We start from the raw sequence: 114,135 nt of genomic DNA, 5'->3' as shown, positions 1-114,135 counted from the left end.
TTTGAAAGCCACATTTAAAACCTCACGCAACAGTGGCGCCATCTAGAAAGACAAAAAACGATAGCCCTCTAGTGTGCTGATTTCCTTGTGCCTTCCACAACGCAGAGCTGGAGTCTGGAGCTCGTAATATGCAATAAGTATACAGGGTGGCCCATTTATATCGGCCAGTATGGGAAAGTCTGAAACTATACGACATACGCAAATTTATTCTTAGGAACCATGACATCGATTTTAATAACAAGAAAAACTGCATTCATGCATTTAAAAAAACCTGTACTCAGCTCGGGAATCGAACCCGGTTGTTTTGAAAAAAAAAAAAACTTCGAACACCTACTAAAATAAATTCAAGTATGTGAAAACAATGCATTTTATTCATTTTAGACATAATGTTTCATGGACACATTTACTTCTTAAGGACGTACACAATCGATATCTAAATAGAAATAGTGTAAGTTTTTTTTTCAAAACAACCGGGTTCGATTCCCGAGCTGAGTACAGGTTTTTTTTAAATGCATGAATGCAGTTTTTCTTGTTATTAAAATCGATGTCATGGTTCCTAAGAATAAATTTTCGTATGTCGTATAGTTTCAGACTTTCCCATACTGACCGATATAAATGGGCCACCCTGTATAGAGTGCTGCTGACTTTCACAGTCCCTTAGTCGCCATTCACGACACGACTAGTGTAAGTGATGAATGAGGTGATTACTAAAGAAATCACTATAAAATTTAATGAACAAGATTCCTTTTACCTATATACCTACATATCTTCTTAAACATTTCGCTATCGTCCCAGATAGCGAGTTTGCGAAGCAAGCGATGATCCGGTCATCCATCATGCTTGCTTTATAAGACATATTGCGTCTTGTTGCGGACACGAGTTGAATTCATATCACTTGGACTACATATCGTGCTATTACAAAGCTGGCATCTGCAGCGAGTGCATTTGGAAAACACCGCAGTAAGTACCAGCAATATGGTATTTGACACCATCATTAAAAAATGAAATCAATTATTCATCATCCCAGCCTATATAATTTCCCACTGTTGGCCACAGGCGTCCTCTCAGGGTGAGAAGCTCCGACGGCTTGGGTCGTAGTTCCGACGCGGGCCCAGTGCCAATTGGGGACTTCACACACACCATTGAATTCGCAGGTTGTGCAGTTTTCCTTACGATGTTTTCTTTTACCTTAAAGCTCGTGGTAAATTTCAAATGTACTTACCTAATTAAGTCCAGATATAAATTTCGAAAAACTAAGAGGTGCGAGCCCGGTTTGTTTTTGTGTCATTACCCAGGATATAATGTTTTTTTTTATCTGCAAGACGTAGTAGTTAATGGCTTAATCCATTATACATATAATCTCACGCTGGGTCACGGGTCATCAGTTATCCTCTCCAAACTTAACAAAATAGGGGAAATGTTATAAAACAAAACGAAGGTCATTCGAGATTGAAATGTCTATTTTTCGTTTATTTCATGTCCATCAGGTAAAATGCGCGTTTATTACCTCGAGTGATTGCTCTGATGCTCTAGCGGCTACAATAAGTATTCTTGGTTATTTTATGCGAATATTAAACAAGTCACGTATGCTATTAGTCGTTGGTTTCCAAACGAATACAGACAAATTGTGTTGAGGTTTTTTCTTCTGGTGCGTATTAATTTAGGTAAGTACCTACTTAATTGTTTAGGTTGAAGGTTAGGTACCTACATTTACAAATTGTGAACTAGGGTATCAATGGTATTCATAACATACTCGTAGTTGCACACTGCATTGGTACAAAGGTGGGTAAGTAAATATGTAAGTATTTTTTTGAATTGCTGCTGGGTGTTGTTGTTTTTTTTTAAAAAAGCTCCTTGTAAGTAAATATATGTGCAATTGAACTCTTACAGTTTCGCCATTTCTGTCGTCCGCCTGAATCAATCATGTCAAGTCAAAATACCAGAATCTTTGTTCAATTTAGGCTACACCTAAGTATCGAAAATACAAACTAACTGAGACATGGATGCACAGAAAAACCAGAAAAAGAGACCAGCACTGGGAATCGAACCCAGGTTCTCAGCATTCCGTGCTGCGTGCTATAATCCCTACACCACTGCTGGACAGGAATCTAGACACGAATTTTTCGTATGCATACATACTTATCTCAGGTTGCTTATTTCTACTTTGCTACTTAAGCAGCAGCACTAGCGACATCTATGTGGCGTCGACAGACGTCACACTCATTCCTGGACGTGGGTTCGATTCCCAGTGCTGGTCTCTTTTTCTGGTTTTTCTGTGCATCCATGGCTCAGTTAGTTTGTATTTTCGATATGTTTTCACGGGTTACCCGTAAAAGTAACAAATTTGGAGTTGAAATAAAAATATAAAAAGACTCCAAAAAACCAATCATACACCTAAGTACCTAACTAAGAAGCACTTGTGAATGTCAAAATATCTACCAACTACAAACTAAAAACTACCACGATCAATTAAAAAGTACCTACCTACCTAGCTTATATCTACATATTAGACTCTTAAGCCTGGGCTCAAACTTGAAAACATGCGTTTTCCAAGAGAGAAGGCCAAGTTATCTAGATTGATTGTTCAGCCTCTATAATCTCCGCATAGTAAATTTCATTAAAATCGTTTTTAACCGTTTCCGAGGTCCTCAAAACGCACCCTACCAGCACTGCACGCACTTCACCTTTTTTTCTTAAGTACTTCGTAAAAAGTAGGGGAAATTGTTTTGCCTAATTCAATCAAGGCGGTATACAGGGCCGACATAAAAAGGCAGTAAAGTTTGCTTACGAGTTTTGCCAAACGAGTTATTTGGGCCAGCGTTATCTACCGCGAAATTCATGGTAGAAGGGTTGTAACAGGTTAAGAGTGTAATAGAAACGGCGCAACATAAGTACTTTGTTTAATTCTTATTTTAGGTTTTATGTACCTAGGTACCTATCTGTGATGGCCTAGTGGTTTGACCTATAGTTTCTCATGCAGAGGATTGTGAGTTCAGACCTGAGCTTGCACCTCAGATTTTGTCTCTAATTTAGCTGCCCTCCTCCCTATACCGGTACCTATTGTGAAGTACAGCAACAATATTGTTATATTTATTTTGCATTTTATTCGAATTATTTAGTGCCGAAGTGATGACATGTAATTTAATTGAATAGATAAACCTAATTTGTGCTTTTCTGACATAATGTAGGTGCCAGAACAAACCAAGTTCCTTGCAGAAGCAACTCCAATACAAACATCGACCTCCAGTTTAATTTTCGCTCAATAAAAACAAGCGTTCGATGGGTTATTTGCGCTGAATTTTATTGCGGCGGCGTCTAATTTGACTCAAAGGAAATCCCACCGAGTTACATGTATTTGTTTTGCTGTAAATATTACGCTCGTTACGACTCTGAATGTTTGTGTTACGAGTTGCGCTCAGAATGGAATGTAGAGTTGCAAGAATTTGTTGTTTTTGTGGTCCCTTACCTAAGAAAGACTTTTAAGGGTTAAGTACTGTATTGTCTGTCTTGTCTGGTCTATCTATCTATGAAGATGAAGACCATTTTGTCAGGAACGCTTGTATGTAGGTATCAAGTTGAAATTAATATTAAATAGTACTTACTGAAGTCTGCAATCTCTCATGAGTTCTCGCAATTAAATAACTGTAGTAACCTTTTTATCCGACTGCAAGGAGTGGTAATGTTTTTATAGAGTGTTTTAGAAAAACCGTGCACTGCCCTACTATACTATGTCTTTAGATAAAACTTACAACCTATGTAACTACAAATGCTTTGTCCCTTTCTAACAAATACAAATGTCGAAGTGACGATAAGGACGAATTTAGCGGCATTTAACTAAAATAGATTGTCGTTATGAATAACTAATTCCCGTCGATGAAGAATTACAAAATTTGGCAAGAACTGCTAATCGCAGACTGGCACATGAAATGAGCTATTTTAGCCCCTAGGCTAACTCGTGGTTAACATTTAAAAAAGCGCATTTTTCATTTCCGCAATTCCTATGCGAATTTGTTAAAATCCCGAAATTTGAATTCAAGAGCCGGATCTAATTGTTTAAAACGCGTGCGAAGCTGCTGGTAAAGTTAATAGAACATTAACTAGCTTTTGCCCGCGACTCCGTCCGTGTATAGTATGAAAAATACTTTACGTCCTATTCTCAGACCTACCGCATATACCTACAAAAAAAAATACTTAAAAATCGGCCAAGCCGTTCCGGAGGAGTTTGGTCAAAAACACTGTGACACGAGAATTTTATATATTGGAAGAAGATGAAGACTAGGTACGATGTAGGTATTATTTTGGAATTCCCATGAGAATTTAGAGAAATCCCGGAAAATTTTATTCGATTGTGAATTATAAATAATGGTTGAAGTGAGCTTAGAGCCGCGGGTAAAAGAAAGAAAGAAAAAAAATTGTTATAAATAACACAAAAGCTAGTAAATTAATAATAACATTCATTAGACTTCCACGTAACTCTTAAATAGGTGAAACAATACCTTTATAAAATACCATGTAGGTATACTTATCTAACTAAAACAAAACACATGGACCATATTTAAGTTATTATGAAAAACCAAAGTCAATCTAACCAAAACCAACATTACCTTGGAACGATGGACAGGTAGATAGGTGAAAGAGGTTAACCTACTCGTATTTGGGAATAAAGTTTATCTAAAAGGCTCCCAGTTGAAGTCCATTAGAGTTGGCGGGTGGTCGTTGACGATCACTCGCTGCGTGAACCAGGCTGCAGGACTATTACGGATAAGTCCGTGACAGCACAGAATAACGTGGCAGTTCAGGCAGAATTGACAGTTTGTGTCTTTGTAATCGCTTTCTTAGACAGTGCTTTTGTGTGGCCGTAAGCCAGGCCGTGCACTGTATAAAGGGTGACTGATGTTCCACGTTGTGCCATACATATAACATATAACATATGTAGACCTCTTCGGCCTCCATTCCATTCCATTCCTGACAGGGGGAAGAGCTTACGTACGATCGGCATCTCAAGAGCCCACGGGCGGCAGGCACCCCGCTCGTTTGGCTAGGTACTAAGTATTTGTTTTATATGTGCATCGATCATGGTTCAATGGTGTAGTTATTCAATATTACTTAACAAAGTGCAAGACTACTAGACCTGTTGTTTTTCTTGTTAGTTTATATGTAGGTACAGCTTTTTACGCAGTCTGGTTTATCATTCTTGAAATACTTATATTTTTCTTTTAAAAACCTTTGGTATGCTGCTTTTGTGATTAGCAGAGCTACCTAAGAAGAAGTATGATTAGAAACAAGCTATATATAATATATATAATATATATATATATATATATATAATATCAATATTTAGAATAGAAAGAAAAGAAAGAAGAAAAAATAATTTATTTATAACAGTATTAAATAATTATACAAGTAATTTTTAAAGTTGTACAATTATGAGTTTACATACATAAAAAAGAACTAACCTAAGATAACTTAACTAACTGTAACAATTAAAATTATAAAAAGAATACCCCGTCTAAAAGATCTGCCTGTGGCAGGGTTCCCATGACGCTGGCCGCATTACCCCTTCGGATCGCAAGTGAGATCCGCTGGGATAAGTAGGTACGCGCCAGCTCTTGGGTTTGGGTCCCCAGAAGCGTCGACCAACCGGGACGACAGGGCCTTTATAAAAAACTTCATGTCGGCTGACCAGGGCCCTAAGGTCTCAACAGCAAGCGCCGCAAACTCGTAATCCTTTAATAAGGAGGAGTACTTGCGACGCTTGAGTATTTGAGCCTGATCAGCCGCAGCGCCGGCGTGTGTGCTTGTATATATATATATATATATACTCACTTCGAGCTCATACGTAAATATATCCAGTAATACACACTACGAAATTAGAAAATCAAAGTTCGTATCGTACCGTCTGACTGGCTGACTCTAATATTATTTCATATGAGAGTGAGAGGGACGGTACGATACGAACTTCGATTTGCGAATTTCATCGTAGCCCTACTGAACCTGGAAGACCACGCTATGTTCTACAAAGCGTGGTCTCCCTACGGAGAGGCATACAGGCGCCGGATTGAGTAAAGGGGATTTGTTAAGTACATTAAATGTGTTGTTCGTATAACTATCGAGCTACAGTGTCAACAGATTCTGTAGCTACTTATAACTTAGTCTTACATCACTTTTAACGTGCATTAACTGGCTCTTCTAAGTAAAGATTGTATTTTACTCGAATTATGGAATTTGGCAAGAAATCCCTACTCTACTCTTTTCATTCGTTTTCTTCACTTTCATTCATGTCATGTGCATACATGTGTTTGTTGATCTGTGAAATGTGTTGCCCCGTTTTTAGGGTTCCGTAGCCAAAATGGCAAAAACGGAACCCTTATAGTTTCGCCATGTCTGTCCGTCCGCGGCATTGCTCAGGGACTATCAATGCTAGAAAGCTGTAATTTTGCACGAATTATAGGTAAACTATGCTGGCAAAATGGTTTTTTTCTTCTCATCCAATCTTGTAGTGTGGGGTATCGTTGGATAGGTCTTTTAGAAGCATTAGGGGGTTGCTAAAACGATTTTTCAATTCAGTGATTTGTTTGCAAAATATTCAACTTTAAAGTGCAAATTTTCATTGAAATCCAGCGTGCCCCCCTCTAAAATCTAAACCGGTGGGTGGAAAATTAAAAAAAAAATCAGGATGGTACTTAGTATATCAAACTTACAAGGAAAACTATAACGGTTAAGTTTTCTTGAGAATTATTAGTAGTTTAAGAGTAAATAGCAGCCTAATGTATAAAATATACCTAAACTTGGAAGATTCCGTATAAAATGCGAAATCCTTAGAAAAATATTACCTATTTTTTTTGTAATGGCTACGGAACCCTATTTTGGGCGTGTCCGACACGCTCTTGGCCGGTAATATTTTGATAGCGATTGTTATGGTTCAGATTAGGTACAATTTCTTGTGCAAAATGATAATTTTAACAACTAATACACTAAATTTAAGAAAATGTAATTGATGTTAAATATCCATGAAACATGACAAATTTTACTCAAAACTCATTTGAAAATTTACAAAAGGCTTAAGCAAGATAAGATAATTTTAATTCCAAAAATCGCTATGAAATGCCTTCTCTATTTAATCCTTTGCTCCTGCTTTTATTTTAAGAGGAGTTCGCAAAATTACGAAGCTTAAACTTAAACTTAAAAAGTTGCACGACTTTGCTCTCAAATGCTGTTGACTTAATTTAAATTCTTCTAAAATTATTCTGAATTTTAATGCTAATAACTTCTTAAGAGAATTTCTGTACAAGCGCCATTATTAAGTAGTCATAAATAATTTTAACATCGCTGTATTTGTTTTAAATTTAAATGTCTTACAAATAAATCACAGTTAATTAGTTGGTAGTTGGAATACGAAATTATTCGACAACTAGTCAACGTAAATATACTGCCAGTTAACAGTCCATTTTATATTAAATATAATGACCCGGATAACTCACGTCTTAAATCGAGTTTAGCTCGACATGTTTCGGGCTAATCCGTAGCCCTTCGTCTTCGGAGCAACGCGACTCAGCGGCTGCTGCAACACGCGCACTAAACAAAAACAACATGTAATGTAAACATGTCGAGCTAAACTCGATTTAAGACGTGAGTTATCCGGGTCATTATATTTAATATGAGTGAGTCTCACGGTAGTTTCAAGTCCATTTTATATTTTTATTAGGAGATTTTTTGTGACGTTCTCTAATGTCGGTCGGCCTGCTTATTATAATAAATAATTTATTATTTATATACCGCGTATTCTAGTAGGTACCTACACCAATTTACTACACAATATAAGAGCATCATTTCAAAACATTCAAACCCTACTGAATCGAAATATAACTACTAAGTACCATAGATACTATGTGAGTATCTGGTAACACCGTTAACTTAGTACTCGTAGTCGGTCGTCGTCGCCGGCCGGGCTAAGTTCTGTACCCTTAGTGTAAGTTTTCGGTTACAAAATACGTCTCGATCGCGTTCGCGTTAAAATCTCAATTTGTATGGAAACGTTCCGCTAGAGGCACTGTTCGTGTTTGCATACAAATTTGAGATTTTAACGCGAGCGCGATCGAGACGTATTTCGTAACCGAAAACTTACACTAACGGCACTGGTTGTAATTCGAGGCTTGCCTAAAAGCGTACTTGACTTGGGTCTTTACTCGATGTAAGTGTGAAAAAAATATAGAAATTTCGATGGCATTTTATCTTTATCTCTGTCGGCAACGTACTTACATGACATTCGAAAAGATTAATTCCTCGGTTGGAAGCGGCTGGCATCCACCGTGAACCTGCAGCTTTAACCAGAAGGGCTACTACGAAATCCGAAGTTCGTGTCGTACCGTCCCCCTCGCTCTCGTATTAAATAATATAAGCGTTAGCGGGACGGCACGATAGGAAGTTCAAATTTTGCACTTCGTAGTATAGGGCCAGCAAGGCTACTACGAAACTCGAAACTCGAATTTCGTATCGTACCGTCCCCCTCGCTCTCGTATTAAATAGTATAAGTGTCAGAGGGACCGCACGACACGAACTTCGAGTTTCGAGTTTCGTAGTATACTTAATAAATTTCCATTTGAAACTGTGCAAGAAAATGTGAACAGCAAACACAACAAGATTAAGCATATTTTAGTGCGATGGTTAACCTACTCCTTAAATAAAAATTGTATACCTACCTACTCAGAGTAAAATATTAAAATTATAATTATTGTATCCATCATTCCAAGTAATCAAGTAAAATTATAAACATTGACTGCAACAATCCTATTAATTAAGGATTAGTAGTTATTAATGAAATGTACGTGTATTTTTTTATTGAAATAAACAGTTTTTTTTTAATTTTAGTAGCCCAGCAGATCATCCGTCCATCTCGTTAGTGGACGTCGTAGTTAGGTACGCTGCGCTTACGTTACGGCTCAGGCCTGAAATATCCGTTTTCCTAAAATTTATTTTTCGCAAAATGTTTGCTTTTATAATGTCACACGTCTTTTGCATAATGTCAGCTATTTAAAATTGCTGTCTCAAGAATGCCAGTTTTTGTATAATGTTCGCTTTTCAGAAAGTGCTTATTCTCAAAATCCCTGCAACCTCAAAATATCCGCCTTCTTATAACGTTGGCATTCCAGAAAAGTCTTATTCGAAAATGTCTCAATCATGGTCTTCAAATTTCATCTAAATCGGTTCAGCGGTTTAGCCGTGAAAGAGTTCCAGACAGACAGACTTTCGCATTTACTTATTAGCATTAATTTTAGTAAAAAACTAAACTACGAAAATATATATTAGGTATAGATATATATATTTATCTTTTCAAAGTATGCAAGTAATTAAACTAGCGGAAATCAGAAATTATGGTAATGCTAATATTATAGGAATGTAAACATTATGAATGGACGACTTCCTGAGATTGTACACATTTTAAATAGCATACATTTTTGAGAAAGCTGACAAAATAGAAGTGCTAACATTGTGTAAACGTAGACGCTTTTAGAATTGTACATTTTAGGAAACACATTTAGGCTGAGCCTGCGTTACTGCGTTAACTCTTGAGTTAGATCTTCTGTGCTCTTCATGCTTTAAGAGTACCTAATGCAGTAATGAGTAAGTAATTCAATTTTGATTATACTGATATTTACAAAGATGGCATAATGATCATATTTATCAATAACATGAATGTGAAAGTGTGTCTGTTTGTAGTTTTCCCGCAGCAATCGGAAAACAGCTAGAGGAAATTCTTTGCATAGTCTGGTAAGTCCTAGCATACTTTATAAAAAAAATTGGCTGGCTCGTGCTGAGGCACCGACTTCATACTGGTAGAAAATTATTTATATGGTTTTTTGTAGTCGGTTCCGTTTTTTGTTATAATTTTTTTTTGAGTCGTTTTTACTTTTTTGTTAAAAAAAATCTTTATTTCTCACTTTTTTGTGATTCGTAGCCAAAGTACATCTCACAACGATTCCATTAAGCCCAAACACGACTTAGTTACGTTGTTTTATAACAGAGTTCCGTTGCCTACCTTCTGGCTTCAGCATCAGATCAGTTCGAAAGAATCATTAACTTTAAGCTTCTTCTTAGTCGCTTATCTAGGTATATTAATGACGATTTTTTATAGACGAGCGAGCATTACTTAGGTTTGACAAGTTCCATTGGTCATCTACGGTCTTCTTCATGAGGTCCAGGTTACCAAATGATACTTTCTGAATGTAAATGCTTTTCTTATTGCTAAAACTGCCAAAATCGCCATAGGTGTGCCTATAAAATTTGAGATTTGCCCTCGATTTTCCTAGGATCCCATCATCAGATCTTGACTTGGTGACAATGGAACCACCTCAGAAAAATACCCTTTCGAATAAAAAAATAATTTGAAAATCGGTCTACAATTGACTGAGTAATCGGTGAACATACATAAAATAAATAAATACAAATATTGGAACACAGAACCTCCTCCTTTTTTGAAGTCGGTTAAAAATACAAATTAATTGTAAGAATAACTACTGAATGGATGGATCTTACATTACGTATTAAGTTTTTTCGGCGGTTTAATTTTTTATTAAAAAAGTTTTTATTTTATCATTTTTTCCAGCCATTAGAGTTGGACTTTTTTTTCAAATTTGTATGAAACCAAATTCGAGGTATACCCTATCCAATAAATAATTATCAAATTGGACTACTGTGTAAAAAGTTATGCGTGGTGATACATTACAATCCAATCAGGGAGTGAAAATTCAATCATCCCCTATTTTCCTACTTTATGGTTGGACTTTCATTTCCAAATTTATATCGGACCAACTTTGGGGTATACCCTCTCCAATACAAAAATAATTATTAAAATCGGACCACTGTAAAGTTATGCGTGGTCATACATAAAAAAATTATTTTATGTATTATACGTGTCCACTTGAGAATCTCCGTTTTTTTCGTCAGTAAAAAAAGCCGGGACTTACGAGGAAAGGGATCAGTGGTGGGGTGGACGCAATAGTGACATAGGTAACCGAGGAAAATGCATAGTTCGAGCGAAATAGCGATAATACTTACACAAACAGTAGATAGTTTAATGTGTGTATGAATGTATAACTATTTTTGTAAGTACGTATATGTATAAAAGTAACAAGTTACAGAATGAAGCAGATCTACTAAGGCTATCTTTTCTCTTAAAGTAAACTTTCGATTAAATTCACAGTTAGCGTTGACAATTTAGCTTTATACCTACGAAGGCGGCAGAACTTATCATGGTTTAAAATACTTGCATTCAGAACTGAGAAGAGCCAGTTCAACTCACAACAAACTTCGAAAACCAAATTCAAAGGAAGCAAAATTCAACGGAGCAAATTAATGTTAAATAATCCCTCAATATCTGGCATCTTTCAACTAAGGTGTTGAATTGAGAGTCGAAATGAGTTTTGTAACTGACGTTTTCATTACTTATTTAATTAAGAAACAGAAAAAGTTGTAAGATTTATCACCGAGTCCGTTGTGAAAAGAATAATTAACTCCGTCATATTAACATTGCTCGACAGCTTAATTAAAAGTTTCCACGTATTGTTCAGAATTGTTTTTAGGGTTCCGTCCCCAGTAGATGCCTCCCGGCCCCCCCTCTATATACGCCTATGGCGCCAACACATAGTAAGCAGTACAGAAAACACAAGTATATGGAGTTTTTCCAAGGTAATTAATGAGCGGCTTAAGAAAATGAACTGAAACAACTACTTTGCTCACCCGCAACTTTAAGATCTCGGGTGAGCAAAGTATTTCTTTCAATTTATTGATATGGACCTCCACAAAGTAACGCCTGATTCAATAAATAGGCGGCTTACCGCTTCAGAGCGATCTCTTCCAGGCAACCTTTACACAAAACAAAGGAATAGATTTTACCAATACCAATCTGCTTGCTTTTTATTCTTTTTTTTTTGATAAGAAAAGTCAGTTAGTCGAAACCAATTTCGATAATTTTTCATATACTTAACTAACTTATTATTCAGATACGTGACATGACGTATAATAGTCAGATACTAATGTGATTATTTCAGAGTTTGACAGAGTGTGTGAAAGCTCACTATACCAATCAATAAAAATGTTTATAAAGTTATGAATTATAGGGGGTTCCTATACAGAAAACGCAATTTTTCGTCGTTATTACACGATCATTAGGACTATTTTAGTACGGAACCCTTTGCTTGCGAGTCGGACTCTCATTCCTCAGGGTTTTTCTAAAAGTTATTAAATTTGAGCTCCCGTAGAGTCCAATTATTTGGCGAATCGTAATTAAATGAAGTCTTACTTTGTTTATTATTGTTATTTATATACATGTTCTTGAAATATGAATGCAAAATAAAAGCAATGATACAATTGGTTTATGTTCAGTGGGCGGATGACGGATGCAATTTACGTCAAAATCATGTCGAACGATATAACGTAATATGGATATGACTACGATTGGTTTAAAAGGAGAACATGATTGAAAAATAGTTAGATAATTTTATTGTTCTGTTGTTGTAGCAAATAATCGTATTTTTATTATTACATATTTTCAGTACATTATTTTTATAGTTCGCTATATCCACTTATGTAGGGAAAATACCTCTTACATCTACAGATAATATAAGAGGTGCGTATTCGTAGTGATACTTCGCCATTATTAGGAACATTATCACCATCACTCAAATTTCTATAATTTTTTATACAAAAATATTAATCGAAGTTTAATGAAAGTTTTATCCATCCTATGCTTTCGTCACCATATTTCATACATCATCCGGCCTTTATTTATGTTACAAATTGGACTACATGTACTCGTACAATACATGTAGCTCTGCAAGAAGAGAATCATTCGTTAAGTATTGAGTTGAGATGCATTTTAATTTGTTGTTTTCAAAAGTCAGCGATTAAAATGCTTTAACAATTAATAACCGTTTCAGTTTGTTGGAAATTTAATGTATATTATTTACAGTAAATAGCGATGCAAGTGGCCAGTTGCCGTTCATTGTGGCGTTCCAAGAAGGGGGAGGCCTTTGTTCAACAGTGAACGTCATCCGGCTGGTGATGATGATGACGATGATGATGATGATGACAGTAAATAGGTAATTAAGACTTGTAACTGATATTTTGACGAAGCCGTTCTTTTAATACTTCCTTACTGCCCATTTTTATTATAAAATCAACAGGAAATTTCTGTGGTTATGTTCAGAAACTGTACTATTTGTATATATTCTTAGTATTACTACTAAATTGATAATTATTCCATACGAATTCCCACCAATTAGGAACTCAAGAAATACACAAAATTTCCCTGACATATTTTTATGTAGCTCTACTGTTATTTTAAAAAATGGAATACTAAGATCAAATCTATCTTCAACAAATCAACACTTATTAACCTTTGAAACAAAAGAAGCACGGCGTTACTATCAAACTTGAAATGTACGAGTACGAGTAGACTGCTATGAAATGGACAAGCTTTTTGCTCGGTGAGACAGGGCTTTGTCTGGGTAGGTGACAGCTGATAGCAGCGCTATTTGTCCTGAAGTAGGACAGCCGGCTGCATTGTAGAACTTAGTTGTATTTGTATACAATTCCAAGCGGGTACGAAAGAAAGATAACATTAGTGACAAGAAGAAAGACTTCAGGAAAAATTTACATGAAATAATTCCAACTGAGCAAAATGCTGGCTTTATATAGTGCTAGCGGTACGCCAAAAAAGCTGCACATGGTGTTAAAAGCATGAAAATCGGAACGATTGATCTTTAGGCCATACATAAGAATTAATTTGCACCGTAGCACGAAAAAAAAACCGGGCAAGAGCGTGTCGGACACACCCGAAATAGGGTTCCGCAGCCATTACGAAAAAAATAAGTAATATTTTTTTCTAAGGATTTTGTCGGAATATTCAAAGTTTAAGTGTATTTTATACCTTAGGCTGCTATTTACTCTTAAACTACTAATAATTCCCAAGAAAACTTTACCGTTATAGTTTTCCTTGTAAGTTAGATATATTTAATACCATCCTGATTTTTTCAAATTTTTCCACCCACCGGTTTAGATTTTAGAAGGGAGGGGGGACGCTCGATTTTAATGAAAATTTGCACTTTAAAGTTGAATATTTTGCGAAAAAATCACTGAATCGAAAAATCAATTTAGCAACCCCTAATGGTTTTAAAAAGACCTATGCAACGATACCCCACACTATAGGGTTGGATGAGAAAAAAAAACACCCCCACTTTACGTCTATGGGAGGTACCCTAAAAAAATTTTTTTTAACTTTTAATTGTAACATTTTGTCGGCATAGTTTACCTATATATCCGTGCAAAATTACAGCTTTCTAGCATTGATAGTCCCTGAGCAAAGCCGCGGACGGACAGACAGACAGAGAGACAGACATGGCGAAACTATAGGGGTTCCGTTTTTGCCATTTTGGCTCCGGAACCCTAAAAAGGAGAGGAGTTATAACGTCATCTTTTTTTGTATGGAAAAAAAAATCTTCTGATACCTATCGTGTGTGGTATTCAACTGCAGCGCGCGTGTTGCAGCAGCCGCCCAGTCGTGTTGCTCCTAAGAAGAAGGGCTACGAATCAGCCCGCAACATCTCAATGTCTCACGATAGTTTCATGTTAAAAATGACAATAAGCTGAGTCGCTGTACGTCTTACATAAATAGGCTAAGAGTTGCTCAGCAAGCTATGGAGAAAACTATGCTTGGGGTTTCTCTACGGGATCTGATCAGAAATGTGCGTAGAAGAACTTGGTTGGGTTATACCTATGGAATAAACTCCAATACAACTCCAACTCCACTCCAATCCAATTGCATAACAAATATGAAGAATTAATAATAATCCTGTAAAGTTTACCTACAAAAAACCACCAAAAAGATGGACAGATGATATCCGGCAACAAGCTGGCGTAAACTGGATGCGAGTGGCAATGAATAGGCAAGACTGGAAAAGTAGAGAGGAGGCCTATGTCCGAAGACGGGCGCTATAAGGGCAGTTATAGATAGATAGAAAGTTTACCTATATCAAATGTATTTAGCATGTACCTACACCTACACATACAATATAGTTAGAATAGAATAGAATAAAATTTGGTGTAAAAAGTCGTTATTTAATTAAAAAATATACGCAAACTCTCCAGTTTTGTATATTTAAAACTTAAATTTACATTATCTACACCGCGCCAGCAGATAGATAACCATTAACTTGGGTAAACATAAGGCTGTCTGTCCATTAGCGGAAGGCATCGGAGCAGATAGTGCTCCTTAAGCATAGATTTAAATAGTGACAAAGACAGCGCGCGTCGGAAGTCAATCGGTAAGGATTCCACAACCGAAAAAGCCTGGACAGTATAAGAATCTACCATAGAATTTTATAGTTAGATAGAGTCGGAAAGGGAAAGTTCTCAAGCATCGAATTTGAAGCTTACTAGCATTGATTTCTCCCTGAGCAAGCGCGGACGTTGACAGGGTTAAAGTTGAATGCCGAAAATAAGGTTCCGAATGTGAGAGTTACGGAACCCTAAAAACGGTTGGATGAGCACCACTTTACGTCTATCATACCAAATTTATGTAGACATAAATCCGCAACTTCCTGTAGACCAAAGACAAACCGAATGGCGATAGATTTTGAACCCTCGTCTCAATTTTGTTAGAGCTGCTCTTCTAAGATGATCGGTATTAACATAATTTCAGCCATAGGACGAAGGAATGATTGAGTAGGTAGATTAATCATCATCATATCAGCCATAGCGTCCAGACCTTTAAGATATACTGGCAACGGCGGATTAATTCATATGTATGATATACGCACGGCTCCAAGGGTCGTTCAGCGATCTATTACCAGGCTGTGCCAACTTCCAAATTGGTGCAAGGACATGTATTCCTAGGTGGCGGTGAATACCTGAATTCAAACTAGCCAGCCAATCACATCCCGTTCTAATTTATAGGAAGTAGTTCCTCGTGATCTTTCGTCAGTTCAAATCAGTTCCAACCAACGGACATTGAGGTACATACAGTCCCATAGACGTAAAGTGGGGATACAAGTGGGGGTGATGAGGTACGAACAGTAAACAAAATGAAAACTTAAAAAAGTTTATTGGTTTAAATAATACATTGTTATAATAGAACAAGGTTGGGCCACCTTTTTAGCAAAACAATGCTTATGTCAGGCGATCCCGCTCTACCACAAGGTACAATGGATACAAACCAATTATAACAGTACCTACTTACATTTTTTTTGTGAATATAAAACAGTAAATAAAGATTTTCTTAGAGCTGCTGCCTTATTCGAAGTACAGTGAACAGCAGTTGCTAACAATTGGAACGATATAAGCTTTTTGCTCATCGTTAATATTTGTCTCATAGGTGATAGATAGTTAGATAGTGAACAAACTTTGACCCGTGGATAAAGGGTACTTGAACGTTCTAAAAAAGTTTCAGTAAAAGTGCCACCAATTTAGAAATATTTGGACTTTTTTCTCTTAAAAATCATCTTCGCTTTGGTTTCTGACTGGTTCTTTTATTAGTTTTTTTAAATTACATTTCCCTCATCTCTCATGGAAATCTAACTCTATTAGAAGGGCTGTATAGCTGATCCTCGCCCTATACTACGAAGTGCGAAATTCAAACTTCGTATCTTGCCGTCCCGCTGACGCTTATATTATTTGACACGAGAGTGAGAGGGACGGTACTATACGAACTTCGATTTTCCTGTTACGCATTAGTGCATCCATATGTTGCTGATTATACAAGGGGATCAGAGATTTAAGAATAATTCCGAGTCGCTCCCACAAAGAACCCACTCACAAAGGCTCGGCAATAATGCAATCTATTACTGTAGGTACTAATGAGTACTCTCTTTTATTTGTTTAGACCGTAGGAGTAAGGCAAGACGTATTGTTGCAAAAAGCGGGCTGGTTTAGAAAGAAAGAAAGAAAAGTTTATTTTGGCTCCAAAAAAGTACCACCTAAAACTAAGACTAGAACTAGCACTAAAACTATGTTACTAGGTGACACGGCAGGATACCAAAAAGGGTCTCCACTCAGCATGTGTTGCCGCACATTATGTGCAGTAACGCTGGTTTTCTGTGGAGCCCAAGTTTATTACCTACCTGGCTCCGTTTGAATGATGTCGTGATAGAAATTATTTTCATCGACGCGGCGGTAAATCGAATCGTTGTATTTCTTCTTTCCTTCGGGTTCAAAACCCTGAAAATAAATTTAAAATTTAAGAAAACTACTAATATTATAAATGTGGGAGCTTGTAGGTGTGTACGTGGCGTGTTTTGATTTTTCACGCTAAAATAGCTACACGGTTTTGGATGAAATTTGGTATGTAGATAGCTGGGTCTCTGGGATAAATTAAACGCCGTCTTTTCTGTTGATATATTCTACAGGATCTACGTATGTAAAATCCCAACACCCAGCACTTGACAGTGCCATAAAATTTTGCTCGGATGTTCTTCGTGCAACGTAAGTAACAAACACCACGGTGTAATTTTGGCGATTCCTGCGGAAATTTAGTAAAATTCCGGGTCGAAATTAAAAAATTTGGAGTTGAAATAAAAAATACAAAAAGATTCCAAAAACCAATCATAAAATTCCGGGATTTTAATTGAACTGCTAGATCTAATAATCAACGCGAGCGATAAAGTTTAAACATAGCAATGGAAAGCAATTAAGTACATGATTTTATGATGTTTTAAACTGTTGTGATTTTCAGTCATGGCTAAAGTATCATAAACAGGACTTATCACACTAAACACAGAAGTAATATTTACCTCGACATTTCGACCATGGTCACGAGACGACCGTGACATGGTCACGGTGGAGACAGAGAGTAATCTACTCGTGACCACGACCACTGTAATGTGGTCGAAACGCCGAGGTAAATATTACTCGTGTATTTTATGATAAGTTCTGTTTGTGCTATTTCAATTATGACCTTATGAGTCATTGAAAGATAAGGACGGATGTGAATCCACTTCAATTACGTAGGCGTTCAAACTTTTTTAAATATAGCTTATCTAGCGGAAATAAATGACAGCGTGTTAGTAACACAGGTGACGTATGGAAACGTCCTACGCTACAGGCTGCTGCGTCAGTGGAATACACAACGCACTACTACAGGAGATGGTCATAGCATACATTTACAAATAAAAATGAACTATAAACAATTACTTTGCTCACCTGCGACCTTACTTTAGCTACATTGATACTAGTTCATGCAGTTCCTCCACCTCCTTCTATTTCTCGCTGTGGAAAGTAATCAGGATTTTTGTGAACAAACTCAAATATTTCTAAAATGTCCATGGAAGTCTGCCAGTATTTTATGTGTTTGAAAATAGGGCTTGCAACTCTAAACATTGGCAATATTTTCTAGGACCTGGTTAATTTTTTTTTGTGCAGTAATATGTTGCGCAGGTGAAATTGGCTTTGGTTTGGGTCTTTTAACAACGAGTAAGCTCTCGAATACTTGTAGGACGAACTGATGAAAATGGGGGCCTCCGCCTAACGTTGGAATATTTTAATAGGTTAGGAAAAACATAAGCTAAAAAGGCAACTCTCGTTATAATTGCTTTGAGGTAGAGCTAGTGGGTGTTGCAGATTCATTCTCGTAATGTTACCTAAGGTATAGGTATCAAATATAATCCTTGCCAGTTTGTATTTATAACTAGCCTTTACCAGTGGCTTTACTTGATGAGTCATTGGTCTGGTCGAGCAGCAGCACTTGATTTTGCTAAATTCTCACGGAAATTTCCATGAATCACATAAAGGTTTTAATATACGTTGCATGGTGTTCACCAACGCAAAATGGCATGTCTTTAGACTTAGAGATTTAGAATTCGTGATTTTACTTACAGACGGATCCCTTAAGAATATCGCGAAATCTCTCTTACATACACTACCATATAATATATATACCTACACATTAACTCACTCATGTGGACTTACTCAATAAAAAAACCGATTTTAGCCTAAATAGCTAGATTTAATGAGCTGATTTGTAATTTATTGTGTTAGTGTTAGGTTAGTAGTTAGTACGCTTCGCTTGCCTGTATTTCTGTACATCTTTTATAGGCTTTTTGTTTAGCACCTTATTACTGTTGCTGTTCATGCCCCAAATAAAATAAATAGATAAACATAAACACGCACACGCGTACGAACGGACTCTTTCTTAACTCTACCGTTCCAACGTGTACTTTCGAGACTGTTCCTTGCATCTCAACCTCAACCTAATGTTTTTGCAATGTATTTCAATATTCGAGCCAGTGGAGCGAGAAAGCACTCTACGCATGACTTGCAGCGGATCCGCTGTTTCCGCTGCTTTGTTCGTGTAGTTAGTGGTAACGGAAAGCCTTATATTGTCACAGTAAATGACCACCGGGTTAGTGGAGAGATCAAATAAGAAACCATCCTTTGGATGGACACAGGCTTCGAGGGTCGAATATCCAGCTGTAGACCGCATGAGCGTCAAACAAATAACTAGGAGTAATGGCCGAAATCGGTCGGGTCATCGTCATCATCAAACCATTATCTAAGCAAGGTTTCCGTTGGCAATATACTGGCAGAAGACGGCCGGGGCCTCCTCGGACCATGTGGAGGCGACCAGTTGAGGAGGCTGGCTCAATTGGTCTTGGCTGGGAAGAGCTAGAAGAAGCCGCGCAAGATCGAGCCAAATTGAAAACTCTTCTACGAGCCCTATGTCCCAAGTGAGGGAGGGACGATAACAGGAACACATCATCATCTTGATGATGACCAAAATGGCAAAAACGGAACCCTTTTCGTTTAGTCATCTCTGAATGTCAAAAACATATTACAAAATGTATAATTTATTGAATCAAGCGTTACTTTTGGCAGTCCTTGTCAATGAGCTTTAACTTTAAACATTTATATTTAGCTCACTCGTCACCTTACGATTGTTACGGTGGCTTACGATTTGTGCTTAGTTATAGCTTTCGTAGGATCTATCCAATGCAGGTGAGCAAAGTAATTGTATATAGTTGATTTGCAAAATGTATGTTGTTGAAATTTACAGTATAGGTGTCATGAATAACATACATAACATTCTATGTAACAAAGTCAAAGTATCTTTATTCAATTTAGGCTATAACAAGCACTTATGAATGACAAAAAAAATCTACCACCGGTTCGGAAAAACCTCTGTTGAGAATAATCCGGCAAGAAACTCAACGAGGTATATTTTTTTTAAACAGATGAAAAAATATTTTTGTGCCATACATCAACATTTCGATAGTTCATTTAGAAACTCTAGTGTTTTTAAGTTTTTTTTTTGATAAAGTGAATTGTTGTCCCTCTTTAATCTTTTAAACTGTATGCCCAAAAAATAAAAATGAAAACTCTATTGAACATGGAAATGTGGTTTTAGAATTTAATAAGGTTCCATTTATCAATCTTTTGGTGCGGAGCCCAAAAAAAATTATGTTCATTAATAGCAGAAAAGATATCAATTATGGAAGAAAATACATAAGATGACATTTCTGTTCATCTTATCAATTCTATGGATCAAACTTAAAGAAAACCTATTAAATGCAGTTGATCTTGAACCAGCAACCTGAGTTCTTAATTGATGTTCCTTAATAGATACAGGGTGCATTAAACTGCAATGGCCGTTAACGCAAGCATTGAGTACAGAGCGCAACAGATATCTATCTGTTGCTGCAAACTCAGTGTTGCCAGCCTTCCGTTAACCGCGAAGATAGAGGATACAAAAATTAAGTTGCAAAGTTTTTCTTTACATTCAAGTAAAGATTGCAGCGATGATGTTATTGCGTTTGTAAGACGTATTAGATGACAATAAATAATAATGATACTGAGTTAATTGCCAAATTCTTCTTTACAGGGTTTTCATTCATAAGCGAGTCTTATAGCCTAATATGAATAAAGATATTTTGACTTTGCACTTGATTTTGACAGAGTTTAGAGGTGTAAATGTATGCCATTGAAACCAACTGCATTTACCAAAATTGTTGTGGCCAAATATTTGGTAATTGTTGGTTTGTATTAAAATGACGACCAATACAAATGAATCTTTATAGTACACCACAAAAATAGTAAGCGATACAGAAACAGATACACAGAGAAAAATTACAATGCAAGCAAGAGGCGGCCTTATTTCTTAAGAGCGATTTTTCTTTCTTTTCCTTTCGCTCCAACTATAGGACTAAAACTAACGTAAAAAATGACAAAGTATCCACATTTTACGACACTTCAAGCTTTATTTTAATTTGAAATCGGGGACTAGTTGGCCGGTTTTCTATTATTGATTCTTTAAGAGGCATAAATTAACAATCGTTCATTCAGTGAATGAAAACCTCCCTCGAGAGGGGCAAGGAAGAAAACAAAGCACTATCTGGTTAATCCATGAACGTAGGAGAAAGTTTAGGTAAATATTAGTTCTCGGCTGGCATCCCCAAAGCACTGGCAGTGTGAGCCGGTCCTCGCGCGTAGCACCCGCGTCGTAGCGCTACGCCGTAGACCCGCTACGAGCCTACGAGCTATCTTTTGCGGTTTTCCTTTTTAGTGCAGTGAATGAGAACGCTTGGCCTGACACAGTTACCATTCAGTGCAGTGATAAAAAACATTTTTTGCTTCATATATTTTAGATAAAATAATGTAACAGGTAATATTTTGATACTTTTATAGTTTTAGTATGTTTTAAACTAATGTGAGGGTAGGAACTAAATTGCTTCTGTCACGGCCTACAAAGGAGAATATTTGACGTATGAACCCTTTTGTATTGTTCCCGCGAAAAGGATTAGAATGTTTTTGTGTTTTATAAATGTTGTTTGTTACTTTTACTTTGATAGACCCGGTAATATTTAATTATAAAAACAATTTTTCGTCAAATATTTGTTTTTGGAACAAAGGTATGTAAGTTGTATGATATTTATATTTAGTAACATTATTTTTATTTTTTTTGGTTCCATATGAATTTATTCAAACATTCAACATTAATACAACATAAACCAATACCTAATACAAAAAAAACAATTAGACAATAAAAAAAATACAAAATATCAAAAAATCTAATCAAAAAGAAAAAAATATTATATAATATAATAGTATTTTGAAATAGAAAATAAATACTAAAGTTACGTTAGACTATTAAATGATATTGTAAAGGATAACTCACGTCTTACAACGAGTTTAGCTCAACATGTTTCGGGCTAATTCGTAGCCCTTCTTCATAGTAGTGGTAGTTTCATGTTTAAAATTACGTAGGAGTATTAAGTTTTTCGAAGCCGTGGTGGCCTAGTGGTTTGACCTATCGCCTCTCAAGCAAAGGGTCGTGGGTTCAAACCCCGGCTCGCACCTCTGAGTTTTTTGAAATTCATGATCACATTTGAAATTTACCACGAGCTTTGCGGTGAAGGAAAACATCGTGAGGAAACCTGCACTAACCTGCGAAGCAATTCAATGGTGCGTGTGAAGTTCCCAATCCGCAGTGGGACGTATATAGGTTGGGATGGGATTAAGTTTTTATTTAATTTAAAGTTTAAATTTCAAGTTACTTTTGTCCAGAAAGTACGAAGTACTTTAAAATAGTCCAAAGGTTTGTTTTACTAAAAGTTATCTTTATATACCTACATAAGCTTACTTACATGGAATTCTTTTTATAATAAATTTAGTCTTCGGTCGTTTCTGCTTAAATCCTATTAAGAATGATACCTGTAAGCAGGCTGTCGTTAAATTATTACGGAATATTTCAGTAATTAACATTGTTCAGCGTGCGACCCACGAATGTAGTACATAATGGATTTCCTCTAAAATATAAAAATTATCTCAATTCGCTTCAGTACCTATCGTAAAGTCACCGCCACCAATATCTGACACAACAAGCGTGCATAAATATCTGATACGACTCTATTTTTAGGGCCAGAAGGACGTGACAGATATTTTTGCACGCTCCGCTGTGGTAGATATTAATGCTGGTGACTGTACAGCCGTACTTGGTCTGATTGACGCTTTGGATGCGGTCGTGTTATTCAAAGCAAATCTTGATTCAAAGTATAGTCACGACTTTAAATAAAAAAAACAGTTGAACAAAATTAAATCATCATTGTAGGTATAGAAAAAAATTCAAGTTTATTTAAGAAATGCTCAAAAACATTTACGGATGAACTGAAAAATAACTTTGCTCACCCGCGACCTTATGATAGCTACGTTTATGCAAGAAATGTTGATACAGTTCCTCCACCTCCACACTCTACGAACACACAAATGACACAGACCCATCTATCTCCACTACGACATTACACTGACGCGTTTCGAACTTAACCAGAGCTCATCTTCAGAGTAACACAACCATTCATCATGCTACCATTATGTTAGACTAACTGACCCAACCATATGCTGAACTATTGAGGAATAATTTGAAGATTTTAATTAAGGTGATAATTATTGAACTGAAAACCTCAGACGTCTCAATTGCTTTTGGTGTTTTAAGTTAGTTTAATGTATATACTTTAATTAAACCTTAATCTTTCATTAATCTAATATTTTAATTAAGTATCTATCAATAGACTTCATTAATACGGACCTATTATTTTTTTTTAGTATTAGGTATTGATTTATTTTGAGTTGTACTGTGTTATGTTGTATTAAGTATCTTAAGTTAATTATTTTAAAAATTATTCGTACGTTTCCTAAATCTGTAATTCTACACGCGTTTTGTACTTGCCAGTTCTTTGCACATCGCCGTTTTTTGAAGAAAATCAAAACTGACCGGAAAACGGCCAGTATCAAATTATCTAAATAATATACAACCTCGTTAATACATAAATTACATAATTCAATTGACATGTTGCATTTGTAAATTTTTAGACTGGGCACGGTAAAAGATGGATTTTTAAAATGCGACCTGCGCCCTATTTCACGAAGCTACAAGTTACAATTTACAAGTGGTAGTCTCTTTTCAATGCATACCGTTAAACAAAGTGAAATGGGCCAGTATAAAGTACAGTGCAATCAAGCCTTTCGTCGCTTCTGATCAAGTATCATAAGTAGTATAAGTATCAGTTATTTAACATCTTACATATATTTTAATGTCATGCCGGTAAAGCAGTAGATAGTTAATCAGTACCCCCATTTGCTTCCAGACGGGAAAAAGTATCAGCATAAGTACGTCGTCTAATCTATTCGTTCAGCAAACTCGAAGTATCTTGGTTGTAGATTTGTCCCGCACCTGAACCACGCTTAAGCGAAATGCCCAGGGCCTCGTTTACACTAAGTTAGTAACTTGATCAAGTTTATGGGGTTAGTTATTTTTTATTAAGTACTTATTCGTATAAGTCATAGGAAAATGAGAGAGTAGGTAACAATAATCCACAGTCTTAAAAAATATTTTAGAACGTGTTACTAATCCCTCGAAGCTTTAAGTATCACTAAGTATGGACTCTGGTCTGTAATAACATTATTTATTATTTTTATTATTAAAAGTATGAAAATATTAAGTTTCTTACCTCTTAGTTAGATATAAATTGTCGTTGAAGTAGTGATGCCCACTCGCTAGCAAGTGCTCAGTCCAGTAGCTCGCCCGTTGTAACCGTCATTGGCTCCCTCGTGAATAAGTAACTGCCTGCGAGATACGTTGATTTACGCGATCCGAAGTAGGTCATAATTGTTAGGTAAAACCTCCTTATTATCCTGTTTGGGCTATTTGATTTAGTAATAGGATTTGATCCGAGGTTTTGCAGATTACAGTATAAATAAATCCATACTAACATTATAAACGTGAAACGTCTTTCACGTCGAAACGGAGCGACGGATCGACGTGATTTGAATGTGCCAGAGAGCTGAGGGCCAGAGAGTGACAAAGGCTACTTTTTATCTAAAAAAAAAGGTTCCCGAGGGAGAAGCGCGCCATAACCGAATTCCACGTGGGCACATTTTTACAGGCGCACTATTTATTAAATTTAATATATGTGCGCAAACCTAGACTGAACGCGTTTAATTATTTATTTAGTTCAAAAGCTAATTTTAACAATAATAATACCTTTATAATCCAGTTTGAGATTGTTACTCAGTTATACGTACCATAATATAGTGACCCATGCGGGATCAGTATTCATAGAGAATCCGTACATATAGTATCGTACAGTATCTGTACGTACTTTGCTTCTCTGATTGCATTTACATATTATGTTTCACGGGAAAGGTCAAAGTCAAAACATTTCTATTCAAGTTGGGTTTTAGAGAAACAATTGAGTATGTGAAAAATGTAATTGGCATGAAACTTATTGCGGATCGCTTTTCAGGGTTCTATACTCAAAAAGCAGCCAGAGGGACCTTAGTATTACACTCGAAATATTAGCACCCTCGCTATGCTCGGGTTGAAAATATCTGAACCCGCTTCTACGCCGTTAACAATAGAGTTGTGTTCACATATTTTTGATCAAATTTTTGCTCAGATGCTTATGAACTCGACTGTACATGTATAGAGTGACAAAGCCAAGGGTTTGCTTTGTCATACAAATATTTATGATTATGACCTTCAAATACGATATTATCTGAAACCCGCGTGTAGTTTGATACGAAATCCGCCAAGTTAGCTCGTTAGTTCGCTTATTATAAATTTGACTAATTATAAATTGTGATAGAGTTTCTAAGACTCCTCTGCGGATACTAGTAATTAAAGATTTATGTTACAACGGGGCCTATTTAAGATGGCTTTTGTTTGAAGTTACTTACTGATTTTCGCTGAAAATTGTTAGAAAAATATGTATACCTGTGTTTTATGTACTATGCTTAAAAGTTATTATACTGATTGTATTGTATTGTAAATAAAAACGCATGATGTCTATGCTTCACAAAACCAAAATATCATATAAAAATATTCGTACTTACATTTGCGGTTGGAAAATTGACCATGAGCGAGCATATGGATATTGGACTGGATTTTGCATCAATTGCAAACTTGAGTTTTTCATTCACTTCGACATATCTTTACGTAAAAAAAATGTACAATTGACATTTCGATATCGAATAAAACTTCATTTCGACTAGATCTCGACTTATCAGTCGAACTGAAGTCCAATCGAATTGCTTTGTTTTTGAAAGATGTTTGAAATTTTAATGTCAGAATAAAAACGATTTCGCTATTACTTATTATTTGCTTTAACGAACCTGTTTATATCTTTATGCTGATCATAATTTCCAGTTTTTGAACGCATTATGGAAGGCTTACGTTATGATTATGTGTTTAGATAAACGAATAAAATGATAAGCCCGTGTCGGTGTAAGTATATAGGTGTAATGGGTAACTCCATCTTGATGAGATGGTAATTTAAGAAACTTGAAAATTTCTGGCCAGAATTCATCCATTATTCAACTCCTTCAAACCTTACGCCCACGCACGTCTTTATTATAACTCGGAATTAGAATTGACGGTGACAAATGGCACATATTTTGCATAATAGTTTTAACATCATCATCAAATAAATTTATCTATTCTATTCTATCATCATTATATCAGCCGTAGGACATCCACTGTTGGACATAAGCCTCCCCCATTGGCCAAGTTCCATTGGTATTTTAAATTGTGAAATTTTTAAGCTAGGTATTGTGGACTTTATTAGTTTTTATCCACCCGCTAATCTAATAGAGCCAACAATTTTCGCTCTTTTAGACTCCAAGTGCCGGCTAAGCACCAGCAGATGTTCCTGCACTCCGACTTTTGGCCGGAGGGTGTGGTCTTCCGTCGCTTTAGGAAAGCAAAGATAAAAATCCCTAAATAACTTTTTTTTGTTTTTAATGTCTTTTTTGTGTTTTTTTGTATAATTTGAATTTTACAGCGCATTGGTTTTACTGTAATGCTGTATTTTTTATTGGCAGATAAATAAATAAATAATAATAACAATCAACAATAATCAAATATCATTAACAATCTGTATATACTTCATTACATCAAGGAACAGTGTTGTGGCATAATTAATCCTACTACCTATCCTAATACCGTTTTCCTTTCATTTGAACTAGAATAACGAGCGGTGTACTCATATTGACAAGGGTACGAGATTCGCTTTCTAGTTGATTAATTAGAAATAAGCCGACTCAGCTATTATCACGGATTTACGGGTTATGAAGTTCTCGTATAAATGGAGTACACATTTTGCTTTTTGTGAAGAGCCTTTGGTTAGCAGTGGACGTCTTTCGGCTGACATGATGATGATGATGATTTTGCTGCAAACATAAGACTATCTTTTGCGAATAAGTTACTTTATACAGGGTGTTTGGTAGTCGGGTGTAGGAGTTTTAACGGATGATGGGTAAAGGGTAATTCTGAACATTTTTGCCACATTTACTATTATGAAAAAGTTATTTTTTTAGTCGTTATGCCAGTACCGTTCGTCGTTTTACACAATTGCACTTTATGATGACATGAAACGAGGCCTCTTTTTTTGGAAATATCCATGAAATACCTTAATTTTTAATTTAAATTTTTGTTTTGTTTTAAATGGCACATTATTAGAAAGCCCGTAAATCAAAGATGTTTATTAAGCAATTTGTACGCGTAAATTGTTGTAACTTTTTTTTGTAGTTATGCAAAGTTACAAAGTTATCGGAGTTTTTTCATCGTCGTGTCTAATTAGGTTTTTTTAATCAGTCTAGCAGTAGCAGTAGTGGGCAATTTTTTTTTGAAGAATCAAGATATTGCAGACCAAACACTAAAAATTAACTAAATACAGGCTAAACAGGGTGTTAAATAAAAAAAAACATCTGGCAAGCGGAGTGATTTTTCAAAAAAAATAAAAAACGTAAATATCTCAAAAACCGTGAAACGTATAAGCATAATAGTAAATGTCGTCAAAAATGTTCAGAATGACCTCAACCATCATCCCTTTAAACCCCTACATTCGACTGCCAAGCATCCTGTTTACATTTCGGCTATCGCTATGTCACTAAATTTGCATTTTTAACACTCTTTTATTTCGCCTCAAGCTTCAGTTATAACCATCTTAAGAAAACATACTGAAAAATTACATGAAAACTATTACGGCTAAGTTTGCTGGAGAATTTTAAGTAAATAATCAATAGTAAGTAGCTGCCTAAGTTATAAAATGTACCTACTTGAAAAATTCCGTATAAAATACAAAATCCTTAGAAAAATTTTACTTTATGGAACATGTTAAAATTAGGTAGGCAAGGATTTTTTCCTATCGGCTACGAAATTCAATCCTGGGCGTGCCAGACACGCTCTTGGCCAGTTTTTTTATACATTTCATTTAAAAAAGTATAAGCATAAAGTAGGTTATAGCAAAACTTAAAATTAATGACAGAGTTCACGTAATACAGAGCTCTTTGTGAAATACGTCGCCGTAGTTAAAACGTTGCCGCAAAGAAAGATCATTTTTTCTAATATCAAAAAGGGAAAAGTTGTCTTTTAGCTTTGTCATCGATGTCTAGAAGTCGGGTCGGGGCAGACTTTAATTATTCATAGCAATTTTTAAATGAAAAAGTCAGGTATTATTAAGCCGATGTTGGAAATCACGCATTTTTTTCTAACTTATCTTTGTGGCCTGTCTGTAGTTTTGGTTTCAATAGGGAATGGAATTTTCCGAAATAAAAACTATCCAATGGCGTTCCCAGGGTCTCAAACTATGTATCTTCATACAATGGTGTGTGTTCCCAATCCGCACTGGGCCCGCGTGGGAACTACGGCCCAAGCCCTTTCATTCTAAGAGGAAGCCTGTGCCCAGCAGTGGGACGCATATAGGCTGGGTGGGATCGCCACCCATATACGTCGCCCACTGATGTGCATCGCGGATTTCATACGTTGTATATAAAACACCCGAACCAAATTTCATGTCTCGAATCCTAGTGCTTGAAACTTTGGGATTTAATTTCGATCCCGTAGGAATATCCGGATAAAACGTGTTTGTGTTGTTCTGATGTAAGTATGAGCTATATTTATAGTAAAGTTTCATTAAAATCCATTTCTTAGTTTTTACTTTCGTGTTTATAATATTAGTGATAATATTTGATGGTGTCATCGCTTCTTTACATTTAAGTACATACAGGGAGTCTTTGACCATGGGGCTTTAAGTCCATGGTTTGATTCTACTCACATAACTGAGTTAGTTTTGTTCTCCAACTTTTTAAAAATAGGATCACTGTTAATTTCATTTTTTTCATTCAGATTAAATGTGATTTCTGTCAATGTATGCGATCCAATACAAAATTTAGAGCACGTTGATAAATGTTTATCTAAGAGATGTCAAATAAATGTCAAAAAATATTTGAAGGCCCCTGTACCAAGAGACAGCGATAACACCACCATGTCCGATACATTGATATAACGATTGAATCTAAATTCAAGTTATTTGAAAATGTTAGAAAACAAAAGTAACTTGGTTATGCGATTAGAATCGACCATTGAATTTCCCCCATGGTCAGCTAGAGACATCCTGTATACTTATGTTTAATTTTTAATAACAATGCATCAAATCAAATTGTTAACCAAATGTTACAACGTGACGTGACGTGATTTACAAATCAGGCTGTTCATTTATTCCGAAATCCTTTAAGTCCTGTTTTAATTACCGTTCTGGATAATGGTTAAACCTTACAGGTCACAGCTGTCGCTCTATAGTTAATCAATCGAAAATTGAACTCATTCTATCTATCTTCGTTATGCTTCATTTATCTGTACTTACGTATATTTGACTATGTATTGTCGACATTTCACTCGAAAACTATAAAGCTTAAATATTAGTAAGTAAATAGTTTTTTGTGGTCCTTGCGTTGCTTTAGAAGTTTCCATGCCGGCCGCGTGGCCGCGTTAGGTTCGTTTGGGATATTGCTGTCTTTGTCGATCGTGACAAATTTTTTTTTATTACAAAAGTATAGCACAGAAATCAATGATATTTTACAATCAAAATATTCATTATATTTTCTATGCCTGTGGTTTTTTCGATTTTTGTAAAAAATGCTTTATTATTCTGTAATTCTCGTGCAAAGTTGACATCTTTTTTTTGTCGACTTTTGAGCTCCTGTAATTCTGATATTACACATTTATATGAAAATCTGAAAAACCACAGGCATAGATAATTAAGTCTAGTCCATACTTACAAAATTTCATCTATTTCTGTTGCCTAGTTTTCAAATGAGACCGGGACTACGTTTGTATGGAGAATGGAACGAAGAGACTTCTCTTAATTATTTTTCAATTCTATTTCGTGTATAAAAACCCCTTTATGACTAAAATGAGTCTCGCCTACATAAAATCTAGTCATATTTACTTTCCTTAATATGTTTCCGTTTCGGCCATAATCTAGCTTTTTCATTAACAATATTACAAAAGGTCACTCTCATAGTTATATTATATATAAATTATATAATAGAAATTACGGATCTTAACATTATTATATTAATATTTATTAAGCATCACGTTTTTATTGCGCACGTAAAAACGTTATTAAGAACCGGTCGTCCAAATATTAATAACAGATTCTTCGGACAGATTATTCATTATTTCATATTAGGAGAAAATTGCCCTTGGAGATAAACATCAAATTGATATAGGCAAGAGGTTTATCAGTATAGAAAGTTCATCATCATCATCATCAGCCTATAGCAGTCCACTGCAGGACATAGGCCTCCCCCAATGAGCGCCATTGGGGGAGGCTTCCAGCCAGCTTCGTCACTCCACCTGGCTGGAGGGCCGCCTACACTACGTTTTCCAAGAAGCGGTCTTAACTCAAGTACTCATTTACTCCAGCGTTTGTCGGTTCTTCGACAGACATAACCAGTACCACTACCATGAGTTTACAGTGACCGTACGTATTTGTAGAGGCACTGTATAATTCTCCATACAAATAATTTACGCCGTCGCTATCGAGTAAGGTCACTGTAAACTCATGTTAGTGGTACTGACCACTGCCACTTCAACCACAAAAAGCCTAAGGCACTTGTCCCACCGCCGACGATGAGCGAGAAGCGAGCAGAGCGAGTAACTAGAAACGAGTGGGCGAGCAGTGAAAAGCGAGTGTTCGAGCACGACGGGCGATCACTCGCTCCACTCGCTCAAGCTGGGCGGCCGCCAAGCTAATAGCGCTGAGCGAGTATCGCTGAGCTAGTTTTATTGCTCAGCGGGTTTTATAGCTCTTGTCGCTGCGACAAAAGATGTAAGAGCGAGTTCTTGCCGGCAGTGTGAACCGCCAGCGATCAACTATTAATATATATGTCTCTTTTACTCACACAGGATCTTCTATCTTTTGTTCGTTTCTTGAGCGAGAAAATAGTCGATAGCCAATCGTTTCCTCGCCGGCGGTGAGACAACTGCCTATAGAAAGTGAAAAAGTTATAGAAAGTTACTTGTGTTATATCACTGTTTTAATTGACACTATTCATTCGAAAATAATGACATCCAAAATTGCCACCCATACCATTGAATATTAAACTTGCACCTTCGTCAATAGTGATAGGGTTTATTATTGCCAGTTAAGGGTTGGGGGTTAATTCTGGCAACGAATTAATAAATCAAGATGTCGATGTAATGTGCGGTCCACACAACAACTTCAATCGATATCTGCTCAATGTATTAAAAAACCGGTCAAGAGCGTGTCGGACACGCCTAACATAGGGTTCCGTAATCGTTACGAAAAAATCAAGTAATAATTTTCTAAGGATTTTGTATTTTATACGGAATTTTCCAAGTTTAGTTAGTATATTTAATACCTATCTATACTAATACGCTGCGATATCGTCGCAATTATTTGCTACCAGCGTGCCGCCGCGGTGACGCCGCGTGGACGCCAACATTAGTGACCGTATGTGGCTTGATCGCCGCGTCCACGCGACGGCACCGCGGCGATATCGCAGCTTGCTCCGTCACGCAACCGCCGGCAAAAACGCTAGTGAACAAGCTCTTAAACTAATAAGTAGTTTTCTTTGTTAATTTGATATAGTACTACCATCATGATTTTTTTCAAAATTTATTTATTCGATTAATTAAATTTATTCGATTTCAATCGCAAGTCTATTTAGGTACGCTGAATTTAGGGTATTTTTACTATTTTAGGGTATTTTTAAGGTAAAAAATTATTTTGTGTATTTTTTAGGGTAAAAGTTTTTGAATGAAATGGACCAATTCAAGAAAAAAAATACTGCAGATGACATTAAGCCAAGACTGTTATGGATGCATTCCAAGAATGTTTCGAAACGGTGTAGTAGTTTAGCTATTAGTTTATTAATAAATTGCATTTATTTGCTTAGTTCGAATCTAAAAAAAATTTTAGGGTAAAAAAATTAAAGTGCCTAATTTAGGGTAATTTCGCTTAGCGTTAGGTTAAAAAAAATCTGGGGCGGCAACACTGGTTGTAGTAGGGCTGCATCAGAAAGTTTGGCATTTGTTTCTGTTCCGTAAGTTACCTGCGATAACCATTTTCTGCTCATCATCACAACAGTGCCTATTTCATCTAAGTTAACCCTTTGATGCTTCAGCACGCGTTGCCGGAAAAGGTCGACCGGCTTTGTTTTCCTAGTACATAATGTTCTACATTGCGTTCCTCGTTTTACTTGTTTCCAGGCTCTCGGCAGTTTGTAAAGTGGTTTCTTTATGTAATACTGCGTGAACGAACGATTGTTTAAAACTATGATGCTTAAAACAACTTTAATTACGTAGTTGGACAGTGTAGAAGGCTGCACTTGACGTGGATTGCTATGAGGGTTTCTATGTAAAGTTTTGTGTGTACCTAAGGTTTCGGACTGGTTTATAACTGAGCCAATCGCAAACAAAACACGTCAAACAGACCTCTTGACACTAACGCGCCATCTAGCGGTATTCCACCTATCAATACTCATTAAATGGCCCCATGAATGACTTTCAAATAATCGTGTCCCTATGGGCTCGTGATCGAAAATCCGTACTAACATAATAATAAACAAAACTTAAATTGTAAATGTCAATAAGACATTGCCATGCCATTGGTATTGCATTTTAGGGACTGGAAACGCATCCGTAACTGTTATGTTATGGATGTTCATGAGCGGCAATGATGACTTTCCATCAGGTGACCCGCCTGCTCGTTTCCCCTATCATATAAAAAAAAAACAATAATCAATAGACAATAGATATTTTCCATCGCTGTTCTACGGGGCTTTACGGGGGGGTTTATTTGACTGACTGTTTATTTATCCGACCTTTTTGTTATTTATTTTAATTATAGACCATGATTAGACTTATTTCTCTTCTTTTATGCAATTATTATTATTTTACTTATACCCCTATTAAAATGACTTGATAATAATTATCTATTCTATCTTGATATTCAATTGTTTAATGACCTGATAAATAACTTTGTTTGTTTTTATCGCGGGAAAGAGTGAAATCTTTGTGAGTCGTAGACGATGTTGCGGGAAACCGCTAATAGATGGCAGCCATCTATTGGCAGTACTCGATTTACTTATCCTGATTCACTGAGAAGACACTTCGTTTTATCACCTCGTGCTCGTACGTACCCCGTCGAATCGATTATTCCTGCAATAGCCGTAAATCAATCAAGAAGGAATAAATGTAGCGATCACACTCCATAATATATTACTCAGATTGGGAATCAATTCTCGTATGAGCATTTTTTCGCGGATTGGGAATATAATCGTATAGACTAGTAATATTACGTTAGATACTAGTGTAACGTAATTGACATACAATTTTATTGAAACATAATGTTTGTCTTTTCTGATTAAAACGTATTAAATTAATTCACCTTCGAAAACTTTTTTTTTTATGGTGCTGAAAAAAATAACTGAGCATAATTTGATTTGATCTAAATGGTTTCAGTTGAGTAAGATATAATACCTGCGAAGTTGGATCCACAGGGAGATTGCGCAGTGCCCTGAGTAATCTATACCTAACTTTATACGTCGAAGTTTGTGAGATAATTAAGTGGGTGAAACTAAATACGCGTATATTTTATTACAAAAATAGGGAGAATTAATTTCTGTGCAGGCACTAGGTACGACGTCATATTTATACAAGGTGTTTTACTACATCACTGAAAGGCATAGGCGTCCTCTCAGAATGACTGGGCTTGGGACGTAGTTCCCACATGGGATAGGCCTAATGCAGATTAGAATCTTCACACATTATTGAATTTATTCGCAGGTGTGTGCAGGTTTCTTTGCGATGTTTTCCTTCACCGTAAATACCGTGAAGCTCGTGGTAAAATTCGAGATAACTGCACGTAAATCCCGAAAAATACAACCCTCTGCTTTACAGGTCATAGGTCAAACCATGCTATCAAGTTTTACCATTTAGACTGGATTATTTCAGCAGAGGTTTGGATTAGTTCAACTCTTTGTAAAGATTGTTCTTCGGAAATTTTCAGTTAAATATGTATGTAGATCGTCACTAGTTTGAAAAACCTCCTGTCTTCATTCATATGTCAACAAAATTGACCCTTAAAATAATGTTCGTAAAGTTTACTCAGTTTTGTATCATACGCTGATATTTTTACGATCAGAAACCATTGGTGTTTTGGGCTCCTAGATGCACGAGGCCCGTAGCATTTCTTAATCTTGCTACGTGGCTAATCTACCACTGAAACTAGATACTTAACCCGTTAGAAGTTAACGCTGGCTCGTAGACCAAAATGTTTATTTGATCAGAAGGAATGCTCTTTTGTCTTTAGTGAAGTTTCAACCTACAGATATTTAATGAATGCGTGGTGGGTACTTAGGTACAATTGTAAATAACAACCATCTAAATTCAGCTCATAACCATCTGCATCCATTAAGTAATTGGTATAAAATGCTAATTTACGGTGGCAACAACAAAAATATAGGAGTAATTTAATTGCCAAGCGTTCCGGCGGATGGCACCAGATGTCGCAAAAGTTGCGAAAACACTGCTCCAGCTCAATTAGGCGATATTAAGCCTGGACAGGAAAAATGGCAATGGAGTTGTCACTTATTTGATGTTAGTCATATTTTGCTGTACGTTGGCACCGGTACGATTATTTTCAGGGATGGATTGCATCGTGCATCTTTATGTAGGGGGTGAAGACTGTAAACTAACGAACAAAATGTTAGTATACAAACTGTCTTCTGAAATCTTCAATGTTTTCATTTCAGTATGGGCAATTTTTTTTTTCATCTAATACCTTTAAACGAGCAATTCGATTATATTTCGGGGATCTCGGAAACAGCTCCAACGATTTCGATGAAATTTGGTATGTAGGGGTTTTCGGAGATGATAAATCGATCTAGCTTGGTCATATATCTGGAAAAACGCTTTTTAACGAGTGGGCCCGAGCAAAGATCGGTCGCCCAGGTACTTATAATTAATACGCATTGGGACTTTATCACACCAACACACGAGTAATAATTACCTCGTCGTTTCGACCACATTACACTAGTAGGCTTCTTTAGTATGTCCAGTGGATGTTTGGCTGTTCAGTTCTCTTCTTAAGGTCGCATTTCTCAGCCGAATAAAGCTGCGCGTCCACTGCATCTGAATTGGAGTGTACGCTCGTAAAGGCTGGTCAGAATTATAAAAACCTCGCCACATTGCGGAAAATCAATAGAACTAATTTCTTACACTGGCAACACTAAATTCAAATGTCATCTGTATATTGATGTCAAAGTTTAACGTTGTTCGCGCATGGTATTTTAAAGTGTTATTTTGTGGTTTTGTGCGTTAAAATCCCTAAGATTATCCATAGCCTTGGAAGGAAAATAATTCACAATGCATAAAAGTATTTGACACACAAAAAGTCTGAGGGATTATAAAATATTCCTATAAATAATATCACCCGTTGTCAATGTGACTGGTAGGTATCGTATAGGTAGTAAGTGTCTGTAGGTGTAGTGTGCGAATGTTGCAATATAAAACTTAGAAGTGCTGCCCTCGCGTCAGGTTTTTTATATTCCTGGTCAGCCTTTACGTACTCGGTCTGGCTCGTGACGTTAGGCCGCCGTGTTAAAAAGTGTCGCTCGGCGTAATGTCACGCTGAACTTCAATGAGGTCTAAAATACAGGCGAAATATCGCTAGATGGCGTTAGTATTGTGAGGTTTTATTTGACGTTACGGTCTTGCTTGCAATTGGCTCTTATATTTATTAGCCAATTGCAAGCAAGACCGTAACGTCAAAAAAAACCTCACGACACTAACGCCATCTAGCGATATTTCGCCTGTCTTTTAGCCCTCATTGGTTATTGATCGTTTTTCGTTTAATTGACAAAAGAAAAATACGTGCACAGTATTTTCTAATAATATAACTGGCGGACTATTCGGGTTTTTAGGAAACTTGCTCATTATATTTTATTCTGAATCATTCCATATCTCAGATTGTGGCCAATTGGCCATGTCTTTCCAAAAAGATTAACTTTAGGTGTTAATTAAATAACTGAAAACCAAAAGTAGTTTGCTCAGAATCGAGAGTATAATCGATTACACTATATTTTAAATCAGGTCGTGTTTGTGTTTTTAAATCCCCTTTTTTATTGTGCCCAGGCAAAAAATAACGAATGCAACATGCGCACATGAAATGTTTTAGCGAGGTTGCATATAGGTAATTTAGATAATTTAATCCCACCAAAAACATTCTGTAAAAAACTAGCCAAGTCTCGATGGAGCTGCTTGTTTACCTCTAAAAAGTAATGAAATCTAGACAAAGTCGTGCCAAGTCTAAGGTTCCTTACTGCGATTTCTTTATTATTATAGTTAATGTTGTGTGACTTGGCCGTTGACTTGTACCCACTCACGTATAAAGAATGTTGAGTCTTAAGTCTTATCCAGTAAATGTTGAGACTCAATACGCGGACAATATAAATAAATCGCAGTAAGGAACCTTAGACTTGGCACGACTTTGTCTAGATTTTATTACTTTTTAGAGATAAACATGCAGCTCCATCGAGACTTGGCTAGTTTTTTTACAGAATGTTTTAGTGGTATTTCACTTCTTTTTGTAGAAAATTTGTAAAGGCGGTATGTCGATCTCTAATAGTTTGGTTGAACTCTTGTGTTTTCTAATCAGGGTCACCATGTACCAGTGTGTGTCCAGATCTTCGATTATCCTAGTTTTTATAGTTTTTCCTTCATGTGGCCATTAAACCCTAACTCTGTACCAAATTTCAGCTCTCTGAGTTTATGGGAAGTACTAGTTCTATTTTGATGATCATGAGTGAGTGAGTGTCATAAATGCGAAACTTTGCTTTCGCTTAACTTCGGAACTAAATGACCCACAGACTTGAAATTTTGGATTTTAAGTATGTGATTATAGCTTACTGGATGACGAAAATTTCTGCGTTCTGGTCTTATCCATAGGTTCTCAAATAGGGGCCTGAAAATGCGGCGAAATGGTTCCAGTAAAGGATGGTACGGCAGTGTTTGCTTCGCGCTCGACTTGGCGGAGTGCCCCCAGAGAGTGGCCGTTTTGCTGTCAGTTTGATTTTCTTCTAACGTTGTAGCGCAACTGAAAAATTTTGTGGTATAGTTTTAGAAATCAAACACGAATATCTTTTGAAAAAATGAAGGTAAGTATGCAAAATAGTATTTTTGTGGCGTCTTAGGTTTTGAGATCTTTTATACCTTGTACATATATGTCTTTGTTGATGACTAAAGCTGTCTTCAATGGATTGTTGATGCATTTTACGGCTTTGATATGAATTGTTATAAGCATCGATGATGTGTGGCAAGCAGGCGAAGCGAATCGATACCATCACAATACCGAGGTTAAATTAAATATTTACACCGCGTTCAACGGTCGTTTACTTTTAATAGTTTTTTCTAGATCTATGTAACAACATAATAATTGACCGTGCGAGTACAGTCAGCATCAAAAGTAGCTATACACTTTCGTACTTTGTCGTTTTACAGCCACGTACTAAACGCCATGCAAAATTATCAATATGTCAATGCGACAGAGTAAAAAAGTGATCGGCTACTTTTGATGCTGACTCTACGAAGCGCGAGTGAAGCTTTTCTGTTTTTATCCGTTGCCTAGTATCCATAGTAAAAGCTTTGCTTAGTTTGGGACTAGGTCAATTCGTGCCAAGTGTCTCGTGTCCCGTGATATTTATTAGTGAGTGAGTCCACGTGAGTGAGTTAATGCGTCATTTACGTTGTATGATGCACATCCGTGCAAAGTTACATCTGGACTTAGCTAAGTATTTGGGATTTCACATAGATCCTGTAAGAAAATCAAGAAAAGTAGTTATTATGCTATTTTAACTATACAGCTATCTATATACCAAATTTCATCTCAATCCGTCCAGCCCTTCTAGCGTGAAAGAGTAATACCACGCATGCGTGCACACACACACACACACACACACACACGCACGCACGCACGCACGCACGCACGCACGCACGGCCGCACGCACGCACGCACGCTCGCACGCTTGCACGCCAGTGACACAGCATTCTGACGTCTGAATTTAAATTCAGGAATTTCTCTGGATTCTCATGAGATTGCCCAAATATTACATTGTGCTCTTCGCATGTTATAATTGTAGAGCACCTGTGCCAAAGACGGTTAATTTCTAATCAGTTGTTTAGCATTACATCTGAAATCTGTCAACTTAACCGCCTGTTTAATTATTGGTGAACTAACTCGGGCTTTAGCGCCAAAAGCCAAAGACCATAAACAAAACTTCGTTACAAGAACGACTCATGGGATGCTTCAAAAATAATTCCTAGCAAATACGTCCCATACTATATTAGGATCAAAGTTGTATTAGCCCTCGTTTAAAATCAGTTATCTGGCAACCCTTTAATCTATTATTTAGTGAAGGCTGGTTATGGCTGTGCGGTCAACAGTCGCTTCCCTAGAGTCCGACCGAAATTTCGGTATCGGCGAGTTTCAGTTCATTTTAGGTTTCGGAGGACTGCCAGTAGAAGATAGATTTATAGGTCCTCATTTTTTCACATTTTGTATTTTTTGAATTATTTATCAATATTTAATAGGTAGATGACATTCCAGGTGTGCTTATTTAATTAAAATAGTTAACCACAACTAACTTCTGTGTCATCGAACATGCCTAAATTGTACCCGTGCTATATATTAAAATAAATGTTATATTATTTCACAATAGATGCTCAATAAGACCTCAAACTATCACATTATATCGCCGGCTGACAAGCAAAACTCACAACATTTTCTGTCACTGCTCTTCAAAAAGTCGTATCTAGTTAGTAATTTCATACTGAGATACAAGCTTTGTTGTAAGTAGGTATTTGATACTTTGTGACTTTTGCTTGTCACCCGACGAAATAATTATTGTGTCTTTGGACATAAACTTAATTGCAAAAGCTTTAATAAACTTAAAGTTAAAAAACCCTCAAATTAAACTTTAATTTCGGTCTAAAGTGAAATTGTAGAGATAAGGACTAGGCTTACTAGCTAGGCTTGCTAGGGGTTTACTTGGATTAATAATATCTGCGATTTTACTGAAATTACCTACTTTTGATTCGCGCACAGTAGAATGATACAATGAAAAGAGAGAGCAAATCTGCTATCTCTCTCTCTATCACAGATAATGCATTAATTATTATGAATATTGTCTTGCCCATAAAAATAATACCTACCGGAATTCGGTTTCGGTTGCAGATACTAGTTTTGATCGGACACTAGGTATGGCAATTAATAGTCCATTAAGCATAAATTTGATTTATATACTCCGCTCGATCTCTGGGTTTGCTTTATCCTTCTCTAATTGTACCCCGGCTCTTGGGATATGTTTCAGAGGCCAGCAAATGATAATCTTAAAAGTAAGTATAATGTAAATAAAGGTTTACTAATGTTTCGGCGAATAACGTTTGGCAACCTGTTTCATTTCGCAACTGTTTAATATTTCTGAAACTGTAAGTAAATATTTCAGGATTCTTAGGTAAATAAATCATTTTCAGTAAAAGTTACTGTACTTGTGTTAAATTCGACTGGCAAGATTTGACCTTATAGCTTAATTTAGATTTATTTAAAAAATCATGGAATTTGGAATACATTGCGCTATTTCATAAACCACTTCAAACTCGGTCACTTACAACCTCGCATTGCAATGCAATGGAACAGGTCTTAATAAACATAAAAACAAATGTTGTAAGTTAAATAAATTCTGGTGTACAAATGGATGTACAACAAAGCTGTACTTCCACCAATCAAAAGTGGCAAATATCGAATATCAAAGCCAACCGACCGATAGATAAATATCGATAAATAAGTAACACGCCATTACGCTGTAATGGTAACGTGTAGTTTTATCTCCGCCAGCGGCGTCCCGGGTGTATCCATCCGTAGGGCTGTTGCGAATATTCGCATCCGCATCCTCAATTGCGGAATTCTCTCATCAAATTAAAAACATCTGTATCCGCATCCGCAACAATTAATCTTAATGCGAATGTAGCTAACTCGGCTACAACACAACTTTGCAGGTGGTAGGACCTTGTGCAAGGTCAGCCCGGATTGCTACCACCATCTTGCTCGCTAATCCTGCCGTGAAGCAGCAGTGCTGGCACTGTTGTGTTTCGGCGTGAAGAGTAAGACAGCCGGTGAAATTACTGGCACTTGAAGTATCCCATCTTAGGCCTCTAGGTTGGCAACGCGTCTGCTATACCGGGGGTATTGCAGATGTTTATGGGCGTTGGTGATCTCTTACCATTAGGAAACCCACTTGCTGGTTTACCAGCCAGTTGAATAAAATAAAATAAAAAAAACGCACCGTACGCAGGTGCTTATTGATCAATAAAAGTGAAAAATTATTTCGATGACAAGACAATGGATGCGTCTTTTATTTTTATAATTTGGTATATTTATTCACATACTATCCTGCCTCAACGTCGGCTGTATTTGTAAATACAAATCAAAATAACAAAAAAAAGAAAACAACTAATTAATAACAAACAGAATGAGTAAGTAAGTAATGAGTAACAAACATCTTCACAAACTTTCACATTTAAATACCTATAACATTAAAAGTAGGTAGGATGTTATTTTTTTATATGCATTCATTTTCTCAGAAAATATCTTATAATTTTCATCCGCAGTTCTGAGCTTTCAAAAATCCCCATCTGCGTAGTTATTTGAAAAAAAAAATGGCATTTGCTACATCCCTGGTGTAGCATTGTGTTCGGAAATGCTGCCGAGAAAGATAAGTGGGACTCACATCTGAAAGTACTGGGTTAAATGGTGGTGTGTTTTCATAATTTGTAGATACTTTCTACGGTTGATTTGTGTCGGGAAAATCAGGTTGTATTAAAGTTAATTTAGTATTTCTGATGTATAGAGTTGGACAGAAATTTATTCAACATCACAAAAGTACATTGTTGACTCAGCATTATTTGATTTATACGTGCCTAAATACGAGTACCTACTACAGCGCTGATCAACAGCTGAATATAAAATAAACAAACCTAAATCAACATAAATTTGTTAGATAATAAGATATATTTATCACATGATTATATACGTCCCACTGCTGGGCATAGGCCTTCTATAATGAGAGAGCTCGGGCTGTAGTACCCACGTAAACCAAGTGCGGATTGTAATTTTATAATCAATGCGAACATTTAATTAGTAAATACATTTAAAAATATCGTCGTCAACACTTAGTACATTTTAAATCCGGAACGAAATTTCTGCCAACCAAATCTCTACAAGGTTGGTTATATTTAACTTCAATTGGAAAAATCTTAAAAGTCCTATGTCACTCATTTCTAATAATTGGGTATATGTATACGGTTTAATTTATTGCGCTCGTCTGGCTTCACCCTTACAATCAACAAATAGAATGCGCTTAAGTCAAAGCCCTTGTTTTTGTTACAGTCCGTTAAAAGAAACAGCAGTAAGAAGCCTGTAAAAAAAATGGTACGATTTATTCCTTTTATTGCAATTTAAACCGTCTCTATAGGAAGTAATTTTATAAAATGATGTACGTACCTACTAAAACAATTAGAAAATAATATGAAAGTCTCGAAGGAAATCTTTTCCGACACAAAGAAAGTCACCGCCAAAAGCAATATTAAACGCCGATGGATTGACAAAAAATTTGTCCTCATTAAAATTGATTCCTTAAATCTTTTTACAAAACTTCAAGTCCCGGTCGGTACAAACTTTCCAAACAAATGTCTTCCGAAAAAAGCTGAATTGTGGAATAAAGAAAGGAAAGCTTTACTTAATTGAGGAAATCCAATCTGTCCCTCGGTCTTTAGTTTCGATTTAACTAAAAGGAGGGATCCAGTGAAAAATAAATTATTCAGCGTACAAAGTCAATGGCGGCTTTATTTAAATAATAAAGAAGACAAGTCAAAAATCTTGCTAGATCGAAACGAAACTTCAGTCGTGTAATTCAAAATATGACCGACTGGTTTTTCCAAAAGTGCTAATAGTATGCAGACATGCAAAGGAACTATTTGCAGTTTGCTTACAGAATAAACGTTTAAATTTTGATTTCAAACAAGAACTTAAATAAATATATAGCAAGAAAGCTAAATAACTGAATTAAAAAGTATATTTGTTTTGTACAAGGTATCAATTTATTAATGTGAAATAATAAGTGCAGCGACTAAAGTTTTCTTTGGAAAAGTTATTTGTTCTAAGTACGTACGGCACTATAGTTTCATAATTTTGAGTAAGCGGTTTTGGAGTGAGTGATAAGGTACCTTAGGTACCTATTGCTACTCATGCGAAAAACGATTGTATTTAGTACGCCTCTTCTGCACCCATGATTAAAAAAACGAAAATACATTGATAGATATTTACACATTAGAATTCGAAAACCTGATCAGATTCTACTAGCACTTACTTGTCAACCCATTTGCGTAACCAATTGTTGTTTTAAACCATCTAAAGATTTGTTAAAAATCATCGGGTTTTTATCAGAGTTGTCTTTTGGAATTATTGCCTAATGATGTCAAATACTCTATTTTCATCAAAATCGAACATTAATGCCCTTAGCAATTATATACCTACCTACTATACGAAAAATTCACGTCTATATGGTTCAAAAAATACAACCTTGTGACATCATTACAAATGTACCCATATAACCAAAATAAGTAAAAGTAAGTAAGTAAACCAAACTGATGTATTCCGTTGTTGCTTTCATTATTCGTCAATTCCTGTCTCTGATCTGAGTTTTATTTGTGTAATTTTGCTTCACAAATATGCACGACGCACACTCCCATATTATCTTACGAAAGTCGAACGTCAAATGAAAGAACCCCAAAGCAATATGGCGGGTGTATAGCACTGTATAGGCATACGTATTTCATTCTCCATAGGTATTCGGGGGGAATTCAGGGCGCTATTATGCGAAGACTTCTTCTAAAGGGATCCAATTAAAAGTTACGTGAAGACGACGCTTACCAATGTTTGTTTTAGTAAATGATATTTACAGGGGATGCTCGTTTCCATGAATTTGGTTATGGAGGTAGCTTTATAACTGTTTGGATATGTTTGGACAAGGGGTATGCGGGTTAGTTTTAGTAAAGCTGCAGATGTAGTGAACGATATTTTGCCATCGTATTTGTCTGAAATGTTCGTATTTATCTTGCTTTCTTAATGAACATTTAACTTAATAACGTTCGTATAATATTTGTTTGTACTCGAATGGAAGTTGTAGTTTAAAAATTTGCCAAACCATATTTTTTGACCACTTTCTGATGCCCAAATTGCCCGATGAAGTTGATATGTATTTGAAATACTTACCCACGTGAATCTGGTGACAGTAAAATAATATTGTTATGTTGTTTAAATCACTGTATTGTAGTATTTTATGCATTGACATCTATGTACTAGACTGCATGTTTCTTACTTCAAAACGGCGCACAGAAACAGTTCACAGCGCGGTTTTGTGAACAGTTCACTATAGTTTGTTGACGTCCGTGTCAGGGGTTTTGTCAAAGTAATATTGATGATTGATGCGCGCGCGTTTTGTTCCAAACAGCCAGTCTAGTGCCGTAAGGTACATAGATGTCGATTATTTTCTGCTATTTTTGACTCTTAAACTCATTCTTTGTCGATCCCTGACTGATTGGTCCTCTCATCCTCACAAAGGTTGACTGATAGAGATAGAATCCCTATCCCTTACAGGACTTAAAGGAATACAGCTATCTCAAAGTTTGTCAATTGTATTTTGTTTCTTTAGTTAGTACAATAAACACACACATAGTTGGTACAATAAATACTTTACATACCTACATACAAACATAAATAAGAACCTCCTAACGCCCAGAGTCCTTTCTAAAGGACTTATTGTAATTTTAAATCAAGCTCTATCATAAATAACAAAGTTTGATGTTCATAAATCGAAAATTTTACTTGGCCGTTAGGAGGCTATGTAATGGTGAGGTTCTGGTAGTAGGTACGGCCAAGACAGTTCTCCGCAAGCGGGAACTCTTCAACGGTTAATGCCGGCGATTTAAATCCAATGCAAGTAAAGTCAGCAAAAAAAAAGCTTGATTTAAAAATATTTCTTTACCAATGATTTGTTTATTAGATAAATTTATTAACGCACAGGAGTCAATTCCATAGAACAAAGATTATGCGCTTAGAAAATAGGAAATGTTTAGCAAGTTTTATTTCAGATTTTGTGTAAATTATTAAAACGAAGTGCCACATTTCTCAGTCAAACGTGTCCTTGACAATGTATGTGCCTATAATCATCAAGTGTAGGTAATTAAAATTGTAGCATATTTTTTCTTTCATAGCAAGCACTTGGGATTATATTATATCTTATCATGGTTCACTCACGCTTATGACTGAATGTCTTTGTCATTTTATATGCAACAGCTAGGTACGGACTCTCTGCGGAAGAGTTTATGCCTCTGTAAATATATTATGAGAACGCGGAAGAAAATTTACGTCTTCTGATTTTTTATGCTTAATTCCAAGAGCATGTGCAATCTTGTTTCTTTACAAATTAGTTTATTATGAGCATATTTATGGGTTTGGTAAGACATACCGTTTTACATCATGTGGCAGTAGGTATATGTAATGTCTGCCAGGGCGGAGGGTGCAAAAATATCTCACACGTCTTATTAGAGTCGTATCAGATATTTACGCACGCTTTTTTGTGTCAGATATTTGTGCTGGTGACTGTGCGGTTTTAAATGGTTAAGTAATGTTATGCTAAATTAAAGCTATTCTAGCTTATGAAAAATATTTTCATAAAATAAGTAACATGGATTGAAAATTAAATTATGATGTGAGACAATGTCATTTATTCATTCATCAGTCATTCAAGGTAACTTTGAAGTATTACTCTTTCATAAAGTCTGTTCGCAAAAAGTTGATAAAATCAGGGGTTCATAACTCATTACAATTAAATATGCCCCCTAGTAAATGAAAATAATCAAAGTCAAAGTATATTTATTGGTCAACAAAGGTGGTTACACTACCTATACACAAGGAGTTACAACGTAATTGGTATCACTATGTTTCGCCCACAGGCATACAAATAATTTGCAAGTTTAAAACTCGTAACACTATAAAAATAAAATCGTCAAAAAATATAATAATAATAAAATGAAACCAGTTAATTACATTGATAAAATTTAAAAAACAAAACATGTGTCGAACTAAATTAAATATGATACGGTATAATTCAATTTATTACAATAGGCTAAATTAAATTAAAATTTAATACTAATGTCATGAAAGTAAGTAAGTACAAAATAAAATAAACAATAAAATAGTAGGTGGTCAAATAATATAAACCATTTGTAGTAATTTAGATCATACTTGTATCATGAAATAATTCTTGTACTGATAATAGATGCTTAATTAGTAATTAACGTATTGAATATCATGCCTTTCAATCCAATCTTGTGCTAAAATGGGTATTAAAAATAGTATCAACACCCTCGCAAGTTAACGGCGGCCCTGTTAACCCCCCCTAGATAATCTCCGAAATAAAATAATATTATTATTATTAATACTAACCTTAAGCATAAAGTCTAAGTATGCTTAAGGTTAGCAGGGTATAAAAAATGTGCCAATGATAGCCCTTTAGAGAAATTATCTATGGTTAGTAAATCAGATTCCGTTTTTGTCAGTTGTGTATTATATTTACTTACTAACCGTGTACCATTTTTCGTCTTCGTTTAGGATAGCCACGAGTTAAGCTGTAACTTCATTGGTTAATTATTAATTTGCGAGTAAGGTTCCGTCAGCAATTAGTTGAGACGTGAACAGCCTTAACGGGCGCACAATACGAGTACGAGCAAAAAAAAATCATATGGCTTGTAAATAAGTATTATTTTTGACCCCCGAAGCAAAAAAAGAGGGGTGTTATAAGTTTGACCGCTATGTGTGTCTCTATGTCTCTCTCTCTCACTGTGTGTGTGTGTGTGTGTGTGTGTGTGTGTGTGTGTGTGTGTGTGTGTGTGTGTGTGTGTGTGTGTGTGTGTGTGTGTGTGTATCTATGGCACCGTAGCAAACTTTTTGCTGGTTAGGTTAATTTATTCACATTATATTTAGAAATTTTACATTACTTAATTAATTAATTAATTTATTCATTAATTGCATATCATCACATTTATACATAGCAGTTGTTACAATTCGGTATTAGTCACATGTGACGCCCTGCAAGGACACAGCAACATGAGAGGTTACTACTACATAATTATATCACTCAAGTATCGTCTTAAAAATATTCTACATATATTTAAGAGTATCAACATCTTATTAATTTATTTCAGTATTTATTTGTATTTAAAAAGTTATAAAAACACCTTTCGATGAAGAATCCCTTTAACTGTTTAGAAAATATCACCGGTTTGTATCAAGTTCTTAATTGAGTTTGGTAAATGGTTGTAAACTTTAATCATCATTTAGTGTGGGCTGGATTTAACCAGTTTCATTTTGAAGAAAGGCAGTTTAAGTTTATTGATATTTCTATTGTTTCTCCGGATGTCGCTTATTGGAGTATAAAGGTCAAAATGTCTTCTTATAAATTTACTACTTTCGAATATGTACATTTAAGTTAAGGTGAGCATCTTAAATTTTATAAAGTAAGGTCGACAGGATTCCATTTGGTCAATATTAGCTAAAATTCTTATACATTTCTTTTGTACGATGAAAAATTTTTCAACATCACAGCACTGTCCCCACAACACAAGGCTGTGACATATTCTAGAATAGGCATAAGCGTAGTATGCTGTGAGAGCCGTTCGGAAGTCAGTCACGCGTTTGAGATGATGGAGAGCACATAATAAAGGACGAAAGTTTTTTTGATAATTTATCGATATGCTGTTTCCAATTGAGATGTGTATACTCCTAATAGGGTAGCAGAACCTACTGTTTCTAATTTAGTGTTATTATAGCTGTAATTAAGGGGCTACCCGAGGTTTTCATCGATTTTTGACAAGTTTTGAATCGTATCTCCTACTTTTGCACTACAGATAGAATTATAAGTCAAACGGCTATCGGTTCTCCAATCTTTTAACTCCATTTCTGTCTACCGGATTTTGAAAAAAATGAATACTTCATTTTGTATGATTTTTTTAAACATTGTCTGAAAAAGCACTTATTTCGTATCTCTATCGGAGTGAAAGATCTAACATATACGAAATCTACATATACTCTAAAAACTGGTCGAGGGTTATCATTTGAAACTAATTATCACAAAAGTTAAAGCCAAATATCTCGAAGACAATGAACTTTGAAGTAAGTATGGGATACTATATTACTTAAAGCCGTTGTTGTTAATATAATAAGCTAGAAAAAAAATAAAAAGGCATGGGATCCCCTTAATTGATAAAGGAAGTTTTTGGTAAGGCCTAAATTGGATAATTTTTGTTTTATCTAGGTTAAGTTTAAGATTATGGATGTCTAACCAGGTAGTAACTTGATGTAGTGTTTTGTTTAATTTACTCTCTGCTGCTGTAATACTCGAGGAGGGCACAGGTATAGAAATATCATTCGCAAAGAGCACACAATGGTCATCCAACACAGTGGGAAGGTTATTAATGTAAATCAGAAATAGGCATCATCCCAGGACGCTACCTTGGGGAATAGAGCCCATAAAAGGGGCTTTATCAGATCTTATGCGGTTAATTTTCCCCGTCTGATGATCTGTGGTTTCTATATCAATATACTGAGAGCGATTTGAAAGATATGATTTAAACCATTCATAGGCCAAGCCTCTAATTCCCGAATTATATAATTTATTTAACAAAATTTTATAGCTAACTCCATCATACGCTTTGCTCATGTTGAGCAAAAGCCCTACTGCATATTTTTTACTATCTACTGTTTCTATAATTTTTGTACGTATTTGTATAACGCTAGAGTCGTGGAGCGGTTTTTTCTGAAGCCGTTTTGACTATCGTGCAAAATTTTAATTTTTTCTAAGAAGGCATAGATGCGTTTTATTTCAAATATCTTTGCATTACATAGGTACCTACTATATAATAGTATAATAAAACTTTAACAGGTTGGTGTTTGTACATTAAAAATACTTGAGAAAAACACAAATAGAACCCGAAACAATTTTTTAAATTATTTTCTCTTTGTCTGTTGGTTTGTTCAGGTTAATCTCATATCTCAGGTAAATGTAATCGTAATTTCGACTTGCACATTTTGGCTAAAAATCAGTTCGTTTAAAATTAAAACTCATTGTAGGAGTTGGAGCAGTGGAATCAATACGACCATTAAAAATGTGACACTTTGCTAACGTCTAATACGTCGGAGAAGTTTTGGGACAGGCTTCCCTTCAGACGGCCTTATACCTTTGAAAATCACCTACACAAGTAAAATGTCCTCCTCGTCTCATTAAACACTGACTGACTTGTTACCTTATTCCTCGGCAGCATTCCGCCCACACTCATTGTTATTATTTATGAACGTTGGGACTCGACAGGTGTTTGATGTTGACTGGGAATTGCCTTTAGTTTGATGACGCGAATGTCGTGACGCCTTTGCTCTAAATAGGGAAAAGGGCCTATAGGTAAAACTTAGAGTGGAAATAACCAATGACCTTGTGCGTACGAGCGGATAGGATAATTTATTTCAGTGCACGGTATCCGTCTTTACTTTCGCGCTTTGTTAAAGCAATATTTAAAATGTGCTTATCTAAGATCAAAGTATGACATAGTAAAAGGTGAAGAAAAAACTTGAATTGATTGAACTAGAAGGCAAATAAAGAAAGAAAACAGCACCATTGTACGTTGGTATTACTACCCGAAATAGCTTTTGCATGTTATATCAAAAATAGCAATAAATTAATATTTTTTTCTCCTATGACCTATAAATGAAAATAGATGTTTAGTTAATAAAAAGGAAGTACTTACATACACATATTTAGGTTACATCAGTTTTACGCAGCTTTTGTCCAACAAGAGTTTTCCGTATTTTTTCAGTGACATAAACACGATGAGTGAATCGGAAGCAACGTCATTAAGATCAGTGAGACCGCATGACTCTTAACACTTACAATGCTGAACGGTACGGCAGAACGAGGACTGTCCCTCCAGTCTTCGCCTGTGAAAGTGTCTACATCTCCCGTCAGAGCGTCCCCGAGTCCAGTGAGGGCGCCACCGTCGCCTTTGAAGTCTTCGCTGTCTAGTGCGGGGCGGCAGAGGTCACCGCGGCGCTGTCAGTTCGCGTCGCCTCCCGAAGATGCCCGGGATAAGTGTGGATCGTCCTGGCTGTGCAGGCGAGGGGCTGGCCAGATGGAGGAGCCCGAGCCGGAGCGGTCGCCGGGGCCCAGCGTGCAGCCACAGGGTTGTGATGACTCCGCTCCGCCACCGAAAAACTGCTTCAGATTGGTTATGCTTGGGTAAGTTATGTAATATTAATTGAGAGCTTCCCCATACTTATCGATGTAGAATCGGCTCTTAAGCCTTAGCGACAAAAGAAGCAGTATGCCCATGAAATACTCGTAAGAGCAAAAAAGAAGTTGATTGACTCAACTCGGCTCTCGACGTCTTTTTTTCATCCTAGCATGGGCATAATTAAGGTTTAATTATGTGTGTGTTTTTTTAAACACGTAAATATTTTTGCTTCCACTATACCTACCTACATCGGACTGACTTTGTCCGTGATATTTTTTTTTTATTAATAAGTAACCTTTTTAAAACAGTCGCTTATTTCTGTAGATGACTCAACATTTGCAAAATTTATCACGCGTATGTCTGCCTCCATTAATCTCTACCTCTATTTAACGAAAATTACACAAAAGTCTGGCATTAAGAACTTCCTTTTTTTCAATAAAATGTTTTACTTTTTTGAAATATACCAAGATTTTATATAAAAAAAATAATTATTGTAATAAAAAGCATTGGGTAACTTACAGTATTGAATGAATTTCGCTTCAAAATAATTGCCAACAGTATGTTATATTTAGACTCTACATTTTAGAGTATACACCGAATACAAATTACTTGATGACAGACTAATTGAAACCGCAATAACCACATCTTACAATGAATAAAAATAACTTACATACTGATCCATTAGTTACAAAATAGACGCAGATAAGTCACGCGAAAATTAGTTCTCCTGCCCTAGTTTGAAATGAACTTCTTTTTGTCTCTATCTAACTAATCTAACATGGAAGACAACACGGTCTTCTTTGACTTAATTTTTTTAGGGTTTAAGTGAGTTAATATTTTATTATTGTGCTATTTTAATTAAAATACTTACAATTGTAAGTTTTACTTAAACAACATTTGTTAATGAACACTCGCACACATTCCTATTAATAAAATATTGAGGTGGAGAAGATCCTTCCAAGCGTCCTCATACGTAATGTTATTTGGTTAAGAACGTTGACATCTCAAGCTCCCTTGATAAAGGTAGGCGAAATTTGCAATTTCGTCATAGATTACGATGACAGGGGCCGGGGATATGAAGAATACTTAATTTGGGACAGTAGCATCGGGATCTTAAAATTGGCTCTTAAAAATATGGTGACTAAAACTGCTCTAATCAGCACTTAAATATAAATCCTCATTAATATTATAAAAGTGAAAGTGAGTATACCTATTTGTGTCTTTGTTATGCATTCATGCCTAAAGTACTCAACCGATTGCTTTGAAATTTCTAGAATATCTAGAGAAGTGTACAGGATAGTTTTATCCCGCAAAATCTTACGGTTTCGGCGGGCGCACAATCAAATTCTTTGCATACAAAACTACAACAAATACGACAAAAATCGAGAAAATCAAGCATCGTAACACTAACAAAGACCGATCCTTCTGCTAATCACAAGCTATCATTATACACCGTGCTTATAGTACTCGAATTTGGCCCTTACACGAGAAATTAAGGGGTCCAAAAGTCCAAAGTGATTTATAGCCCCCTCGACAGGATTATTACCGAATTTGTTCCCTATCTTTGACGCTGCCGGATTCCGGAGTACTCGTGCAAAGGCTGGAAGCCATGCAGAGGGCTCTAAAATGAACTTGCCCTCTCGATTGTAATTTGTACTGGATTTTGAGCCAGCGGAGGTAATTAAGGCTGTTGTAGTCTGTTCGAATCCTTGTTCCGGCGTTTAAGCTTAAAATGGGGCGCTTAAAAATTAAACCGTGTGAAAGTGCACAGCATTATGTTTTTTTTATGAATGAATAGTAACTTACATGGGAGAAAATGTTCTAGTTTTACAATGACGGATACACTATTTTTTTAACAGTGAAGAATTTTCTTTATAACAATTCTCTGTTATCAAAATTTGATTTGTATTATCTCATCATACAAAATTAAATAAAAATCATAATCATCATCATCGGCGTGGCATCGGGAAACGTCCAGCGTCCACTGCTGGACAAAGGCCTTCAATAGATTTCTTTAGTAAGCGTCATAATGAGCGGTTACTTGCAAAAATACCAACGTGTCATTTTTTTATTATTGTCTTAAAATTGGATCGCCTTACATTGCTAATTAAATCAAAATGACTTTACTTGAAACTTTATTTCCCGAGTACGAAGGCTTTAGATCATAGGTACTTATGTTACATATCGACGTTGAAGTACCAAGACCTCCGAACTGATAAATTTCGAACTTTCAACTTAGATAGCTTTAGCTAGGGGGTGCTAAGGTCCTCAATCGCATGTCAAAGGCCATTCAGTTAGGAGGTCTTGGTACTTCACCGTCGATATTGTAACGCCCTACAAAGCGAAACATAAAAAAAAATACAAACATTGGAACATAGAACCTCCTCCTTTTTTGAAGTCAGTTAAAAACAAGAAGCAAGCAGCACCTCATAAGTACAGCATGCGCTGTGGTCGCTCCGTCTCGCGGGAACAAAACTTTGACAAACTCTTGTGTATTTTACCCAACTTATGTCACTGTTAATTAACTAACGCTAAGTAGTTTATTTGTAAGAGAAGAGTACAGTTGTGTTTTGTGCTACGAGTACATGTATAACTATACCAAGCAGAGGAGTGGCCAATGTACAATTGAGGAACTTGAATCGCGTATCGAGACACGCGGTAGCGTGTCAAGCCAAGTTCAAGCTAACAGAACTGGCGAGCAGCACCGTGTGTAATTTTACACGAACCATTTGAGCCACTTTTGACCCTCTCATAACTTAAAAACTATTTCACATAAACATATCAAATTTGGCTCATTTGTTGAGACTTATGAGATACATATGTGCTCTAAATTTCTCAAACACACCTCAAACAGTTATAAGTAACGGGTATAAGATATTAACATCCAAAAATCGACATTCTTATCACTGACTCGCCTATAGATCAAAATTATAACCCAGTTCCAGATGACCTAGAAATTCAAATTTGGCATCCAGATAGGTAGTTGGATGAAGACAAAGGAATAAATAAGAAACTTGTAAATTTTTTAGTTTTCATGTACGAATTATATTATAACCTTCGCAAGTTGTAAAGCTGTAAGTTCTTTGTTTTTTTTTTGAAAATTTGGCTTGCTAGTAGAAACTAGCGATACGAGAGATATATGACTGTGCACTGGCTCAAGCAGTGCTCTTCCTCCCGGATGAATCCAGAAGGGTTCTTGGGCACTCATGGAATGATTCTTCTATGGTACCTGTTCCAGTTTCCTCGATTGTACATTGCGGATTTCAGAACAAGTAAACTTGGATATTGGATGTGATACATAGATCGATAATGCCGTGGTAGTCCAGCGGTTTGACCACAGATATAGATTACACTAGATTACGCAAATGCATCTACTTCGAGTGTCCGAACCCCGACCAAACGTCGGGGTTGGCCCCATACAAAGACTGAGCGTTAACTGACTCATGACTAGTGACTGACTCGAGCCCCAAAGCGCGGGCGGTCGGCGCATTTGAATCGATTTTACGCGGACATCGGGGATTTCACATCGCTAATTCGCTCTTGAGACGTTTCAGTAGATATAAAAAAGTGACACGGTTGGTTTTCATAAAGTTTGAGGTGTTTGCGTTATCTAGTGTAATCTTTATCTGTGGGTTTGATCTATCGCACCTCTGACTTTTTGGAATGAATGTGCGAAATTACATTTGAAATTTTTTAAGAGTTTTTCAGTGAAGGAAAACGTCATACGAATATCTTTATACACTTGTGAAAGATACCTACCTACATATGTTTACGTATATGATACACATGTACACAAACATATAGGTGTTTCCGTAAAATTTACACCATTTTATGTTTACTTAATTTACAAGATAAACCCTAACATGCTACGTCAAAATTATGCTACAGACTTCATCAATAATGTATGTTTAAATTGAAGCCACAGTCGTGTTTCAAATTCTATAGGCTAGAGCAGAGCCTGTATGTATGTAGTATGTATGTGGATGGGGAATAGTCCACAACACGCCTTTGATCACTGGACCGAGCCACAGATACGTTCACTAGCCATGAATCTATATAATTATTTTTTCATCTGTTCGTTAGTTGAAATTGTGTAGAATTTTAACTCTTCTAATGCAATATCTTTTAAAAAATATTTCTCACTGATTACATTTTGATTGATTGATGTAGTTTGAATATAAATAACTAGATCATCTTCAAAGGCGAACTTATCCTTTTAAGAAATTTCTACCAGTCAAACTTCAAGTGGATAAGAGGAGCAATCAGATATAAATTAAATAAAACAAGTTTGTTCGGGACACAGACAAATAACAGGTTAAAGAAATAAATAGGGAAAGAGTGACTTTAAAAGTAAAAAATAGTGAAAACTACGATACTGCTTTAAATAATGTAGTAGGTACACAAACTTAAAATAGACAAAGAGATAAAATCGTCAAGAAAGACAAGCTAAAGTTGACATCCACAAAAGGATTGTATTTTTAAATTCCTAAAGTAGCTATTCTTTGTTCTAATGAACTCGTATAAAGTATTAGAGGTACCTACCTCAGAAAAGCAATCACTTAACCCAAACTAATGAAAGAACGAATTATTTATGTATAAGAACAATTTGAAAAACCACAACAAAGGTCAGGGCTAGTAAACCCTTGGAAGTATTTGAAAATAACGTATTATTTTACAAGCACCGTCCCACGACGCTAAGGTACACAAGGGCTACGGATCTTTGTTCGTTTTACAGTTGGGGCCTAATGAACAAAATAAAACTTTGTTTTATGCCTGCTGGAACAATAGCTAAACTTGGATTTAGTTGGCCTAAAGGGAATATACTCAAGTCTTATTCTGAGAGGAGGCCTGTGCCCAGCAGAATGATGACTCGAGTCTCTTTAGTCGCTTGATTCTCTTAAGTATGGCCACTATTCAAGTAATTTTTTCTCTGTAGTAGTTTAGTGTTAAGTTTTAAGTTCGTGGACAACAACTGCAGTAGTTAGAATTTTTGTGATAGCCGAACTAGATGGGAAAATAATGTACTTGGTTTTAAACTTGACAAGCCTTGTGACTAGAAATGATCATCATCACCAGCATATCAGCTGTAGGACGTCCACTGTTGGACTTAGCTTCCCCCATATACTTCCAGTTGCTTCTATTGGTAGCGGCCGGCATCCACCATGAACCCGCGGCTTTAACCAGGTCATCCGTCCATCTCGTTGGTGGACGCTTACTCTGCACTTGCCGATCCGCCGTTTATGATTCGGTAACTAAAAATGATGCGACGTTGGAAATAGGCACGAAGGAAGACGGCACATTTCATTGAATTTCTTTTTTAATTAGTTGACATAATTCTCAATTACAGGTTTACAGTAAGGACCAAAGCGCCCATAAATACTATAACATAAGTACAAAGGAACTATAATAATTATTATTAACAGAAAAAACAAACATACACATTATCTACAATAATCTACATTATCTACAATTCTTGAGTTCAAAAAGGCGAAGAGAATTGAATACTTAACTAAGTGGGTACAAGAAATAATGTAACTTTATTTCATTTATAATAAACAGCTTAATTTTTGTTTTCGACTGAATTCGGCAAATGATTATCTATTCGTTGACGAATCTTCCCACTGAGTAGGAGTGCTTGCGGTGCGTTGCATCTCGGTATGAATTAACCCTAAAATACCTCTGGACTCTACGATACTCATGAATAATTATCTCAGCAAACCAGAGAAGGTGACTGTAAATATTTGTTAACACGAGGTGTAATGCCACTGGTTCCCAACTATGTTAAACTAGTGTAACTGACACCTCGAGCAATTTAAGTGTGATGAATTTTGTGGAATGCATGAAGGTTATACAGCTTATTAAAATGTATAAGGTAAATGTACGTTTCACCGAACGTGCGGTATCGCCGAATTTGTACTATTTTAATCTATAAGTCGGTTGTTTACCGCTAAAATTAAGTTGTGAATATTTTTGTCACAACTTAAATACCTATTCCTTTCACCACGCGACAGAATTGGCCATTTTTCGCCTCTTTCGAGCCGTGGCCACTGATTTAGTCAGACGAGCGCGACTTTGTATGGGCGTTCTTAAGAAAAACGTTAAGAAATCACGTATACTTCTTAAGGTCATAAAAACCGTTCAAAGTTATATTTGTGTTTCAATTGTGGTTTTACAGAGTTAGTATTGATGATGGTAGTATATTAATTACTTTAAAGGAAGACTATCACAGCTTAGTAAGCTTTACAGCCTAGCGAATTTTGTCCGCAACTGCGAGAGTCGCTCTCACTGTTTTTTTTTGGCCACTGACAGGTGGCGTTAGACACACGGTGTGTGCCTAAGTCGCTCGACGGGTTAATAAGTAATAATCGATCAAAACTTAATATTTTGGAATATTTGCCGCATATTGGTAAGGAACCCAGCACTTGGCCAATTTTTATAAAGAATGCCACAATGACGATTATAAAATTAATTTTAGCCAGTGACTTTTGAGTAGGGAAACAAGCAAACAGATTTAAAATCAACTCCCATTAATTAAAACGGTCTATGATGGCAGTGTAACTGACGTCAACGCGAAAATTTAAGCTCTTGCTTGTCGTCACGCCTCGACACGCAGATTAATTAGTTAGCTACAAACTGTACAATCCCTTCAGGTGCCAGCGGCTAAGCGGCTTCTTCGGTACCAGCTCTACGTTAAAATCTAGCAACTATGGGGGTAAGACAGACTATCTGATTATCAGCTCGCGGTTTCTCTAGTAGCAGCTTTACTTACAAATCAAGAACCATGGGAAATTGAAGAGAGAAAACGCCTGTTTAAATTAGCCACTAGGTACGCTAAAATTGAATTTAAATTCAATTCAAAAATTCATCAAAGAATTCAGGCTTTACGCTGAAAATATTGAAGTTTTGTGTGGATGATTCGGATGCAAACAGTTTGGAAAAGCATACCTATAGCCATATCATTGGCCACGAGAAATGAGTTTTTTTTTACCAATTTTAGAAATCACACTTTCAGATGAGTTAAATTAATGGAAATTCAAAGTATACGTTATACTTGTAGCACGATTAGAAAACTGTGTCGTTATCGGATTGGTAATTTCATGCATACTCGTACAATTGAATTGCTACCTAAAAAGTTCGTGTTAAATTCTAAATGTCTCCAAATGAGTTTCAAAAATTCAGAGGTTTCCGAACTCGGAACCCTTTTCGTAATTCAGAGGAACCCGGTTTTGAATTCACTCTCCTCTGCTTGAGAGATCAAACCATGGTAGCCAAGACCACGACTTTCTACAAGGCTTTTATTCAACTTGCAACGTTCGTATGTTAGGTTGTAATTCGTGGTTTCGAAATTGAAAATTTGCCAACCATTTTCGCCAAAATATTCCATGATATAGGTAAGGTTCATAATGTTTTTGATTTTTCTCTTTTTCATCTTTTTTATGAAAGGAAATTTAATACGGTGTATTTTAAATCGTTAAATAATCATGAACATTTGTTAACTCGAACATAAATTTACACGATACAAGAAACGAAGAAGTCAAATTCTCAAGAGTTTATAACAATAAATTTGAATCAAAAATTCATAATTTTGTATAAACTGTCCTTAACTTGTGGCAAGAGCTACTAACATTATAAATTACAAACCCTAGCGCCCTTCGCCAACTATTATCCGATCATAAATTATGTAACATCAAAAGGGATTCATACAGACCTAAATTTTAATAAGCGTTCCTATACGAGATTCCGATGGCTTTACTAGAAATAAAAAATAATTAAGATGGCTATTTTCGTCGTCATGGAGGCTTATAGTATCCATATCAATATTTAACGAGCGAGTATATGAGCGAGGGTCGTAATTGGGAGCTTTAGCTCATTTTTTTGTTTGGAATACAATGAGGTTCTTATAAAACAGATACAAACAATAACAGATACATACAATTTTAGCGTTCCGTTTTGAGATGACCAACATCCCTTTTCAAGTTTTTAGGATTCCATCATCCTAACAAGGCTAATACAGTTTTGACATGTCGTCCGATACGATATAACAAAACTGACCTCTGTCGGTCCATCCATCCGCGGCGTAGCTAAGATACTGTTAGTACTATGCTGTAATTTTGCATGGACCTATACAATTAATATCAATATTAATCACGCCTACAAACTGATCAAAGAATCTTGATAAATTCTACTAAGTATCTGGCCAAACTGTTGGCATGTTCTTCTTAAAGGAATACTTATTAGAAAGAATTTAAAAGCAAATTGGTTCAGTGGTTTAGACGTGAAGAGGTAACAAAGAAACAAACAAACAGACTTATAAACTTTCGCATTTATAATATTAGTGGGATGTTGTGTTATGCAATAAGCAAAGCATGAAATGACGCTGACTGTCACTTACTTATTTTTAAATAGTTCCTTTAGCTTTCGATAAATTTATATTTAATCAGTTTCTCAGTTTTATCCGACAAAGATTGATCGGAGAAGTTAGCTTCAATGCAAACATAAATATGAAATGGTTATTCAATACGCTGCTCGAAGTAAATTCTCTGACTTGTAGGGTCTGACGATATGATAGCCTAAATAGTCTAGTGGTTGTAGAGGATTTGACACCTATTAATATAGCTTTTTATGAAGCATACGAATATTTGTTCGCGAATCTTGGATATATACGTACGCCACATGGCGACATGGCCAAGGGAATTAGCTCGTTGAATCGGCAATGAGCAGGCCATATAACAAGGAGAACAGAAGGCCGTTGGGGCCAAAAAGTTTTCGAATTAATCCATACTAATATTATAAATGCGAAAGTGTGTGTGTTTGTATGTGTGTATGTTTGTCCGTCTTTCATGTCGAAATGGAGAGACGGATTGACGTGATTTTTTACATAGATATAGTTTATGATCCAGAGAGTGACATAGGCTACTTTTAATCCCCGAGCAATGTACAGTTCTGGAGGGAACAGCGCGCGAAAACCGAATTACATGCGGGCGAAGCTGCGGGAAAAAGCTAGTAATAATAGTAATAATAATAGTATTTTGTGACAAATTACACCAATTGACTCCATTGAGCCCCAAACTAAGCAAAGCTTGTACTATGGGTGCTAACTAGACAACGGATAGACATACGTATAAAGATAAGATAAATAATATATACTTATGTTGGCGCAGGTTCGAGAATAACGTAGGCGACTCAGACTTGGTTATAACAGCGTGTATATTAATGAAAATTATTACAAAATTGTATGAAAAATTATATAGGAAGGAAGCGAGTGACCGCGAGCTCGCTCCTTGGCCGAATGAAGTGGAGCCGCGGCGCGCGCGACTGCCTCGAGTTGTGCTGGTGTGTATGAGATGCCAGCCGCACTCACACATGCACGGCGTTAACAACTTAAATACATGCAAACATCAAAGACTCAAGTACAAACATTCGTATTCATCATACAAATATTTGCCCGTCACGGGGATCGAACCCGCAACCGCTATTATAGCTTCGTAATAATCAGGGTCACTAACAACTTAACGATTCATTCGTCAAATTGATTAATTAATTTCAAATGTAATTTCGCTTATGAAGTCCAAATTACTCAAAAGTGCTAGCCCGGATTTGAACCCACGATCTTCTGGCTGAGAGGCCATAGGTAAAACTATACTAGGCTACCACGGCCAATCGAAAGAAGGTCCGGAAGATTGAAAGTGTCAAATGAAAATACAGCAACGTTGCAAAATATCCTCGCAAATTTGCCAATGAGGGTTTTCACAGAGGTGAAATATCGCTAGATGGCGTTATCCTGAGGTTCATTTGACGTTTTCTCGTGATTGGTTAAAAAACTATATGAACCAATCGCAAGCAAACGTCAAACGTCAAATAGACCTCACGATACCAACGCCATCTAGCAATATTTCGCCTCTGTGAAAACCCTCATTAGCGCGATAACATGGTATTACGCGTCGTTATCGGGATTATGGTGGCGATAGTGCCACGACGGTTGCGCTGGCATTGTGAGGGCTTTGATGCGTCTTTAATACTTAGCTGCTGATTACACTTCTGCAACTGATTAAAATACACTTTGTTACTAGCCGATTCGGTAGAGATCGCTCTGTAGTGATAAGGAAGCTTATTGCTTACAATCGAAAATTTTCTGTATGTCCCTCTGTTTTTTTATGTATTGCTTTTTAGTATACATCGGTGGTGCCACGAGACACAAAACACAGATAGTTCAGAAATCAATCTCCGTACAAGTGCGCTCTAGCAACGCACACATAGACACTGCTCACGGACACGATATCTCGGACCGGTTGGGACCAGTGCGAGCGCGAGTGCCATCCGCTTGAGACACGCGTCTGTGAACTTTTTTGTGCAATAATGGAGCAACAAAAAAAGTTATTATAACTGTTCAGTGAACGGTTGTTTAAATTAAATAATCGTGAATTTGAAATTTACCACGAGCTTTGCGGTGAAGGAAAACATCGTGAGGGAACCTGCACAAACCTGCGAGGCAATTCAATGGTGAGTGTGAAGTTCCCAATCCGCACTGGGCCCGCGTGGGAACTATGGCCCAAGCCCTCTTGTTCTGAGAGGAGGCCTGTGCCCAGCAGTGGGACGTATATAGGCTGGGATGATGAATCGTGAATTTCGCCAATAACAAAATCGTCGCAAGATTTTTTTCTGTGACAAATTTATAATATAACAATGACATTAAAATTAAAATATTTTAGTTATTAATTTATGTTTCTATTCTTCCCGTTTCATTCTCGACAATAAATCAAACAACTAGATACGGGTGCCACTACCACGATAGTTTTTTGGTGCATAAGCCATAGTTGACAACCTTAGAGCGACCACCGAGCGTAGGTATGAAAATACAAACATTGGAACATAGAACCTCCTCCTTTTTTGAAGTCGGTTAAAAAGTGAAGTACATCAGGAGGTTGACTTCTGAACTACTTATCTGTGTTTTGTGCACGAGAGTTGAAGTGAATGATTACGCGCACAGCTACATGAAGTACCTACTTACCTACTACAAATTGCATAAAAGTCAAAGTCAAAGTCAAAATATCTTTATTCAATTTAGGCTAAAACAAGCACTTCTGAATGTCAAAAAAAAATCTACCACCGGTAAAAGGAGAATGAATGAAATAACCTAACCATAAAAATGACATTTTGAATACTTACAAGCTTTTTTGCTGACTGTACTTTTTGTTAACTGTACTTAGATTGTCACCCAAACTACATTTGCATATCAAATTTCAAGTCGATGCTATTAACCGTTGAAGATTTCCGTCCTGCGGAGACGATCCTGGCTGGACTACCAGGATGTCACTACTAGATTATTGTGTTGTCACGTGATTTACATAAGTGTTCCAAATTTCAAGTTAATCTGACTACTGGAAGCTGGTCAAATTTAATTTGTAAGATTTGATTACAAACAGACAGACAGACCGACAACGGGACAGGTGAAACTAAATAATAAATAAATATCACGGGACAATTCACACCAATTGACCTAGTCCCAAAGTAAGCTTAGCAAAGCTTGTGTTATGGGTACTAAGCAACGGATAAATATAATTATATAGATAGATACATACTTAAATAAATATTAAACACCCAAGACCCGAGAACAAACATTCGTATTTTTCATACAAATATCTGCCCCGACACCTCAAGCTTCGTAGTCAGGTTCTCTAACCACTAGGCCATCTGGTCGCCTATAATAAAAGCTTGTAATGATTGAGTGAAAGTCAAAATCTCCTCTGTCATTACATGACATGTTCTTGTGTACGTGACCTCATCTCTGGTGGCACTACCTATACCTGGGCGATCGAGTTTCGCTCAGGGAACTTTTTTTTTTAAAAGATATGTATTTGCTAAGCTTTAAAAATAAAATGGAAACTATACTTGGTTTGGATAGGTATTGAACTCAATGTAAACAAAACAACGTCAATTGGTGTCTTAAATATTGAAATTCCCCCATTAAACTATCTAAACATTTACATTTCTGTATTGAAATACACTACCTAGTCTAGTTTGTATTACAATGATTGATAAGTAAAATGTTTAAAATCCTTAAATGTAAAAAATCAGGCAGTTGAAGTTTATTTACATTTAGTTAGATATCTATCCAAACCAAGTATAGATATTATTTAGTAAATAAGTCCATAAAAAAAAACTAAGTCTAGATAATACGCTCGTGGCCGTACGTAGCAACTTTTTCTCGGTTTGTAACGAAAACTGCCTACAAACAGCGACCCCATCTGTTGGGTTCTTGGCGAATGTGTTGTGCCAGCGGCGTAAGGGACTAAAAGAACTCCGGCCTGTCCTAAATAAATACTTAGTTAAATCCGCCATTTATAACTCCTATTTACGAAACACCTTAATTCGAACGAAACGTTTAATTGGCCCATTAAATGTTAGATTTGTTCGGATTTTATGAGAAAATTCCGAATCAACAGGAGTTAAAAGTAGAACATAAATATTGGGTACATCTGTATTGGCCTTCTTTTGATGTAATAAAAAAGTTTGCTTTTCCGATTTGTTTCAGAAGGTAGGTAAGTAATTTCCGTTTGAATATTCTTTAAAGATAAGTTTATTATGGATTGGGATATCATCGCAATTTGTTGTTTACTTGTTGGGCTACTTAAAATGTTTCGTCAGGTCTTGATTAAAAAGTTATGCCAACGAGAGAAGATACTTGTGTGCCTAATCAAATAAATGCTGGCTATTTCCTATCATTTCAAATACCTTAAGGTCTCTACCCACTACACCGTATCATAGCATGACCGTAATAAGAACGTATCAGGCACGGCATATAACGCGACACGGACTACCTACAACATTTTCAACGGCATAATGTCATACCCATAAGAAGCATACATATCGGCATCGTTTTTAACGCTCCGTGCATGGGACGCAACGGCGACGATTGGTAGACGAGGCACAGTCTCATACTTTTCTATACAAAGAATATATTTTTGCCTGACATTAACGGTCATGGTATGATGTGTAGTAGGTAGATACCTTTGAACTTAATATCTCCCCGCGTTTTTGAGAAATATGGTTTTGACAGACGGATGGACGGAAAGCATGTGATTCTCTGAGGGTTCCGTTTTGTCCGACTGACGTACGGAACTCTAAGAATAACCGTGAATACATACAAAATAATATTTTTGAATCCTCTGATTTCGCTCTGTCAAGGGAATTCAGCTACTTACCCCTAATTCCATTTGCCTACAAAAGTTTACTTCTTTCTTTTTCTCAGCCTATTTCTTTCATATGCCCTCATTTTAATCAACTGGGTGTTCAAAAGATCTCTATGGGTAGTTTCTTTGATCTTTTTATGCATTCATAGTACAAAAAATACGTGGTGAAAATATAGCGCATGTGTTGTGTATGTCTACCACTGAGGTTTCGACGTGGAATTTAAGTGAAAGTGTTAAAAAATTGCAGTGTATTTTACTAGATATGTTATTGTCAAATTGGATCCCAATAAAGACTATATAAGACCAGGGAGATTAGGTTGTTATTAGTTTGAAATGCAAAAAAAATGTTCATAGTTAAGGGCTTTAGTTAAGAAAACTTAATTGATTAATTTGTGTTACGAAAGTTAGTCATAAGTACAAACTATATATATGGGTAACTTTCGTAACACAAAGGAATCAATTAAGTTTTGTTAAGTAAAGCCCTTAACGGTGTTTGATAAATTTATTTATAAACAAACAAATAATATATACAATAATTAACAGAAATAAATAAAAAAATAACTAAAACTAACTTACTCTAATCCTAATAGTCTACAAATATCACCCAAGTCGCTGCTATTGGGCAGGGTGCGTTTCCTCGTTGTATGGCAATTCCAATACGTTGACCAAGGAAAGAGCCAGCCCTATGGTCGCAGATGGAACAGGCAAGCTTCTTTTAAAAAAAAAATAGTGTTTTCACACCTCTCCTTCAGAAAAGTAACTTTTCCTCCCTGTCGAGAGGGAGCAAAGTGCAACTTTTCTTTTCAAGGCTTTTCTAAGTGTTTTATTGCAAATGTCAATTTTTGAAGTTGATAATTGTAAAGCCACGCTATTTTCTATGCTGGTTGTTCTTTAATGATATTTAGATATATTTTTTTCAAGTTTCTTAATGCTCGGTGTGAAAAGTTGTATGAGCCACACGGGAGCAAAATTATTTTCATCTTGGGCGTTAACACTTGAATCCCTCATTACGCTTAGGATTCTACTTTAGAATCCCTCGCTACGCTCAGGATTCTATTGTAGAATCCTTCGCTACATTCTGGATTCAATGTACGCCCTCGCCGTAAATACACCATTTTGCTCCCTTGTGACACAAATAACTATTTTGCTTCGGGACCCCACGGACCAAGCGTTTCAACAGCAAAAGCCGCAAATATGTTTTTTTTGCAATTCACCCATTAAACCAGTTAACAACAGTTTCAGCCTCTTTTACACTTGTAATCAGAGGTCTTATTGTCTAGGGAATCACAATTATTTACAATCATTTTCATCGCTTCCTTTTTGTCACACGGTATGTGGTGAGGGTAGAAAGAGATAGGGAATGCAATCGCAAGCGCCCGCGCGTTAGACAATACGGCCTCAGGTGAGATAGAGGTAAATCGCTGGTCAGTTTTAAATAATAAAAAAAATACTGTAAAAACCATGTGTCATCATCCTTCCCAGGTCAGCTCGCGTTGGCAAGACGTCGCTGGTAGCGCGGTTCCTCGGCACCAAGTTCGAGGACAGCTACACTCCCACCATCGAGGACTTCCACCGCAAGCTGTATCGTATCCGGGGGGAGGTGTACCAGCTGGACCTGCTCGATACTTCGGGGAACCACCCCTTTCCGGCGATGAGGAGGTTGTCCTTCTTGACAGGTAACAGAAATTTATTGAAACAGGCGTTACTTTGCGGAGATCCATATCAATTGATTGATGAACTATAAACAATTACTTTCCTCACCACCTTATGATGCTCGTTCAGCTCCTTCACCTTCCCATAAATCACATAAACCCAACTATCACCACCACATTACACTGACGCGTTTCCTTTCCTTTTGCTCTGAGGATGAACTCTGGTTGAGTTCAAAATGCGTCAGCGCAGTGTGGTGGTGATAGTTGGGTTTGTGTGATTTGTGTGTGTTCTTACAATGTGGAGGTCGAGGAGCTGCATGAACGTACGTACATCTGTTGCATAGACAAATATATTGTCAGGAAGATCTATAGGACACGACATCGGAAATTTTACTGGTAAATATCATCAATGTCAGCTGAAATACGTCCACTACCGACGTCCCTTAAAGACCCGGTCGTGCGCTCTTTGAGTCATTCTCCTGCAACCTTTACTTCCTACTGGTCGTATCGGTCACCCGGTCCACCGGCACCGGGAGCTGAGGTCGAGGGAGTGGGCCTGTACCTGCGCAACTACTTGTCCACTTTAATATTTTTCCCGCGCTGATGACACCCGGAAAGAATCTGGATCTTCAGTTGGAAGTGCTGCGTCGATGGAGACTGGTGGTGGGGACTGAGCTGGTGGGCTTGGTGTCTAGCTGGATCTCTGGGTTTGCTAGTCACGCTCGCGCCCATGCAAGAGCCCAGGCTAACTCATCTTGACAGGGTGTTGGTCACTGTTGGTGTCGACGGATACTGGGAGGACATCATCATCATCATTCCTTAAAGAATGCAATGCCTGCAGAACCGGACCGCGGACCCACAAAAACAAAAATAGAACTCAAAACCTAAGCTATTGATCTAAGCGCCGTTTTTATGAAAAAATTTAAACGTCGATGGAACAATGGGTCATCAATTACTGCCTAAAGTATCTTTAATTGGAACTAGTTAGTACCTATAGATACCAAATCTTGTATGAGATGAGAACCCGTGGTTGCAGTTACATATTTAATCAACTACGAGTATAAATATTAGGTTACAGCCTGTCGACCGGCATCACAAGAAATATAGCAAAAACAACACCGAAGTTTCAAGTTTGCCTCGTAAAGCGATGTTCTAATTAATAGCTAATACTAGTTGGGTAGTCTTCTGTACCATAAATCTCCTTAATTTATTGCTTATTCCAATGGAATAGTACACCGTCGTCATAAATTGAAATCACTTCGATTCGCTTTTTGTTCATAACTAAGTAGCTTTGGCCTGCGACTTCGTCTGTCAAGAATTCGTTCGATGTTAACTAGGTATGCAATTTTCCGCTATAGCAACTATTCTAATTATATCCTTAATAGGGTATCACACACTGCGCACCCAATTTCGTTTAAGGAATTATTGTTATTATCGTTGGAGTAAAGACGAATCCCACCTTATGTAGCTTAGCTACGAATAATATATTCAATAAGAGATATAGAGAGTGGATTCTAGTGGTGGATTTTTTTATTCATTTACGAGTTGCATTCTAGTTTGTAATTCTAAACACCCTATCACGTTAAAAGGGCATGCTAAAGAATGCTATAAAATGTCTGTTTGTGAGTGTATCAAAAAAGTTACTTTTTAGCTCACAACAAAAAATATTTTTACAGGAAAATAACGACTTTGCTGCGGCGAAAAAAGGTTCACAATCGAAAAACGATTTAGAGTGTCGGTATCTCCGTCTAAAGTGGCTTTACCAATTTACGTTTCTTTATGAAACTTAGACAGCTTTCCTCGATGGCCGTCCGCAGTCGAAGTTTCTTGGCATTCATAAAACATTCACGAACCCGTAAGTATTTTTACGACTAAAGTGACACATTTTATACTCTGTTGCAAATTGAATTATGTTAAGATTATTTTTACTATTTAAAAACTAAAAGGAGGGATACTTTAAGGATCTTACTTACCCACTAATAATCAAGTCATCAAGAAGGATCTAATGAGTGACGTATCATTTATCAAAATTGGTGGATGGAGCCGTCCAGTAGGTACTTGCTTTATGAGCCGACATAGAAACAGAGACGGGAGCGCCAAAGTCCGCATACTCTTCGCAAGTCATACCGTAATTTTTGTCCAAAACATCGTTTGTCATAATTTGTTTCCCACTGAAACCTTAAATTTTTCTAAAAATTTTAAATTGTCATCCTAAGAAAACTATTCGCTGGGTACGAAGAACTAGTAACAGAATCTTCTAGCATATCAACAAAAATGTGCCCACGAAAATCAAATAACATAATCGCTCGAATAATGCCTTAAACGATTGGTATGCAGAGTGTGTGAGACCCTATAAAGGATAAGTTAGGTTTGAAGGATAGGTTAGGTTTGTTTTATAACACTTCTGAACAATTATTGGATTCAGAGAAAAAAGAGTTATGACAAACGATCATTCTGACAAACGTTACATTCGGACTATCAATAAGTATGCGAGCCGATAAATATGGACCCACATCTTTTATTAAACCCATTAGTAGTCCACATCAATTATATCTTTATAGTACAACTAATCATGCACGTCCACGTTATTCGACCTCAATGAACAAGTCATTTATTTATAAAAGAACTAACTCCGTAAAACTAGCAATTGCATAAAATTGCATTAGCATTTAAGTTCATTATAGACCGAGCGTATTCAAAGGATGGTGCCCTATAATTGCCACGTTCCTACTAAGAACTTTTTAGTATTCCGGCTTATTCACTAGCATTCTAAGTAGCCTATTTCAAATTCTACAATAATCCAGACTATGAGAAAGGAAAACTATTAAACTAATCTTTGAAATTGAACGAGCTTCAAAGCTACTTCAAAATGTAAAAGGATAATTGAAAGTTAGTCGAAACACGTTAGAAACAGATGATAACAAAATACAATGCTTAATTTAAATAGGTAATAGAATACGTAAGTTTTTTGGCTGGCTTCATCTCATTTGAAGTCATCCCACCGGTGTGGCCTTAAATTTAATTAGAAAACTTTAAACCAAACAAATTATGTGAAGACGAACCAAATCGCGGAAGTTAGGGTTTGTGCAAATTTTGGTTAAAACAAATGGATGCTCGGGTGGTTGTTCACTAAATAGCTAAGCTTTGATAATGGATTCTTAGAGTTCGAAATTTGACACTATTTTATGTGGTATTTGTGACATTTAGGCTTACAGACTTTACTGTGGTGCACGGTTTGTACCAGAAGCAAGGTAAAAATATTATTCGTTGATAAAAATCACCGCAAAGTAATGTCTAAATCAATTAGCTAAGTAAAATGAATACATCCTTTTTGCTAACTGTAGCTGACTGTAGGTAATGTAGTAGTATGTACTGTCGTCCAACATATATATTACTGTTACCATTTCAAGTCAATTCAAAATGGAAACGGGTTAAATTCCACTTTCGATTTGACTCATGCTAACACGGCAAATTAAATACATATAAAGCTTGTAAAAATAACTAAATCACGTTTAAGGTTTCATCTGCACGTAGGTAAAAAATACGCCGTGTGCGACTTCCCTTCTGCATCACTTTCTCTCGTATGAACTTTTTCCATCTGTTTCTGACTCTCGCGGTGTGGAGAGCGTTGTGATTGAGAACTGCAGAGTCAAGAGCGGTGCGGATCTGGTTAGATCAACGTATTGATTCACAAGACATTTTCTAATCTACTTTAACAGTCACAATTAGATTCTCTACAGTCTGTCCAATATAGGAATGGACAGAAGGAAAATAGTTATTCATGAAACAAGTGCGGAAAGTATATAGGCAATTCCCAACCGTGACTTGGGAATTTCCTACTTTCGACACGTATTTTATATCATACAACGTTTTACAATGCATTAAGCGAGGAAAAAAAATCGAGGCAGTGACTATCATCATTTATTTGCTATACTCCTTTTACTACAGTAGCAGGCAGTAGATATACATACCGACATGTACACCAAACCAAAAACGTTAACGTATACACTTTGTTACGTTTTCTTATTTGTTCAAAGCCTAACTATAACGACTCTTTAGACTCTATTTTTAACAATAGTTTGGACATTTTTTTTTGAGATTTGGCAATTTAAAAAGTTACTTTACCGCACAAGTGCGGAAAGTAAAATCCATACAACTTTTCTGCACACTTGTGGATGCGTGCAGGAATCACTAATTTTCTATGGATATGTTGACCCACGTCAAGAGGCACTTTCCGAGCATTTGCATTGTAAAAGGATCTTTACAATGTATGCTTTAAGAAGTCATTAAATAAATTGCATTTTTTTGTATACGGTCTGAACTAAATTCTAATTAAAATATCGAAGACGTCAATATTAGTTTCAATTATTCATTAACTAACTGTTGCCCGCGACTCCGTTCTCGTAGAATTCGTTTATTGCTATCCCGTGGGAACTATGCAATTTTCCGGGATAAAAACTATTCTACGCCCTTCCCCAGAACTTGTACTATATGTATACCGGATTTAATCTAAATCGGTTCAGCGGTTAAGACGTGAAGAGATAGGTAACAAACAAACTTTATCAATTATAATTAATGTTAGTGAGATTAATCTTGCTATTTTTCATATGATAATTTAAAACCAATAAAAAAACTTTTTGTAGTTTGTTAAAAACAGAAACATCTTCCTATAAAATACCTAAAGAGGCAGAGGTAAAGAACATTCTGCTAGAAACGGAACGTTTATAATATTGTTAAGACAAGAAATATTCTGTACATTATTTATAGTTTTTAATCGCCAGTTTGGATCAAAATGTGATGGCCTTTAATCAATTTATACGAATAGTTAACTTTTCACAACTAAAGCACTGCACTAAATTTGATGAAAGGAATGGAAAAAAGCTTAAACTTCATAGCAGAAACTACGAGTAGAATATTTTTAAACAGGGAATTAGAGCGGATGAGTCCACGAAATTCAGTTATTAAATTGTGTATAAATATAAATCGAATTAATATTATTTAGCAAATTACGTATTAATTTTGTATTATTGTAAATACCTACATTACATATTAATCTACTTACAAAGTAGAGAAAATTATGACTTCATCTTATTAGGTACTTCTTTAAATAATCATCATCATCATCATTATTACGACTTCACAAAAAATATTTAGGACCCCTTATTCTGTGACCTAGAGTCCAATGTTATCCTGAATGGACTATAGGTTGCTATACCGTCTTTACTCTGAATTTAACGGTCTGCAAAAGTTAATCAACAACCGCCTTCAAAAAGTTGTTCAACAATATTCTAGTTCAGCTAATTAGCCATTCTGTTTTATGATAGCGATGAAGTTAGCATAATTACACACTACAGCATAATGGTGTAGCCGAGACATAAAGAACTAAACGACGCGAGTCTTAGCGGATAATCTAATGAATATAAAGTGTCTGAAACTCGACTCGTAACATTTGATCTGTGCGATGATCTAGTTCAAAATTACAAAATTTTAATTAAATAAGACAGTGATGTCATGTTAGGTCGACGGTAAATGTTGCTGAAATGTTAAAAGTGGTGATCGTTCGTTGTCACCACGGAATAGAATAAATTGTTTGCAATTTCTCTCATACCAGATTTGTACCTGAACCTTGTGTCACATTTCCTTGATGTTTGCTCTCGGGTCTTGGATGTTTAATATGTATTTAAGGATGTATATATCTATCCGTTGTCTAGTCTTTATACGTTGTCTAGTAAAGTAGCTTTGCTTAGTTTGGGACTAGGTCAATTGGTGTCAAGTGTCCCATGATATTTATTATTTGTTATTATTATTATTATTATAACTACATTTACAATAATGATGCGCTTACGCATTACGCGCATAACACTTGTGGGTATGTTAGCTAAGCCGTCGTAAATCAGTCTTTTACGTTTTCAACCCACATGGCCACATTGCTTCAAAAAAATTTCAAAAACTAAATCGACAAAACATCTTAAATGATCAAACCTTCGAATTTTTTCATTGATGCAGGTTTTAGAAAAAAATCATAATGTCGGAAACGTTTTCTTTTTTTTTCGATTGGATGGAAAACGAGCAAGTGGGTCTCCTGATGGTAAGAGATCACCACCGCCCATAAACATCTGCAACACAAGGGGTACCTATTGCAGATGCGTTGTCAACCTAGAGGCCTAAATTGGGATACCTCAAGTGCCAGTAATTTCACCGGCTGTCTTACTCTCCACGCCGAAGCACAAGGTCCTACCACCTGCAAAACCGTGTAAGATAAAAATGACAAAAATATCATATATTTTACCCGTTTCTTCAATCTTGCGTAGTCTACAGCTCACGCTAAGTATTACTCTGAGCTGAGATCTTTTAAAACGTAAACATCACTCACCTATCTTTGAAATAAACCTCACGACTCGGAGCTAACATTCTTTCTCATCACATTTGATGCGAGTCTAGAGTATAAATTTTGATAAGTGTTTTGCGGTTGCTTGTACTCTTAGGCTTAGCAGCTGGTTTGGCCCCGCATCTGGCTGCGGTTTGCTTTGCTGCAAGTAGGTAGGTACGTTTGGTTGCGGATATTATTACTATTTGTGACCTAGCTGATTTTGTTCATTGCACGTCTGGCACGTCCTTAGAAACCAGTCCAGACTTGTCCGGTGGTGGTGTAGTGGTATAGCACGTGGCACGAAATGCCGAGGACCTGGGTTCGATTCCCAGCGCTGGTCTTATTTTTCTGGTTTTTCTATGCATCTATATTTCAGTTTGTATTTTCGATATAGGTTTAACGAGATGACCGTAAAAGTAACAAAAAAAAAATTTGGAGTTGAAATAAGAAATACGAAAAGATTCCAAAAAAACAATCTAAGTAATATTTGTCACAAAATAAAATACGATGAAAAAAAAGCAACGGGTAGGGGGGTCGCGAAATATTTTTTCATAAAAAAGGGGTCGTGTCATGAAAAAGGTTGAAAAACACTGCTTTAAAGTATAATAAGGTCCGCCCGGATTGCTACCACCATCTTGCTCGCTAATACTGCCGTGAAGCAGCAGTGCTTGCACTGTTGTGTTTCGGCGTGGAGAGTAAGACAGCCAGTGAAATTATTGGCACTTGAGGTATCCCATCTTAGGCCTCTAGAGTGTTGCAGATGTTTATGGGTGATGATGTTTAGTGGTGATCTCTTACCATCAGGAGACCCACTTGCTCGTTTGCCATCCAGTCGAATTAAAAAAAAGACACTATTTAAAATCGATTTAGCCCGGTTAGCCTCAAACTACGTATTCAAGATACACGTTACGAGTTGGGCTTAACACGGCAGTTCTGTCACGTTTGCTGATGTTAATTGCACGTCTGGCCGTTTAATAGAGGTGTTTGTATGTGCAAGGCGACGTACCGAACCGCGACAAAGTGCAGCACGTGCCTCTTGTACATACAAAGTCTTGCTCAACTCTATTGTAACTAGAACTACAAATTCGCGTCGGATTTGCACGCACGAGCGTACTGCCCCACGAAATTCCACACGAATACGCTTTTACTTCATCTTTTTAGGGTTCCGTACCTTAAAAGTAAAAAAACCGAAACCCTTATAGGATCACTTTGTTGTTCGTCCGTCCGTTCGTCTGTCAATACACTTTCTCAGGAACGCGTGGAGGTATCAAGCTGAAATATATATCAAATACTCAAGTCTACTGTCCCTTGGAGCTGTGAAAAAATCAAACTTCTAAGCCAACGCAATCAAAAAATACAGCCGTCTATGCTGCAAATTTTCGACACTGGCAAGGGAATCAAAACCTACAGGTTACTTCCCGTGAACTCAGAATCTTGAAATTTGGTACGAAGCAACGTCTTATAGCACAGATAAAGGAAAAATTGCGAAAAGCATAAATTTTTCGTTACAGCCTATACCTGATATTTTATATTTTTTAATAATTTGTACGGAACCCTCGGTGCGCGAGTCCGACTCGCACTTGGCCGGTTTTTTTTTATCTGAGGTGGCGAGCGCCGGCTCACCACTTTTAGAGGTAGAGCTTGTCCAAGCGAAAATGATAATAATAATGCTTCTCTCAACTAAATGGTCAAACTTCTGATGGTCTTTCCGAAAGCGCTGGTAGTTTAAAAAAATGACGTGTAAAAGTGCCCATTGCGGCCTATTTACTGAATCATTTGAATTTTTTAATTTTTGAATTTGAATTTGAATATGAATTTGAATTTTTAAAAATCAGTTAATTATGACTACGTAGTTAGATAGTAAATCTTACAATAAGCGCCTGAGTCTAACGAGGAACTAAATGACCATAGAATCACGTGGGGTAACTGTACGCATTTTTTAGTTAATTGCTTCCAGTATAAAAGATTTTGTTAATTGAAAAGAAATAAACTTTTATTCTAATGTTATAAACATTTGTGAAGAAAAAACATAACATTTCAATCCATACTACTTAATATTATAAATGCGTAAGTTTCTGTGATTGTATGTTTGTCCGTCTTTCACGTCGAAACGGAGAGACGCATCAACGTGATTTTTGTAATAGATAGTTTATGGGCCATAGAGTGACATAAGCTGCTTCTATCCCGGAAAAAATGGACAGCTCCCGAGGGATCAGCGCGCGATAACCGAATTCCACGCGGACGAAACCGCGGGAAAAAGCTAGTTCTATTAATAATTATAACTTTTATTTTATCATTTAATCAACAAGGAAAATGCGGGATCTTACCCGCATCGGAGGAAAAGTGTCTGCACGCCTTCGGTTAAGTGTACGAAACGCCGGCAAAGTGAATGTATGCACGTATACCTACTTGATTTGATATTGTACAAAGAGGACATGAGAATGTACAGTCCTCGTAACTGGTACAGTCTTCGTGTCACCAAGACTTACAAATTTAATACTCAATCCACACCTCAGTCGTGACTCTAACAATGACATTTAGGTCACAAGCTCTGCATAACTACTAAAATTATACAAAGAAGAAGAAAGATTGGCCGCTTTACTGGTAACGGGAAAAATACAAATGCCTTGGCAGGCCACTTGGTGGCCCGCATGCCTGGGTTTGACCAGCCTTGGTCAATACTAAAGTTCCTATTTTATGGTGTGAAAAATGCGCTTTATGCATCTAGCACTGTTCTTGGACACAGAAGGTATGTGGGGTTCGCTCACGAGCGGATACTCACTAAAAACCACACGAGTTTTTTCGTTGGCATTGTGTGTGGGGGACATGGATGCATTTTTGTGAACAGTTCCCTTATAGTGTGGATATTATCAAGGTTCGCTGCTATGCCCGCTCCTGTGCCCTCGAAGTCAAGTTTTCTTAGTACGATCATACTCGTAATCCTAGAAAAAAAACTATCACGGGACAATTCACACTAATTGACCTAGTCCCAAAGTAAGCGTGCAAAGCTTGTGTTATGGGTACTAAGCAACGAATAAATATAATTATATAGATAGATACATACTTAAATCTAAAAATAAAATATGTATATATTAAACAACCAAGACCCGAGAGCAAACATTCGTATTTTTCATACAAATATCTGCCCCGACACGGGAATCGATCCCGGGACCTCAAACTTCGTAGTCAGGTTCTCTAACCACTAGGCCATCTGGTCGTCAAATCGGTCGGTAGAATAAATCAATACATTGCGCGGTTCGAACAATCCATCACATCGTACCTACCCCGGTAGCCCCGCAATCTATAGCAACTCTGGTTTCTTTCCATTATCTACTGCGTTAATGAGCGATCGGAGCACAAGATAATGGCCCTACTCGACGCCTAACACCCTATTAAGGAGATGACTGCCTCAACTCCTTAGCTCCGTAACGTGGTTCGCTTTAAGAGGTTTTGTTCCAGATAAGTGTTATATCGGTGCTTTATACGATGGCTGTCTGTCGTACACCTGGATCATCCACTGTTGGACCTCCTTATGGCTTTACCCCCGCGACCCAATTTTTCCGGCTACTACTTCTCCTATTATATCTATTCAGTGTCTTTAATCAGCTTTAGTTTGTGCCTCAGAATTCTTAATCAGCCAATGGCTAATAACATAATGACCGCACGCTTTAATGGTATGTGCTCGTATTGCTTGAGCACTTGCTTGCTACGAAAATACAGACTGGAACATGGATGAACAGAAAAAACCCAGAAAAAGTGACCAGCGCTGGGAAATTAACCCAGGTCCTCAGCATTCCGTGCTGCGTGCTATACCCCTACAACACAGGACAGGAGGCTAGACACAAATTTCTCCCATGCACCACACATTTCAGCCTGCTTTTTTAAGTAACAAATTTGGAGTTGAAATAAAAAATGCAAAAAGACTCCAAAAACCAATCTTCACTTGCTTGCTTCCAAAAGATAGTCCCAGTTCCAGTTCCAGTAGTCACTGCATAAGCCGTGTGGGGACTTCAGGGCCAAACCCTCTAAATCGGCTTTATTAATTCCTGTACCGTAACTAGCACCAATATTTGGCACAGCAAAGCGTGCATAACTATCTGATACGACTTTCTTTCTAGGGCCGGTAGGATATTGACAAATAATTTTGCACGCTCCGCTGTGGCAGATATCATTAGTATAAGTACTGCACGACATATAAATAAATAAATAAATATCATGGGACACTTCACACCAATTGACCTAGTCCCAAACTAAGCAAAGCTTGTACTATGGACACTAGGCAACGGATAAACACACTTATATAGATAAATACATACTTAAATACATATTAAACATCCAAGACCCGAGAACAAACATTCGTATTATTCATACAAATATCTGCAAATATGTACTCGTATTTACGAGTAACGTCAAATTTTACCCACTTCCAGAGAACAGAGGTCGTATTGCCTAGCGTTTCTGATGCGTTTGCGATCGCAATCAAATGACAGTTTTTGTATGCGAAATCCGTAATTTGATTGCGATCGCGAGGGTCAGAAACGTTAGGCAATACGGCCTCGGGTTAACTTGAAATTTGGTAGAATATGAAGTTGGATGACTCGCAAGTAGGTAGGTAGTTAGCAAAACTACTTACTCTCAGCAAAAACAGCCAGTATTTACTCATTTGTTTTCCGCCTCTTCTAGATATTCATGTAGGCACAAAACTTTAATAAAAATCAAACGAACCGTTCCGATAAATGAAATATACTAAACAGACAGAAAGTGGAAGGAATAAAAAATTCAAGGCTGTCTCAGAAATTTCAGCACATTTCCAGCTAACTGGATGTGGTCTAGAATTTTCGATGACGTGTTCTATGGGGAAATGAAATTGAGCCTTATTCGTACAAGCTAAGAATTAATTTTGAGAGCCTAATATTAGAAACAGAATTTTGTAGAACTAAGCGGCCACAGAAATAGCAAATAAAGTTGTCAATAGACTTTTAAGATTTTCCGATCGAATATGGTTCTTATTAAGGTAATAGAAAAATCAGAATATTTATAAAAAAATATATACTTAGCCTATTGTCTATGATTTCGTCTGACCGCGCAGTCATTTTGCAGGAGCATCTGAATTCAGAGCCCCTGCGATTTAATAGATTTGGCAAACGGTATGGTGATTTTGGCCCAATTCTCAAGCATTTTTTCCACACGAATCTTGATTGCTTGATAAAATTACGCTTCCGGGTCGCTCAAGTTGAGAGACAATTGAAAATTTGACGACACCGTTGGTTATTCACTGAAATATAATTTTCGCTTATTGGCTTTTCCCTTGGGAACGATTTGTGAATTCCATGACAATTGTTTACTTTTTGTTTTGAGATTAATTTAAAGATCATAGGCTTCCTAAACATTTTTGATTATTAATCCTTTAATTGGATTTCCTTAGTCGAGAAGTGGATTAATTTTATTGCGATAATAAGAAATATCTTAAAAAATAATAGAAAGTAAAAATTTTGTGAATTGCTACAAAATAACGATTCTAAAAAAATCCTTTGCAATTACATTGAACTATAATTTGCTTCTACTTGTATTTCCAGCACGTATTTTTGCGTATGTGATTTGAATGATTAGCCTTCAGCTAATTTTAAACTAAATAGACTGTACTAAGCGTGAAAACGAAACAAACAAACATATAATAAAATAAAATATTATTAAAATATCAAGGGACACTTGACACCAATTGACCTAGTTACAAACTAAGCAAAGCTTGTACTATGGATACTAGGTAACGGATAAACATATGTAAGTACTCGTACTTTTGTAGATAAATATATACTTAAATACGAGAGCAAACATTCGTATTATTCATACAAATATCTGCTTCGGCTTCTGCTTTCAAAGTCACCGTGACTACAGTCGACTTTTTACATAGTATTTTTATATTTTTGCCCGTTCACGAATATAATCGCGGCTGTCAGCTGGCGCGGAAGGGACACCCCTGGGGACTCCCGCACACCTGGCCGTGATGCCCACACATCCATACAAAATCAGGATTTGAAATTAGAATTCATGACGCACGTGACCCGCAATTCCAAATTTTAGTTCTTTCGTACAAAACATGTTCTGTTCAGATCGATGTTTTGGGCGTTCTGCAAAACCGTGTCTCCACCAGACTCTCTGGCTGGATAAAATATCCCACGAAAGACTCGACTCGACCAAATCGTATTTTTGTTACGACATTTATGCTCTTTTGCGGGTTTCAGAGATAGTTTTAAATATTGAATTTTTAGTCAAACTTTGAAGTAGGTGATGTCATCGTTCAAAGTAAAAATGTAATTGTAAATATAAAACAAACTCATCCGCTTACTTCACAATAAGCTACTAAACGTTACATACATTAGGTAAAACTATTTTCGGGCAATTTTTAGGGCTCTTTACCTACTTTAAAAGGAAAAAGGCAAACTGTATAAATCACTCACGTGTCGTCTGCCTGTTTGTCTATCACAGCCTATTTGCTCCGAAACTAATGAACGGATTGACTTGAAAATTGGTACAAAAACGGACGGTGTACAGTAAATAAATGAATTATAAAAATGCTAAATATAAAATCGTGTGACATATCAAATCAAAAAGCTAGTAGTGAGAATCTCAATTAATATACACGTTTTATAATTTTAAAGTTATTTAAGGAAATAAGGTTAATAAATTAATAAATAGATCTATACAAATAGATTACAGGAAAGTCTATGGTGATTACAGGACATTTTGGCTACGTCTAGGAAGATACATAACTCTTTCCACACAAATTTAACTCATACTTGCCCATTTTTTAGGGAAGAGCGCTTTGCAAACTACTTTAATGATATTGGGCCTGTCCCAACTTGTTTAATCTGACGCGCAACGCTTGGTCACCCTACCCGAAGGGCTATCTAAGCCGGGGCTTGTAGGAAACTTTTTGCTTGGACGGGCTTTAGCCTGCCACTTATACCTTCCGCTGTGACTTTATTGGGGCATTTTGGCAAAATATGATTTGTTTGGTGACATGTTACCATGTTACAGACGAAAAGTAGAGAGACAAGTGTCATCTTTTGAAGTTTACTTTGCAGATGATTTGTACACAATTTTACACGTTATTCTTAACTCATTGTATAGCTAGTAGCTACTTTATCATAACTCAAATTGTAATTAATAACGTTATATGTTATGATTAAAACTTGAGATCTCCGGTTCGATTCCCACGGGGCAGATATTTTTATTGACCAATTGACCTAGTCCCAAAGTAAGCTTAGCAAAGCTTGTGTTATGGGTACTAAGCAACGGATAAATGTAATTGTACAGATAGATACATACTTAAATACATATTAAACACCCAAGACCCGAGAACAAACATTCGTATTTTTCATACAAATATTTGCCCCGACACGGGAATCGAACCCGGGACCTCAAGTATATTTGTGTGGAAATACGAATGTTTGTACCGAGTACAGTCTTGAATGTTTAATATGTATTTAGGTATGTATTTCTATAACATAAAGTAGGTAAGTATGTTTACTCGTATCTTTTGACCCATACCCATATAAAATAAGCTTTGTTTAGTTTGTGACTAGGTCAGTTGGTGTCAATTTATATTTATTTATTAATTAATCTGGTATTTAAAATTTAATTTAACACATAGCATATTTTTTATCCCACAATTGCATAGCTTTAGCGGGATCACATTATGCAAAGTCTACGTACGCGTTCAGTTTTTGATTATTTTCTTAGTGACACGGCATGATGTTACTGGATATAGTTTAACATGTTGCAACGTCGTAACTGGAACTCCTTTAAAAGATTCTTTTGTTGGCTGTACTTATATTATCATCCAATTTACGGTACCTGCGTACCAAATTTCAAGTCAATCCGACAACTGGAAATGGCTAAAAATGAACTCAAGTACAAAATTTGACCCACATGCAACAAACATGGCAAGTTAAATGAAAGCTTAATAGCTATATAGAATAATAGCGAGGCCAAATAAAGTTATAGTATCATTACAATTATTAGATAATATGCTGCCAAGCAATTCAATGGTGTGTGTGAAGTTCTCATTCCGCACTGGGCCCGCGTGGGAACTACGGCCCAAGCCCTCTCATTCCGAGAGGAGGCGTGTGCCCAGCAGTGGGACGTATATAGGCTTAGATGCTGATGATGATGAATTAAAATAATTACATGTCAGAGATAGTATTTGTCGTACAACCAAACATAGGTACATGTACGAGTATACGAGTACATATTGCAGCATAATTCTGCTGCATGCAATCTAACCTTCTTTTTTGAAATTGAGTGTTAACCTATTTTTGCTTATACGTTTTGGTCGTTTAGTTGCGGTTCACTTCTTGTTTTTTTTTATAAATGTTTGGATTGGTATCCTGGAAACGTGGAACAGAGGACGCGAAAATTTGGTTTGTCAAATGTGTTTTCCCGTGGATGATTTTTGGCAATAGTGCCTTGGAATAATATTTTGGTTTAATATTCCTGGGATTTCTTTTGTGTGACACATATAATGGTGTTCTAATGGGTTAATTATTATAACCTGGCGAATTGATTGTTTCTCCAACTGCTGCGAGCTGGTGGCTCGTAGTCGCCTCCCTTTTATTAAAAGCCGGATCTGTTTTTGCTAGTTTCGGCTCCCACCTTACGGTGTGGATTTTTGTGGACATCGTACTGCGCTCCGCACACGATTGTGGGCATAATTTGTCATCGCTTCGGTGTCGGGATTGTTGCCTGCATCCAGTGACAGGGGAACCGCTCCACACCAACAACAAAGACCACGTGAAGATTGTCACAAACTTTTGGAGTTTCTTACCAAAAACTTTATTTTTTTGGCTTATAACGGCGAACTATTTTAAAATTTCAGTAGTTTCACATTTTTTTTAAAGTATTCTATGTTTTTCTAACTTGTCGCTTCAGTTTTATATCGTAGTCTTAAGGGCCTACAGTATCTCAATTTGCTTAGTATGATCCTCTTGTTTATCAACACGACTGCAGCAATCCCTTTGAAACTCATATACAGCAAAGTTAGGGGTTAACTCTACTGACGTCTAGTGGCGAAAACACGATTCGGTAAAATTTTCTCGATAGAAAAAAATCGCAAAGTTGGCTCTAAATATAAAAATAAACGGCTAATATTCAAAAAATACTACGAATTACAACTTAAAACTTTGGTTTACAATAGTACTAATGACAAGGTAGGTGATGGTAGCTGCACTTTTTTAATAAATGTATTGTATTCCCTGTAAAACAGAGATACCTGAACTACCGCACTTAAAACTATTTTACCGCTGGCCGCTCCTGCTTCCCGGCCCCCTGGCCATTCTCGCTTTGGCTTTCGGACGGGTAGGCTCCGTCGCTTGCATTCAGCGCACACACGCACACATACAGGCTATACAGTAATTACTTTTCGCGTATAGTAATTATTTTACTAAGTAAAATAGTATCTGATTATAAATAATTATACTCGTCTATAATGTAAAAGTTACCAGGTAAGTAGTAGTTGTGTTATGTTACTGGATTTGGATTTTTCGTGAACTTGAGTGACTTTTCCGCGCCGTACATTTACGCGCGAGCTTGTGTGCGTGCTACTAGCGATGCGGTGCGGTGAGGCGGGGGTAAAATCGGGATTCGAGCTGAGGTAGTGCGCGCCCTTAAGCAAACACGTTCGGAACTCTTTTCTACTGTTAATAGAATTTTATGCGCATAAGATCCTACTCAACTTGGTGTTACGCTCTAAAGTATCGCGAATTATTTTGTAATTTTGGAAACCTACTTGCATAGTTTATTTGCCCATTCCATATATTTTGTACTATATTTTTCAAAATTCTAAAAGCCCACGTAGGCTATCATGATTTCGGTAATATTTTGGCAAATAATATGACGACCCTTTAATACTAGGTACACTGTTATTTCATCGGCTGAATTTTGTACATTAAATCGTTATTAATCATATCTCAAAATTATACGTTTCATTTATAGTGCATTGCACATAAGTGTTGTGTTGTGGGGCTTGCCCGAGGTTCTTTGAATTTTGGGTAAGCTTCGCTACAATATCTATTACATATTAGGTAAGTATATATTATTTATTACCTACAATATGGAGCACGCGCTACCTAGAATAGTTAAGATACATTCGAAAAATACAGATACCTACGATAAATATGAGTGAGTGCCTAGCTTGGAATCCATACATACCAAGATCATCAGAAGTATTTTAATAATAATATACTGGTATGTATCTCAAGCTCTAGTTAGTTGTTAAGTAAATCACCCCCTAACCCCAGGCAGTGATTAAAATGGTAAACTATTCGTTTGCAATAAGGATACATTATTCCAAGTGGACTATCCCGGACAGGGTTGTCAGGTATAAAGCATTAGTGGGTAAGTCAAGTATAGATTTAAGCATCGATTAAGGGTATTTGCGTGAAGATTATACCGTACTCGAAACATAATTTCTCGTTTGGAACAAAAACATATGAAGTATCCCTAGGTACAGTTCAATACAATACAATGACTTTTTATTGTACACCAGAAATAGTAAGCGATACAGAAAACGTCTATACAGAGAGAAAATTACAAGGTAAGCAATAGTCGGTCTTATCGCTTAAGAGCGATCTCTTCCAGACAACCTATTAACAGAAAGAAGGAAGAACTAGTTTACAATAGGTGGTGCATCAACATTTTATCAGAATATTAAAACGCAACAAAAATACATCTACACCTACACATATATCGTACATATAATACACGTCTAAAATAAATATAGGCAGTGGGATAAACAGCCACATATAAATAAATGAATAAATAAATAAACTATGATAAAGCTAATTATTACAAGATGACAGATAGTGCTCATTAAGCATAGATTATTGCGAAGGAGGGGTAATTACACAAAAGAAAGATCCCTACGGGTCGAAGTGTATCCGCAAGGACCCCTGACGATAAGATAAGATAAGCATAGATTTAAAGAGTTTCAGAGATTTTGCGCGTCGCAAGTCAATCGGTAAGGAATTCCACAATCCACAACCGAATAGCCTGGACAGTATAAGAATAGACATAGAATTTGGAGTTAGAAGAGGCACGGTAAGGAGAAAGTTCTGAGAGCATCGAATAGAAGTCACGTGACTAAATCGCTCTTTGAGATAGCGAGGAGCACTACTACTACTTCAGACTAGTAGGTAGGTACAGTCACCAGCACCAATATCTGACACAACAAGCCGGCATAAATATCTGAAACGACTTTATTTCTAGGGCCGGAAGGACGTGTCATACATTTTTGCACGCTCCGCTGTGGTAGATATTAATGCTGGTGACTGTACTACTTGTTAAAGGGTAAAAGTGCAATTGTATAAACTAGAGATTATCTCACCATTATCTCATCATATCAGCCTTAGGGTGTCCATTGTTGGACATAGACTTCCCCCTCCCAGTTGCTGCTCTAAATAAATTTGTTTCGTATTATAATTCCTTGCTCTGACACCTCAATTCATTATGTTACTTCTTACAGGTGATATCTTCGTGCTAGTATTTGCGATGGACAGCCGGGAGTCGTTCGAGGAGGTGATCCGGCTCCGGGAACAGATCCTGGACACGAAGGCGAGTGCGGTCAGCGGCGGCAGTCGCGGGCGCAGGCAGCTGCCGCGCGTGCCCATGGCCATCGCCGGGAATAAGTGCGACAGAGAGCTAAAGTGAGTGGGACGGCTGTACAATGTTTTAAAGATGTTGGCAGTTCTCTATCATTTGCCCGAATTTCATATACCATAATGTATCGTTTTCCATAACTTTCGTTTGTCATAAGATAATTTAGTTCTAAAACAGTATTTTATGGCATGGAATGCCAACTATGGCAAGTGAAGGAATGGCAAAGAAAATTATGGTAAGTGAAGTGATTCGATTTGCAGAAGCAGTAGCCTTATGGCTTGGCCCGCCGTCTTTCAAGCAGAGGGTCATGGGTTCGAACCGAACCCGGACTCGTCCCTTTCAGTTTCTTTGAATATATGCAACGATTATATGTAACGATTTAATTAATATTTCTCTGACTTAAGGTAGTTAAGTATTTTTAAGGAGATGTCATCAAGAATTTTTTATGTGATCTTAAATAGAAAACTACTGTGAGATTCAGACAGTTACATATATTGAATTTTTGAATTGTCGTATTATCCTTATAGTACGAGTAATACAGTAGTAATCTAGTGCTTTGCATTAATAATTATTTTACTCTGGTATTCTGGTATTGTATGGCTTTAGGTGTGTAGCACAATTACAAACAAGTTGACTTTGCGCCAAGATAGAATAATATTTATAGAATGATTGAACTTAGCTGGGAGTCTTTTATTTGATTCACAAATACATGTAAATTACTGTTTAAATTCAAAATAAGTAAAGACTATAGTCTTTCAACCCTAATATACCCGTTATTTTTTAAACTATAATCATATTTTAAGATATCATAAAGTAGCTATTTTGCAGGACTGTTCAGACAGAAGAAGCGGCCGCGTATTGTGCCACTCAAGACCCCGCGTGCGTTTTCGTGGAAACATCAGCTAAGAAGAATTACCACGTCGACGACCTCTTCTACGAGCTCTTTGTCGTCGCCAACCTGCCTTTGGAGATGGCACCGAACCACCACAAGCGAGTCAACACGACCTTCGGAAGCCCTTGTACCCTCCCTCCTGCCAGCAGCCAGAGCAGTAGAAGTAAAAAATGTACGCTCTCCATCAAAAGAAGACTGTCCGACGCCTGCGGCGTGGTGGCTCCAAACGTGAGGAGACCAAGCATTCGCACAGACCTAATGATCATGAGAACCAAGACTTGTGCCAAAGGTGACAGTGACAGTGCCAGTGGGAGTCCAAAGCTCAACCTCAACCGGCTGGTTCGCTCTAGCGGCCAAACGGACAAGAGATCGTGTGTTATCCAGTGATATATAACGATATTTAAGAGGTATTGTGTATTTAGAACATGTTGATCAACGGATCTGTAATCATGACAGCGTGTTTCAGGCAGGTGCTAGCAGGAATATCACGACCTATGGGTTTCAAATGAAGCCAAACTGCAACAGCCCCGTAAATACCCCATTAGCTGAATACGAGTTTGTAGAAAAACTTTTATAAATTGATGGAACAAACGGGTATTATTCAGGTATTTGTTCTAGTAATTCCGTTAACGACTTGATTAAAAATGGACAACTTGCGCGGAACAAGTATTGTTACGAGTACAGTGTATTAAAGTTTGTTAGGGAATTAAGACTAAGAAGAGTGGTATGCCTTGTTGCTGTAATGGATTTCGGATTTAAGAAATGCGGACATGTTGGATATTAATGACGACCTTTGTCGAGCTTGAACCGTGCTTGGATTTGAAACAAATATATACAGTTACATCACAAATTTAAAGCAGTTAAAGCAGATGTTTACTACATTTAAACTGGAGGTTAATTTCATCTTCTTCGGTCTGTTATAACATCTTCCATATCATGTTACATTTGGAGTAACTTTTAATAAATTAGTCTTTATTATTTTTCTGAGAAAATTTAAAAGTAATATCATTGTTGAAATGGGACCAAAATATGAAATTGCGCTCATTTCTTTAATATCTGTTGTAATGCGAGGGGCTCTTTTGGAATATAATCTCAATCTTCATCGCAAGATGTTTGCTTACTTTTTTCCTCGATTAGGAGGTCTGTATCTCCATGAGTGTTTTCTTATACAATATCTATGAAGGCTTCTAAAATATTATTGGATAATCTATATTATTATTATACCTCTATTAAAATTTTAACCACGGCATATACATTATCGGAAGGTTACTATCATTGAAATGTCTACATTATAATCTTTTGTAACCATCTTTTACTTGAGTATGTATTGCTAATAAAAATAAACAATGTTTTTATCTGTTTGTTTTATTGTGATTTTTACGTTAAACACATTTATCTTACAACAATTTAGGCCAGATCAATTAATATATTATATCTACAATAACAATAAAATTCAGGGTAACATTTTTAAAAAACCTTGCAAAACAAGCTATGTACTACTTATTATATTTTCAATCGCCATTTTATCATTTCACACCCCTGCAATAAATGTTGAGTTTTCATTTACCGATGATTTTGAGTTTTTGATTACACTACTCTGAAACCTTTAAGTAGGTAGGTAGGTACCTATACTATAAATTTGTCATCTAGTCTATGATTTGGCTTATACCAACATGGCTGGTTAAATAAAAGGTTGTAATAAAAAAATAGTAAGTATTTATGTACATAAACACTTTTTGAAGATAATTAAATTTGTTCGTAAAGTGCGTTGTTTTCACACATTGATTATTTGTCTCTAAGTACACAAATTTTATCGATCTTTTAGAAGATTGTTTCAAAAAGAAACGTCAAATGAAAATCAGAGAGGCTCATTTAGAAAAACATATTCAAATTATTTCTTTGCTTTGTCTAGCGTTTGGGGTGTTCTCTTTTTATGAATATTTAATGCCCGGACAATGCGTGGGATGAACGTTTGTTCGTATACAAGACAGTGTCTGGGCAACGGGCTGCATAAGGACTAGAACACAATAGGCTGTCATGATATGACAGTAAAAGAAGGAATGTATGGTGTCATCATCATCATAATATCAGCCGTAGGACGTCCATTGATGGGCACCGGCCTCCCCCATAGACCCTAGCTTAGTTGCATCAAAGTCAAGTGAAAGTCTAAATATCTTTTCTCAAACATGCTCGGAAATGTATGCGTTAATGTCACGAAATGGAGACATGAAATTTCTCATTTATGGCTCCCTACACTTCTTGGCCTAGGCCATGAAGTATGTATGAAAATCCATTATTGTCCGCTGCTCCGACTTTTTAAATTTGCTTACTAAAATTAAACTGACAAAGGAAAAATTACAAACAGCCAACCACCACTACTCTGTAAGCATTTGCGATATTGGATGGATGGATGGATGGATGGACGGATGGACGGATGGACGGACGGACGGACGGACGGACGGAGGATGGATGGATGGATGGATGGATGGATGGATGGATGGATGGATGGATGGATGGATGGCGGACGGACGGACGGACGGAAATATTTTCTCACATTGTTTGAGTAAAGCACTATACTACAACCTCGGCCTGCTGGACTCGTTTTAACCCGTCTACCCCGAACTCGTCCATCAATCCCTTACTTCATGGCCTCTGCAGTAATGTACTATTATTCAATTTAGGCTATAACAAGCACTTATGAATGTCATTAAAAATCTACCACCGGTTCGGAAAAACCATGAACCCGCGGCTTTAACCATATCATCCGTCTATCTCGTTGGTGGACGTCCTACGCTGCGCTTACTGATCCGCGGTCTCCATTTGAGAACTTTTCGGCCCCAACAGCCATCTGTTCTCCATGCTATATGGCCTGCTCATTGCCACTTCAACGAGCTAATTAACTTGGCTACTTGTGTCGGTCGGTATGGCGTAAAGTCAGTACCTATAGTCGGTAGGTATAGGTATAAAAAATGATATTTATTCAGTAAGGAAAAGGCAACTGGTATCTATTTGAGTTAAGTACTATCGATCAGACCAAATGAGTGGCTTTTATGTTACTTTCAGACTTATATAATAGACTGGCCAAGTGGTTAGAGAACCTGACTACGAAGCTTGAGGTCCCTGGTTCGATTCCCGGCCGGGCAGATATTTGTATGAATAATAGGAATGTTTGTTCTCGGGTCTTGAATGTTTAATATGTATTTATCTATATAAGTATGTTTATCCGTGGCCTAGTGTCCATGGTACAAGCTTTGCTTAGTTTGGGATTAGGTGGTGTCAAGTGTCCAATGATATTTATTTATTAAATTTATAAATTGTCTCTTAAAGGTTTAGGATTTAACCCGGATTAATGTAAGGATGACACGGACGTGAGTTTTGATTAATTTAAAATTCACAGATACTAGACTGCACCATCACTGTACAGTACAAGATATTATATGTAAAAAGACATGATCAAATTTAGGTTCTAAAATCCACGCAGTTTTAGCGCGCCGTCCCTTTTCAAAGTGTCGTTTGAGAAAGAGATGGCGATCAAACCGCACGGCTAACCGCAAAGTGCGTACGTAGCCTAAGAGCGAGTTATGATCACTCGATGGGAGCCGGCAAGGGCCGCGTATAATTTAAGGTGGTTGGATCATTTAAGGTAGGCGTCCACTTATCCGCATCGTTCGCTTCGGACGTATCGGATTTGTTGCTTTGTATAGAAATGTGCGATGCTACGATGCGGACAGGTGGACGCACTTATATGAGTTTCTATACAAAGAATACTACGATCCGTTGCGTGCGATGCGTCCGATGCGTACGATACCGACAAGTGGACGTTTACCTTTAGACCTCATTTGCATGAGTGTAATTTTAATTAGAACCGGATACACGCTCCTTTTAGGGTAATGAGTATTTTGAGAACAATTAAACGTATCTATGCTGAAATATGATTTTGTAAAAACATTATTAGTAGTACAAGCTTTTTTGCTGATTGTGTTTTTAGTTTAATCTACTTGCATTGCCTTACTTACAAATTTCAAATCAATGCAACCACAGAAAGGAGTTTTCATCTTTGAGATCATTTTTCGATTAGCAATCCGTTTGCAAATTAATTAGATTTTATGAGGTAGGTAGGTAAATACATACGGCTTAGATACATACGGAGATAAAAATCTCTTATTATAAAATTTGTACGCTGTGTGTGTGAGCGGCAAAAAGTGGAGAAGTTTCAAATGTTGACATAACACTTTTTAATCAAAACCTACTTTTCGTACAAAGTTATTTTTATTAGAGTCGTATCATCTAAAAAGCAAAAGCATTGGCTTGAAAATTCATAATAATACAAAATGATAAATAAAAAATTAAAAAGATTATTAACACAATTTAGCAGGCTTTAGGTACTAGTTAACGAGCAATGGTTGATCAAAACTTAATGTTGAGTATTTACCGTATATTACAGAACCTACACTGCATGGTCCGACAAGCACTGGCCTGTTTTCCACAATTTAATTTTTCAAATTAACTCATTTACCAACACGAACTAATATTACTTATCTAACATCAATACAAACCATCGCGTGAAACACGATGGGACATCGATTACGATATTTATTATTAAAACAAGAACAGTCTCTATCCATACGATAACTATCCAAATTATGTGTCATTCATCAAGTTAATGACTTTCGATACCACTTAACACTACTTCGGTATCATTTGGAATTTGCGTTCACTGTCTTTATTTATACAGAATAAAGTCGAGGCGTTTTCAATAAGGAGTTACGTCCTTGTTAAAGTTAACGTGCAATCTAGGGCCACGCGACTATGCATGCTCGTTTCAAATTGTAACGGTTTGTAAGCAATAGACAAGCCCGTGTAACGAATTTATGTTTTTAATTGTTTTTTTTTTGCGGTGCCATTTTCATGTGTCACAGTAAGAGTAAAACAGTGAGGAAACGGCGAGGAATCACTGCACAATTGGGTAGCATTCTGGGTAGAAATACCGCGAGGGTGGATAGACATGTTGAGGGGAAAATGTCAAACTTCAGTGACATCGACGCCATACAAAACATCTTTCTTGTGGACATTTCTAGAATTTGTTATCACTGTTTTTGCCATTGTTCTTGCAGTTAACTACGCAGCAGGTTTCGTGACGCATAATTATTTATTTTTGCTTAATAATGCGCGAATACGTAAATTTCAGAAGTTAATAGTGACAGTTGGTCCGCCGAAAAGTTCCTTGTTTGGCCACGGCGCGCGCTGCGATCGATTCGTGGTTCCCCCACTTCCTACTTTGCACCCAGCGAATATAAACTTTTTTGTTTGTGGCTGTTCACGAGCTGTTCACACTCAGGCAATCAGTTGGTCTTAGACAAAGATTTTACTTTATGCACTAGAGCATAAAAAGTAATTTTATGTCGCTTAGATACAGCATAAACACGAACTTTTCGAGCATGAGAAGTGAAAAATATTATTATATTTGGTCTGTCAGTTAAGTTAAAGGACAGTTAGATAATGCCATGTGTATACCTACCGTTCAGGAGTTCCGTCCTGCAGAGACCATTAAGATGTCACTGCCTGATTATTGCATTGTCATCAGATTTACATAAGTATGCGAAATTTAAAGCAATCCCACCAGTGGAAGTGGGTCAAATTCAATTTGCAAGATATGACCCGCACAAATATACACATATCGAGGACTCTATTATTTACATAATAAATTCGTTACATTTTATAACAAATTAAAAAGCATTTATCATGTAGCGGTTTAACATTTAACTATACCTACAGTGATCTCATTTAACTAAAACTATACCTACATAGCTACACACACACACAAACATCACGCCTGTATTCCCAAATGGGGTAGGCAGAGCACACGAAACGTTACCGCTTCGGAGCCACTTTTAGCAATTTTAGGTTTTAAGTTTGACAAAAACGGTACAATAGTGACAGGTTGCTAGCCTGTCGCCTACGGTATACCTTAACTTACATAGCTACAGTGAAAAAATAGACAATTACATTTGTATCCCTTTTCCCACTAACGTACTAGTGTAAGTCCAAGTTCACAGATCACATACTGGTTTGAACTGCGGCATATCAAGACCTATTGGATTGGAGCGAGGTTTTCGAAGTGATTGATTACTTTAGAGAGAGCTCGGGGCCGCGCTGCAAAACGAATGACTGACCTGAAAACGATGCACTAGTTTCTAAGTATCGTTTTTTAAACAACGTTATGAGGTAGAGGGTGGTAGCTTGTAGCGGTTTGAAGCATTGTCTATCTTCGTCTCTCGTTATCTATTTGTTGTTGTGAAGCTCCGGATTAGGTGAACAGAGGCCGTATTGTCTGTCGTGCACGTGCGCGATCGCATTTACCATCTCTTTCAACTGTTTCAACCCTCGCCTTATACCAGTGGTTCCTTACCTTTTTAATATTGCTACCCATATGACCTTCTGGGGAAACTGAATTTACCCCCCCCCCCTTAAAATTAATAAATAGATACAACGCAAGCATAAAAATATCTTTAATTATCACAAAAATAAACTTTTAAACAATGTTTTTTTTTTTTTTTTTTAACAATGGATAAGTAAAAATAACAGCTAGAAAGAGATTCCACCTGTGCGGTAGGTACTTACTAAGCTGCGATCTATCATTTTAGGGTTCCGTAGTCAACTAGGAACACTTATAGTTTCGCCATGTCTGTCCGTCTGTCTGTCTGTCTGTCCGCGGGTAAGCTCAGAGACCGTTAGTACTAGAAAGCTGAAATTTGACATGAATATACCTACATATCAGTCATGCCGACAAAGTGGTAGGTACAATATTTTTTTTTTTTAAAAGTAAGTTTTTTCTCGACTAACCCTATATTGTGAGGTATCGTTGGATAGGTCTTTTAAAACCATTGGGGGATTGCTAAAACAATTTGTCTATTCAGTGATCTGTTTGCGAAAAATCGAGCGTTCCAATTAGGTCTTATTAGATTAGATTAGCTTCTTTAATACCCCCAGAGAATAGTTGACTTACCTACCCCCGCGGGAGTAATTACCCCTAGGTTCGGAATCACTATCTTATACCGTATGACAGAAACAAGTGGTGAAAACGATTGTGATTGCAAGTGTGCTAGACAATAAGGCCCTCAGGCTGTATTGCCTAACGTTTCTGCCGCTCGCGATGGCAATCAAATGATAGTTTTTGTATGCGAAGTCTGTGATTGTTGTATTCAACGTTAGGCAATAAGGCATCCGGCCTTGATGACGGGACGTAAGTAGTAGCTGTTTTGATCTGTGACCTGTCACCTATCATCCCAGCCTATATACGTCCCACTGCAGGGCACAGGCCTCCCCTCAGAATGAGAGGGCTTGGGCCATAGTTCCCACGCGGGCCCAGTGCGGATTGGGGATTCACACACACCATTGAATTGCTTCGCAGGTTTGTGCAGGTTTCCTCACGATGTTTTCCTTCACCGCAAAGCTCGTGGTAAATTTCAAATGTAACTCCGCACATGAATTTCGAAAAACTCAGAGGTGCGAGCCGGGGTTTGAACCCACGACCCTCTGCTTGAGAGGCGATGGGTCAAACCACTATGTCACTATGTCACCTATACCTACTCGGAATCACGATCGTTTTCACCACTTCTTTCCAACACACCGTGTAGGGTTAGGGTAGAAAGAGATGGCGAATGCGGTAGCGAGAGCAGAGTGTTAGGCAATTCAGCCATCGGACTTGCAGCTCTGAGTTTTATGGAATTTGCATACGAAAGTGGGTTCATTATCAGTTCGCATAAATCAGGCTAGCGCCAAATGAATCGAACTGAACGATGTGGACTCAGTGAATGATTCTTTGAATGTACTAGTTTGAGTGAGACAAAAGAAACGGAACAGGAGCGAATCATTCATAGACTCTATTACATACTACGTACCGTACAAGTGTACTAAATGGACTAAAAGTCTAGTAAATTCTTGCGATACCTACTAGCTGGGAGCGATCCAAATGAACGAGAACGCAGAGCTCTAGCTTTTGCGGGTGGTAATTAGATCAATACGATCCGTATCTTCTTCAAAAGACACGATTTAACTAAAAAAACTCCGAACAAAACTCGGTCGAATAAGTATTTAATACGATGAATGGAGTACTGCTTCCACAGTACAACTGTTGCCGGAAATGCCAGGAGTCAAAAAATAATGTTACCTTTATTGTTTTCACAAAAGCCGATAACATAAGCAAAAACAAACTTTACAGCACATGGATAATTTTCCAGGCTTCTTATTCGTGATACGAGTATGTGGTTGGAAAACGGCTTATAAGTAATTGACATGGGACACGCTGAGGTTTGTGTTTTGGTAATTGGTTACAGATGTTGATTGGGAATTCTTCATATTAAACATTGGGAAATGTATTATTTACGATCAAGGATACCTACTAATATTATAATACGAAAGTTTGTGAGTATGTGTGTGTGTATATGTTTGTTACTTCTTCAAACTAAAATGGGTGGACGTATTTGGATGAAATACGGAATGTAGACACCAGGACGTCTAGACGTATTATAGACTACTTTCATCCCGATATTTCCACGGGGTCGAGATACTTAAAATCTAGAAATTTCAACCGCTGGCTTTCGAGCCGTGTGGCACAGGTGTTTATCTACAACGGTCAAGAAGTTCAGGATGTGATTTTTGAGAATTTCGAAGGGATTTTAGTAAAATCCCGGAATTTTAATTCAACTGCCGAATCTAATATATAGATTACGCGTGCGAAGGGATAAAGTCTAATTTTTAAATAAACAGACAGCATGTTTTACATAATGGTACCAGGAACTTTGCTAAAAGGTGCTAAAACGCATATAAATAAACGCATTGACGCAATAAATAATTTAGAAACAACTTTGTTAGTTATCTTTTTACCCAACATCGGCAAAGAAGGGTCATGATTTTAGCAGTCTATGTCTACTACAACTATCTATTTAATGAAAATGAACCTATATAAATAAATAACCTTCAAATAAATATAAAAAGATCGTTCGTTTTACAAAAAAATTAACTGTTTTGCATATGTGCACAATCAGCCTTTTCGTTTTTACTCTGAAATATGAACTGTCATAAAAATGGCAAAAGACATGCTTGGCCGACTATACCATTTCAAGACGTTGCGTTCAAAGAGACTAGGTACTTACTTGTCTCCCAGCAAACTAATGCAGGCGGCCCGTTTGAATTGCGCGCATATAAAAGGAAACTATAGTAAAGGAGGTCATTACTGTGATGCTTTGAACCAGGCAGCGTAGTTATGATGCCGATGACAGACAAATGACGTCAAGCAACATGCAGCATGAATCAGAGTAGGTTTTACACTGAATTATTTATTGTAAAAAATATTTATGAATTTTATATTTCACACGACGATGAAGATTCGAAGTTATGTGTATCGTTTAAATCTGCTGGAATCTGCTTTGATTTACAACGAAATTACCAGGTTTACCAGGTAGTTATTGACTACGAGGAAGATTAAACTGAATGATAATAATATTATATTACACAGTAAAAGATTTTATTTTAAATACTTAATTTATAAAATTTTTTTTTTAGAGCTGGTTTTACTTTTATGAACTAAAATAATTTCCTTGCTCACCCGCGACCTTACGATAGCTAAGCTTATGCAAAATATGCGTGTTCATGCAGTTCCTCCACCTCCACACTGAATTAAATTATTTACTTTTATGTTAAAAATTTTCTTTATTTCTCACTTTTTAGTGATTCATAGCCAAAGTACATGTCACAACGATTCCATTAAGCCCAAACATGGCTCAGTTATGTTGTTTTACAAGAGAGTTTCGTTGCCTACCTTCCGGTTTCAGCATCAGACCAGTTCGAAAGAATCATTAACTTAAAGCTCATTCTTAGTTGCTCTAGGTATATTAATCATGATCGTTTATAGACGAGCGACCATTACTTAGCTTTGACGAGTTCCATTGGTCATCCGCGGTCTTCTTCATCAGGTTCAGTTTACTAAATGATACTTTCTGAATGTGAATGCTTATCTTAATGCTAAAAATGACAAAATCGCCATAGTGTGCCTATAAAATTTGAGGTTTGCCCTCTATTTCCCTAGGATCCCATCATCAGATCTTTACTTGGTGACAATCAGAAAAATACCCTTTCGATTAAAAAAATAATTTTGAAAATCGGTCCACAATTGACTGAGTAATCAGTGAACATACATAAAAAAATAAAAAAAGAATACAAACATTGGAACATAGAACCTCCTCCTTTTTTTGAAGTCGGTTAAAAAATGATAATTTTTGTGACGTTTTATTATAGGTACACTTGGGCTTCACAAAACCGATTCATAAAATTTGTATGAAAAAATTAAATAGGTACATCTGAAAGAAAAGGTACACTTTTTTGAATACGCCCAAGTACAAAAAGTACCTACAGTCAGAAAAAAGATTGTATTTAAAAGGTTTTTTAAGAAAAACATATTAAGTAATATTGTGGTATATTATAGTGGAACAACTTCAATCAATCTGCAATTCATTTATCGAAATTCAATTCAGTTTGGCAGCTCGTTAAGCAATTACTCTGGAATGAAGGGGATTTCGTCATTTTTGTGCCAAACGAAACCGTTGCAGGGGGGCTACTATGAAATTCTAAAATCGAACCGTCCTTCACACATTCGTATTACATAATACGAGTACATATAAGCATCAGCGGGACGGCAAGATACGAAATTTGAATTTTGCACTTCGTAGTATCGGGCCAGGTACCTACACCTATATGTTTTATTTATTATGACTTTTTTAAACCACCAATTATATATTTCTGTTCGGATTAATCTAATTTAAATATTTTAATGACATTCAATATAATTAAATTATATTGTTGAAAACATGTAAATATGTATTGTTATTATTTTTCTTTATATTTAAGTACCTGATTTGCTTGAATTTTGATAATCTATTTACCTATGTTTTAGTTATGTTTAGGTATATTTCATTATAAGTACCTATGATATTGCTATGTCTTTAAACAGGGTTGTACCTATGCTTACATGTACAGAGTGCAGTAATAATGAAATTAATGCTTATGGAAATAATAATAATAATAATGTAATGTATGTAATGTATCGAATGTAACGTAAATGTGTGGCCACCTACTTGCAGAATAAACGTTTTATTTTTTGAACAGTCAACTGTTACCACGTCAAGTAACTGCACCTAGAAGCTACTACTAGTATAATGTGTCTGCAGGGCTACTACGAAATTCGAAACTCGAAGTTCATGTCGTGCGGTCCCTCTGACACTTATACTATTTAATACGAGAGCGAGAGGGACGGTACGATACGAACTTCGAGTTTCGAGTTTCGTAGTAGCCCTGCTTTCCTCGTGAACCGAAACAGTTTCGGCAGCCGCAGCATAATTACACTGCTGATCTAAAGTTCCAGGCTTTTAGGCACGGGGTCGAGTACACTCGTGCTATCCGAAACCACAGCCAACCCTTTTACTACCCTAACCACCTAACCATAAAGCCCTAATTTAAACCGTCAGTTTCTTAAAATACAAGGTGCGTTGGAATTTGAATTCTCTTTGCGATGTGCAAAGGTTTATGTGTACTCGTATAGGGTGGCGTGGAAAGAAATTAATGAGAGAGTATAAGGTGGAGGTGTTTGATCTATCTGTGATAGATTTAGGCTAAAATAGGCTTCAATTTCACTTTTGAATCTCAAGTATTTACTTACAGGGTTGAAATGATGACTATGGCTAAACATGATGCTATTTGTATTGTACGATTCTAAAGCTGATAATCTTTAGTTATCAGTAAACTTACACGTTAATGCATGGTTTAATTTAGGTACAGCCTAAATATCCAAGTAATCAACGTTACTTAAAAAAATAGTTTTTTTTTTTGGCGATACGGTTGAAACAATTACGTTACCGTGAAACGTACCTTATAAAATGTTGGGAATGTTCATAAACAAAGTAGAAACAATTTTAAAAAAGCTATTTTTTAATAGTTTTTGGGTGTTTATTACCAAGTAAGAAACTCTTTTTTATTCGAATACACTTACACATTTCAATGGTACAAGTATTGAACGTTTACTTAAAGTTACGTCTTAAATCAAATTTAGCTTAAATATGAGTGAGTTTCACGGTACTGTTCATGAAAAGTTTAGTAAAGTTATTAAAGTTCTCAGATTCTAAAAAGTACTTGGACATATTATATATTTATTTTGCTGATTAAGGATGCAGCCTAATTTTTTTAATTAATGCAATATTCCCACAGAAAAAAAAACAAATTATTTGTCACGTATATTTGTTACCCAATGTGTTTATAACAAGAAAAAAAAACGGATTTAAAGGAATCATTTTGCTTCCCTTGACTTCAGATTGTTCCATTAAAAAAAAGGATATTTATTTTTTAGTCTTCTTAGACGTCAGAGAAAGGTCAGGGGTAGTCAACCTTGACATCGGAGCTAGGCTTATCCATCAGTCCATTACTAAACCCCACTAAGAATGGATTACGGAAATCGAAATCCTTAAAGTTGTAAAAGGGCGTTTTTGCAGTACACCCAACACTCAACAGCCCCGAGTATTGGCGTAGCGCTAAGCCGTCCGGGAAATTTCTGTAAACGCTATTATAATTTTTTTCATAATTTTATCAAAATGACTTTAGTAGAAGAGATAATAATTTACTGTAGGAGCTAAGAAGTGCTACAGCCACTCGTGTTCAAGTGCTCTATTCGCTCTTCAACTATTAGCAGATTCGTGCTCATTTAAATAAATTTAATAATATTCCAATGGCAGTTCGACAGTAAATGTAAGCTATGATTTTTGATTACCTTCAAATTATTATGCAGGTGGTAGGACCTTGTGCAAGGTCCGCCCGGATTGCTAACACCATCTTGCTCGCTAATCCTGCCATGAAGCAGCTGTGCTTGCACTGTTGTGTTTCGGCGTGGAGAGTAAGACAGCCGGTGAAATTACTGGCACTTGAGGTATCCCATCTTAGGCCTCTAGGTTGGCAACGCATCTGCAATAGCCCTGGTGTTGCAGATGTTTATGGGCGGTGGTGATCTCTTACCATCAGGAGACCTACTTGCTCGTTTGCCATCCAGACGAATAATAAAAAAAATTGAATTGAACCTAAGAAAACGGCATATGTATTTACGTTCACATCCTGTCATCATGTCAGTTTCAGCCTTACCTTCGTAAATAAATACAGGGATTTCTAACCATGGGGGCTTAAATCCAGGGATCGATTCTATTCGCATAACTGAGCTACTTTTATTCTGGTACTTTTTAAAAATATGACCACTGTTAATTTCATTTTTTTCATACAATTAAATTATTTTAATGTAATTTTCAAAGTATGCGATACAAAACTAAATTGACGGCACATTGAATGTTTGTATCTTAGAGACGTCAAATAAATGACAAAAAATATTTCAAGGCCCCCGTACCTTGGTATGACAGCGATAACACCGCCATGTCTAATAAACTGATTTAACGATTAAACTTTGAGGATCAAAATGTTACAAAAAAATGTAGCTTAGTTTTTTCAGTAGAATCGAACCTTGAACTTAAAGCCAGAGACCAAAATGGATAAAAAAAAACATTTGGTACGAATTTTAAGCCACTGTGCAGCCAACATCGCACGTTCTGTACCGCGCATGTCTCTATGTTAACATCAAATAAAAAGTTATTTGCTTGAGTTAATATTGACTCTGCTAGGCTTATTGGGGGTTTTGTATGAAGGCAAACACGTGAAGGGGTGACGTGAGGACTTTGACGAGCGCCGAGCCCAAATTAAAATCTAAGCTGTCTTATCATAATACGAGTATTAGTCCAATACTTGCAGTTGTTAGTGACTTCGGGCAACTTTGAAGTACACACCCAAAACAATGTAATATTCCGATTGCACTAATATTATTAATGCAAAAGTTTATAAGTCTGTGTGCGTTTGTTTATTTATTTTTGTTTGTTTGTTACCTCATCACGTCGAAACTGCTGAACTGATTTAGATGAAATTCGGTATACAGATAGTTTGAGTCCCGGGGAAGGATATACGATGGTTTTTTATCCCGGAAAATTGTATGTTTCTCGCGGGACAGCGATAAACGAAATTTAGACATACGGAGTCACGATAAAAGGCTAGTAAAACCATAACGCTGAAGTACTAAACGCTAATCGGTCAATTCTGTTAATAGTTTTGTAAATTTTAAGGTCTGTCTTCAGCTTCACTCAGTGATTTACTTTTCTATTAAAAAAGTAGGTACATACCGTCTTAGTTATTTTTTGTCTCTTCACATTAAGTAATTATAAAGCGAAAACAAATCGAGAAAATGGAAAAGTATATTTGAAGGGTTCACGGAAAGAACATGCCTAGTCACCTTTTTTTTTAATTGAGATTTTAATCTCAAAATGTAGAGCTCACAAAGTACTATGACTTACCACTGAATTAAATAATCTGAAAACAATATAAAGTCTATTTTTTTATCTTTTAAATAAATGGTAACCATAGTAATTGTTCGTGATGACTAACTTTCAAACCGCTATAACTCAAAAAGTTGCTTAGGTGACTAGACACATTCTTTCCGTGGACCCTTCAATTTAAACTTTTCCGTGACACTTCATACAACGAGTACAGATGTAAGTAGATTAATAATAAGTACTTCCAGTTCCTGGAAACATGTTGGAGTTCATGTAAGCGATGCGAGGAATTAATTTCAAAACTTTTAATTGTTCATCTCATCTCATCCACCATAAAGTTAAAATGAAAGTGGTCCGTGACTGCAAAAAGTTTAAGAAACCCTGTACTATACAGATTCTACTCACGAACCACTGACTGGAAGACGAAACGTTGTCAGGCCTCCCACTAGGTGGACTGACGACATCGTGAGAGTTGTGGGCAACCGCTGTGGATGCAAGTGGTGAGTTGTTATTCATTGTGGCGTTCTTATGGGAAGGCCTTTGTTCAGCGGATATTCTTTGGTGGTGGTCACTATATGTTTTTATTTTTTGTAGATTATATATAGATATCGATTTTTGTTTTAATTTCCTGAATAAAATAAATAAATTGTCATTCTTCTGTGCAGTTGTCTGACAATATATTTACTAACACTTTCTGTCAAGCGAACCCGTCGTTTGTCGTGCATAAACGTCAACGATTGGCGGGAAAACTATTACTAGCATTGTGTGACTTATGATATTTATTTAGGAGATTCGATTTGTAGCATTCGAAGATGTCGGATGTAGTCAATATCTAATTTTGCTATTTCTGTTTCTTTGGCTAGTTGAAGTATAATTTTGATAGTGTTTTATGCGGCGATTAACCTTAACAGTGAACAGTGATCCCAAAATCCAATATTGCTCTCGTGTCTAACATTTTTTAATGCGCAAGTGGTCTCCGCGTGGTTTCTGGAATTTTACTATCAAGTTGCAAAAACTACAATCACCGTACAACGTGCCTCTCAAAAAGAGTTTAACTTGACACTGGCGAAATTGTCCTATTAATTAGGACAGAAAAGCCATACTTTAAAGAGAAGAAGATATTTATTTATCTAAGTGAAGTAGCCAGTTACTTGTGACAGTCAAGATAGTCAAAGAAGTTTTAATCACTGACTATTAATTATTCATTAACACTAACAGGGTGTTTTACGCAGCAAAGTTGATTCTCTAATTATCTCCAAAAAGTAACATAAACTTTTAAATATTTTACACTTAAGTCTACTTCTAGACACGAGTACTATCAGTTGTAAAAATATTGGTACCTAATTTGTTAGCACCTTATGTTATGTATATCTATTTGTATAGTATCCATAGACAAGCTTTGGTTAATTTGGGGCTAGGTCAATAGTGTAAAACAAGATTTGTTTAGGTACTTTATATTTCATCGCAGACTAATGGCGTAAACCGAGGCTGAAATTCCAGAGTTGAGTTTATCGGTTGGTTAAAATTTAACGGACATAAACGTAAATCGCGCTTTGGACAATCCGGACAATGCGATACACGGGTAGGGCTGTCGATGCCGCTACCCAAAGGTTATTATTTACCTAACTATTGCGAGTTCTGTCTTTTCGCAGAATTATTGTTGGCCAAATTTTTTATTTGCCAACTGTTTCGTTTCCCAACTCTCAATTTTCTCCGAAAATAAAAAAAAATTGACAGTATATTTTCTTACCTATGTTTTTATAGAACACAGTAGGTTAGATTAGGTTTGTTTTATGAAAGTTCCGAAAAAGACATAGTTTCAGAGATAATCCCGAGTTGGCAAATGAAACAGTTTGGCTAGTGAAACAGTTGAGAATCTACGAGTATATTTATTGTCTAACGCACTCGGAATCACAATCATTTTCACCACTTCTTTCTTTCACATGGTGTAGTGTGACGTTAGAAAGAGGTGGTGGTATTTTGAAATTGTGGTTAAAAAAAAGTATTATTATAGTCGTCTACCCTACTCCATACTGTCTATGTAGCTTTTATCACTCTTGCTGGCTCGTGCTGAGGCACCGACTACAAACTACGTATGTGTTTGAAAATATTTCATGGTTTTTGTGCCTAGTAGGGTTATAAAATTGCAGACTGTCAAAGTAGCATTACCTAGAAGTAGTAAATACGAGTAGTCTCTATATACATATGGTTACTGTACTGCTTTGAGGCTGGAGAATCCCTCGGTGTTGCGGCACCCAGCCCCTCGTATTCTGGGGGGGGCAATTTCCGCTTTGAGTGTATACTCTTAAATCGACCTTTAAGGCAAAGGAATAGACTTCTGGCAAACTCAGGCCTTCCATCAGCGAGAAAAAAACGTAAGGTGCAGTTTTAAAAAAAATTTACCCCAGGGTACCAGCTCCGCTGGAGAATCCCTCAGTGCCCAAGCTACTCAGCCCTACGTACTCTGGGGAGGGCAAAAACTCTGGAGTGACGAAAGCCCACTTGTTGGTGAAAACCAAACGACGACAATGGCAAGAAATATGGATACCGATCTTGTTTATGATGTTGATGTACAAAACGCGGAGGAGGTCTTCTTTCCACGCACTCCCTGGCACGATCGCCACGTGCGGGATTTGCGGGTTTTTTTTGAAAGAAATTCTGACGGATCAGCAGCCGAAATTTCAGGCTCAGTTCCTAAAGACTGGAATGAATCAAGGGGCGGCAATCTTGCGCAGCCCCCCGAAAAAAGTGCTTTTCCGCACTTTAAGGCGTTACCAGAACCCACAACCACTTCACTATTCAAATTACCTCTATCCAGAGAAGAGCGTTACAATCTGCGAAATGCAGGATACGAGAGTGCGTCGAGCGTGGACTCGGTTGTAGCGTTGAAAAACTCTTCAACGATCAAAGGAAAACGCCGACCTACAGCCGAGCAACATGACAGTCCAGAGAAGGCTCAAGTAGATTTGACTACTGCGAAGCGCAAAAAATCTGCGCCCCGATCCAAAAACGCGAACGCGATCACCCAAGATCCTGTAAAGGCCAGGGCTGTGCGTAGTAGAAAAACAACAAGCGTAAGTATATCCGACTCCGACAATCTGTCACCGACGCGTGACCCCGAGGAAAAATCAGTCTATTATTTAAATAAACAGGTACTGGACGCTATTGCAGTGATCAATTCGGTTGCCATCAACTCAGGTCACCTAAAAGGTACGTTTGTTCGTAAACTAAATGATGCATCAGCGTCTATCACAGAGGCGGTTACAGTTCTACACAAGCGGTCCATAACCGAAGAAACTGCAAAATTGCAAATTCAAAATCTGCACCTACGGGGTGAATTGTCGGAGCTCCGAAAAGAGCTAACGGTGCTAAAGGCAGATTTACATAAATCACGAGACGAACCTGTTTCACAAAAGCAGCAGCAACATCAGCCGCAGCAGCTTAATGCTGAAGAGCTGACGCGCGCTATCATGTCAGAAGTTGGAACAATGATGTGCGCTAAGTTTGCGGCCTTAGAAGAAAGGCTCACGTTGGCAACCAGTAGCAAGAAGAAATCCGATCATGTCGCTGGTAATAATAATGTTGACCATCCCGCAACAGAAAAGCCTTCTGGAGATTGCAATCAGACTCAAGGCACACCTAGTCATGCCCCAAAATCCATATCTTCTTCTGCTCCCAAAGGAAAGGCGAAAGATAAAGAGAGAAAAAGCAATGTAGAAAATAATACGATCGTGGGCAAGGGTAAAAACAAGAGGAAGAAAAGTTCTATGGCAGCAGCCGAAGCAGCTGCACAGCACGAGCCACAGTCAAATCCTAGACTACCTAAGGCGACGGATGAGGGCTGGAAAGTGGTAACAAGGAAGAAGAGAAATGAGAAGAAAAAGGCTGCGGCAATACCGCAGTCACAAAAGGGAGCGAAGGGAGGAAAGAAAAAGAGGGCTCCTAAGATCCGCATCCCTCGCTCTGCAGCAATTGTTATCTCTTTACAACCTGGCGCTGAGGCATCTTACGACCAAATAATGAAGGACACTAGGTCCAAAATTGACCTTTCCAACCTGGATATCCCACCGGTACGATTCAGGGTTGCTGCCACCGGTGCGCGCATTCTTACACTGCCGCCAACGGTCAGCGGCGAAAAAATGAACTCTCTCGCTGAAGCTATAAGAGCAGTGAATAACCCAGAGATCGTCCGAGTCCACCGTCCAACAAAATGCGAGGAGCTGCGAGTGTCCGGCTTGGATGACTCTGTGTCTCCCACTGAGGTGATTGCAGCTATAGCCAGAACCGGAGGCTGTTTAACGGATGCCATCAAAGCTGGTGAAATCAAAAAAGATTTCTCTGGTTCAGGCTTTATTTGGCTGCGGTGCCCATCCGAGGCAGCTAAAAAGGTTATCGCAAGTGGTAGACTTCTTGTTGGATGGGTTTCAGCGCAAGTAAAATTACTGGAGCCGAGGCCGCTCCGGTGTTACCGGTGCTTGTTGACGGGACACGTCAGAGTACAATGCACATCAGAAGTCGATCGCAGCGACTTCTGCTACCGCTGCAGTAAACCGAATCACAAGGCGGCCCAGTGCTCAGCTAAAGCGCATTGCGCGGTATGCGCTTTGGCAGGTAAGTCATCCGATCACCGGGTGGGTGGGAAAGCATGTTCAGCCCCTCCAGCCAAGAAGGGAAAAGGACAGACAAGACAAGACACACGGACCCACTCACAGCCCAACCGCCCGATCTCAACAAACGATCATACTGAGGAGTTAGAAGCGATCGTGGGATAGATATGGCCGTACAACTTAAATGTCTACAGGTGAATCTAAATCACTGCGCTAAAGCCCAAGATCTTTTGTTTCAAAGCCTGGCGCAATGGTCAATACAAATAGCGGTATTATCGGAGCCGTACTGGGTTCCTCCTTCTCGTAATGACTGGATTGGGGACCTAGACGGCCTTGTGGCGATAATAGCACGCCAGGTGGTAGGCTGCCCTCCCTTAGAGCGAATTACAAGGGGGCATGGTTTCTTGTCAGCTCTTTGCGGTGGTATAACAATAATTGCGGTTTACTTCTCACCCAATAGAAGCCTGGCTGAATTTGAGCAATTTCTATCCGAATTGGAAGCTCTAATCACCCAGACACACCCCCATCCCGTCGTAGTAGCAGGAGATCTCAATGCTAAGTCGTTGGCATGGGGATGCCCAAGAACGGATGTGCGGGGAGACGTGCTGTTGGAGTGGGTAGTTGTTTCGGGTCTAATGGTACTAAACCAAGGTAATTCAGAAACGTGCGTGCGACAACAAGGTGGTTCCATAGTAGATGTGACGTTTGCAAGCGCCGCACTAGCAAGTCGTATTCGAGATTGGCAAGTAATGGTCAATGTAGAGACTTTGTCTGATCACCGGTACATCCGTTACGACGTTACTGCGTTGCCATCAGTCCAAGCTACTACAGCAGAAAGTGGCTCAATCGAGGATGGCCCGCGTTGGGCTTTGAAACAAATAGATCGGGAGCTCCTGAGTGAAGCTGCTACAGTTCAAGCCTGGTTGCCAGCACCAGGCGAAGATATGGAGGTGGAACAAGAAGCAGAATGGTTCCGAGAGGCTATGTCACATGTATGTGATGCAGCAATGCCTCGGGCAAAACCGATGATGCCTAAACGTCAGGTCTATTGGTGGTCGGCAGAGCTATCTGAATTGCGTACTCAGTGCGTAATTGCTCGCCGAAGGTACCAACGTCAGAGGCGGTTACGCCAGAATAGGGACGAAGAGGCAGAGGCTCGGCTTTATGAGTTTTACAAAGCGGCAAAAAAGACGCTAAAAGTGGCGATAGGGAAAGCGATTGAGGTGTCCAGGAAAGAGTTCCTGGATACCTTAAACGCTGATCCTTGGGGTAGGCCCTACAAAGTTGTGAGGGCTAAGTTGCGCCCTTGGGCTCCCCCTTTGACGCAGACTCTCCAACCGCAATTTCTGGAGCAAGTGGTTGATACTCTGTTTCCGCGTCAAAGAGAACATCGTCCGCCATTCATGGCAATACCATCGACAATAGACGCAGAAGTGGAGATACCAGCCGTAACGGAAGCCGAGATGAGAACAGCTATGTTGAAAATGAAGGCACGGAATACGGCTCCAGGACCAGATGGAATTCCGGGGCGCGCGTGGTTCTTGGCCCTAGAAGCGCTCGAGCCCAGACTGAGAGCGCTCTTCACCTCGTGCTTACGGGAAGGCCAGTTTCCCAAAAGGTGGAAAATAGGCAGATTAGTCCTGCTACAAAAGGAGGGGCGACCAGCGGACTCACCCTCCGCCTATCGACCTATAGTTCTGCTTGATGAGGTGGGGAAACTCTTTGAGCGGATCATCGCTTCGCGTCTCGTTAAGCACATGACTGACGAAGGACCCGATCTGGCAGACTGTCAATATGGGTTCCGGTGTGGCCGGTCAACGGTAGACGCCATCTTAAGGGTTAAGAGTTTGGCAGAGGAGGCAGTCTCCCAGGGTGAGGTATTGTTGGCGGTGTCCTTGGACATTGTCAACGCCTTCAATACTTTGCCTTGGGAAACAATCCACGAAGCCCTTGGTTTCCACAGAGCTCCCCCATATCTATGCCGCATAGTGAGGGCCTACCTTTCAGAAAGGTATGTAGTCTTCCCCGGGCAAGATAGGTGGAGACAACGGGAGATGGCGTGTGGGGTTCCGCAGGGGTCGGTCTTGGGGCCACTCCTGTGGAACATAGGATACGACTGGGTGCTGCGGGGGCAACGTTCACTGGGCGTCAATATAGCTTGCTACGCTGATGATACCCTGGTAACTGCCCGCGGCACCAACTTTAGTGAGGCAGCGATTTTGGCCACGACAGGGGTTGCACAAATAGTAAACCGGATACGAAAGCTCGGGCTGGAGGTTGCACTACACAAATCCGAAGCGATCTGCTTCCACAGACCCCGAAAAGCACCCCCAGTCGGTGCACACATTGTGGTCGGAGGTTCCAACATTGCCGTCGCGCCCACGATGAAATACCTGGGAATCGTGTTGGACAGCCGTTGGAGCTTCCGACCACACTTAACACAGTTGGCGCCAAAACTTCTAGCTACTGCTGCAGCCCTGGGACGTCTTCTTCCTAACCTAGGGGGACCCACGTCTTTATGTCGGCGACTGTACATGGGAGTCGTACGCTCAATGGCTCTTTACGGTGCTCCTATATGGGCTGACACCCTGCACAACCAGCAAATTGCTCTATTGCGTAAGCCACAGCGGGTACTGGCTGTCAGGGTGTCCCGCGGATATCGGACAATATCCGGAGAAGCGGCTTGTGTGCTGGCTGGTTCTCTGCCCTGGGACCTTGATGCGAAGGCCCTCGCTGCTGTGTATCGTTGGCGCGAGGAAGCGCGGTCTCGGGACCACTGGCCGGCGCCACGGGAGGTGGATGCAAAGAGGAAGGAGCTGTTACTAGCTGCGGTAGTCACTTGGCAGACCAGGTTGGAGCACTCGACTGCAGGTCTACGTACAGTGGAGACTATCCGCCCTGTGCTTAGGGACTGGCTGGAGAGAGACCATGGCGCCATGACATTCCGTCTAACTCAGGTCTTCTCGGGGCATGGATGCTTCGGAGGTACCTGTATAAGATCGCGAGGAGAGAGCCAACTCCAGTGTGCCATGAGTGTGGTTGTACCGAAGACACTGCCCAACATACACTAGAAGTGTGCCCAGCTTGGGCAATCGAGAGACAAGATCTTGCTGGGTCGTGGGCCCCAATTTGTCTTTAACATCCCTGGTTCATGAAATGACCAAATGCGAGGATGCGTGGAGAGCGGCGATTTTCTTCTGTGAGGAAGTGATGTCACAAAAGGAAAGCGCCGAGCGGGCCAGGGAGGCTAACTCGCTAGCAGACCCTGTGCGCCGCAAGAGAGCTGGGCGCCGGCGTATCGCCCAAGATCGCCAGCTCCCACCTTAACTAAGGACCTCAGGCCACGGATACGGGGACGTCCGTGACCCGCAAGTGCAAGGTCCTCGAGGAGAATGGCGTGCTAAATGTTCCTAGCATGCCATTGGTGGGAAAGGGGGTTCAAGAATGGCTCCCCTAGAAGATGAATCCGGAAACGGATAACCGCCTCCTGGCGATGTAGCGGGTTATTCCGTTGTACCGCTGCGTCGCTGGCAGGGCGGCGAGGAAGGAACATCCCGGGGGTTTTAGTGGGTAAAAACCCCACATAACCTCATCGCCTCCCCGTGATGATGGGGTATCTGGTGGCAGATTTCCCCCGGGAAACAAAAAAAAAAAAAAAAAAAAAAAAAAAAAAAAAAAAAAAAAAAAAAAAAAAAAAAAAAAAAAAAAAAAGGTAGTTAGCTTAAACCGATCTTCTTACTTAGCTACGATTTTATTTACAGTAAGATACCTAAGGATAAACTATTTCCTAAACTATTAGTATTATTAGTAACTATTAGTATTCACATATTAGCTTTCAATTAGCATACGCAATGAAGCTAGCATTTGATAGGATTTCGTATGTATTTCAGACAGTAACGTTTCAATTCTTGGAAAATAAAAGATGGCTCGAACAAATCAATTCCGGGCACGTTTACAATTTCCTGAACAGTTTTTCTATCGGCTCCTGTATTTAATGAACTAGCGTCGACGTTTGTCTGGTCACATCCCAGGCTTCTTTCATACCAATTTGGGAGTAACAAATGTTAAGCTAAGACTTAACGACAAAGACACTGAATTCTGCTATAAATTATGTATCATAAATGTAAAGTATCTCCCTTTCTTTGGCGCACAATAGTCACGTAAAGTACATCTGCCCATATTCGCGGAAGACGCTTTGATTGTCATGAGCTCACTTGGTGCCAAGAAATAATCTGTTATGGTGACATTATCTGACGCGGGCCGCCTTCCTGCCAACAGGCGAGCCGGCCAAGAACTTAAGGCAATAGCTTTGTTTCTTTAACATTTCTTCTTGTGGATAAAGCTTCTTGTATTGAACAAGATGAAATGTTCTATTCAAATAAAAAAAAATGTAGCTCAGTCAATGTTGGTACTAGTTTGAGAAAATTAAGGATGTTCATAATTTGTTCCTATACTTCGTTGAAATTAAACCACAAAATCAATGAATGGTCACCTCAAAACTAAATAAGACTAAGAATCAATTTTTCAACATTAACTGACCTGGAAACACTGTTTTTGTATTTAAAACATTTCATAATAGCTGTAGTTAATTTATAAACTGGTTTTTATTATTTGATTACGACTCATAGTAGTGCAATAGTAGATTGATAACAAGGGTGGAAAGTGACCTATTTCACCCGAGATATTTCTGGCGCTCGAACGAAGCTAATGAAGCGTTTTCATTCTCTGGTAGAAAGTATTTTTTTTTAATTTATCGATTAGCCACGGAGTCGAAGATAATTGAGTTACGTCAATGACACTTTTTTTTGTCACGTTTCGGCATGGCCATCTAGATGCACTTCGTGACCAAGGAGCTTATATACAACACTGGAGGTTGAACGCCGAACATCCGTTTCAAACGAGAAATTTGATCTTTATTACGACACGAACACAGTTCAATCTCTTTCTTTAGTTAGGTTAAGAAAGAGATGGAAGTCATTCGTGAAGTGTGAAAGAAAGAGATGGAATATATAAATAAGTCAGTAATAAAGGTCAAACTTCTTCGTTCTGCGTTCAACCTCCATTTTTGTATTATACTTAAGCTCCTTGGTCGTGACCAACTCGATTTTTTTCATAGTCGGCCGTGGCAGGTGGCCAGTCGAAAAGGTACCGTAAACCGTTGGAGGTGCGATATAAGTGAATCCAATTTATTATTATTCTCATTTTTTTCTACTATTTTACTTTCCTCACAGTCGAAATGAAAAGTAGAGTTTCTAACTCGGGTGAAATTACCCATTTCCCCTCGAACTATTGGCGCTCTCACTTGGTTCGAGCACCAGAAATATCTCGGGTGAAATGGGTCACTTTCCACCCTTGGTTATCAATCTACTATTTCTTCCAACTTTGCTTTAATTTATCATAACCGCACTAAATACCCAGCACAAAGCGGGACTTTTCTGCTCTAGAGCAGAAAAAATGTATGAAAATCCTTTATTGCATTGTTTTTTTTTAATTGCACCACCAAAGATGTAACACAAGTATTTTTGCTATAAAATTAGCCTGCATAGTGTAAAAAAATCTAGCGTTAGGTTGCTCAACCTGACGGTTTTCTGAAATTTGACAGATTGCTTACAAAAAATTGTTGCTACCAATCCTACCAAAAACTGTAAGTAGCCGTACATTAAAAAAACTTTTTTGACATTTGACAGATCGCGGGTAAAACTATCTGCTACTGGCTACTAACCCTGCCAAATCGCCACTCGGTGCAATAATAAATAACTTTCTTCTTGGTGCAACAATCTACTATTACCCACTCTTCTACTCTGCCTCGGGCACTTAACATTATCTATATTATGTCATTTTGGGTCATGTTTGGTCCCGATGCCTCTATTATTCTGCCACATGATCAGGTTATTATTAATTAACGCCGTAATATTCATAAGCTGGTTCACAAAATGACACGTTCACAAACTCAATGACATTGTCGGTTGGATTACCGTGTGTTACTAGTAACAAGCACGAATGCAATGAATAATTATCTGCGATATCTGTTATAACGTCTGATCCTCTTACTGGAATAGGTAATGAAAACCTCTTTTTAGTTAATATTGTAACGCGGTGTATTATGCAAATACTGGCACAAACGAGAATTAGTTTATTCAGTAGATCAAAGGATACCAAACTGAAATAATGAGCTTGAAATAGGTATACTCTGTTCTTAGCTCTTGGCGAATAGCTTACCACTATATGTAGAATTGTAAAATGTATTTACAAGCTGTTGATAATACTTGTGATAAAGAATCCAGCCAGGAATCTTTTTTTGCTTTTTATTTTGATTGATAATAATAGTTTACTTCATTTTGTTTTTGTACCGTTTATTGTTGTTATTTGTGTTGTTTTGTTGTTATTCATGTGATATGTATTATTATAATAATGTGATATAAATCTATATTAATATTATAAAGAGGAAAGATTTGGATTTTTGGATTTTTGTACTTTTGTATTTTTGAATGTTTGTTACGAATTAACTCAACCGATTTTAAAAAATCTTTCACTATTAATTAGAATGCTAAATTATTCCAAAGTGCCATAGGCTATATTTATTACCAAAAAAGTTAGGGTTCCGTAATAAAACTTCAGTAATGTAACTCAGTATAAAAAAAGTTGCCATAAAACATTTTTCATCGCATGCGCTGTGGAAACTATTGATGGTAGAACAAAAACTATTCTAGAATATTAAAGAATATATCAGCTACAAAAAACTTTACGATATCATATGTCCAACTATTGTAGTTATGTCACTACAACTACTTTTTACATTTTCAAAGTTGACTGAAATGCCAACTAAAATCAGACCATGTTATTGATACCTTTGTATTAAATCCTTATCCAAATAAATAATTTTACATTCAATACGGTTTCAATACCTGTAGTTTATCTGACAATTATCTGACATTCCATTCAAAAGATATTATGAATTTCAAAACATCAATCTAACCAAAAAATGCATTTACTCTACGTTGACGCGCCCTGGCTTCGCGCAGTTTTTGGGAAAAAGAGCTGAAAAATGTGTGTGAAAATGTGTTCCCTCGATTAGAGACCTTTTAGAGTTCTGTGCCCAAAGTGTAATAAAAACGGGACCTAATTACGAATACCGCTGTCCGTCTGTCTGTCTGTCACTAGGCTGTATCTCATGAACCGTGATAGCTAGACAGTTGAAATTTTCACAGGTAATGTATTTCTGTTGCCGCTATAACAACAAAATACTAAAAACAGAAATAAATTAAATGCTCTTTACGCAACAGGTAGCTTGAAATATTCACAGAATATTTATTTGTATTGCTTTAAAAATAAATAATTAAATTAAAATAGAATAAATATTTAAGGGGAGCTCCCGTACAGCAAACGTGCTTTTTTCTGCTTGTGTCTAATGTTGTATAGGTACGGAACCCTTTGTGCGGGAGTCCGACTCGCACTTGGCCGGCTTTTTTAATTTTGCCCGTGCGAAGCCGGGGCGGTCGTTAGTGGTTTTATAAAATAAATTTAACTATTCAACTGGTCCATATTTAAGGTAAGCGTTATTTAGCGATTTCACCACGACAGTGTCATCCGCTCAGTGCTATCTTATATCTACAGTTCTTGTACCTAAACTTTGTTTTATATTTAATAAAAAATATATAAAATAATAACTCTTCTCACTCCTACATCCTAAAAAATACTATTTCATAATAACATGTCATGTAAAGTGTTATGAAATGGCAGCGTTTCATGACATGCCTAAGAACTTCATATAATCTGGCGGAAGTTTTACGATCGGGCGACGACATAAGAGGCTCTATGATGCATTATAAAAGTATAAATGGAATTGAAGTATTAAAAGCAATGGAGTTTCTGAGTTTTAGATAGCATTATGTTACATTAAAAATAACCATTTTCTAAATTAAGTGATATCTAAAGATAAACCACACAATTTTATATGCAACCAAATTAAAAACTGTTACATATATCATCCACCCGCTTAAATTATTATTAATATTATTTTTTTCTATCTTTCAAATTTATTTATGAAATTTCGTATTGTACCCGCTGTATCAGCTAATGGATAGGTTGTTTCGGTGACGATGCGAAAGTATTTCCCAGGAGCGACATTACGGGCCACTTAATGAAGATGTGTGGGTGGGGTCGCGGAGGTCTTGTATTACCTCTAAACGATGACCCTAACTGTCAAAACGTGAACAAAGTGAAACATTGCAGACTCACCGCTAACCCAGGTGTACTACAAGATATTAAACTGGCAACGTTCAATTACTGCGACAGATAAGTTAGGTATAAATAATAATAGTTAAGTTTTAAATAATTCACGTTTAATTCCATTAGAAATATAATTTTCACGGAATTTCTACCTGTGATCGTGATGCATTAAACTGCGTCGAACTGTCGCAATCTTATCACTAATTATCTAGATCTCGTGAAAGTTCTATCTTTAACTTTTTTTAAGTTATGTTTAGGCAGGTATCTGCTAAATCGATGTAGCGATAAATATGTTATTATATCAGTTTTAGAAATATTTTATGGCGAAAACACTTTATCCATTTTCTCTTGTTTATACATTTAGGTTCCTACTCTATTCTAACAAATTGGCTTTTTTTTAGCTAAACAGGAGAGCACCAAGGTTCTCCTACTGCTCAATACTCATATACCTACATAGACGCGCAACGTCTTATAGACATGTACGATACCTAGGTAGGTACGTACCTGTACGTACTTAATTGGCCTTCTGCCGAATGTCCCAAATAACAGATTGAAAATATATATTTTTATATAATATACTTTTGCTATATGATCGCCTAATCGGATATGTTTTTTAATAAATACGAATTACCTACGTTACGTACCTATGTGCTACAAAAATGTATTGTGAAGTGGAACATAAAAATTGTTGTAGGTAGTTTTTAACTGTTTTATTTTACTTGCCTCACTTGTGTCTTGTATCGGTAAAACCCCGTATTTTTAGATTTTAGTAGGTACAATATCTGTACCATTTTGTTTTGGCAATAATTTCTTTAACACGTTATTGTTAGTAGAGACGGTAATATATTTATTTATATAATTTTCTTCACAGGATCGTGCTACAAGCGCATGTATTTGACGTAACATACAGATTTACCTATATCAAAATTAGTAATGACAAGACCGTTAACTGTTTTTAATAATTACCCCGTATATTTTTGCATTTCTGTCCATGTCAAGGTCCCAAACGTGTAAAAAAGTTTGTTTAGTCGGTTGTCGGGGGGATACAATGGCGGGCGCTGCTCCGACCCGCGTGATCCTGACAGTTTTGAGTTACAGGCGGTGTCCGAGCCTCTCAAACCGCCGGTGCTTCTAACGCACTCACACAATGCAGGCCCACTGCCATCGGCCTCAATGGGCTCTCGTGCGCAAAACATACTGTGCAAATAATATACCGACATTTAGAGCGCTAAGCGCTCTCGGCGTGTCATAGATCAAACATTGTTTTTGCCGTTATTGCGTCTATGACAATCTATTCATTTAGGTAATAGGTACTCATTGATTGTCAAGTAGGTACCTAAGCTGAACAGTAAACGTTAAAAGTTTTTTTTTTATTAATTGTAATCTACGAATAAATAATAAGTCAGGAATTGTAACTGCGTCATAAAAATGGAAACTGTGTCCTAACTGTGTCCTGTGCTAAGGTGCGCATGCGCATCATTTAATTTTGACTGACATTTATTTTGCAAGTTTAGTGAGCTCGCGTCAAGTTTTCGCATTTTTGATTGTGAACTGCTCTGAATTATCATGCCAACGTGTGTTATAAAGTGGTGCAGGAACAATGCAAAATTAAAATGTCCAGGGATCACTTTCCACTAGTAAGTAGTCGTAAAATTAGATTTATATTCAAAAATGTTCAAATACATTATCAGTTGGAGATGGTCAGTATTATCACAGGTATTATGCAATATCAAGTCTGTGGTCTAGGGATCACATAATGTTAATGACAGTTTCCTCACCCCTCTTCATACCTACTTTCTTCTTTCCTGTATCGCTCAAACAATAGGTACAAACAGTCTTTATATTTTTCCACTATTTTTAGTGTGAATAATATAAGATACAATAGTTTAATGTCAACTGCTCATCACCTTTTACGAAGGATTGCCTTTTCCTATGCAGAGACGTTCATTATTCAAGAGTCCATTACGAGGAGCATAAATTGCTTAACAACTGTGTTAAAATAATTGAAATTAAACCCGTGAAATGCTTGTTATTGAATAGTACCTAACTTCGGTGGTCAACTGTTCACTTGTCTTTATCATTAGTTCCACTTCATCAAATGATGATTTTCAAGAGCAAATGCACGAGTTACTACTAAATATATCCAAATTACTATAGGTGTTCCTACAATATTTGAAGAGTTCCCTCGATTTCCTTAGGATCCAATCATCAGATCCTGATTTTGTGCCTATGGGACTTAATGGGGGCTATCGCGTATGAATTCACCGCTAGAGGCGCTAGTGTAGCGTGAGGTCTCCGAAATATCAAATCTCAGTTTTTGGGTGAGCTACGCGGGTTTATTTATAATTAGAATAATTTTGTGAATAATTTGCATAACCTGAAATTAATTATGCCAGTTATGCGTTACGGCAATGAATGTCTGTGTTTTGAGACAGCTTTGTCTTTCGGAAACTTTTGTCCTCCCTTTTTTTCCGAACAAAAGGGGACTACACAACACTGTGGTTGCTCGATATTTTTATGGTACGGTTTTAAGGTGTATTAAATATGATTTTAATCTAAACTTTGTTTTCACGCTCGTAATAACAGACTTTGAAAGCCACACTTAAAAACCTCACGCAACAGTGGCGCCATCTAGAAAGGCAAAAAACGATAGCCCTCATTAGAGGTATTCATAGACACGAAAAATAGTTTTTTTTCAATTCGGTTCATAAATGACGGAGTTCTGAGGTAACAGCCAAAAAAATACAACTGAATTGATAACCTCATCCTTTTCCTTGAAGTCGTTAAAAAGCAGGCTGTCAAACAATATATGACACGTCATTGAAACGTTAGATGTAAGAAGTGATCCGTCTGAACGCCGGTTGTCTATGCAGTTTGTGTATTTGACATTGCATCACGCGCGCCAACCAATCCCTACTTTGTTTCTGAATTTTAACTAATCAACAAGCACTTCTATTTTGCAACCTTGAAATTGATTCGTATTTGAACCATAAGTCGTTTTGGTTTTAGGTATGGCCATTTTTTGTGTCGTATTTGTTCTGAGTTACGCTTCCTGACTTATTATTTGTTCGTAGATTGTAAGTAAAACGATACATAAAAATAATGCCATCTATCTGTTCTTACTAAAATTTAGTTACTATACTAAAATTAAAGTGACTCCTATAAATATTTGAACAAATTCAAAATGAAAGCAACTATTTTTTACATTATTCACCCGTACGTCACGTTTTCCATTAAAGCTACTAATCTAAGTTAAAAACCGTTGTTTTGAACATTTTCAACAAAACGAGCGTCACAAATCAACCAGCTAAGTGGACGTAGGTACTTGTCTGAAAACAGCTCTCTCGTTATTCATATGAACATAATATAATACATTTGTAGCAGTAATAACTTG

The 114,135-nt window shown here is 37.3% G+C and overlaps 1 protein-coding gene across 1 annotated transcript; it reads left to right on the top strand.

The window, feature by feature from the left end:
- The first annotated feature begins 21,462 nt into the window (after positions 1-21,462).
- LOC141430540 (GTP-binding protein Rhes) lies at positions 21,463-84,855 on the top strand. Its single transcript, XM_074091290.1, has 5 exons — positions 21,463-21,646; positions 49,328-49,746; positions 64,414-64,607; positions 82,475-82,655; positions 83,437-84,855. The coding sequence occupies exons 2-5, from the start codon at positions 49,403-49,405 to the stop codon at positions 83,885-83,887; spliced, it is 1,170 nt and encodes a 389-aa protein (XP_073947391.1). The 5' UTR covers positions 21,463-21,646; positions 49,328-49,402; the 3' UTR covers positions 83,888-84,855.
- Positions 84,856-114,135: the final 29,280 nt, after the last annotated feature.

Source organism: Choristoneura fumiferana, chromosome 8 (assembly GCF_025370935.1).
Source record: "Choristoneura fumiferana chromosome 8, NRCan_CFum_1, whole genome shotgun sequence".
In the NCBI taxonomy this organism is placed as follows: Eukaryota; Metazoa; Arthropoda; class Insecta; order Lepidoptera; family Tortricidae; genus Choristoneura; species Choristoneura fumiferana.
The sequence above is the reverse complement of the archived record's forward strand: the minus strand, read 5'-3'. Positions and strand labels throughout refer to the sequence as shown.

Coding starts and splice junctions, on each gene's coding strand:
- LOC141430540 (XM_074091290.1), top strand. CDS start 49,403: ATGCTGAACGGTACGGCAGAACGAGGACTGTCCCTCCAGTCTTCGCCT. Junction 49,747..64,413: donor TTCAGATTGGTTATGCTTGG/GTAAGTTATGTA, acceptor CATCCTTCCCAG/GTCAGCTCGCGTTGGCAAGA. Junction 82,656..83,436: donor AAGTGCGACAGAGAGCTAAA/GTGAGTGGGACG, acceptor GCTATTTTGCAG/GACTGTTCAGACAGAAGAAG.